The sequence below is a fragment of the Oryx dammah genome, unplaced genomic scaffold, assembly GCF_014754425.2.
Source record: "Oryx dammah isolate SB20612 unplaced genomic scaffold, SCBI_Odam_1.1 HiC_scaffold_19, whole genome shotgun sequence".
NCBI lineage: Eukaryota > Metazoa > Chordata > Mammalia > Artiodactyla > Bovidae > Oryx > Oryx dammah.
Window position 1 is genome coordinate 71736732 of NW_024070203.1, and position 121896 is coordinate 71858627.

Here is a 121896-nt window from a genome sequence, read left to right on the forward strand (position 1 = left end):
AAGCTGCAGGCAATGGTGAAGGGGAGGGAAGCCTAGCGTGCTGCAGTTCATGGGGTCCCAAAGAGTTGGCTGAACAACAACAATCCAGGTGAGCCCTAACTGCAATGAAGTCTCCTTCTGAGAGAGAGACAGAGGGAGTTTTGACTGCAGACAGAAGGGGAGGAAACCATGTGATCACAGAGGTAGAGATTGCAGTGATGCAGCCACAAGCCAAGGAATCCCAGGGCCACCAGAAGCTGGAAGAGGCCAGGAATAGGTTTTCCCCTAGAGATTTTGAAGGCAGCACAGCCTTGCTGGCACCTTGATTCCAGCCAACTGATAAAGATTTGGAACTTCTGGGCTCCAAAACTGTGAGAGAATACATTTCTGTTGTATAAGCCACCAGGTTTGCTGTAATTTGTTAAAGCAGTCAGTCACATATGCTAATACAAACACTGATACACATCTTTCCCCATAAGGACTGTTTTGATTTTCCTTCTGGCAATGAATTCCTTTGGACAGATCCCTAGAAATGAAATTCTGGGTTAAAATATATGACCATTTTTAGGCTCAATGAAGATCACTAAATTGATTTTTAAAAACAACTTATATAAACACCAATGCTGTAAGAGAATGTCTATTCGCCGTAGCACCTCTGTCACTATTTTCATTCATTCTCATGTATGCTATATATTGATTTGCAGAAATAGCATGCCAATCTTTTAATTTCTATTTATTCGGTTGCTAATGAAGACAAACATTTTGCCATATTTGTTTACCATTTTTATGTTCTGTGTGAATGAAGTTAGTGTTTTAGAGAGATTTGTATATATCATTCCTTTAGTAAAGATACTAAACTTTGTCTCTTAAATTAGATAAAAAATACTTTATTTTACTCTATTGTTTGCCAGCGTATTTAGGAATTTGCTTTTAAGAGGCTGTGCACTTTTAGCTACACGAATAAGACAAAGCTGTTGATCTTTCCCTTGGTGCTTTCTTCTTTTGTTTCTAAGCTTATGTAAGTCCTCCCCCTTCTAGAAACCCAGTAATAAGTAAATTCTATTTTCTTTTAGATTATCCATGAATTGACTTTATATTTAACACTTCTGCCTGAAATTTACTGTTGCGTGTGGTACAAAGTAACTAAATTGATTGTTTCTTCACAGTATAACAATGCCAATTGTCGCATCATTTATTGACTAATCATTTTGTTCTCTGCTTCTTTGTAGTGCCTCTTTTGTTATGCATTAAATGCTTATATATATAATGGCATCTGTTTCTGGTCTACAAGCTATGTTTCTCTGATCTGACTGTCTTATTATTGTATCGGTATCATATATTGTTAAATACTGCATTTTGAAATTTGTTCTCAAACATGGTAGGTCTCATCCCTATCCATATTATTAATACTTCTGTTTTCAAAGTATTTCTCTGCATTTTTAATCTTGCACTAACTTTTCAAAGAGCATTCTAAAATAATTTTATATTCCTTTGAAACAGATTTACTCTCTAGCTTTCTCCACAACAAAAAATAGTCACAGATCCATAATAAGTGCTTTAAAAATACTAGGTGTTATTATTACTGCCAAACAACAACTGTCATAAACACTCACTTTTGCCTATTTGGTTTCTGAGCTATGTCGAGTAGTTTTTCACCATGTCAGTTAAAAAACAACCAAGTCTAAAAATTATAGCCAATCTTCTTTTAGTGAATGAAACTATTGCTAGCATCCCTCACACACACACACACACACACTCATACACACATATACATACTTGCTAAGTGGTATCTGTTTTAAAAGACTTTAAAACATATGGTTAAGAGAGCAGTTCTTCTCACAGTAGGCTGAACAGACTCAGAATCTTTTACAGGACTCTTACTCTTTCCAAAATTGCTGAACTGTGCTTGCCCTGTGAGCCCTGAAATCACATGTGAAAAAGTAAATGTGAAAGTCGCACAGTCGTGTCTGACTCTTTGCAGTTCCATGGACTGTAGCCCACCAGGCTCCTCCATCCATAGACTTCTCCCAGGCAAGAGTACTGGAGTGGGTAGCCATTCCCCTCTACAGGGATCAAACCTGGGTCTGGAAGATCAAACCCAGGTCTCCTGCATTGCAGGCAGATTCTTTACCATCTGAGCTACTAGGGGAGCCCCACATGTGCTCTTTACTAAAAATTAGGTCAATGGTGAAGTTTGACTAGCATGAGAAACCACTCACTTCTCCATATTACTCAACATCTTGCAATAACTTTGAAACTTTAAGGGGGTGCTATCTCTTATTAGAGATAACTAATCTAGACTCCTCTTTATCATCTCTTGCCATTCAAGAGCAAAGCTAATCCTTAGGGATCACCTGTTTGTGCAGTTAAATGTTAGTCCTTCTATATTTGTTTTTGTTTCCTATGAGCTAAGTGCTGGAATACAAAAATTAATTAGCAAAAGAAGTAGACAAGTAAACAAAGACAATGATATGCGCTCACTTCCTTCAAATGGAGTCAGCAGATGTTTTTATCTTGAGAATAAGACAAGGTGGAAACCACAAGGATCCCTCTCCTAACCATATTTAGTTTTCTTTGAAATAACTACTGCTACATCCCATGATGACAACATGTGTGTTGCTCAGTCGCTTCAGGCATTTCCAACTCTTTGCAACCCCATGGACTATAGCCCGCCAGGCTCCTCTGTCCATGGAATTCTCCATGCAAGAACAGTGCAAGAACAGTAGTTAACCATTTCCAACATAATAGGATGCAAATTATGATGATGGACTACAGTTAAGATGATATTTAAACTGGGCCTCAAAGAATAAGCAGGAATTTTTTATTTGATTCTTAAACGTGGAAAAGGATGGGAGGCGTTTCAGAAAAATGGAACATGAGAATGAGAAAGAACATGGAATATTCTGGGAAAAGAAACTACTGCTGCTGCTGCTGCTGCTAAGTCACTTCAGTCATGTCCGACTCTGTGCAACCCCATAGACTGCAGAACAGCAAACGTGTAGAATGTCAGTCATACACACATATGGAAAAGATACGATAATCGAAGGGGGTCAAGTCTTAAAAAGTAAGTTGGAGCTAGGGGTTATAAAAATCCTTAAATGAAAATTTGGTCTTCATACTGTTGTCAATAGAAGTCATATTAGGCTCTAAAGTAAGACAAGACGTCAATCCAGTCCTTCTGGCTTTCACTGTCCCCATTTTACTCAACTATGACTGTCAAGGACACAAGCAGTTTCCATGTGGCAGATAAGAGTTTTTAAAAGTATTAAAAAAAAATAAAGATGGTGGACATATGGAAGGTTAATTAGAGAGGATTAAGACTTGTGGCAGCAGTACCAGTTGGAAGATTTTTGCCACAATGAAAGCAAGAAATGCTGAAGGTCTGAAAGAAGGAATTGGCAATGGTTTACTGATTGTATAATTATTTATAACATGTAAAACAGAGAGAAATCAGTGATTTGTAAAGGAATAAAGAAAAGAAGGAAGGAGAAAAGAAGGACCTGGAGGAAGAAAAGGAGGAGAGGGAGGAAGGGAGGGAGGCGGAGCAAGGAGAGAGAAAAGGAGCCAAGGGAGGAGAGAGGCAGACTAGTACAGGTAACCAGAAACTAAGGGTTTGGTTTTCAGGAAAGCATCACAGAAAATTACATAAGGGGAGTAGCTTTAGTTTTTATATTAACACGGAAGAACTTCTCTGAGCAGACATTTGGGATTTGCCTTATGACACCAACACTCACACAACAGAGAGAATTCAGGCTGATAATTAAGGCTGGCAATCAGGGTTTTTCAGCTCTTGTGAATTTAACAGCACTTAATTTGCAAACGCTTGTGCCAGAAAGACTGCATCTTCACAAAAATCAAAAACATGAAAACATGACTAATAAACAAGCACCAATATTTGATTAAATATCTGAAGAATAATGAAAACCTCAAGAAACATTCCAATCATTCAGTCTGTCCTCAGAAAACAGTCAGGAACAGGCAGACTAGAATGCTTTGCAGGGTGCTTTAAAGGTTACTTGGAAGAATGGTGGTTGTGCCAAATCTCACCTTCTCTCCCAAATTCTCAAAAAAACAGGTATCCTTCTTCCCTGGTCTGGGCTGACCTCTCCACCTGGGTTCCTGAATCCATGTCTTCCCATCTGGTGGCTAGCTGTGAAGGTATTTCCTCTTTCTCCCGTATTTCAACATTTCATTCCCTCCTATGCTCCTTTCAGAAGGCTAAACCAGCTCAAATTCCTGCTTGAAAACACTCCATGGCTTTTAATACCCCACCAATAATCCTCCATCCCCTCTCAGCAAGCTTTGCCAAATAATAGTTTTTCTTCTCTTATTGATCCTTCAGCGAACTGTAGTTAAGACTGCGCCCTTCCTACCCTCCATGACTCTGCTCTGGCATAGGTCATCTTTAACATCCTAACACACTGATCTCTTTTTATTGGAAGTCTTGGCCTCTGTGCATCACTTGACATCTTCCTATCACTTGACATCCTCCTGCATGGAATAACTCTTCCTTTGGTCAACTGGAAATAGCTCTCTTGAGTTGCATGCTACTAATCTTACTACCCCTCTTGGTTTATATGACAGATCTGTTTCCTATTCAGTCTGCTAATGGTAGTAATTGCCAGAGATGACTTTGCTGTGGTTTTCAAATATTAACTTCTTTCCTAGTGATCTTATCAATTCCTGGAGCTACAACAGCTTGATACATACACACTCAGTTCAGTTCAGTTCAGTTCAGTTGTTCAGTCGTGTCCAACTCTTTGCGACCCCATGAATCACAGCACACCAGGCCTCCCTGTCCATCACCAGCTCCCGGAGTTTACTCAGACTCACGTCCATCGAGTCAGTGATGCCATCCAGCCATTTCATCCTCTGTCGTGCCCTTCTCCTCCTGTCCCCAATCCCTCCCAGCATCAGAGTCTTTTCCAATGAGTCAACTCTTTGCATGAGGTGGCCAAAGTACTGGAGTTTCAGCTTTAGCATCATTCCCTCCAAAGAAATCCCAGGGCTGATCTCCTTCAGAATGGAGCCATGACTTTATATCAGACCTCTCTCTTGTGGCCCAGAAATACCTATTTTACTGCCTGGATTACTCACAGACATCTCAAAATCATCTCTAATCTATAGTCTATGTTTGGTCCTCTTCTGGGCTTTTCCCCAGGTTAGTGAATGGCTGATGCTTTATCTGGTCATTCACACCAGGAAACCTGGAATCAGTTTAGATGCCTCCTTGTCCTTTATTCCAGCCCACAGCCAAGCCCTGTTGACTCTATATTTTTAAAATCGTTTTCCCAATCTGTCTCCTTCTTTCCATCCTTCTGGATACTCCCTTCTTCAGTCCCACAGGAACAGTACTCTAAGGTTTTCTCTGTTTCCAATCTAACATCTTGTTTATTCATCTATCATGTTATGGTCAGAAAGTTTTTTCTTAAAGTACAGTTCCTCTAAGCCCTACTTCTTTATACTTCTGTGTCTGCTCACCTACATGCCTTGGCCTGGAGTGTCTCAGTCCTTTACCCACAGAGCATTTACTCATTTTTCAGGCATGTTTTGAAGATAACCTCTTCCAGGGGGATTTCTAGCAACCCCATAAAAATTGATAACTCACCCTTATGCCCCCATCATATTCTATGCAGACATCTGCCTTGCCACTCCAAACACTTTATTGAACCGTAAAATGATTCTACAGGATTCTAAGTTTCCCTAACTTTACTTTAAGTTCTTTGATGTCAGGGCCAGAACTTATTCATCTTTCTGCTCCCAGCACAAACACACTGACAGCAACAGGATAAGCTTGCTGAATGAGTGAATAGCCCTTACATTGTCAGGAGAATAAAACTCTCTCCAAAGACAGCCCTTCTTGTCTAAAAATGGCAATAATACAGCACATTAAAAATTCACTACATCAACACCCATCCCTACTCAAAATTCAGTTCTGCCTTTAAACTATAATCCTAACTATAACCATAATGAAATATTAAATTTTCATGGAATAATATTTTCCAAGACAGATGGAAAGCATGGGTTTTTGATGATTGCCTGGAGATTTGCTGAACAATTCAGGAAGGCCCTTCTATTAACTTCAGCCCTCTGCTGCTGCCCCATGTAAGAATAGCATGCTGACCTCTGAGTGTTCCCTCTGACCTCTGAGTGCTCCCTCCAGCCTCTGAGTGCTCCCTCCAGCTACAGTTACACACCGCGGAGCCTGAGTCACCAAAGCACTGCTGGTGCATAAGAGTGCAGACAGCAAAGAGCAGGGGCAACATGATTTCACATGGGCACTTTCTGCTTTTCAAGGCGTCCCTGGTCTGGAATCAAGTTCACGCTAGGATTCTACAGAAACGTTACCCAACACTCATGACCTTGCCTCACTCAGCTTTTTCTTCCTCCCTCAGTCTAGTCTGAGGATCTCACTCATTTCTTACCCTGACTTTTAATTCATTTCAGAGTAATTCCAGGAGGACATGCACCACATCCTATAAACAAAGGGAGAGAGCAGCTAAGTAAGGAAGAATTCACTGAAATTTGGCAAGAATAACCAAACCAGAGCCAGAAATGGGGGTCTCCCATTGCAGACGTCAGAGACCAAGATTAACAAGGAGCTACTTGCAGTGGGGATCATTTTTCGAAGAATAGAAATATCAAATCACAGTGCTGTGCACTAGAAACTAACACAGTGTAGGCCAATTACACTTCCACAAACAAGCAAACAAACTCATAGAAAAAGAGATCAGGATCATGGGTATCAGAAGCAGGGGATATGGGAATTAGATGAGGTTGCTCAAAAGTAGATATAAATTTAGTTATTGGGTGAATAAGTACTAGGGATATAAAGTATAAATGATTAATATAATTAACACTGCTGTATGTTATACATATAAGTTAAGAGAGTAAAACCTGAGTTCTCATCATAAGGAAAAATTCTTTTGCTTTCCTTTCATATCTACATGAGATGATGGATATTCACCAAACATACTGTGATAATCATTTCATGATGCATGTAAGTCAAATCATTATCTTTGTACACCTCAAACTCACACGGTGCTGTATGTCAGTCATATCTCATTAAAACTGGAAGAAAAAAAAAGGAGCTACTTGCAGATGCAATTCACTGTCAGCTACAGTTCCTTGAGAAATAAAATATTATATGATCCGAGGAGAAATTTGTTTCAAAAGTAGAAAAAGGGAGACTAGATCTATCAGAACCAGGCAGAATATTCCAGGAACTGGTCAAACCCCCAAGAACAGATAAGTGTGGAGTTATCACAAAAGCCTTATTGTCAGACTCCCAAGCCTTTGCTTATGGAGCGAGCACCTGGAAACTGCAAGGGTGTTGGTGAAAATCAAAGCAAAGGTATCAAACAGTTTGCTCAGCGTCTGGCACATACTAGGTGGTTACTGTTCATACTCCTATTGTTATCTCACCTCTGACCCCACTAGCTCATCAGCCACTTTTATCCTCAGGGATTTGTCTTAACTGGCTCAACAGTTCACTACCTGAAGAAATGTTTCATATGTTTCAAACCCTAAAACTTCATTACTTTCACTTTTCTTACAAATTTTTTAAAGACATTAGTAAATTACTGTCACTACTTTTTCCTTGTAATTCCACCATGAATTTTGCTCTGTGCAGAGAATTTTCCGATATACTCAGTCATTCTTCAGTATATTTAAATAATGCCATTGTGATTTTAAAATACGGTCCTCATTCTTTGGTGACTTCATTTTGTTTTGTTTTAATGATAAGCTCCTGGACTGTTTCTGGATACACTTTCTTGGCGTCAATGGGCCTCTCTTCCTCCACTTTGACATTTAACCCTTAAAATTCCAACACTGATCCTCCTCACACTCTGAAGAAGTGAGCTATAACATCTTGTCAGAAGCTTAGTAGGGTTTTAACATACTTTTAAATGGCTAAATATGCCAGTGTAGTAATATGCTTTGTTTCTTATACATATACACTAAAAATCACACATAAAATGTGTCTTATTAGCATGTTTGATAAAATGAAGAGATGAATTTACAAGATGAATAATCTTACTAAAAATAAATTGTCCTATCATAAGAACAACATTAAGAACCAAACCAACATTAAGAACCAAAACAGCCTTTAAATTTTTGTTATACTAACACAAAAACACATATACACATTTTGAAAAAGATTAGAAGACATCAAGACAAACTTTGTTCAGCTTTCTTATGTTTGTATTTTTAATTTTGCATAATTGATTCTACAAAGAAATAAAAAGATCAGTAACGTTAAAATACACTCTGTGTCATATACGTTGTCACTCGATAATACACAATTATAAATTCAGCAACACAGAATCCTTCAGATGAGTAACTGTATTAATAGTTTACCAAACTGATAATGCTTTTTTAAAAAAAATTGTTTATGCTATTTGGCAATTTTGAAGACTGAAATCTGAACTCCTGAAAGAGTATTCATTTTTTGTTGTTTGTTTTGTCTGTCTCAACTTTTGCTGTCGTTCCATGTGACATGTGCATGAGTGAGGGTAGAGTTTCTAGCAGCCTGGACCACAGCTACAGGAAATAACACATTACCCAAGTAACCAGGACTCAGGTCAAGTGCCTAAAGAATAATTCTTTTATTGCTAAAACATATTGTTGATAGTAAACAGTTATACTCCTTCTTAAAAAGAAAAGAGCTAGGAAGAATTTGGAGTCCATAAATGGACACTTATTTCAGGTTGTTCCAAACTTATAACTTTGGGTCACAAACTTCCTAGCATTGTGTCAATGAAGTCATGATTTCAAATGTTGAAAAAACTGACCAAAATGATTTATCTATTGAACATGGGGAAAAGAGAACAAGAATGATACAGACTTAAAAGATCATACTTATTTTACAGATTAAAAAATATCTTTGCAATTGCTAGTGACATTTGTTTCTAGACAGTAACCCAATTTATGATTTCAGCATGCTTGGTTGGACTGCCTTTTATTACTGTTTCTCAACAGTCTGCAGTTACCCTTCATGGTATGAAATGGTTTTTCAGTGTTCTTAATGGGCTTCTTCTGCAGCCTTCACTTGCATTCCCTTTCTTTAACTTTTATAGACAATAGAGTTCTTACCACACAGCTCTCATATCTTTCAAAAACCATTAAGAACTCTACTTTTTAAGAAATAATTTTTCTAGTACTGTTAAAACCATGAAACTTGAACCTATAAGACCCAATTTTGCCACTTAACCAGCTTTGTAAATATGAACAAATCTTGGTCCAGTCTGAATCTCAGTTTCTTCATCCATGAAATGGTAATTGTAAAGACACCTCCCTTACTTATCCAACTTCTACCAAGTTGTTTGATTTTGGAGCATTATTTAACCTTGCTGTGTTTCCATTTCCTCTTTTAAAAAAAACTAAAGTTAGTATAATATTACCTATCTCGTAAAGCTGTTTAAGGATTAAATGAGATACTACATGCCAAATATATGAAATAGATACATGGTAATTGTTTTTTAAAATGTCAGTTCTTGCCATTATTGAAAAGATAAAATTAATTAGTGCATGTAGCATGACAGAGTTGAAAGAGAAAGGGATTCAGAGTTCAACATCATGCCTTCCTATCTCTTGGCTGTGACATCTGACATAAGTGACCCCACCTCTCTGAGCTTTAGTTACCTTAATTGCAAAATTCAAAATTATAAATATAAATAGCAGGCATAAAGAGCAGCATGAATATTTAAGAAAAGATGGTTATTATGAGTAATTATGAAAAACTAACTTGCAAAAACAAATTGTTACTCAAATAGTACTTATAAGAGAGTAGTATTCAGAGGTATGTGAAGAGCCTATCTCAAGCCTTAGCAGGAAGAGTAATAAGAAAGCATATACTAAAGAAACAGGAAAAAAAAAAAAAACCCAACAATGAAATGGAACAAAACTCTTATCATCACAAAATAATGACTATGCCAGCAAAATTTACAAAATGAAGAGAATGTTCATTGGTCTCATAAGCACAATCTTCTGCTTGGTAGGTTTGCCAAATAGCAACTGGTAAGTTATGCATATATTTCTTTCTAAGAAAATCAGACTTAGTGAATGAGTGACTCTCACCGTAATCCTAACAAACATATTTACTATCCAAAGCTAAAAAGGGAAATATGTATGTAGCATAATGCAATTGAAAAAAAAGTCAGGGTGGTACCTTCTTTTGGCCTGGTCTGACATGCTAGGCTAGAGTGAAGGTTATATAGTGATATATCTAGTCCTATTTGCTATGCTAAAGGTGATAGAAGTAGGATCTCACTTTAGAAATGACACATCTCTCTGTCCGTGATGACATTTATCATGACATAGGAAAATTGCTCATAATCATTTCCATTGTTGCTATTATTATTCAAACACCCAGTGTTCATTGCCACAAGATAGCTTCCTAAAGTTATTTTTACATTTTAGAAACAGGAAGTAGGGAAAATACAAAAAATACACATCTTCAGTGAAAAGAAGCATAGAAGATGCATTTGTTCCATAACATGTGATATACATCTTGTTTAACGTATTATATGTACTATAAGGAAAAATGAGGCAAAGTGTTATAATTATTAGACAAATATATTCAATAAATATGGCTAGAACGTCAATGACCACAGCTATCGTGCCCCGCTATGCTCTAACAATTAAAGACCATGTTATAGCTATCTGCTGGGCTAACTCTGTTCCTGATTCTAAACGCAATCTTTATTTCTATATATCAGGACAATAAAATTCTCTAGTATTAAGTCAAACTGAACATGGGGTGGGTGTTCCTCCTGGCTCCCCACTCAGGCTTCCACAACATTCTTCCTTTCTCCTCCATTTCATTTTCTTCTAACTTTGATTCTCATTTGGTGGCTCAGATGGTAAAGAGTTTGACTGCAATAAAGAAGACCTATGTTCAGTCCCTTAGTGTGTGGATCACAGTAAACTGTGGAAAATTCTGAGAGAGATGGGAATACCAGACCACCTGACCTGCCTCTTGAGAAACCTGTATGCAGGTCAGGAAGCAACAGTTAGAACTGGACGTGGAACAACAGACTGGTTCCAAATAGGAAAACGAGTACGTCAAGGCTGTGTATTGTCACCCTGCTTATTTAACTTATATGCAGAGTACATCATGAGAAACGCTGGGCTGGAAGAAGCACAAGCTGGAATCAAGATTGCCGGGAAAAATATCAATAACCTCAGATATGCAGATGGCACCCCTCTTATGGCAGAAAGTGAAGAGGAGGAGCTAAAAAGCTTCTTGATGAAAGTGAAAGAAGAGAGTGAAAAGGCTGGCTTAAAGCTCAACATTCAGAAAACGAAGATCATGGCATCTGGCCCCATCACTTCATGGCAAATAGATGGGGAAACAGTGGAAACAGTGTCAGACTTTAATTTTGGGGGCTCCAAAATCACTGCAGATGGTGACTGCAGCCATGAAATTAAAAGACGCTTACTCCTTGGAAGGAAAGTTATGACCAACCTAGATAGCATATTCAAAAGCAGAGACATTACTTTGCCAACAAAGGTCCATCTAGTCAAGGCTATGGTTTTTCCAATGGTCATGTATGGATGTGAGCGTTGGACTGTGAAGAAAGCTGAGCGCCAAAGAATTGATGCTTTTGAACTGTGGTGTTGGAGAAGACTCTTGAGAGTCCCTTGGACTGCAAGGAGATCCAACCAGTCCATTCTGAAGGAGATCAGCCCTGGGATTTCTTTGGAAGGAATGATGCTAAAGCTGAAACTACAGTACTTTGACCACCTCATGTGAAGAGGACTCATTGGAAAGAACTCTGATGCTGGGAGGGATTGGGGGCAGGAGAAGGGGATGACAGAGGATGAGATGGCTGGATGGCATCACCGACTCAATGGACGTGAGTTTGAGTGAACTCCGGGAGATGGTGATGAACAGGGAGGTCTGGCATGCTGCAATTCATGGGGTCGCAAAGAGTCGGACACGACTGAGCGACTGAACTGAACTGAATATTGTAAAGCAGATTACCCTCCATAATGTGGGTAGGTCTCAACCAATCAGTTGAAGGTCTTAAGAGCACTGATATAGTTTCTCCAGGAAGAAGGAATTCTGCCTCTGGAGTACCTTTGGAAATCAAGGGGCTTTCCCAACTGTTCCTGGGTCTCCAGCCTGCCAGCCTGCCCTGCAGATCTCAGACTTTCAAACATGTCAGGCCCACAGTCACATAAGAATTAGCCAATTGCTTAAAATATAATGTCTCTCTGCCACCCTCTCTCTCTCTTCCTATTGGTAAATTCTCATAAATATTATCTGTTGCCATGGAGAACTTGTGCCCAGGTTGAGGTACCTGATTAGATCATATTTAATTTTGTTTAAGACCAACCACTTCAGATATCCATTTCCATGTATCTCAATAATGCATTTCTTTCAACAGACAGCCTCTTTCCCACTCCCTAGTCACAAGATAAGTTAGAAACTCACCCCACCACTCTACTGAATCTAATCCTTTCAAGGTCACTGAAGTCCTCCATGTTGTAAATCTAACGTTCAAGACTCAGCCCTCATTTTAATTGACTTAGCTAGCAGCTTTTGTCACAGTTAATTGTTCTCTCCAACTTGAAACACTTCCTCTTGGTTTCCAGGATACGGGCATTCTCCTGGTTTTCTTGAGAAGGCTCCTCTTTCTCAATTTTCTTTTACTGATTCCTCATCTTCTCTAAAATGAGAAGGATCCAAGACCAAGGACCCCTCTCTTCCTTATTTATTCTCACTCCCTTGGTGATGTCACTCAGTCTCCTGGCCCACAGGTTTACAACTCCATCCCTTTCACTCTGGCCTCGTGTATCCGCATGGCTCACTCTCTTACCTCTTTTCATTTCCCTACCTTCTCTGTAGGGCTTTCATTATATAAAACCTCCCCTCCCCACCCTTCCCTGACTCTGACAGTCCTTATCCCACCCTTCTTTCCTACTTTATTATATTCATTCCATCTATCATGATCTCACATACCACATTTACTTATCTGTTTTGTTGTGTGTCCTCCTCCACTAAAATCTACATTCCATAAGAACAAGGATGAGGTCCTCTTTGTCCATTGTTTTACGTCCAGAACTTAGAGTATTTGACACGTTGCAAGTGCTCAGTATGTTTGTTGACCCGTCTTGTTTAGTTTTGTTTCCCATCGTCCCCAAAACTAAGGAACTGAGATTTCTTGTTCAGTCTTCCTACAAATTAGGGTTTTCAAAATCTGTTGATAGACTTCTTTGATTCTGATGCTCCCGCCACCTCCGCTACTTAGTGGGCCTGCCATCTGGAGTGCATCAATTATGTATACCTTTTATGCATGACTGGGCTCTTCTGATCATTTTGTTAATGGTACTCATTTCTGTCCCGAGGTCAGAGAGTTACTGGCTTGTTCAAGGAACATCAAGGAGGCCGGTGGAGCAGGCTGGAGGAGACTAAGCCAGGAAGACAGTGGAAGATGATGTCAATGTGGTAACCAAGGGGGTAGATGCAGATCAAGTAGCAAGTTGCATAACGCAAAAGGACTTTAGCTTTTTCTTAGGAAGTCCTTGGACATTTTGGATGTAGATGTAACATGTTCAACATGTTTTTAAAATTTCGCTCTGGCTGCTGGCTGAAAATAAGTCACTGTTCAAATTCATTTAATTTTTCTGTACCTCATGTGCAAAACCAGTAAGTTAGATCATTTTAGGTTGCATCAACTTTTAAGAAATCATAAACATATGAGTAAAAAAGGATTTTGTTAAATCCCTAGTTGAATTAAACATTTTGTGCTTGACAACAAACAATAAATCGTTTAACTTGACACTGTTTTTTAAATAAATACTTGGCAACAATTAATTCATGATGATCTAGGCTGCTCATCAAAGTGCCCTTCACATCCTTAGACTCTGCTTTTTGCCAGGGCCTTACAGACATTTTCACATGTCCCCACTGAAACTTGGCTTGAAGAGCTTCTGAAAGGAAAAATGGCAGAGATTCAGCAGATGCAAAATTTACTGTGACTCAAATTTGGATGAAACTAATCAAGTCTTGGCATGAGAAATTGAAAGCACAATGTTTTGAGATGTATTGTTTTCCTAATTACACTTTCAAAAAAACCCCAAATGCTATCGGCCTAACCAGACCAAGCTATCAACTTTTGAGACACTGGAGATTTTTCTGACTTTGACTCTTAGTGTGAGAACAGGCTATGTCACGGTTCTCCAGAGAAACAGAACCAGCAGGATGGGAGACAGATTGTTATTATTGTTCAGTTGCTCAGTCAAGTCCGACTCTTTGCAACCCAGCAGACTGCAGCACACCAGGCCTCCTTGTCCTTCACTATCTCCCAGAGTTTGCTCAGATTCATGTCCATCAGGTTGATGATGCCATCCAACCATCTCATCCTCTGTCAAACCCTTCTCCTGCCTTCCATCCTTCCCAGTGTCAGAGTCTTTTCTAATGAGTCGGTTCTTCGCATCAGGTAGCCAAATTACTGGAGCTTCAGCTTCAGCATCAGTTCTTCCAATGAATATTCAAGGCTGATTTCCTTTAGGATTGACTGTTTGGATCTCCTTGCTATCCAAGGGACTTTAAAGAGTCTTCTCCAGCACCACAGTTTGAAAGCATCAATTTTGATAGATAGATAGATAGATACATAAATATTTTAAAGAATTGTCTCAGGTGATTGTGGGGGCCTGATACATTCAAAATTTGTAGAGTTGGCCTGTGGGCTGGAAATTCAGGCAAGAGTTGATATTACAGTCAAAATTCCACAGGGTAGCAGGATTAAAGCTTGGGCAGAATTTCTATGTTGCAGTCTTTTTTTTAAATATAAATTTATTTATTTTAATTGGAGGTTAATTACTTTACAATATTGTATTGGTTTTGCCATACATCAGCATGTATCCACCACAGGTATACACGTGTTCCCCATCCTGAACCGCCCCCCTCCTCCCTCCCCGTACCATCCATCTGGGTCGTCTCAGTGCACCAGCCCCAAGCATCCAGTATCATGATCGAACCTGGGCTGGTATGTTGCAGTCTTAAGGAGAATTCCTTCTTCAGGAAACCGCAGTTTCTGCTCCTAAGACCTTTAACTGATGGGACACTGCTCATTCATATTATAGAAGATAATCTGCTTTATGCAAAGTCTACTGATGTAAATATTAATTACATACCAAACATTTATTCACAGAAGAATCTGGTCTGGCTTTCAACTAAGCAGACACCAAATCTGGCCCCATTACCTAGTCAAGTTGACATATCACATAAACCATTGTACCATGTTAACCTCCAGTTCAATGATCTTTCACATGGTGGGTAAATGCTGACCTGAATAATATTAATTTTCAACAACATGGATTATCCCACTCTTCTGAAATTCTGCAAGATGTTCCAATTACATTGTTCTTTACTTTTCTCTTTTTGCTAGAAACAAAACAAGAGCCACAGTTCAAAGTTCTATTATTAGATGCATGCATGAGAATAATCAGTATTATTAATGAGGAAGGAAAGGACAAATTTTCCTCTAATTCTCCATTCTTACAATACAGATGTAAGTTCTACTGAGAATTGCTGGGACTTTGCCAGTAGTCCAGTGATTAAGTCTACACCTTCCAATGCAGGGGATGAGGGTTCAATCTCTGGTTGGGGGCCAAGGTCCTGCATGACATGGGGTATGGCCAAAAATTAAAATAAATAAATAACAGCCAATTTATTTATAAAAGAAAAAAGAAAACTGCTCAAGTTAAATCTCTAAATTAGATTCGGTTACTAAATGTGAAAAGTTGCCTGATAAAGCAGAAAAGTGTTCTACATGACATTGGGTCTGCAGTGTTAGAAGTGACTAAGTATATTTTCATGGGACTTGAAGCTCTCTTTCCCTCACAGCTGGAACCACTAGAGTCCCACAAACTAGTGGGTTTTTTTAGAAAAATCCTTCCTTAAAAGGAATGTGGGGAGTCAGACCCTAGCATCCTGTTACACAACATTTGCCTCTTTAGCCTCCATTAGTTCTCACTCTGTGCCCTCTACTAAGAACCTCTCTTGCTCTAAAGCTACAAATAGACATCTTGAACATTCTGTTAATTCAATGCTGATTATATATTTTTAGCCTAATTGGCATCCCAGTTAGGTATCTTTCTCGGATTGATTGAAGCCCTGTTCTTGCTCTTGTGAAGCTTCTTTTTTTTCCTTTTTTTTTTTTTATTAATTGGAATAGAATTGCTTTAGAATGTCGTGTTGTTGTGTTAGTTTCTGTTGTACAATGAAGTGAATCAGCTACCTGTATTCATATATCTGGGGCTTCCCAGGTGACTCAGTGGTAAAGATATCAATGCCAGAAATGCAGGAGACACGGGTTTGATCCCTGAGTCAGGAAGATCCCCTGGAGGAGGAAATGGCAACCCACTCCAGTATTCTTGCAGGGAAAATCTATGGAAAGAGGATCCTGGCAGCCTACAGTCCTGGGGGTTGCAAAGAGCTGGACGTGACCGGGCACACACGCGTGCATACATATATCCCATTCCTCCTGGACCTCCCTCCTGCCCCCCTTCATCCCACCCCTCTAGGTCATCACAGAGCACCGAGCTGAGCTCCCTGCACTATCCAGCCCATTAGCTATCTATTTTACACGTGGAAGTTTGAGCTTCTTTTCTTTCCAGGGATGGGATGCCTGCCTCTGGATTGAAGATGACTAACTAAGGCGCGAGTTACCTGCTCAGGATTCACCATCTCCTCGGATTTTCCAGTCCCAACTGCTGGCCTCCCAGTACCAGCTATGTGTTCTCCGTCTGTCGAAATATTCCTGCTGCCTCAGCCCTTCCAGCTGATGCTACTTTTCCAAGATACGACATTGTCTCTGTTGCTATACCCTTCATATTCCACATCTTTCCCACTAGATTGCTCTTGCTTTCTGGAAGCCAATTCCTCTTTCTTCCCCCATCTCCACCCAAGTTTCTCAGTCTAGCTCTGTGTCCTCATTACTCCCAGGTTGCCTGTCTTCTAGCAGAATCAGAATTCACAGTGTAGTATCACCCTTGCATAAATGAGCCTGTGTTTCTCACCTGTAAAATTAGGAGACTGGACTAGAGATGACCCTTTCAGCTCTGACAGTCTTATGATCCTATAAATGCCTCTTCTATTTAATGGTCCTTGACAGCACCTCAGAGAAAATAAAATCACGCCAGGTCCTGAGTGGATTATTTCTATTCCTACATATCCTAACCTAGTTCTTTCTTTTCCTCATGATCAGGTTCTCACCATTCCTTTGAGGTAATGCTTCTATTACTTAGGGAGTCTTCTTCCTTAAATACTCTAGTTATTATCACAACTAAGGAATGTGTTGACGATCTTCCATCTGCTTTTCTTAAGAACAAATGTTGAATTTAAATAGAAAGCATTGTTAATCTACTGCTTCCTGTCCCTCAAGAGGCTTGTGTAAGCTTTCTGGCCTCTGATACTGGGCCTTTGCTGGTGAGATGTATGAACTTGTCCACTTCCTCTTCTTTCTTGGTAAGAGAATACATTTACACCATGCATTTGTTAGAAACCTTGTTACCTGAGGCTTAAATATAAATAGGGTTTAACAGCACTTAATTAATTGACGCGAGATACAAACATACTCATGAAAGCATAACACATTTTAAATGATATACTGAGCAAAAGTTAACATAGTTTTCAGTTATATATCGAACAAGCAAATTCTCTCATCATTTATCTTTACTTTTAGAAATGAAGTTCATAATAATTAAATTTTTCACTCACTCAGCTACTCTTTTTTTTTTCCCCCTAATCAAACAACTTCAGCAAAAACACTTTCAGGAAACATGATATCCATATCATATGCATAAATTAAATCTTAAAAATGATTAATGCAGTTGTTTCCCTTTCCTAAACAACTGAATTAAATTAAAAGCATGATCAAGCCACTTGGCTCTACAGAAGTCAGTCATTAATATTGTTGTAAAAAAATTCAGTAGGAAACAGCTGATTCAGTGGACATGGAAATATGGCCCCTGTGGACTTGAACTTGTCTGTCCCAAACCACATTTGACGTTATTCCAATAGCTCTGAGCAAAATAGTGACAGAGTAATTGGCATTAAACAAGATAAAGGATATGTGTGCCTTGGCTATTATGTTAGCAACTAAGTACATTGAAATACTATCAGCCAAAAATACAATTTCCAAAAAGAACGTCACTGATATAATGAATGTTTGTGACCTTTCAGTCTTCTAAAGGTTTAGTATGGTTCTAGGAGGAAGAATCAGTCAGGCTAGAAGTGCTGAATCTTCTACCTTAGGCAGGGGTTGCTTCGAGGTAAGAGGTTACCTTAGAGGCGGGCACCTGGAAATCCTCCTTGGCCCCAGTTCTCTCCACCATCCACTGACATTTCACCCTCTGACATCCACCAAGGATGTTTAACATTTTCTCTCCCATCCTGCTGGGAGAGAAACCATGTCTGACTTCAAAACAGATTTACTTTGAAGATTCTTTCTTGAGAATCAATTTCTGATGGCTACCTCCTTTTTTATTGTCAGTCTCCTACTTATATTTTGCTTCTCAAATCAAATTTTTTTCCATTGTGAGGCCCTGTCTGATTTTCCCTGCGGTTCTGGCGTATCTCATGTACATGTACCCCTGCCACGGCAGTCACCATGTTCATTCACTGAGCAGTTCCAACATCTGAAAAAAATTACTGACACATAGTAAGTGCTCAATAAATATTTGTTGAATGAATGAGTGATACTTATATTTATTGATGTATCTGTTTCTTCACTAGATTACAAGTTCCCTTGTATCTGTAATAACTGGTCTGCCAGAGTAAGATCTCTACCTTTAAGTGACTGAATTAGGTTATATGAGCTACATTTTACAGTCTTTACATATCTCAAGTATTCAAAAATATAAAGTGAATTCTTACTATAATTTCAACAATATTCTTGTTAATTTTGATAAAATTGATTTTATTTTCCCAAACAATCAACTTAAATAAGTATATATAAATGGAGGGAAGGCCATATTGATTATAACAAATGATAAACAATATTTCAGAAGTTGGAAGTTGGAAAGTACTCTTTGTACTTACATTTTAATATGGGAGTGACTGATGACCCAGAAATTCAAAATACATTAAACAAATCCTGAATTCATACTGGCTACCTGGGTTTCCTTCTCTGCCGTCTGATCCTGACTTCACACTGGACATTGGTTTCATCAACTCTTAGACTGATGTTAAGGAACAGTTTAACTTCATAGACAATGGAATTGGAATTTCTCTACACACCCGAAGCAAGGCATAAATTCACAGTCCTCTGAAGGAGAATGCTTTAAAAAGTCTTTTCTAAGGGTTTCTGTTGGTTTAGAGAACAAAGGTCCTGTTTATTTTAATAATCAATAAAATAAATAGTGCCTAACTTATAGATCATACAAGTCCAGCTGAGGCCGTAAAAGTCCATTTAACCTAGTATAATGGAAATATTAAACACTGGAAATAAAATTATAGGAAACTGGCTTTAACACCAGAATATGGTTTTTGACCTCCTCATTAAGATTTTCAAATTAATAATAAATTTTAATCAATTAATTACTTTCATTATTTTTTTTGGCTGCACTGGGTGTTCATTGCTGCAGGCAGGGGCAGGCTTTCTCTAGTTGTGGGGAGTGGGGGCTACTCTCTAATTGTGGTGGGCAGGCTTCTCATTGCGGTGGCTTCTCTTATTGCAGAACATGGGCTCTAGGGAGCATGGCCTTCAGTAGTTGTGACACGTGGGCTTAGTTGCCTTGCAGCATGTCCCCTTAACCACTGGACCACCAGGCAAGTCCCTCTCACTTCACGAGATTTTGTAAAAAAAACCTCATCAAGTAGTATCTTAAGTCTCAGCACACAAGGTGAAATGGGCCTCATCTTCCAAACGAGGTTTTCCTAAAAGACCAAGACGTGATGTTTCACTCCATTTTTGCCTGAGCTCCAAAGCAGGCTGCCTTCTCTGCAGACCACCTAGGCAGCAATGACAGGACAAGCATGGGTCCTTTCTCCTCGATGTTACACTACCCAACAGCTTTGCCTCTCCTTACCCGCCAGGGATCTGTTTCATTTCTGAACTCCCTATTCATTCACTCTACGAATGTTTCCTGAGCATCTACTGGGAGACAGGCCCTCTTTGAGGTGCTGAAGATGCAGTGAACAAAATTTATAAAAGACCCCAACTCACTGCAGCTTTCTCTTCTTTCCTTTGTCCATCACCCTCAGTGAAGATGGGAGAATCTGAAGATTCTGGTTCTACTCTTCAGATTAGCAAATGCACCAGTCCAGGGGTCACCGATGGGATTAGTGAATTCTCCCATCTTCACAGACTGACCCAGGTCTCCATTCTGAGTGAATGAGGGGTACGTGTTAAGTGGTTTGCCAGAAGAGGTCTGAAACCTGTACTAGGAGTCTCCTGAGGGTCTCGGTCAACTGTCCTGATGAGGATGAACAACACAGAGAACAGACTTGTTGGACGACGGCATCCTCCCACATACCTTGGTCCCTGGAGTCCTGAAGGTTAGCACTGCTGGGAGTCTGATCCAGAGCAAGCACCGTCAGCACAGCTGCTCTGGGACTGCGTCCTTTTTCACATTCACGGGTCAGCTGAAGCGGCTGCCAGGTAACTAGGTCTCTACCTGCCAACTGCCAGTAATTGCCCTTAAATCATACATTGAAAGAGCTAAAGTATTTTATACAATTTTGTATATATGAGTATTTGTAAATTGGAGTTTCCATTTCAGGAGTATCTACACTTAAGCAGAGCTAGCCACAGCATGGAAAAAGGTTGTGGTGACTAGAGTTAAGTGCCTGGTGACTAGAACCAACTGACATAATATTCTGAAGCGTTTAACTTTTTTTTTGTTTGTTTCACTTACTTAATTCATTTTATTGAGTATGAGAATAAAACTTTTATATTGAAATGCTTTTTGACACCGTTTCTTTCACATCCCTTGGTGTGCAAGTGAGGCAGTAGACTACAGAAATCGAAAGGATTAGACTGTTCTTGTCCATCACAGCTGGTACATATTCAAAATGCAAACGCGTCTGGGTATTTCCAAGGAGAATATTCTTTTCATGATGAAGCTGGAGTAATCCATTCTTTAGTAGAAATGACCTCTGTTTTCATGGCCCGATAACTGAGCAGTTTCATGTGATTTGATGTATTCTTTGGGATCAGAAAAATCTGTCATAGATCGTCTCTGAAGATTAGGGCAATAAGCAACCTAAGGTTCTCTGATCTTCAAAGGAAACTATAAATAATGACTACAAGGTCACCAAAAAAAAATTTCTTAGTACAAGCAGCAAAAAGCCAGACTTATGTTTCATCTAACTGATGCTTGCTTCATGTTTTCCAAAAACTCAAGGAAATAAAACTTTAAAGGCTTATGTCTAATTTAAACCAAACTCAGAGTAGTATCAGCTACTTCTAGGAAATAAAAGGAAGACAGAAAACTACTAGGTATACTGCATTCTAAACGGTAAGAGATTAAAGAATAAAAATTGTTTTACTTATGTCATTTGGGATTCCCTGGTAGCATATGTCATTTATGTGTTTAATAACAGTGGTGCCATTTATTGAGCACCTACTAAGTTCCTGGCATTAAGTACTTTACATAAAATGTGGTAGAATGATTAAAGTACGTGTTTGAAGTCAGACTGCCTGAGTCTGAACAATGAACAGTTATTATCTGTGTGTTCTTCAAAAAACTACTGAACCTTTCTCTGCCTGTTTGTTCAGCTGACAAGTGGAGATAGTAATAGCAGGGACATTATAGGATTGTTTGAGGACTGAATGTGTAGCATGCTGTAAGTACTCAATGTGTGTGTGTGCCAAGTTGCTTCAGCCATGTCTGACTTTGTGTGACCCTATGGACTGTAGCCTGCCAGGCTCCTCTATTCATGGGATTCTCCAGGCAAGAATCCTGGAGTGGGTTGCCATGCCCTGCTCCAGGGAAAGTAATTAATACATGTTAGCAATTATTCTTACCTTATTTTAGGCAGGCATATAATCTAATGAGGCCCCCATATGTTCCCATTTTTGGTATACAAAATACGAAGTACAAAAGGTTAGGTTACTTGACCACAGTTAATCGCCTAGGTCAAACTCACCTCTGTTAAAACTCTAAAGGCCTATACTTTTAATAACTACAATATATTAATTCTATATTGCCAAATACATTGGGAACCTCAAATCCGTTTTCCACTTGGGCAGAGTACAAACAGTTAAGTTATATATGCCTGAAATTAGCAATATAAAATTCCTTGGGTTGTCATCACTATTGCTAAATTCACTTCTGATGGACTCATATAAAGAAGATTCCATCCTACCAGCACTTCTGGTTCATTTCTCAGTCAATAATGGGAAGAACTTAAAAAAATACAGTTATGTACATTTGAAACCTCAGAGTTAAACAGCAAAAACACTCAGAGTATCTGTCTATAAATACCAATGTCTGCAGTCAATTTTCCTTTCCCTCCTTTTTTCTTGGTAGGGGCAACTCTTTCATATGGCTACAAGAGATAGATATTAGCCCTGTAAATTCATGCATGCTCTGCAATCAGGTTTTACAATTAAGAAGCTGAGCTTATGAAGGTAAAACTAAATCTGTGTGGACTGGAGATATTCAATTTAGAGCCAGGATGATGTCTTTGACTACTTGGTACAATGCTGGGTCTGCTGTCAGAGCACAGAACACAATAAATAATAAACACAATAAATGTGCTAGGGAATTGGTATAGAAGTTGCCTAGATTGATGGATCTCATTTGCTACCCTCTATTATTCAATTCCAATGGAAATTACAATTTGCTTGTAAAGATCTCTCATTTAACTTCAATCTTTAAAATTCTTTTCTTTCCCTTTAGTTATTTGTATGTGTTTATCAAGTTTGTTTTTCTTTTATAAACATAATATTCCTTTGAGGGGGAGTTAAGAGATTCAGCATTGCCTGGCAGTATGCCGAGCAGAAAAACTACTACCATCAATTTTCTTTCCAATAAAAGATGATGCGCACAGTGGTAGACTTAATTTCCCAGTCTAACCTCACTGGGTGTTGATGAGGTTCTTAAAGGCTACTAAATGAAGCAAGGTCTACACCAAGAAGGAAACAGTTTTTTATTAGTGACAAGAGTAAAAATTAAACCATTATCTATGGTGATAGCTAGAAAAGGAGGAAAGAGAAGTGCAAAATCAAAACAAAAGGATTATTTACAGGCACATCTCCACAAAGTGGAAAAGCATGGCTCTTTTCAGAATAGTCAAGGGGAAAAGTACATAGTCCATGTACTTCTCCGCTTCCAAATGCATGTCCTCAAGGAGCTTGAGAACCATTTGGAAAAGGATTAAGAAGCAACTCAAGTAGCCGCTTCATTCAATTTTTCTTAAACATTTTTAAAAATGATTGACACAGAACTTCAGGAAACTGCTGAAAATAACAAATCTTCTGCCTATAAAAATATACAAGCACAAAATTTCATACAATTTCAGGATCCTTGAAACACATCTAAGGACTCAGGGACCGAGACTAAGAACCACTAAGAGTCTCAGGAGCATGCTTTATGCTTTATAGGGTGTAGCTTAGAATGCTGGCCAAGTTAAATCAGCACTCCAACTGCAAGAGAACTGTTACCAGTACTGACCAATTTATATAGTTTTTATAGATTTCTAAGTGCTTTCTCATATATGGGTTAATTTGATGTATTGGTGTGGTCCAAAAGTTTGTTTGGGTTTTTCCATATTAGCTTAGTAGTAGAAACTTCTAGTTTCTCAGCTCAATAGACATGGTGAGAAAAAGGTAATACTGAATACTAGGCCTGGGCCCAGGCTTCCCAAGTGGCTCAGTGGTAAAGAATCCATCAGCCAAGCAGGAGACACAGGTTCAATCCCTGGGTTAGGAAGATCCCGTGGAGGAGGCAATGGCAACCCACTCCAGTATTTTTGCCTGGAGAATACCAGAAGCCTGGCTGACTACAGTCCATGGCGTCGCAAAAACTCAGACAAGCGAGCCTGAGCCTGAGGAGTGGGCCAGCTGAGAAACACAAATCTGATGATCAATTAGGATTAGATTTGGTAGAAATAAAATGTTCCCTCTTGAAACATAAATACACTTAGTTGATGAACATTTAAGTGCTCAGCTGCTAATACCCTTAGAATGAATATTTATTGTATTTTTTTTCCAATGAGAACCAAAATAATTAGGTTTTTGAATGTAGTAAGTTAGACACCTAGATCAACAGTTTTCAAAATTTTATCTGAGGACCCTGGGGAAGTACACAAGGTCCTCTCTTCACCAATCACATATCTGTGTGAATCTGGATTTTCCTCATATACTTTAAACAAAGGAACATCTTGCAACAGACTGGGTTCAGAAGCAGATATGAAAATGAGATTTATAAAGATGGAAACAATGACATACTTTTTACTAAAGATTTTGTTCTGGAAAAGAGTTAACCTGTAACAAACTTTTTAAGTGAATTTATACATATTTTAGGAGAAGGCAATGGCACCCCATTCTAGTACTCTTGCCTGGAAAATCCCATGGGCGGAGGAGCCTGGTAGGCTGCAGTCCATGGGGTCGCGAAGTCAGTCACAACTGAGCAACTTCACTTTTACTTTTTACTTTCATGCATTGGAGAAGGAAATGGCAACCCACTGCAGTGTTCTTGCCAGGAGAATCCCAGGGACGGGGGAGCCTGGTGGGCTGCCGTCTCTGGGGTCGCAGAGAGTCGGACATGACTGATGTGATTTAGCAGCAGCAGCATACATATTTTAAAATGGTTTTAATTTTGAAATGGTAAATATCATATTTAACTTATATGCAGAGGACATCATGAGAAACGCTGGGCTGGATGAAGCACAAGCTGGAATTAAGATTGCTGGGAGAAATACCAATAACCTCAGATAAGCAGATGACACCACCCTTATGGCATTAAGTGAAGAACTAAAGAGCCTCTTGATGAAAGTGAAAGAGGACAGTGAAAAAGTTGTTAAAACTCAACATTCAGAAAACTAAGATCACGGCATCTGGTCCCATCACTTCACAGCAAGTAGATGGGGAAACAGTGGAAACAGTGGCAGACTTTATTTTTTTGGGCTCCAAAATCACTGCAGATGGTGATTGCAGCCATGAAATTAAAAGATGCTTACTCCTTGGAAGGAAAGTTATGACCAACCTAGACAGCATATTCAAAAGCAGAGACATTACTTTGCCAACAAAGGTTTGTCTAGTCAAAGCTATGGTTTTTCCAGTAGCCATGTATGAATGTGAAAGCTGGACTTATATAAAGCTGAGCTCCAAAGAATTGATGTTTTTGAACTGTGGTGTTGGAGAAGACTCTTGAGAGTCCCTTGGACTGCAAGGAGATCCAACCAGTCCAATTTTAAAGGAGATCAGTTCTGAATATTCATTGGAACGACTGATACTGAGGCTCCAACACTTGGCCACCTAATGCGAAGAGCTGACTCATTTGAAAAGACCCTGATGCTGGGAAAGATTGAAGGCAGAAGAAGGGGATGACAGAGGATGAGATGACATCACCAACTCAATGGACATGAGTTTGAGTAAGCTCCGGGAGTTGGCGATAGACAGGGAGGCCTGGCTGCTGCAGTTCATCGGGTCGCCAAAGAGTCAGACACAACTGGGCGACTGAACTGAACTGAACTGAAATATCAGTAGATGTGACGCACCTAAACAAAAGCTCTTTGGCGTTTTCAGCAAATTTTAAGTGTTTTTAAAGGGGACCTGGGGCTTCTCTGGTGGATCAGATGGTAAAGAATCCACCTGCAATGCAGGAGACACAGGTTCAATCCCTGGATCAGGATGATCCCCTGGAGAAAGAAATGGCAACCCACTCCAGTATTCCTGTCTGGAGAATTCTATAGGCAGGGTAGCCTGACAAAATACAGTCCATGGGGTTGCAAAGAATCGGACATGACTGAGCAACGCATACACACACACACACACACACACACACACACACACACACACACACACACACACACACACAAGGGGCCCTGAGAGCAAAAGGTTTGAGAACTTGGTACCTGTCAGAAGACAGGTCTGGGGGTTGGGGGTGGGAGGCTGAGAAGGTGCAAAGGTGAGAGGGGGTGAAGGGAAGAGTTAAGGAGAAGAGCATTGTGAGTCTTGTCTGGGAGATAGGATTCCTTGACTGGGAGGAAATGGGCAGAGAGGCAGTACCCTGCAGTCTCTTCATTTTGTTTGTGACCTGTTCTAAACACAGCGGTCTGCATCACAATTTCTGGAAACAGATCTCAAGAATCAAGCCAGTAGAGTCTCCACTCCTAAAACTAGGAAAGACAATCGCTGGTTGTTAAATGAAAACTGAAGTTGCTCCATTTTTCTCCAAGAGTGCAAAACATTTTTTGAGATCTAGATTGTGTTTGCTTTGCCAGATAATACAAGATTTGTTATTACTGGGTCTTGCATTGTTTGTTAATAAATTTTCTCACCGTTTGGAATACCATTTCCAGGAAAAAAAAAATCTAAAAGGGGTCAAAACGGTAGGGGACAGAAACAGTAAATATCCCTTCAGAGAAATTCATCTTAAATCTTAACATTTACCTGCTATTCACTAAGCATTGTGCTACAGAGTACGTTGCAGTGGAGAGGAAGCAGCCTTGAATCTGGGATGAGAAATACTGTTTCAAACCATTCGTTTGTTACACTCTTTTGGATAATTTAACGTGAGTCGCGTTTTCTTATCTACGAAATATGTATAATAAAACATCTCACAAGGTTGTTAGGGATTAAAAAGAGATAATCATTGTCAACTGGACAGCACGGAGCATGGTAGGTCTTCCTTCAACAGCCCGGGGAGTGCGTGTAAAAGGCCAGTGATAATCTACTATGGGAGATAAGACGTGTAGACAAACATTTAAAAAATACCAGGCGGGAGGTCTGACGTGCCAGAGTCACAACAAATGTATTTGGAAAGTGCTACGGTGATGCAGTCACACTTGTTGGGATGGGGGAAGATGCTCAGGGAAATGACGGATTGCCTAGTGAATCCCTCTCCCACTTTCCGGCCCCCAAGGTCGGCTCAGGCTGAGCATCCCAGGCCCAGCTCCAACTCCCCCGCGGGATGGTCACACCGCTTCCACGCCAGTTTGGAAGTGTTCGGTGCTCCAGCCTTGCCTAGCTCATTCCCGGGCACCTTGAGCGTGGGCGTCCGGCCCCAAGTCCCCGGCAGCATCCACAGCGACCCGGCGGCCCGGGTCCCCGCACTAACCTGCACCCCTACTCCGGGCTCCGCGCCGGTATTAAGTGGAAGTAGGGAGGGGTAGGGAAGAGCAACTCGCAAGTTCCCAGCTTCTGGGACACCCACTCTCCTCGCTCAGGCAGCCACCCTCCGCCTCCCAGCTCGCCGTCACACCACCCCGCCGGAAGCTGCTCCGAGGCCTCAGGCGGCGGCGGAGCTCCGAAGCCGGGCCCCCCCGCAACTCCTTCCCCCCAGCCGGGAAAACCCGGCAGCCGGCGTTCTCGCGCTCACTCATCGATTGGCGCTGCCTTGCTCCTCCGGCTCCCGTCGCGGGGAACGCGGCCCCGGAGACGGAGAAAGTCCGGCGGGGGGAGAGAGGGCGGGGACCAAGGCAGGCAGGCCAAGGGATCGCCGATCGCACGGATGGGCGCGGGTGCCGGCTCGCGCTGTCTGGCGGGTGGCGGCGGGCGCGGGCCAGCCTGTGCGGCGTGAGGCGAGGCCGGAGTCGCGCGTCTGCCGCCCGCTCGCCTCGCCTCGCCTCGCTCCGGTGCCGGCTACCCCTGCCCCCGGGAGCGCTGTCCCGCGGAGGCGGAGGGCTCTCGCGCGGACCCCGGGAGGGTGGGGCGGGGGGAGCCGGCGAGCTGCTGAGGAGGGGGCCGGAGGGAGGGAGCGCGCGCGGGCGGCGGCGGCGGCCCGGCCCCTCCCCCTCCCGCCGCCGCGGAGAGCGCAGGGAGCCGCCGGGGGCTCGGCGGCGGCGGCGGCGGCGGCTTCTGGCCCCGGCTCCTCCTCCTCCTCCTTCTCCTCCTCGCTCCCTCCATCTGCCGTGGTTATGGCCCGTCGCTGGAACACAAAAGAGTCTCCGCGGTGGAGGTCTGCGCTGGTCTTGCTTTTCCTCGCCGGGGTGTACGGTATGTGTCCGCGTTTCCGCGCCCCCCTCAACCCCGCTGACAGAAAAAAAAAAAAAAAGCTGGGGCGACCCGGAGCCCCGAGGCCTCCAGGACGGGGGCTCTCCGAGGAGCCGGCTAGAGACCCCGGCTGCCAGCGGGACAAAAGACCCGGCGAGGGGTGGATGCGGCGGCAGAGGTGTCCCCCCCGACGCGGAGATGCTGTGGGTCGGCTCGTCCGCCCCCAGACCCTCGGGGGTGTTGGAGAGCGGCTTGCGCGTCCCCGGAGCTGGGGGGAGCCCCCCAACCCCTCGAGAAGCTCGAGGGTGGCGGGCAGACTTCCCGATCCGGGCTGGAGGGCCCCGGCGGCCGGCTCCTTGGGAACTCGTCGCCCCTTGCCCACTCCACACACGACAAAGATGTACGGTGTGGGGAGAGAGAAAGGGAGGTCGCCCCCCGCCGCCGGCCGGGACGGTCCAGCCCCCCTGGACCCTCCCGGGGCGAGGAAGTTCTGTCCGCAGTGGAATTCCCACCGCACCGACTCCCCGCCTTCCCCAACTCGCTGGTGAAGCAGCCCGCTATTTTCTTACCATCCCCGCACCTCGGGGGCCGAGGCTCTGCTGATCCCCGGACATGCAAGATCCTACCCCTTACTCTGGAGCCACGCGCGGGAGAAGGCCAGAGAATCGTTTCCAGCCCTCCCTCAGTCTCTCCCTCTTGGGGCGTACTTGTCTGTGCTGACTCCCGGTTCGTTTGTTGTCTCACCCATCATTGTCCGCTAATGTTGTCACTGTTGCTTTATTCCAGTCGGTGGGTTGTTATTACGTATATATGCCTTTGAGGTTAAGAGAAGGCTGAGGCTATGAGCGAGGACCAAGCTTTATGTATTACACAGGGGTCAGAACAAGAGCTACATGGAATTCACTGGAAAGAACAGTCATTGCTTGATAGACTTTGAGTTCCACTTCTGACTTGACTGTTCTTAGTTCCTTCAGTTAAAAAACACTGAATCGTTGTTTCAGAGAACACCGTTAACCTTTACTTTTGGGAGGTGTGGTTTGATTTCTTCAGAGGGAAATAATTGGAAGTTGCCATTCTTAGGTAAATTTTACTTCTAAAAATTGCTGCAAACGCTTAATTCCACCCATGTCATTTACAAGAGAGCATTATCTCTTTTGAAAGCACTTATCTATAGGATTGAATGTGACCGTAACTTTTAAAAACCTGAGAAATCACAGGAAATGAATTTAGTGAACTGAAATGGACCTTTACTGACAACCAAGAAATTGTAGTTTTCCTGTACGGTTCACAATGCATCGCTGCTCCCTGAGCTGATTAATATATTATTATTTTTGTTTGGGGGAAGTTGGTCCACATTTGATGTGGTCATTGCCAATGGTGTGCTTATTTGTGACCAGAAAACCCAGTGCAAAACTTTTGATTGTTAGTTGCATCAAGTAGCTGTGATCCCTACTTGCCTAGTGACTTGTGGGTTTGGGTCTACACCAGAGATCAATAAGCTATTATGTGTTTCTTCTAGCCTGTGTTTCTTCACTAGGATTGGTGTAATGGTCTAGGAGAGAGAAGAGAGAGAGAGGCATCTTTGGTGTGATTAGGAGTGTCCAGCTTTGTCCTCTACGGTAATCAGAATTGAGTCAGTGTTGTCTGATCAGAATGGATAAACAAACAGGTTCTCTTAGCTCTGCTTTCATTAAAAGCTATGCCATTAGTGTTTGAACTAAAAGTCTTTTGGCCTCTAGGGATAAGAGGCTGTGAACCCCATAATTTTGTCTTGGTGCACAAGAATGACTTTCTAGTAGGTGCTTATCAGATATTTATGTTTGGGGAATTTGTGTTTAGTGAGAAATTGTTATTAGGCAAAGACTGAAGCTCCTTTTTCCAACAATGTGGCATCAGATTATAAAACTAGTGAGTGATTTTGTGAAGGGTTGATATACCAAGCTACACAGCAAGTTTCAAAGTATAAAGAAAAAGGAGATAGTGAGCCAGGCGGAACATTAAACTGTGAGCAGAGATTAAAGGAGCCCTTCACTCCTTCATTGCAGTTGGGGAAAATCTCTTTATTGCTGCACTTTTTGTCCTCTTCTGTCTCTTCAGTCCTCTGTGGATTTGTATTAGAGGAAAAAAGCTGGTACAGTAGTGTGGGAGGGGGTGTGTGTTCATATAGCAGTGAGGTTTTACTTGTGTGTCCAATAGTTGTGACAAGTAGTGGATGCATCCTAAGAAGTACCTGTTCTGAGCCTATGGAACAAATACACCCTGTAGTTTATGGAGCTGTCCCTTGTCTACATCAAAACATGTGTTTTCCAAAAAGTGGCTTCAAAAATAATGAGAAACCTCTGTTAATGCAACTGAATATTTGGAGTAACGCTTAACTTAGACCCCGTGTGTGTTGGGGGGCGGGAGTGGAATACAGGTGGATTGGCTATTGGGTCAGTTCCAATACTAGCTCTTCACAGAGTGACTCTTTCTTGTCTATTAAAATGTAGTCGTAAACGGCTCCAGGTTGTGCTATGAATCTTTGAAACATTTCAAATGCCTTAAAAAATTATCTGTATTTTGGTGTTTAGTCTCTTCACATGACCAATTTCATGGACCCTGTAACTATTAAATGTGACTGTTTCAGTGGAATAGTGTGACTGTTTTCTTTCCAAGTTACTTTTCTGAATGCCCGTGCCTCATTTGAAACTCTTTATTATGATATGGAATACAGTTAATGTTTTATAGGAGTAGTTGTTCAAAGACCGATAATTATCTTCACGAGCTGCTGTATCCTAACTGCACTGAATGTTCTGGCAGGAGAAGGTAAAGGTTGACCTCTGCCGTTGGAAGTTTGTAGGAATAAGAACAGTTAGTGAGGGCAGCTGTGAGCTTTGCTGGGCACTGTGTTGTTGTTCAGTCGCTCAGTCGTGTCAGACTCTTTGCAACCCCATGGACTGCAGCGTGCCAGGCTTCCCTGTCCTTTACTATCTCCCAGATTTGCTCAGATTCATGTGCATTGAATTGGTGATGCCATCCAACCGTCTAATCCTCTGTCTCCCTCTTCTGCTTTCTATCTTTCCCAGCTTCAGAGTCTTTTCCAGTGAGTCGGCTTTTTACTGTATTAGGCTGGCTGTAAGGGGGGAAAGTATTTTCTCCATATCTCACATGGGGACATCTGACTGTTAGAATGCATGGAGGTTTCCCTGACTGTCTTCTGGTCAATACAAGCTAACCATAATTTGGTAACTGTGGCAGTTCCATAACTTTTCCTTTTCCACTTATGTTTGTTTCCCAGATCAATGTTTTCTAATCTTTTTTTCCCCCTACTCAAACCTAAAATAAAAATAAAACCATAAAATACCTAAAATATTGCATTTTTTTATTACTCCCAGAACAAAACAAAGTTCATGAAATAATACTTGTTGGTACCACCTGAGATTCTTGCTGATGTTTTCTAGTCTATTCTACCTCCCTTCTGTCCTGCTTCCTTCCTTCATTTACTGGCTTGGACCCACTTATCGAATACAATTCTTAATTTTTAAAATTCTGCCCTATGTGAAGCCTTAAAATGTAACTTAAAGTGTTTGTTGTATTTGTATATCATTTTACAGTAGCCTTGAAGAGTTGTAGATGGTTGTCTTCAGTTACTTGCTCCTAGAACTTTTGAGAGCAGTGAGAACTCTTCCTGACCTATACTGACTGACTTGTGACAAAATGTTATCTTTAAATTGGTTTTGAGCTCATTGTAGTCATAAGTTCTTTCTGTACACACTGCTGTTCTAGATGTTGTGGGAACATAACATATCTTGCAGTTTATGTTTAATGGGTGAGTCTTTCCCAGTGAATTTTATGAAACTTTCTGCAGCATTTTATAAATTTCCAGTTTAAGGATAGATGAGAAGTTCCAATTTTAGAAAGATTGTAGAAATAACTAGAACATAAGAAAAAAAACCTAAACTGGATTCCAGTTACTTCTAAGAAAGTCAAGCTTGATTACATAAAATGTTGAATAAAACTAAATTAATTGCTTAATACTGTTTTTGTTTCTCTGAGGCATTTTTGTATTTGGGGTTTCTTTGTTGTTTATTCTTTTGTCATATCAATGAAATTATAGTTAAAAGAATGAAAGGTAGAAAGGAAATGAAAGGTAAAGATACATTTAATATAGATGAGATTTATGTAGATTTAAATAGAAAATGTTTTATTTCTGAATGAGTTCTAATCCTGTTCGAGCTGCAAGTATTTATAGGTAATGAAGGTTGTTCTAAGCTTAGGAGTTGAGGTTGAATTAATGATTTCCAATTTCTCAGATTACTTTTCCTTCCAGTTTCTTAATTTCTTTTCGTTTTCTCCTCACCCTACCCTGTCCTTTGTGACAGGGGTGAGTAAGATGTATCCTACTTATCCCTCATTTTCTAAGGTGCAAGACTAGATCCTACAAATACAAGTTACCAGTCTGTCTGTTCAAATGCATGTCATTAGTCTTTTTAAGTAGGTGCAACAGTAGAGGTATATGTAGATAGATAGGTCTGTCTGTCTCTTTAGTTTCAATACAGAATTAGCTTAGGGAATTCTTATTCTCTGAAGTATAGAAGGAAGGGAAGGAAACTAACGTCTACTAAATTAAGTTCAGATACTGTGCTTGGTCTTCATTCAGTGCCCGTTAATCTTCATTAGGTCTCATTTAGATATCCTACAAGGTATTATTTCTTTCTTTTTTTTTTAAGTAGAATCTCAGAGAAGTTGTGCCTTGTCTAAGCTCATACCACTAGGAAACAATAGAACCGAGACTAAAGCTTAATCCTGTCTCTCTCTTCACTCACTCATTCATTTAGCAAATATTTCTGGAGTACTTACTTGCAGTATGTAACGCACGACAACCTGGTGGACATGGTTTCTGCCCTCGTGGAGCTTATAGTCTAGTGAATAACTTGTGTGCTCTTTAACAAAAACAAACAAGGGTCAGAGACAGTGAATAACACACAGAGTAGTTAGAGGAAGGAATCATTGTAGAGGAGAATAGCAGACCTGAAGGATAGCTAACCATGTTATGATTGGGATAGGAGAGCTTTGCACAGGGAAACAACCCATAAAGATCCAGACCTGGAAAAGAGCTGACGTGGAAGAGCTGGTGTGTTGCAGGTAAAGAAATAAAATGAGTAGCTGGAACACAGTGGTCATGAGAGTGATGAGGTGAGTCTAGACTCTCAGGCGGGAGCTCAGGGTGTTGGAAACCAACATAGAGAGTTTGGGCTTGTTTTAAGTGTAACTTATTGACACAGTTTAAGTGACATAATGTGATATATGTTTTGAAGCAGTCGCCTTTGCCACTGTGTGAATAGTTGAGAAGTAGGAGAAGGCAATGGCAACGCACTCCAGTATTCTTGCCTGGAAAATCCCATGGATGAGGAACCTGGTGGGCTGCTGTCCATGAGGTCACTAAGACTCGGACACGACTGAGCGACTTCACTTTCACTTTTCACTTTCATGCATTGGAGAAGGAAATGGCAACCCACTCCAGTGTTCTTACCTGGAGAATCCCAGGGACGGGGGAGCCTGGTGGGCTGCTGTCCATGGGGCTGCACAGAGTCGGACACAACTGAAGCGACTTAGCAGCAGCAGCAGGCAAGAGCAGAGGTAGGATGATAGGTTTTGGCTGAGAGACACAGGAGCTTGGACTGAGGTGGTAGCGGTGGATAGAAGGAAGAGTATGGATTGCCTTTTGATAGGGAAGAAAGGGGTACTTTCTCTCTTGCCGAAAGAGGGAAGGGATCCATAGGTTTGAAGGTAGGGTGATGGGGAATTAACAGAACATGAGATCATCCGGTGAGAGTGAAGAAAAGAGCTGAGAGGTTGAGGGTCATTTCTGTTTCCATAATTCAGTAAATCAGTGTAGACCCTAGGAAGTTAAGTTTCTGTTTTTTAATCTAGAAAAGAGAAGGCTAAAAACATCCAGTGTACAAGAAGGTATATTGTGAATAGTTGTGCAACACAGACCCTGGGAGTGGGCTTAGATTAAAGTTAAAAGGGGAGAGGCTTAAGAAGTCTTTTATGGAGAACTCAGTTCTAAGGAGTGTCATTTTTGTTGATGAAGTTAAGTACAGAACAAAACTTCCTACAGTGTTTTAAAAGTGTTTCAGGCAGAAAATAAAGGGTAGAACAAATGTTAGATTTCAAGGTCTTTTTGCCCAAGTTAAACACTTTCTACTAAGTGATCACTTAAAGGTTGTTGTTTATCTTAGAAGAGTCAAGAATACATTGGTGGATCAGATAACTTCAGAGTTTTTGGGAAAATAAAATTACCTTTTACCTTCCCTGTCCTAGACTGAATAGTTTATTTACAGAAGATATAACTTTAGAAGATCCCACAACTTCAAAATAAATGAAACCTACTGAATAGTGCTTTAGTTCTTGAATATTTGATAACTGAGACCAAATAGTTTTCTTCTTCTTGAATATTTGATAACTCATTTCCCTGCTAGTGTTACTTTGGTGAAGACATGAGATTGTTGTGCATTCATGCTTTTACCACTGCACAAAAGTAACTTGATACTTACCTTGAATACCCTTCCATTTCAGTTTTTAGAGCTGGGACATGGTGCTAATCTTTTCATGTTAAATGGAGCACAGTAGGATGTGTCATAGTTGGAATGTACCATTCAGATGTAATTATCTGACTTAATTTCACTGACGGTTAAGCTATCTTTTAGGTTTTAGTAAGTTGGAGAAGACATGAATCTTTTTGTCTGGCATATTCTGAAATAGAATTCAGATTTCTTGGATTTGTTATTGCCTGTTCCAATGACACCAAAACCTTTTACAGAGAGTTAGAATACAGAAGTCCTTTGCAAAAAGATGCCTCATTTAAATCCTCAAAATAACTCTGAAGTGGGTATTTTTAGAAGAAACTGAAGCTTTGAGAACAGTGATTTTGCCTAAGGTTCACATCTCTTTACTGCTGTTCTCTTCACATAGAGACCCGTTATTGTTTAATCTCCATTATTGTAACAGTCCCAGCTAGTCTTGAGTCTTACCCTGATTCACTCATATCACACAGAGCAGCCACAGAGGGACTCTCCTGAAGTGAGGATATGATTACACAACTTTCTTGCTTAAAACCTACTAGTAGTTCCCTTTTCTTAAAATAGAAGCATCACTAGGCCCTTCAGGATCTAGCAGATTCTCCCTTTCGCGTCTCCTGTCTCTTCCTCCACCACACCCCTCCCCACCACCGTGTTCCTGCTGCGCTACACTGAGCACACACTGAACACGGGGCTCTGTCTCCTGGCCTTTGCACACACTGCTCTTTGCCTGGTTTTATCTGCCTTCCTCCACCACTTTCTTCTCCACGTGGACTACTGCTATCCTTCGGCTTGCTTTTTGATGTTATCTCCTTTGGGAGATCTCTCCTGGTTGCTCCAGACTAGGTGCCCGTTACCTAAGCTTCTCAGATTGTTTTAATATATGCAAATTTGATATTTCCCTGTTTTACTTCTCCCCCTGGAGCAGCGCTGCCTAACAGATGTATCATGTGAGCTTCAAGTGTAAGTCATACACATGGTTTTAAACTTCCTAGCATCAACATTAAAAAAAAAAAAGGTGAGATTAATGTTAATAATGTATTTAATCTAAAATATTTTGATGTGTAATTGATATAAAATTATTAATGAGATATTCTGCATTATGTTTTTCATACTAAGTCTTTACAATCTAGGGTAAATTTTATTCTTATAGTTCATCTCAATTAGATTAACCACATTCAAATGCTTAATAGCCACTTTGAAAACAGTATCTGTTATAAACAAGCCCTGTGATCCAGCAGTTCTGCTCCTGATATAAACTCAATAGATTCAAGGATGTCACGTGCATCAGAAGACATATTCGAGGATATTCATAGCATCCTTACTTGCTTTAATTCCAGACTAGAAACAGCCCATATGTCCGTCAGCAGTAGAATGGATGAATAAGTTATGGTGTGCAGTATATTCACATAAGGGAAAACTGTACACCAGCAGTTTAAACTTCTGGGACTTGGGGCTCCACAATTATTTAATTTTTTTACATGGGGTGGGCAGGGGTGATGTCCCTGCTGCCGCTGCTCTTCACTCCCACTCCCACCTGTTAAGTAAAGTCGCTCAGTCGTGTCTGACTCTTTGCGAACCCACGGACTGTAGCTTACCGGGCTCCTCCATCCATGGGATTTTCCAGGCAAGAGTACTGCAGTGGGGTGCTATTTCCTTCTCCAGAGGATCTTCCCGACCCAGGGATCAAACCCAGATCTCCCACATTTTAGGCAGACGCTTTACTGTCTGCGCCACCAGGGTTGTCCTCCACTCCCACCTGAGGGCTCCACAATTACTGAGGGACTCAAAGAATGTTTTTTATATGACAGAAATAGATGTTTTTAAATAATATGATAAATTTGAAAAAGAAACCCCATTACGTGTGACCTTAAGTGGCATACGATTTAAAAATACATAAAATGACAACTAAAATTTCCCCCCCAAAAGTTAAATAAGAATGACATTGCTATACATTTTTGCAAATCACTATAATGTCTGGCTTAATAGAAGACAGCTGATTTCTCATGTCTGCCTCTGCAGTCAGTCTGTTGTGACATGTTTTGCTTGAGGTATAGGAAGAATAGCTGGCTTCACATAGATAACTGTGTGAGAAGAATTTTAGTAGCTTTTTCAGATAAATGTGAATATTCTTTGATGCTGCACCAAGACTTGAAGTAGTAGCTTTTTAAAGTTTAGTTGCAATGTGGAATCTGAAATCAAATTAGTGAACTCTCTGTATTCTGTTAAACTCTGAAAGGGTCTTGAAAATTTCCAAGAGTCCACTGACTGCACTTTGAGAACAGCTTGCTCTCATTACAAGAACAAATAGAAAAAAACAAAGTTTTAAAAAGAAGGAAAAGAATCAAACCACTGCTGCAGGTAGGGTGGGTTAATTTCACATGTTGATTAAAAGAAGTTAAACACACGATTATGGCTCCTGTATGATTGCAATGCTAGAAGTTAGACTAATGTAGGAGAGTAGTTGTCTCTTGGAGTGGGGCAGAGGTGGGTAGTGATTGCGATGGGTACCAAGGAAGCTTCTGGGGGGCTGCCAAAATTTATTTCTTGACCTAAGTGGTGGTTTACACAGATGCAGGTTTTTTAGGTCATAACTCATGGAACTATAAACTTGCAATTAGTACATTTTTATATGTATATTTCCAATAAAAGTAATTAAGTAATATCTTTAAAAAATAGAGTAATGCTATATAATAATATCCATAGACGATTTTCTGGTAAGGTAGATTATCTTTAGTGTTTGCATTTAGTTTTTGTTCTTTTTTTGTTTGATTTTCCCCCCATTGTGTTTGATAATTAAAAACAATGTTGGAACTCTGAAAAATTTCATATGTATTCAAAAGTAGAACACTAGTATAATTAACCTGATATACCCAACATCCAGCTTCAACAAATGATCATTATATGGCCAGTCTTGTCTTATGCTCTCCTCCACCTGCTCCCTAAACCCAAATGATTTTGAAGTAGATCCCAAATATCTAGTCTTAATAATATTTCAGTATGTATCTCTAAGATGTGAATGTGAAGTCTTAATAATATTTCAGTATGTATCTCTAAGATGTGAATGTGAAGTCTTAATAATATTTCAGTATGTATCTCTAAGATGTGGAGGCTTCCAAAAACAAAATTCGGTAAAAATTTTAGGCCCAATACCACTAACTAATTAAAAAGTTCACAATTCCTATCAGTACATATATAGCCATATGGTCTTCCCAGGTGGTGCTAGTGGTAAAGAACCTGCCTGACAGTTCAGGAGACATAGAGACTTGGTTCGATCCCTGGGTTGGGAAGATCCCCTGGAGGAGGTGATAGCAACCCACTCCAGTATGCTTGCCTGGAGAATCCTCATGGACAGAGGAGCCCAGCAGGATATAGTCCATAGCATCGCAAAGAGTTGGACTCGACTGAAGCAGTTGAGCATGCACACACCTATCTAGCCACATATATTTATTGCTCTAGTTGTAATAGAAACAGAAAGTTTCAGAAACTGAGTCAGGATCCAAATAAGGTCCTTACTCTGTGGTTGAGATCTGTTCAGTCTTTAGTGTTAATGGTTCCTACCCCCGCCTTTTTTTTTTTTTTTTCCCAAAATGTTAAATGTGATGTTTGCTATAGGTTTTTAATAAACTCTTAATCAAATTGGAGCTACTACATGAGTTCCTATATGAAATAAGTTTCTGGGAATAGACATTTAATTTTGACACTTAAGAGTTATTACTTCTGAAATGATCATAAGTTATTTATGAGGGCCAGAAATTATACCTAACATAATACAGGACAGTACTTGTTGAATAAATGAATTTGTTTATCCATGAATGGAGTAAATTACATTCATGTGAACTACTGAGGTTCAGGTGGTTCAGTGTTGAACTCCTTTCGCATTTATAAGATAGACCAGGACAAGTTGGTAATGATAGATTATCTTTTAATCTGCTGGAATACATTTACTAATTTTTTAAGGCTTTGTGTTTGTATCTATGATGTCAGTTTATAGTTACTGCAAACTTTCTAACTCCCTCCACCCCTTTCCTTTCTCCTGTAAGCTGACTTTCTCTCTCCTCTGGCCACTTTTTCATTTTTTCTCATCTGTTAATCTATTCTTCTAGATCCTCTTATAACAGATTACACCTTTTAAAACTGATTTCAGCTGTCAGGAACAGTGTAGTGTTTCAGTTGCAATTAAGGAGGAAGAGTAAGAGTTTAGGACCTGTATAGCTACAGTTACAATAAGAAAGCAAAAATGAACAACCATGTTCTGCTGACAGGAGAAATGTTTTCATTCCTAGTGCAGATAGACTTTGGTTTCACTAAGCAAGATAATAGAGATGAGCCTGTGAGAGGTCAGCCTCTTCTTAGGAATGAGCCTTATGACCAAAGAAGCAAGTAAGATACTTTGGTGGAGATGGACTGGTTCCACAAGAAGAATTCCACCCAAAGGTGGAGTCTGTGGAATAAAATGGAGATGCTGAATGAAGACTGAGCCCAAATCCAGGGATAGGACCACTGTGTTCTGCCAGAGGGGCACTTCTAGTCTGTGGGGGATGATTATACTTTAAGACCAGACTTATTTGCTCAAAAGGTAACAGCCATAAAATTAACCAAAATGTGGCCCCAGAACTGTGTAAGCCATGACCTTGTGGTGTCCCGCACATGATTACTTGTATGTAAGAGTATCCACGCTGGTACCAAGGGTGGAAGATGGAATGAGAGCCTCCTGTTTGTGCTGCTCTAGTAGAATCACTGCGCAGACTTTAGGTTCTAATGTCAGTGAGTAAGGCTAAAGTGCAGGTCTTCAAAAACTCCCTGAAATCATCTTCAGGTATAGTATACATGTTTTACAATATTCAGTGCTCAATAGCATACTTTCCTTAAGTCCAAAACATCCAGTTTTCTCTCTGGCACTGGTACAGAAGTTTTTTGAGCACCAGATGAAATGGTTGTATTTAGAGGCCATGTGAAAAATGTGAGTGAGTGTAGGTAAAATTGCATAAATTCAGTCTGAAGAGGATTCAGCTCCACATTACTTTTCCCACTGCATTACAACAAGGAACTGAGTGCTTGATTTGATTGAAGTATGTGGATGTGTTACAGAGAATTCAAATTAAGATACATAATTTATTCCCACTTTCATTTATTTTGTTTATTTTTTTAAAAAATTATTTGTTTCCCTGACTTAAGTAGGGGTCTAGCTACAACAGAATTTAAAATAATAGAAGTTATGGGTTTTTTATAAGTTCTTTTTAGAACTGTACTCTGCAATTATAAGGGCATGGTACTTCTGGAGAATATATTTTTTCAATTCCTACCTCTTTGAGTCAATTTTGTTAAAAATACTAGGTCATATTTTCCTAGAATATTATAATTTCAACTCTATTTCCATATTTGCTTTAAAGTTATAAGTAATGTGCTCTCAAAAATATTTTCTGTGTGTGTCCTGGCTTTCTTTTTTGTCCCTTAGTTTTTTTATTTTTGTCTTTTTATTCTGGAATTTAAAGATTCTTCAATTTAGTCTTCTCAGTTTTAACTTTCTACAGTATAGTTGTTTATAATATAGAAATGTCTAATTCCTCAGCTTAGTCTTAAAAGTTATAATTGTCTGTCATACATATGTAAAATAGTTGCCTTTACAAATCATCTTTCTTGTTTATAATATGATGATTTTTTTTCAGTTAGCTGTGAAACTGATTTTTGCCTTTTCACCTCTCCCACAAACGGTAGAGACTTTCTACTGTCTACTTTTCCCCTTCTCCTACTTGCACCCCTGCTCCTGAGAAGATGGTAAGAACTGTATGTAGGTCCTTTTCTTAGAAACTAATCCACATATGCACATTCACAGAAAACGGCATATGTGATGCTATGTGATTCCAGAACTCCTTAAAGCTTGTTCATGACCCCCAATAGCGTTGTTCTTGAACCAGCTGCATTGGTACCATCTAAGAAGCTTGTTATAAATGCAGAATCTCAGGCCCTGCCCTAGATGCTGAATTAGACTCCATTTTAACAAGATCCCCAGGTGATTTCTTTCATATTCAGGTTTGAGAAGCACTGTTGCAGGAGATTAGAGACTTCTGTAGTGTTGTGATGTGATCTATATTGATGGTTTTATTCTTTATATCTGTCAGCTTAGAAATACACACATGCACACACACACATATGTATCTAGATTCCACTTACGAGAGATATCATATGGTATTTGTCTTTGTCTGACCTCTTTCACTTAACATAATGCCGCCCATGTTTCATTAAAGGCAAGATTTCATTTTTTCTTGCTGAATAATATTCTGTCATATATATCACAATTTCTTTATCCATTTATTTATTGATAGATACTTAGATGTTTCCATAGCTTGAATATTGTAGATGCTACAGTGAACATAGTAGTTCATATATATTTTAGAGTTCGTGTTTTCACTTTGTTCAGATAAATGCCCAGAAATGGAATTGAATAGATCATGTGATAGTTCTAATTTTAACTTTTTGAGGAACCTCCATACTGTTTTCCATGGTGTGCACTAAATTACATTTCTGCCAACACCACACTAGAGATTCTTTTCTCCACTTTCTCACCTACATGTGTTATTTCTAGTCTTTTCGATAATAATAATGCTGATGGGTATGAGGTATATCTCAGTGTGGTTTTTTATTTGCATTTCTCTGATGATTAATGAGGTTAAGTATCTTGTCATGTACCTGTTGGCCATCTGTATAAAATATCTACTCAAATTCTCTGCCCATTTTGTATTCTGAGTGTTTGGAGTTTTTGTTATTGTTGTTGAGTTGTTTGAGCTTTTTATATATTTTGGATATTGGCACCTTATCAAATATGTGATTTGCAAATATTTTCTCCCATTCAGTAGGTTCCTTTTTCATTTTATTGATGGTTTCCTTTGCTCTGCAGAAGCTTTTCATCTGATGTAGTCCTACTTCTTTATTTTTGCTTTTGTTACTTTTCCTTTTGGTGCCAGATTTTTTAAAAATTGTCACCGAGATGTATCAAGGAGCTTAGTGCCTGTATTTTCTTCTAGGAGTTTTATGGTTTCAGGTTTTATGTTCAGATCATTAATTCATTTTGAATTAATTTTTGCATGTAGTGTAAGGATAGAGGTCCATTTTCATTTTTTTTCCATGTGGCTGTTCAGTTTTCCCAATACCTTGATTGAAGAGACAGTCCTTTTCCCATTGTATATTCTTGGCTCTTTTGTTGTAAATTAATTGATTGTACATGCATGGGTTTATTTCTGGGCTCTATTTCATCCCATTGATCCATGTGTCTGTTTTAATTACTATAGCTTTGTAATATAGTTTGAAATCATTGAATGTGATGCCTCCAGCTTTGTTCTTCTTTCTGAAAATTACTTTAGAGTTTTCTTTTTCTTTTTTCTTTTAGATATTGTGTCTGGCATGTCATCAGAAGTACTTTAAAAAGAATTGTACCTTGATTAAATCGTACAAAGCTAATTAAAGTAGGAGTATGTTGAAAAAGTCACAAAACAATACAATATTTGAATAGCAAGCTCTGCTCTATGAACTAGTAGACAAGGAGGGAAAGATTTATAAACTCGCTCTATGTTTGTAACAATAGCAAACATACAGCAGTTACTGCATACCGGGCAATATTCTAATCACTATGTTTGTATATGTATGCACATACATTCACTCACTTCTCATAACAACCCTGGCAGCTTAGATGCTATTATTATTTGCATTTCACATATAAGGAACCAGAGACACAGAGAAGTATTTCAGCAAGGTCACATAATTAATAAGTAGAAGAGCTTGGATTTGAACCCAGATAGTATGGCTCAAGAGTTGGTGCTCTTAACCTTTACAGTGTGCAGCTGCTTTGTAGTTCTACTCTGAGGCTTCCCTAAACTCAATGCAGTTTATATACAAACTGGTTAATTCCTGATATGTTTGCTTTTTTAAATTTATTACTAGAACTCATCTGTTTGTGATGCTTATAGATGAGCCACAGATGCCAGATCATTAATGTTTTCTGAATTAATTTAGGTTTGCTATTAATTGAGATCTCTAAATGGCAAGATGTTGGATTATTGGATTTTATGCTGCATACCCTCAAGGTTTGTTGTGAGCATATTAAATAACTTATGCAAATACTTCTATATACAATATTAATTTTATTTCTTCCTCAGTAGATGGACAAGAGATAATTTATAGAAATAGTAATTGGATGGCTATTAAAATTAGAAACAAAAATTAATTTCACAGAGAAGTACAAATAAATACCACATGCTAATTTAGTAAATATGTAAGAGAGTGTTCTGTTAAGTGTTCAAAATGTTCAGTACATAAGTGTTCAAGTATTCAAGACATAAAAATCAAAATGTGGTTAGGGTGCAAGGAAATGCGCATTCATACTTGACTAGCAGAAATGGTATCTCTGGCTGCTGAGTTTATTAGTATTACTTGACATATATCATGGGCTTTTCCATATCACTTTTTCTTCATAAACTATTTCTCTAATGTTGAATGTTAGATTGTTTACAGTTTTTTTCACATTTATAAATACTGTAATTGACATGCTTTAAATTTATCTAAATTTTAAAATTATTTTCTTAATGGTTAAGCCATAAAAGTAGAATTATTGGGTCAAAGGTTGTAGTATTTTCAAAGTTCTCATTAAAATAGTACCTGATTGTTACTGAGTTTTCATCATATGCTAACCATGGCTGAACCATGGCTGAGCACTGAAGAATTGATGCTTTTGAACTGTGGTGTTGGAGAGGACTCTTGAGAGACCCTTGGACTGCAAGGAGATCCAACCAGTCTGTCCTAAAGGAAATCAGTCCTGAATATTCTTTGGAAGGACTGATGTTGAAGCTGAAACTCCAATACTTTGGCCACCTGTTGCGAAGAGCTGACTCATTGAAAAGACCCTGATGCTGGGAAGGATTGAGGGCAGGAGGAGAAGGGGATGACAGAGGATGAGATGGTTGGATGGCATCACCGACTCCATGGGCATGAGTTTGAGTAAACTCCGGGAGTTGGTGATGGACAGGGAGGCGTGGCATGCTGCATTCCATGGGGTCACAAAGAACTGGGCACGACTGAACGTCTGAACTGACTGACTGACTGAAGCATGGCTTTTAATGCCTTAGATGTAAAATTATTTAATCTTTATACTAATACTATAAGATGGACCCTATTTTAACTCCGTTTTATAGAAAACTCAGCCATAGAGGAATTAAATAATTTCTTAAAGTCACACAATTAGAGGTAGGGTTTGTTTCCCAGAAAGAGTATACAACTTTAAGCTTCTGCCCTTGAATTCAAGATTATATTTTTTTATTATCAGTGGAACGTTGTAATAACAGCACAGTAGCATTGATCACAACCAGAACTCTATCATGGTAAATACTATTCCTAACTGAAAGGATCCAGGGATTATGGAAGAGTGGGTGATTTCATTCTGGGGCAGAAAATGCCAAGAGATGAGCCTGGGACATTCTGTATATCAAAAAAAGCAAGAAAACTCTCAAAGACTAGTTAGTGGTTCATGCCAAAGGGACACAGGGACCAATGTAAAGAGACTCCCACTGACCAAAGATGAGAGAACTTAAGTACCAAAAAGAGTAATAAAGACAGCTGATCAAATATAGAAAACTCATTGGTTCATAACAACAGACTCGTAATAAGACACACACCAGTACAAGTTACCAGATACCAGAGGTAACAAATAGGGTATTAATTCCATACTCTGAAAATAAGCCATTATAAGCAAAGAATTAAGCGTTCGTCCTCCCTTTTTCTCTGTATGAACTGTGTTTCAGGGTAAGCGAATAACATTCGTTGAGGGAAAGTTCTTTATAAAAATTTAGCTAATGAATGTATAAAGAATGGCAGGATTAGAAAATCATTTTCCACTCTAATGAAATAATATATTCATCAGTAAATGAAACTATTAGACAAACGTCATGTGGGAACGTTACAGTGGAAGCATCAGGCTGCCCTACCTGGACCTGTCGGTTAATCTCAGACTGATGAGAAGTCTGCAGGCAGACAGTATGCTGCAGGGGTACGTATAAAGCAAACAGCACCTTCTCTGAAGGAGAATTCCAGCCAAAAATGTTGAACCTGCGTGAAATCAGGCTTCTGCAGCAGGGGTTAGCAAATTATGGCCATTGAGCCAAATCCAGCCCACTGCGTGGTTTTTTTTTTTTTTTATTCATAATGTTTTATTGAAATACAGCCACTCTGATGCATGTAAATCTTGTCTTTGGCTCTTTCATGCTGTAGTGACAGAGTTGAGTAGTTGTGACAGAGACTGTATGGCCACAGAGCCTAAAGATATTTGTTATCTCACCTTCCTTACAGAAAAAGTTGTCTGGCCCTTGAGGTAGATGAACAAAGTTAAGTGACACCAAAAGGAAGTGACACCACAGAATATGAGCCTGTAGCAGGACAACTGATCCGGTTTCTGTAACAAGTCATTGGCATGGAAAGTAAGGGAGTATCACTGTGGGTTAAGAGACTGAAACACACTCACAAATGAAATGTGGAGATGTTTGGATCCTGCTCGAAATAAGCCAACAGTAAGAATACATTTATGAGACAGCCACGGAAACCTGATTATGACCTGGCTGTGTTCAGCAATACCAAGAATAATTATTAATTTTGTTAAAATAAGTGCATGGTAGTTGGTAAGAGACTGTTTATATTTTTAGAAATGCATATTGATGTATATAGAAGTGAAATGATGTATGGAATATATTTTAACATACTTCCCAAAAAGAAGAAAGGAAGTACCAAAAGCAGACTCAAACTCAAGACTCTGATACCAAGACTCATACACTTTTTACCATATCATCATGCTATAATATACTTTCTATAATAGATTTTAGTATATGGTCTTCTGGGTTGCTTTTAAGAACTACTGACCTGTCTTTTTCTAAATTCCCTCATCTCTTGGAATCCTTGTCAATATAAGTGCAACTTGATTTTCTCCTATTCCATTATATCTATAGACATCAGTAACCGAGGAACAAGAATAGATATATTTACATTGCATAATTGTTTAAAGATATGTGAAAAGAATAATCTTCCAATTCATATAGGATACTTCTATGGGAAAATGCCTAGTTGACAGGATAAACTGCAAGTTACTATTTTAAGATTCTGTGAAAGAATAGGTAAGTTATGAGGTGAGCTCTGGTAGATGTGGGTGAGAAGCTAGCCACTTGCTCAGAGGGAAAAAGAGAATTCTTTAAATATGTCTATTAGATTGATGGTCTCTAAGCTGTTAAGAACTCAGGAGTCATTGAAGATCAAAAATGGTAAAAGCATCATGCTTTTGACTTGATGTCCTCTCTTGGTGACCTGCAAGCTGCTAGTGCTAATAGAGTCCTTTACAATCTAAAGACAGAAGCTGCTCAAGAGCTTTGAGTAGTCATTTGCTAATATTTTCCATTTTGAAGTACAGTTAGAAGAAATAGCTTTCTAAAGCCTGTTGTCCAAGTAAACAGTTACATCCAAAATCTCTCTTTCCTTTTCTCTCTTTCTAACTTCATTCATTAATGGAAAAAAAAAAAATGCCTGTCTTCTGCTATATTTCTTCGTCCTTTTCCTTCTTTACTCTTACTCTCTGAGCAAACTACAACATGAAAACCAAATGGCTATTTGTACAAGGGGTGTTCCATGCTTAATTTCAAAATCTGGAAGTTTGATTCTTTAAATGAACAGCTACTGAAATTTCACTCTGTCAGAAACTAAGAGATAGGTTTTGGGAAATAGGAAGGCAGGGAGAAAGAGAGTGAAAAAGAAAAAGAAGAAAGAAAGGAGGGATAAGACTTTCTTCGCCTCGGGACACTCAAAATTTTGGGTATAAGATGTGCTCATAGTTCAACATCAAGATGATGTCCTGTGAAAACATCAAGAAGGACTCCTAACTCACCTGAGATGGATGGAGTTCTGTTTGCAGAATGGAGTTGAAGGAGTCCATAAGAGCTTTGGAAAAGGCGTGTCTGATATGAATCTTCAGTGAAACTGTTGATGTGTGCTGGTAGCAGTGTGCTGGACTGTTGCAGGCAGAGACTGCATCATGTTCAAAAACATCAGTTTCCAAAACTATATATTTAAGCTGTGTCGAAACCAGAATTTACATGTATGAAGTAAAAGCAGACCAAGAGTATTAAAAGTTAAGGGTGAAGAGATACAGAAAAGCCAGATGATAGTGGGCCTCAGAGGCTGCTTAATGCATACAAGGAGTTGAACCTGTTACAGATTTATAAGCTGAAGATGTATGTTAGATATGCCTTTTCCAAAGATCTCTAGTAGCACTATGAAGAATGGATCAGAGGCTGCAAGACCAGAAGTACAAAGCTTGCAAGCTAATTCATTTATTCATACATTCAGCAAATATTTATCAAATGTCTGCTGTGAGCCAGGCATCATTCTGCACTTCTGTCCTTGTGGAGCTTAGATTTAATGCAGTGAAACTAGAAAGACACAAAGTGAAGAAATCAGTGACACAAAGGAAGGAATCATGAGAACTGACTGTATAGTGCAAAGGGAAAGACAGACTTGGGGAAGAAGAAATCTGGACTGACTTCCAGGTTTCTCTGTGGACAAGTGGGAGATGTTGTCATTCACCCAGGTAAGGAATACCAGAGAAGAAGATTGAAGGCAGATGAAAAAGAGTTCCGTCTCAGACATAGTGAGTTTGAGATAGCTAGGTAATATTAAGGTAGTACTGAATTCCTGTTTAGTGGGAAGTTAAAAGACAACTTTTAGGATGGAAATAATAATAGCAGCTCCTTCTTAGGGTGGTTATGAAGATTAAATGTGCTGAAGCGTGGAAATTGCTTAGACCATCATCTGGCACGTATTGAAACTCATTAGTTGCTGTTGTTTTTATTCTAAGAGTAAGGGCTTTGAGCTAGACAAATCTGCCTAAATCCTGGCAGTGCCACTAACCAGTTGTGTGGCTTTGAGCAAGTCTTTTAACCTCTTTTGAATCTAAATTTCTCTGCATGTAACATGGCATAGTATCTATTTTACATCGATGCTGTAAAGATCAGTAATAGTATATGAAAAGCAACAACCACAGTGACTGGCAGTAAGTGTCCAGTGAATGTTGGGGGAGGTCGGTTTCAAGAATTTGCAAAATGATTCTTATTATGGGTAAAATTTTGAGAGATAGCAATGTGGAGGACTCAAACCTTTAAACGTATATGCTGAAGAATTTTCTAGAAAAGGAGAGGATACTGTGTCAAAAGATCTCTGAAAGATTGGGGAGATAGTTTACTAAGAGTATTTATTGGTCAGGGAAGTTGTTTGATGGCTCAGAGAGAATAAAGGACTAATGTAGTTTTTGAGCAAATTAGAAATACAGCTCAGTGAAGCTTTTTTATAAAGTTATACTTCAGTAATAAATATCCAGTTGAAATGAAACCATGACTATATCATGACATAATTCCTTGTGATAACATGATTTTCTCCAATATCAGGAAACTGGGTCCAGTGCTGATGTTTTTGAGGATTGTGTTTAATAGGTGGATCTTTCATAATCTTTGCCATGTGAGTTTCAGACATGCACTGAGGGTAAAAACTTAGCAGGTTCAGGAGCAAATGATGGGTATGGAAGCTCCATTAGTGTAGACTGTTTCAAAGAGTTTTTGACTGAGAAAGTAAAGACCAGGATAGGAAAGAAGAAACAAGAAGATGTACTGGCAAAAAAAGTTTTCCTTTTATGGATAAGAAAGACCTGAATAAATCAAGAGGGAACAAATGAACCAGCAAGCAGGATCTTAAGGGGAAGGAAAGAAATGGGGCTAATGAGATTGCAGGATCCACCATCTGCTTTTAGGCTAACTGTTCGTTTGGGTTCTTTGGATCCCAGGATAGAGCCTCTGATAAACTTGAGAACAATCTTCCCTCCCAGTGAAATGTTCTCTGGCTTTAGACATTGCTAGAAGGAGAAACAAATCACCTGCCATCTCATCCTTCATAGATAATTGTTCTTCAGTCGCCAAATCATGTCTGACTCTGCAGCCCTATGGGTTGTAGCCCACTAGGCTCCTGTGTCCGCAAGATTTCCCAGATAGGAATACTGGAGTGGGTTGCCATTTCCTCCTCCAGGGGATCTTCCTGACCAAGGGGTTGAACCCATGTCTTCTGCATTGGCAGGCGGATTCTTTACCACTGAGCCACCAGGGAGGTCCCTCATAAATAATAAAGATAAGAAAAAGAACAGTGTGGTCATTTGATTTGGAAAAACAAAAAAAACAGCTGGTGAATGTCAAGAAAAACCTGTCTACAAATAGTATCCCCAATGATTTTAACAATTTAGTGATTTCTTTTAAATGTTGTTAAAAGTGTACTTTAAAAATTTAGATGGTTACTGGTTTTAAAATTCTGCTTCCTGTATAATTCTCCTTTAAAAGGCTCTTTTCCTGCAGTCAAATACAAATACATTAAGAATCATTTATCTTTGTTATTATTGCAGAAGCAACACTGTTTCTATTTGTGTGCTTTAGTCTGTGCATAAATGCCATAGTGCTGTTAGTGACATCAGCAAGAATACGAAAAGTTGCAGCCACATATCCATCTTCTCATTATTGAATCTCATATATAAGAACATTTTTCAAAGTGACCTGTTGCTATGGAAGAGAACAATGAATATGTTTCAGTGTGTGTATTAAGTGGTAGTTCTTGTACTGTTTTGTCAATAATATTAAGAAAAAAATATCATCTGTAATTGTTTTTAATTATTTTTATGAAGAAAAAACTTGAAACCATAGCTGTAGAATTTTATGTTGTATTAATTTTTTTCAGAAGGTAACGTTTTAGTTCATAGTATCAATACACATGAGTTAAAATACAAAAGTAATACATGCTTTAATAAGTCAAACATAGAAATGTATCAAGAATGAAAGCCAATCATCTCTGTCCCCCCTTCTTTCTACTTTGGGGCTGTGGTTAAGGGAGTAGAGTAATCATTGTAGGTTTTCTTTGTATCTTAACATATATTTTTCTGGCATATAACTTGGACTCACAAAATGCACCAGAGGTCACAATTTCAAGTGTTGACAAAGATCAGAAAAGTAACACAAGTTAACTTAGATGGTGTAGGATCAATGCCAGATGGCAGTATAAAGTAATGGGGCTGTTGGGTATCTAAAAAAAAAACCAAATGCATACTTCTACTGAAGGAAACAAGCTCAGTAGATTTTTATGCATGAATACTTGTAGATAGTTACAGTTTTTTTTTCAAGGGAAGTCAAGAAATTCAGTATCTTTTAATTAAAACTCTATTTTTAACACTGGAATTAGGTAGTCCTGGCTTTGAGTCTATCTCTATCATTTACTAGTTTGAAGAAACTTGCACAGTTTACCTGATCTGAGTCAGTTTCCTCATCCGTAATATGGGGATAACAGTATCCTTAAAGTTTTAGGAGGGAGGTTAAATAGTATCTTGGGTTCAGTGCAATGCCTAATACTTACAAATGGTGACCTTATAAATGCCTGTGACCATACATTGTCTGGGTGTAGAGTGTAGAAAAGCGATTCACCAGAGAGTCTATTGGGGTAATGGAGATGTGTGTCTTGATTGTGGTAGTGATTGCAGTACCATATATGCTTATTAGAACTCATCGAACTGTATACTTTGGAATTAGTGAATCTTTTGCATGTAAATTATGCTTAACAAAGTTGCTTTTAAAAATATAACTGCCTTTCCCTTCTGTCTGTACTTCAACTTCATCAACTATTAAAATAGAGTTGACATCAAAAATCCAACATTTTTATCACCTGGCTTCTACTGTCCCTTCCCAACCCCATTCATAGGCCATCCCCACATTGCAAAAGATTTTTCCTGTTGGAAAGACAGGAAGAAAGAAAGAAAAAAAACACCTTTATTTGTTGCACTTTACTCCTGTACTAAGGTGACCATGTACTGGATTTATCTGTCTGGGTACTGTGCCTGATACATCATTTGAGTAAAACAAACCACTAGGCACTTTGCAGAAGCATTATAATGTAATCAACAAACTACATAGTTCAGTAATAAACTATGAAGTTTAGTAAACCAAGAAGAAAAATTAGAAGCAAAAGCAATATACTTGTTGTTTCCTTAAATGAGAGTAAAATACATAAGTAGCAGCACACAGTGTGTATGTGAATGTGTATATATCCTTTAAAAACTCATCCCAAGTCATTCTTTGAGGCCAGTAATACCCTGATGCCAGAAAAAGGAAACTACAGACCAACTTTCCTTGCTTATGTAGATGCAAAAATCCTCTTAACAAAGTGCTGGTGAACCAAATCCAGCAATATATAAATAGGATTGTAAACTGTTACCAAGTGAATTCTTCCCAGGAATGTGAGGTTCAACATAGGATGATCCATGTGATATACCATGTTGATAGAATAAAGGACAAAAATCACAGAGTCATCTCAGTAGACACAAGCAATTGACAGTAACCAATACTATTTTCTAATAAAAATACTTTAAAAATTAGGAATAAAAAGGAACTTCCTCAGCCTGAAAAACAGCGTTTATGAAAAACCCACAGCTAACAACATACTTAACAGTAAAAGACTGAAATATTCTAAGACCAGGAGCAAGACAAAGATGTCCATTTGCAGTCACTACTTCTATTCATCATTGTATTGGAGGTTCTAGGCAGGAGAAATAGGCAAGGGGAAAAGGCATCTTAATTAGAAGGGAAGAAGTAAAGCTATCTCTGTCTATAGATATGACATACTTGTGTGTAAAAATCCTAAGGAATTCATAAATGCCCATGAGAGCTAATAAATTCAGCAAGATTGCAGAATATAAGAAAAATGATTCTTACACACTAGCAATGAACACCTGAAAATCAAGTTAAGAAAATTTGATTAGCAATAGCATGAACAAGAATAAAATACTTCAGAATAAATGTAACAAAATGTAAAACTAATACTCAGAAACTACCAAATATTGTGGGAAAAATTAAAGAATATCTAATAAATGGAAAAGGTCACTTTTCATTCCATCCCAAGGAAGGGGAATGCCAAAGAATGTTCAAACTGCTGCATAATTGGACTCATTTCACATGCTAGCAAAGTAATGTTCAAAATTCTCTAAGCTAGGCTTCAGCGGTACATGAACCAAGAACAGCCAGATGTTCAAGCTGGATTTAGAAAAGGCAGAGGAGCCAGAGATCAAATTGCCAACATCCTTTGGATCACAGAAAAAGCAAGAGAATTCCAGAAGAATATCTACTTCTGCTTCACTGACATTGTAAAGCCTTTGACTATGTGGATCACAGCAAACTGGAAAATTCTTAAAGAGATGGGAATACCACACCACCTTACCTGCCTCCTGAGAAATCTGTATGCAGATCAAGAAGCAACAGTTAGAAGTGGACATGGAACAATGGACTGGTTCAAAATGGGGAAAACAGTATGTCAAGGCTATATATTGTCACCCTGCTTATTTAACTTATATTCAGAGTTCATCATGCAAAATGCTGGGCTGGATAAAGCACAAGCTGGAACCAAGATTACCGGGAAAAATATCAATAACCTCAGATATGCAGATGACACCACCCTTATGGCAGAAAGCAAAGAGGAACTAAAGAGCCTTTCAATAAAGGTGAAAGAGGAGAGTGAAAAAGCTGGCTTCCAATTCAACATTCAAAAGACAAAGATTATGGCATCTGGTCCCATCACTTCATGGCAAATAGATGAGGAATTAATGGGAACACTGACAGACTTTATTTTCTTGGGCTCCAAAATCATGTGGACAGTGACTGTAGCTGTGAAATTAAAAGGTGCTTGCTCCTTGGATGAAATGACAAACCTAGACAGCATATTAAAAGCAGAAACATAACTTTGCTGACCAAGGTCCGTATAGTCAAAGGTATGGTTTTTCCAGTAGTCATGTATGGATGTGAGAGTTGAACCATAAAGAAGGCTGAATGCCCAAGAATTGATGTTTTTGAACTATGGTATTGAAGAAGACTCTTGAGAGCCCCTTGGACTGCAAGGAGATCCAACCACTCCATCCTAAAGGAAAACTGGAAGGACTGATGCTGAAGCTGAAGCTCCAAAACTACCTGATGTGAAGAGCCAACTCATTGGAAATGACTCTTTTGCTGGGAAAGATTGAAGACAGGAGGAGATGGGGATGACAGGATGAGATGGTTGCCTGGCATCCGTGACTCAATCACTTGAGTTTCAGCAAACTCCAGGGGATGGTGAAGGACTGGGAAGCCTGGCGTGCTGCAGTCCATGGGGTCACAAAGAATTGGACGCGACTGAGTGATTGAACAACAAGAAGTACATGGAAAGACATCCATCATATTTATGTATCTGAAGAATTAATATTGTTAGGAATTAGTATTCTCTATACTCCCCAAGTTGATCTACAGATTCAACACAATCTATACTAAAATTTCAACTGTCTTTGCAGAATTGACAAGCTGATTTTAAAATTCATTTAGAGGAAATTATCTGTTGGTCCAGTGGTCGGGACTCTGCACTTTCATTGCTGAGGGCTGGGTTCAATCCTTGGTTGGGGAACTAAGATTCTACAAACTGTATGTCATGGCCAAATAATTAAATTATTGATAAATTGATTTAGATAGTCAATTGATTCAGAATAGCCAAAATAATCTCAAAAAAGAACAAAATTGGAATACTCATACTTACCAATTTCAGAAGCTACAGTATCAATACAGTATCAAGCTACGGTAATGAAAAGTGTGTGGTACTGCTGCTGCTGCTACTGCTAAGTTGCTTCAGTCGTGTCCAACTCTGTGCGACCCCATAGACGGCAGCCCACCAGGCTCCCCCATCCCTGGGATTCTCCAGGCAAGAACACTGGAGTGGGTTGCCATTTCCTTCTGCAATGCATGAAAGTGAAAAGTGAAAGTGAAGTCGCTCAGTCGTGTCCGACTCTTAGCGACCCCATGGACTGCAGCCCACCAGGCTCCTCCGTCCATGGAATTCTCTAGGTAAGAGTACTGGAGTCGGGTGCCATTGCCTTCTCCGGTGGTACTAGCATAAGGATAGATATTTTAGATATTTTAGATCAATGATACAGAATTGAAAATCCAGCAGTAAATAATTATATTTATAGCCAACTGACATTCAACACAAGTGCCAGGATAATTCACTGAGGAAAACTTTAATATTTTCATCCAGTTGTGAGACAGCTGGTTATCCACGTGCAAAAGAACGAATGTGACCCTTTTTTCACACTGTACACAACGGTTAACTCAAAATGTACCAGAGACCAAATATAAGTGCTAAAACTGTGACACGCTTAGAAATAGGAGTAAATCTTTGTGATCTTGAATTACAAAATGGATTCTTGAATAGGACTGCAGAACTAGCAACAACAACAAAAACAGACTAATTGAATTGTCTCAGAATCAAAAAATACCTATACTTCAAACACTTATTCCAACATCGAAAAACATCTTTACATCAGGAAAGTGGAAAATTAAACTACAGAACGGGAGAAAATATTTGTGAATCACATATCTGATGTAAAAACTCACAACTCAACAAAAACAAAAAGACAATTCAGCTAATTAAGAAATGAGCAAAGGATTTGAATAGATGTTTGAATAGATGTTTCTCCAAAGAATATATTTACATCCCCAATAAACACATGAAAAGAACCTCAGCATCATTACTCATTAGGGAAATGTAAGTAAAACCACAGTGAGATATCACTTCACACCCACCAGAATAACTGTAATAAAAAGACAACACAAAAATATTGTTAAAGATATGGGGAAATTGGGACTGTTACATATGGCTGTTGGGAATGTAAAATTGCATAGCCAGTTGGAAAAAAGTTTGGCATTTGCTCAGAAAGATAAGCATAGAGTTTTCAAAAAGACCCAGCAGTTCCACTCTATGAATATACTCAAGAGAATTGAAAACATGTCTGCACACAAGCTTGTATATATATCCATAGCAGTATTCGCAAAAAGTGGAAACAACCCAGATGTCTACCAGATGATGAATGGATTAGCCCAATGTGATTTATCCATATGATGGAATACTATTGGGCCATAAAAAAGAATGTGCCACTGATTTGTGGCACAACATGGATTACCCATGAAAACATTATGCATGATGAAAGAAACCAGACACATAAGATCACATATTGTACAGTTCCATTTATATGAAATGTTTATAATAGGAAAACCCCATAGAGACGAAAACTAGATTAGTTAATGTAGGGGCTGGAAGAAAACAAAAAGAAGAATAACTGTTAATAGGTACACATTTTTTGGGGGTTGATGGAAACATTCAGGTATGAGATAGAAGTGATGGTTGAACAACTTTTTGAATATAATTTTAAAAACCACGATGGAACACTTTAATCAATGAATTAGATGTTGCATGAACTGTATGTTAGTAAATCTCATTGGAAATATAGGTGTATAATGCTCGTTTTTCCTGGATTTCTGAATCCATTCAAACCTTCATATTTACTCTTGTGAAACACAGAGGTCACAGGTAGGAACCTTTGAACCCATATAGTCTTTAACTGAGTCCCTTTCTAGTTTGTTTTGTGAGTTCTTACATCAATGCTTCAAGCTGTTTTACAATAAAGATTATTTCCCTCTGCGTGAACATGGTCACTGAGGTACTCAGCAGTGGGATTCATAACTGTCTTGCATGTTCTTTCAGGGATATGATTCATCCTCTGAATACAGGTAACTTGTGTTTGTTTAGTATTTGTTCTTTGACTGATAGTTCATTGTCATCACGCCCTTATTTGAATTTATTTCCAGCACAAAATCTTACTAACATAGGAAGCGTAAACATAAAAATAATGAATTCCCAAATGTCTTTTAATGTGCTTTGAAAATTAGAATGTTTATTTCCATAAAAAATAATGTTGTAAATGATCATCATTATTATTTTAAGTAGCAGGTAGGTTCAGGCCGGTTCATAAACGTCTATTAAATCCATAATAAATGCCTACAATTAAAAAGCTATAGAAATAATAGTTTTAGAATACCAGTAATGAAATAAAGCAGGAAAATAAGCTCTGTCTCCAAGGGATTTCTTAACCTCTTTTTGCACAAATGTCTCATTATAAATATTCGTTAGACACTATGGAGGCTGTTTTCCAAAGAATGTTCTGAGTTTTCTATACACTTTTAAGGCATTCACAAACATCTTTGTTTAGCCATGACCTGGGAAAAGTGTGTTTATTAGTCTGCTTGGACTGCCTTATCAAAATACCAGAGACTGGGTAGCTTAAACAACACAAATTTATTTTCTTACAGTTCTGGATGCTAGAAGTCCAAGGTCAAGGTGCCGTCAGGGTTGGTTTCTGATGAGGTTCTTATTCCTGGCTTGCAGTGTCCATCTCACTGTATCCTCACATGGTCTGTTCTCTTTGCACAAATAAAGAGATATCTGATATCTCTTCTTAAAGAAACAGTCTTATCAGATTAGGTCCCCACCCTTGTGACTTCGTTTAACCTTAATTATCCCCTTGAAGGCCATATCTCCAAATATAGTCACTTTGGGCGTTTGGAGTTCAACATATTAATTTTGATGGCACATTTCAGTCTGTAACAGTGTACTTTCTCTATACCTTATTTGACCAGGTAGAAATGACTGTATTAAAATCACTAAAAAAAGAAAAATGAGATTGGGAGACTTCCCTGGTGGTCCAATGGTTATGAATCCACCTGCCAGTGCAGGGGACATGGATTTAACCCCTGGTCCGGGAAGCTCTCGCATGCCATGGGGCAGCTAAGCCCATGCACCACCACTGCTGAGCCTGCGCCCAGAGCCCACACATCCTGGAGCCCATGCTCTGCAGTAAGGGAAGCCACTGCAGTGAGAAGTCCACACACCAGAAGAGTAGCCCCCCACTCACCACTAGAGAAAGCCCACGTGCAGCAGTGAAGACGAGGGCAGCCATAAATAAATAAATAATTTTTTAAAAAATTTAGATTGGGCAGAATCAGAGCTTAAGACCTAAATATTCTGAAGTAATTTAGACCCCAAAAACGTGCCTCCACAACATGAAAATCTGGAAAGAAAGTCTGGGGAGATTATTAAGATCTCAAAAATGTCTGGTTATTGAAATCACAAACTCCCAAAAAGGAATGAATGGCAGAAAAAAACTGAGGAAATTAAGTGATTCCTCAATGACTTGACTAATTAAGAACATGTTCCCAAGATAAAAAGGATATTTAATAACCAAAAATAAAAGCATTACTATTATTAATATAGAGAAAACACAAGACTGAGTTCAGCAAAAATACCAAGGTCAACAAAGCAGCCTTTTCAACATTTCTTTGTAGAATAAAGAATAACAGAATATAAGTCTGTTACTTTGACAGATGGTGTAATACTGGTGATGTTTATGTCCCCTCTGTCAAATATACTACTTTTCACACTGAAAGGGTAAGAGTAATTGTATCTGAGAGTCTTCTTGGAGGACACAGGTACAAAGATTATAGGAGTTCATCCAGAGACTCTAAATGACTTAACGAGTTCTGACTTAGGTGGTAAAATACTCCAGGGAATGAGAGAAGGAAAGAAAGATCCGATGATTGGAAAACAGAACTGCAGTTTTGATTTTCCAAAATGGGGTAAGAAGGATGAGAGTTCCGCAAACCAGCAGTTACTGATATTGGCTCTAGGGAAGATCATAGAAAATAAAAGAATACCTGGGAAGAGAAATCTACAAGCCATATGAATTTGGTTAGAACAGTGTTACCAGAACCTTATTTTCTTTACAGATTGGTAGTAGAAATGTCAGAGGCAAGTGTTACTCACTTCTAGAAGGGCATAACAAATTCTCTTACACCCTTTGCGCAATTTAGAAAAATTTCATCTGGGTACTAGAACAACATCTAATACAATAATCATCCTAACTAGAAACAACTACTACTTTTAAATTCTTATGGTTGGCTTTTTGCATCCTTTAGTGAATAACACACACAAAAAAAAGGAATTTGAATGAAAAGGAGTGAAGATAGTTTGAGAGACTTATGGACAGCATCAAGCAGACTGATACATGCATTATTAAATTGTGAAAAGAGAAAGATAATCTTAAAAGCAGCAAGACAAAACTTGTTACATGCAAGCAAATCCTCATAAGACTATTAGCAGAAACTTTGCAGGCCAAAAGGGAGTAGCATGCTATATTCAGAGTGCTGAAAGAAAAAAAAAAGCCAACTGCCAACCACAAATAGTTTACCTGGCAAAATTGCTCTTCAGAATTAAAGGAGGGATAAAGAGTTTTCCAGAGAAATAAAAGCTGAAGGACTTCACCACTATACCACCTCACAAGAAATGTTAAAAAGAACTTGTCCAAGTTGAAAGGAAGATAATAGAAAAGATAATAAAAGTATAAATCTCACTGGTAAAGGTAAATATATAGTTAAATTCAGAATACTCAAATGTATTGGTAGTAAATCACTTATAACTCTAGTATGAAGGTTTAAAAGCAAAAGTATTAAAAGTAACTGTGACATGAAAATAATTTATCATGAATACTCAGGTACAAATTGTGACATCAAAAATATAAAATGGGGGGAGTAAAAATATAGAGCTTTGGTGTGCATTCGAAGTTAACAGCTTAAAATAGACTGTTACATTTAAGCCTCATAAGAACAACAAAGCAAAAACCTATGGTAGGTACACAAAAGAGAGAAAGCTTATCAGACCACCACAGAAGATCATCAGATCACAAAGAAGAAAGTAAGAGATGAAAAAAAGGAACAAAGGAATTATTGAAAAAACTAGAAAACAGTTAACAAAATGCTATTAGTAAGTCCACTTTGGATTTCTTTCTTTTTTTGTTGGTTAGAACTGCCTATTGTCTCATGTCTGAACTTTGTTATTTTTTTTCCAACTTTTTCGGACATTGGACAGCAGGCAGTATAAAACTGTGATCTCTGAGAAATAAAGATCTCTGGGAAACAAATTTTTAAAAGTCCTTTTATTGCATTAGCTTTCTACCTGGAGAAAGCTAGTCTGTTATCCATTGCTTCATCAGGACCAGCAGCAGGAGTTCTGTGTTTGAGGTTTTAAAAATCTTTCTTTGTTGCTATTAAAAGTTGTATCTTCTCTGTCTTCTCACTGGCTGTTGCTTGTTTCTATAAAGATGTTTTATTTTTGTATGCTTATTTTATATCTTGCTACTTTACTAATTTATCATATTTTTTATAATTTTGCTCTTGACTGTTCTTGGTTTTTCAAGTACATATACAATCATATCAGATACAGATAGATGTTGTTTTACCTCTTTCCAGTCCTTATGCCTATAATTGTCTTTTTTGTGTAATTGCACTGGATTAATATCATGGCTAATATGATGGGTACTCCTATCTTCCATTCCCATTTTTAGTAGAAAAGCCTCCAAAGCTTCCTACCTGAGGAAGAAGCTTGCTAATTTTATTTTGGTTTTATATTGTTTACTTTTGTTTCATATATTTTAAATTATTTTCTCAGTAGATAATCAACTCTGGTGGCAAAGACTATGCCTTTTACCACCAACCTACTGTTGATTTGTTTATTTGATCAGATTTGGACTAAGTATCTCCTATTGTGTGTTGGGTTCTGTGCTAGTCACTGGGTTACAAAACAGAACAAGCCCAGCTATGTCCCAGCACCCACCCACCTTTCCCCACTTTGATTAAGGTCACACATCAGACATTACACAGATAATACAAATGTGATAAGTTTTCAGAAAGTGACAGTACTGTAGGAGCCTGTTAACAGAATAACCTAACCTACTACGAGGGAAACCCACTCCAGTGTTCTTGCCTGGAGAATCCCAGGGACAGGGGAGCCTGGTGGGCTGCTGTCTCTGGGGTTGCACAGAGTCGGACACGACTAAAGTGACTTGGCAGTTGGCAGTATGAGGGAATTAGGAGATACCTTCCTAAAAAATTAGTGTATTAAAGTCCAAAGGCAAAAGACACAACTGACTCTTTTCTAAGGGAAATGTAGTATTTCTGGAAAGAAGAGATGGAGTGGAAAAGTGAATCATAAGAGAGGAAACTTTTGGAGTAGTTGGGAAGGCTCATACTTTGGAGAGTTTGCTAAGCCCAATTTACAATTTTGAAATTTTTGTTTAATTTTTGTTTGCTTTGGAGGTATATATATATGTATGTACATATTTTGATGTTTGATACTTCTTCTCACTGCACAGTGAAAACGGGATTGTAGGATGCCGGTCATATAAGTGACTTGTAACTGCTGCTCATTAACTTTTAAACCAATGATCTTCCCCCATGCAAATTGGAGTAGCTGTGGCAGGTGGGTTTTAATTCTGAATGTTAAGAAGTTAAGTACTGTTTCTTTTGCAAGTAGGTATATTCATGTCTGCATTCTTTTTTTTTTTTTTTTTAAGTAAGGAGCACAAACTTTTTAATGACTGTGAGTTTGAATTTTTAATCCATCCAATTACCTGCTTTTTGAAAAAAAATTACTAAATTGCTATAAGCTGGTTTTCTTGCCTTAAAGTGAACTGCTTTTTTAAGGATAAGTTGAGGGAAGCCTTGTGAGGCACTAAGGTGTGTCTGGCATGTATCTACCACATCTTAGCAGTATTTATTAGCTAAAAGAATAAGGATAGGAAGAAAGATACAAAGCAACAAAGATGGAGAGACCATAAATTAAGACATTCTGTAAATGATGATATTCTGTTTATGCAGGTGAGTAAATCTTAGGAGAAATTGTTTAATTAAGGTTCATGAATAAAATAAATAGTAAAGCTAAGGTTTGATTCCACAGAGTCTGGTTCCAGAGCTCAAATTCATCACTCTGTGGTCTCTTTTCCTAAAACAGTACATATCTCTTTTAGAAGATTCTCTCTTGTATTGAAGAAATTACAGAACCACATTTTAGCTTGGTAAGAAGAATTATAAGTGGAACCAATTTTCTTTGGAATTTGGTTAATATGAATGAAAAAAAATTAAGTCTTAAAAATTATTTCCTTATTTAAGTGATAATAAAACTTATTCTTGTTTTCTAGAAGTTCTAGCTAATTAGCTGGTCCACTAACTAATTAGTCAGTTGCTAGGTGGCCCAGTAATAAAGAATCCACCTGCCAAGGCAGGAGGTGCAAGAGACACCAGTTCGATCGGTGGGTCGGAAGAGCCCCTGGAGGAGGAAATGGCAACCCATCCAGTGTTCTTGCTTGGAAAATTCCATGGACAGAGGAGCCTGGCGGGCTGCAGTCCACGGGGCCGCACAGAGTGGGACATGACAGCATGTGCCCACATACACATACGGTGGATGGCTATGAAGTAATGTTTTACCAGACTGTGTACTATTCCATTGTATAGCAGCTTTAAAGGCGTGGCTTATGTGTGAATGTCTTGCATGGTCGCACTGTAGTTGCAATGAGGAGGTGGTATGTGTACAACCTCAGATGTATGGGGTTTTCTTCTCTGGGTGTTGGGGGCTGGGCATTAGGGGAAATATAATGAGCTTTGTATTAAAGCAATTTGGGGCAGTGCTCTCAGCTTATAACATGTGTTTTGTAAGTGGCATTTTTGTAAAAATGGCAAGTATACCTCAATTAAGCAGCCTGCTTATTTCATGTGATACTTAGAGTAGGAAATATCTAGTATAATGTAATCCTCAAAAAAGGGATAGTTATTTGATGTTACTAGAATTATCTTTTTTTTCAGCTTTTAAATAGGACTGTTTTTAAATTAGAGTAAATTTATGGGGAATTGGTAGTATCATGTTTTATGACTTAAAGTATTGTTATGTTGGTTTTGAAAATCAGTAATATTCTGAAATTATAATATTTCATACAATGTTTATAAGATTTGTTTATTTAGAATGATGGGAAATGAACTATATGTATTCTCTTCTATTTTTTGGATAATATGAATAAGTTTTTTTTTAAAGAAATCTGTGCCTGTTGTATTAAATTCGGTCAATGCTGAAGTACACAAAGCAGGTCTTCCTGTTTAATTTCAGTTTGTGTTTACCCTTAGACACACACATACATATATGTTTGTGTGTATCTATATACACACACACATGTATTCATATATCTTACGCTTATACAAACATATGCATTAACTATATATACATCATTTAAATTTAAAATTAGATCATATTCTAATGTTATTCTGAAGTATATTTAACTTAGTGGGTGTATCTTTTCACGTGAGTACATATAGAATTAGGCTTCCCTTGTAGCTCAGTTGGTAAAGAATCTGCCTGCAATGCAGGAGGCCCAGGTTTGATTCCTGGTTTGGAAGATCCCCTGGAGTAGAAAATGGCAACCCACTCCAATATTCTTGCCTGGAGAATCCCATGGACAGAGGAGTCTGGCAGGCTACTGTCCATGGAGTCTCAAGAGTTGGCCATGACTTAGTGACTAAACCACCACCACGTATAGAATTAATCTGGTTTATTGAATATTTTATTGTAAGGCTGTTTTTAATTTGTTCATTTACATGCTGATGGGGATATAGATTAAATTCTGGTTTTTTCTACTAAAAGAATTCTCCTAAACCCTGTAAGATAGGTATTATCTGCTTTGTTTTAAAGATGAAATTAAGACACAAAGAGGTTATGTAACTTGCCCTAAATTGCACAGCAAGTAAATATTGGAGCTGGTGTTAGAATACCAGCAATCTAGTCCAGAGCCCACAGTCTTGAATACTACATTGTTGCTGTTTTCCTTCTGCTTGTCTTTATTCTGTTTACTGAATTAGAATAAAATTTTAATGTATGAAATATATCCAATATTAAAACTCTCCTGAGGATAACTTAATATGCTACCTTAAGGGTATTTGAATCTTAGGGTCACAGATTACACAGCTTTAATTTGGAGTTGTAGCTACTTTAGAAGTAGAAGGTTTAAACTCTACCTCTCAAATGTCAATGTGCGTTCAAATCACTGGGAGCAGGGGAATGATCTTGTTAAAATGTAAATTCTCATTCAGTAATCTGGGGTAGGGCCTGAGACTCTGCCTTTCTAATAATAAGTTCCCTGTAATGCCAGTACTGCTGATCTTCCTGTAAATAGCAAAGATTTAGGCAGTTTATTCTGACCTTTAGCAAATCTTGTTAGTTGTTTATTGAATCTATTTCTTATTTACTGTTTTGTTTATGCTACCAATTTTCATAAGTTGTACACATTAAAGAAATAATGTAAGAGCTTTCTAGTAGTTTCATTTCTGTGTCTGTATCATTTAATATTGCTGGGGAAAATGTGGCTTCTGTGGTACTAATGTTCAGTACTTATATAAATAACTGATCCGATTTATTTGTGTACTGAATACAACTTATACACCTATGCCGCCATTTCCACAGGATCATTTTTAATGGAGGGAAATATAACATCTCTTTTCATTTTGAAGGCTGTAGTTGTAGTTGAACTAAGAAGGTTGTTTTATCACTATTATTCTTCAGTAATAATTAAAATATATTTTACATAGCTATAAAAATGAATTTCTGTTCAGTGCTGTGTGTCTGGCACTGTTGTTCATTTACTAAATCACGTCTCACTCTTTGCAACCCCATGGAGTGTAGCACACCAGGCTCCTCTGTCCTCACTATCTCCTGGAGTTTGCTCAAGCTCACATCCGTTGAGTTGGTGATGCCATCTAACCATCTAATTATCTGATCCCCCTTCTCTTTTTGCCTTCAGTCTTTCCCAGCATCAAGGTCTTTTCCATGAGTCAGCTCTTTGCATCAAATGGCCAAAGTATTGGGCCTTTAGCATCAGTCCTTCCGGTGAATATTCAGGGTTGATTTCCTTTAGAATTGACTGATTTGATCTCCTTGCAGTCCACGGGACTCTCAAGAGTCTTCTCCAGCACCACAATTCGAAGGCATCAGTTCTTCAGCACTCAGCCTTCTTTATGGTCCAATTCTTACATCCATACATGACTACTGGAAAAACCATAGCTTTGACTTTTTGGACCTTTGTTAGCAAAATGATGTCTGTGTTTTTTAATAAGCTGTCTAGGAGGTTTGTCATCTTTCCTTCCAAGGAGCAAACACCTTTTAATTTCATGACTGTAGTCACCATCTGCAGTGAGGGAGCCCAAGAAAAATGTCACTGCTTCTACTTTTTCCCCTTCTGTTTGCCATGAAATGATGGAATCGAATGCCATGATCTTAGTTTTTTGAGTGTTGAGTTTTAAGCCAGCTTTTTCACTCTCTTTCACCTTCATTAAGAGACTATTTATTTTGTCTGCACTTTCTGTCACTAGAGTAGTGTCATCTGCATATCTGAGATTGTTGCTATTTCTCCCGACAGTCTTGATTCTAGCTTGTGATTCGTCTAGCCCAGCAATTCATATGATGTACTCTGCATATAAATTAAATAGACAGGGTGACAATATACAGCCTCAATGTACTCCTTTCCCAATTTGGAACCAGTCCGTTGCCCCATGTCTGGTTCTAACTTTCTTCTTGACCTGCATACAGATTTCTCAGGAGGCAGGTAAGGTGGTTTGTTACTCCCAACTCTTTAAGAATTCTCCACAGTTTGTTGTGATCCACACAGTCAAAGGCTTTAGTGTAGTCAGTGAAGAAGAAGTGATGTTTTTCTGGAAACTCCATTGCTTTCTCCATGACCCAACAAATGTTGGCAATTTGATCTCTGGTTCTTCTGCCTCTTTGAAACCCCACTTGTACATCTGAAAGTTCTCAGTTCATGTACTGCTGAGGCCTAGCTTGAAGGATTTTTAGTATTACCTTACTAGCATGTGAAATGAGTGCAGTGGTAGAGTAGTGTGAACATTCTTTGGCATTGCCCTTCTTTGGGCTTGGAATGACAACTGACCTTTTTCAGTCCTATGTATCAGGTGCTTAATTGCCATGATTTCATTTCATTGTCTTGGCCCTCCCATGGCCTCCCTTCCTTCATTAGCTCTTTGAGCACCTGCTCTATTCTGGGAACTGTACATACAGTGGTGAGGCAGGTGAACACAGGTTCTGCCATCCTTAGTGCCTTCAGTTCAGTCCCTCAGTCATGTCCGACTCTTTACCCCATGAACCACAGCACGCCAGGCCTCCCTGTCCATCACCAACTCCCAGAGTCCACACAAACCCATGTCCATTGAGTCGGTGATACCATCCAACCATCTTATCCTCTCTTGTCCCCTTCTCCTCCTGGCCCCAATCCCTCCCAACATCAGAGTCTTTTCAAATGAGTCAGCTCTTCTCATTAGGTGGCCAAAGTACTGGAGTTTCAGCTTCAAAATCAGTCCTTCCAATGAACACCCAGGGCTGATCTCCTTTAGGATGGACTGGTTGGATCTCCTTGCAGTCCAAGGGACTCTCAAGAGTCTTCTCCAACACCACAGTTCAAAAGCATCAATTCTACGGCGCTCAGCTTTCTTTATAGTCCAACTCTCACATCCATACATGACCACTGGAAAAACCATAGCCTTGACTAGACTGACCTTTGTTGACAAAGTAATGTCTCTGGTTTTGAATATGCTGTCTAGGTTGGTCATAACTTTCCTTCCAAGGAGTAAGCGTCTTTTAATTTCATGGCTGCACTCACCATCTGCAGTAATTTTGGAGCCCAGAAAAATAAAGTCAGCCACTATTGCCACTGTTTCCCCATCTATTTGCCATGAAGTGATGGGACCAGATGCCATGATCTTAGTTTTCTGAATGTTGAGCTTTAAGCCAACTTTTTCACTCTCCTCTTTCACTTTCATCAAGAGGCTCTTTAGTTCTTCTTCACTTTCTGACATAAGGGTGGTGTCATCTGCATATCTGAGGTTATTGATATTTCTCCCGGAAATCTTGATTCCAGCTTGTGTTTCTTCCAGTCCAGCATTTCTCATGATGTACTACTCTAAGTTAAATAAGCAGGATAACAATATACAGCCTTGACATACTCCTTTTCCTATTTGGAACCAGTCTGTTGTTCCATGTCCAGTTCTAACTGTTGCTTCCTGACTTGCATACAGATTTCTCAAGAGGCAGGTCAGGTGGTCTGGTATTCCCATCTCTTTCAGAATTTTCCACAGTTTGTGGTGATCCACACAGTCAAAAGCTTTGGCATAGTCAATAAAGCAGAGTAGGTGTTTTTCTGGAACTCTCTTGCTTTTTCGATGATCCAGAGGATGTTGGCAGTTTGATCTCTGGTTCCTCTACCTTTTCTAAAACCAGCTTGAACATCTGGAAGTTCACGGTTCACGTATTGCTGAAGCCTGGCTTGGAGAATTTTGAGCATTACTTACTAGCATGTGAGATGAGTGCAATTGTGTGGTAGTTTGAGCATTCTTTGGCATTGCCTTTCTTTGGGATTGGAATGAAAACTGACCTTTTCCAGTCTTGTGGCCACTGCTGAGTTTTCCAAATTTGCTGGCTTACTGAGTTCAGCACTTACGCAGCATCATCTTCCAGGATTTGAAATAGCTTAACTGGAATTCCATCACCTCCACTAGCTTTGTTCATAGCGATGCTTCCTAAGGCCCACTTGACTTCACATTCCACGATGTCTGGCCCTAGGTGAGTGATCACACCATCGTGATTATCTGGGTCGTGAAGATCCCCCTTAGTGCCTTGGGGGATGCTAAACAGTAATCAAGGAACCATAGAAAGGTGGTGGTTTAAAAGATAAACTATTAATTATAATATTTATTATCTTCACTTTTTGAACCCTCAAAGAGAATTCTGCTTTTGCCATTGAAGTTTCTCCCACCTAGCTTCCTCTGAACCTGCCCTGCACTAAGGAGAACGCTTTATCAGCTGGAAATTGACCTAATGCACAGAGACAAAACTTTGGAAGTAAACATGAGCAACTTGTAGAAGAAAAGTAGAGGTAGATGGAAATCATTCATAATACAGCTAAATGAAATTTTTAAGAATAATACCTGAGGGACTCTGTTTACTCATTTAAAGGAGTAAATAGTTCCTACTTTTAAAGGAGTCTTTTTGAACACTATTTTTCTAGCTGACACTTGGGAACTAATTTCAGTTACTTGAATGTTTCCATGTGCCCACTTTGTGGTAGGAGGTTTAGAAAATCAGGGTAATAATTATGTCTCGACTCCAAAAACGATTGATTGAAAGTCTCTCAGTCTTGTCCAACTCTTTGTGACCCCATGGATTATACAGTCCATGGAATTCTCCAGTCTGGAATACTGGAATGGGTAGCCTTTCCCTTGTCCAGGGGATCTTCCCAACCCAGGGATAGCACCCAGGTCTCCTGCATTGCAGGAAAATTCTTTACCATTGGAGCCACAGGGGAAGCCCCTAAAGACAGAGTTGTTGATAAGAAAATGTTGACAGATTTAGAAGACAGTCCTATGCAAGACCTTCTTTTTTAAGTACCAATATGTATGACTGTAGCAATGAGCACATTGTGGACTGATTAAGCATGCTTTTAGAGAAATGCTGTTCTAAAAAGTTTATGATTGTCCCTTTTCTAGTAATAGTACTAAGTTCTCTTTTGACTGTTCACTTGATAGAAAATTCTTTCTGGTATTAATCACATCTATATACTTGGCTTTTATATTACACTACCTTGTGATTTCCAAAACATTTTGTTGTTCTTACTGTGATTTGGGGCTTTATAGTATTGTTTTGAAGATTATTATGAGACTTTAATTTAGTTTCTGAATATTATAAGTAGCTCTAAGTACCTGTTTTTCTGTTGGAGGGAGAATCTGAAAATTTTTTTAAATTTTTATCTTGGAAATTAGTTTACTCATTATGTTTAATTTTAGGAAATGGTGCTCTTGCAGAACATTCTGAAAATGTGCATATTTCAGGAGTGTCAACTGGTAAGTCATTTTTTGTAATGTTTAAATTTCATGCATGACTTATATGGTAAATATTGAAAGCCACCTGGTATCTTATGAAGTGATATTTGGCTATAAAAATTATTACTGCTTTTTGCAGCATGTAATAAGGAAAGAACTGGAACATGGAGAAATTCTCACAAGATAAAATTGATACTTGCATGCCTGTGGGTTGATTATACTTTTCCAGACCGGACTGCATAATTATTTTTCTGTACAAACATTGAACCAAGAGAAAAGTTAGCTCAAGCTGAATTTGTGTTTTCTTTCCATACAAAGTTATATGAAATGAAATTTATTAAAATGTAATTTTGAATGCTGTTCATAAATGTAATTTTGAATGCTGTTCATAGTATTGGAGCCTTAGAAATTAGCATTTTTGCCTGACGTTTAGATGAAATGCTACTATACATGAAACTATAGTACTTGAATGCACAATTTATATGTTACTAAAAAGCACTCCAACAACATTTTTGCATCTATGAGATTCAGAAACTTGCTAAGGTAAATGCATTTTTCCATCCATTTAAATGCTTTTATTAATTAATAATTACTTAAGGGCCCATAACTATTAAAATGTTCATTCTTAAATAAATAAATAATAAGGGCAAAGAACTATATTCAATATCATCTAATAAACTAATAGAAAATAATCTATCACCTAAAATTAACACAGGATTGTAAATCAACTATAATTCAATTAATTTTTTTTTTCATTCTTAGGTGATTTCTACAACTTTGATACTATTTTTACCTTATCAAGTACAGTTGCTTGGAGAGTAGAATCTTTGATTTTCACATAAACTGAAATAGAGTTTCTTGCTATTATTCCCCATATTCTTAATGAGTTTTGTGTAGTTAAAAATATTGCACTTGGTGTGTTTGTTGGTTTAGTGCTTGATTTTTTCATGTTTTCTTACAATTTTGTAGTTATTTTTTTCTCATTAAACAAAACTGAAGGTTTCCTCTTTTGTTTTATATCTGACTTTATATTTAGAAAGTTAATAGACTTAACAGCTAGTCTAGGAGTTAGCCTGTGCCAAGCCAAACAGATCGACCGGTGTGGTTTCCTGAAAGTGAAAAATAGGTGCCTTTGCAGCCTATGTTAATTCTTCTACAGTGTGTTTCCCCATTTTCATATGCTTTCAAATATTATACAGTTGTGTATATCAAGTTAAAAAAGGTTTATTTAGGGTTGACCTTAATTTTCTCCCTTTTTCTACTTTGGATATCTACTGAGAATTGCGATGACTTTTCCAAGTTGTCACTATGAAGTAAGAAATTGTTTACAAATGTTTAATTTACACAGCCAAATGATTATTATCTAATTCAGTGATTTTCAGATTTTTTGGTCTCAGGACTCCTTGTAAACTTTTAACAATATCAGGGACTGTATGTATTAGTCTACTCAGGCAGCTACCATAACAAAATACCATAGGCTGAGTGGCTTAAATAATAGATACTTAGTTTCTCACAGTCTAGAGGCTAGCAGTCCAAGGTCAGGGGGCTGGAGGGATTGTTTTCTAATGAGACCTTTCTTCATGACTTGCCGATGGTGCCTTCTCACTGTGTATGCTCTCGGAGAAAGTGAGGTACTCTGGTGTACTCTTTCTCTTCCTTGTAAGGACCCCAGTCCTATAGGATTAAGGTCCTATCCTTATGAGTTACAGCCTGGCTTCCAAATATAGTCGCATTTGATGGTTAGGACTTCAGCAGATGAGTTTGGAAAGGATGCAATTCATCCCATAACAAGGACTTCAAAGAGCTTATGTTTATATAGACTATAGCTACTGATATTTACTGTATTAGAAATTAAAACTGAGAAATTGTTTAAAAAGTTCTTCATTTACTTGCATATGAAAGTAGTAAATCCATGGCATCTTTACGTCAATAACATAATTTTATTAAAAATGCATTTTCTAAAACAAGAACATCAGTGAGAAGAATGGTATTGCTTTACAGTTTTACAAACTTTTTAAAAATTGGCTTATAAAGGTGTACCTGGATTCTGACATCTGTGCACTCAGCCTTTTGTAACATGTTTCTTTGACAATATGAAGACAATCCAGCAGTACACCAATGTGTAATTTGAAAAGAGAGGAGTATTTCCATAACTTTTTTCAGATACTTGTGAAGATTCTTCTTTGATATAATGCCAGAACTCAACAAGTGGTGGTTTCTTAAAGGTTAGTTGCAAATGGGATCTGAAACTGCATCACTGAACTTTTGTTCCCTGTTTTACAAAAATCCAGTGACCATTCTTTCCCTTTAAAGGGTTTTCTTTTTTTACCATGCATGATTTTGTATATGAATTAGATATTTGAAAATATTGGTTGGCTGAGTTATATGGATTTATAACAGGTTTATTTTCTCATAGTTCTGAAGGCTAAAAATCCAAAATTAAGGTGTTAGCAGAGGTGGTTTCTTCTGAGGCCCCTTTCTTTGGTTTTAGATGGCTGTCTTCTATCTGTGTCTTCTCACGGTCCTCACTCTGTGTGTCTGTGTCCTGATCTCTCCTTATTGGGACACCTATCACATTAGATAGGGCCCACCCATGTAACTTCATTTTAATTTAGTTGCCTCTTTAAAGATCTTGTCTCGAAATTCAGCCACATTCTGAGGTACTGGCAGTTCAGACTTTAGCATAGGAGTCTTACGGGTGACACAGTTCAGTCTGTAACAAAATGAGTGTTTTAATTAAATGTATTTGTATATCAATAAATTCATTTCAGAGCCCAGTGAAACCTTATTAATGGCTTATTGTTTTTCCTGAAAGTTTGTCTTATAAAAGTCTTTCTTTTGTGGAAAGAGAAGATTAAAATGAAGTGTATCCCAATCATATCATTAAAAATATAAATGGATGCTTTCTCAAAATGTGATTTTGAATGTACAGATTCATTGCAGTTTTTCTTTAGTCAGTATGGAGCTATAGAAGGTGTAATGCTTGGTATAGGATAAGCCTTCTGAATTCCTTGTATCCCTAGTTGAAATGAGAGCCCTTTCAGTGCTCTTATAAATGGGAAATTAGCTTTTGGAAGAATTTCTAAATGTAGGACTTGCTCTTTCTTGGGACCAGCAAGCAGCAAAAGTAATGAGGTGGCTCAGTGTTCTGTGGAGCTGCCTGCTTCTGCTCTTCACCTGCTCTTGTCACCTCTGCTGCTTTATTCGACAGTGCTTAGTACCTTAGCTTGTTCATTCTTTACTTTCTGGAAGTTTTAATGACATTTTTGAAGAATTTTAACTTATGTGCTGTAGTATTTTCAGGTAATTTATTACCCAGATCAGGACACTTTGAAAGCAAAAGGGTACACTGTTTTCAGTATGCTGATACCAGAAACAAACCAGAACTATCCTAGACAATTTGGAATGTATAGTCACCCTAACTGTAATGAATTAAATTCATTCAGCTTGTATTAAACACCTGATATGTACCTCGTGCTGAGAAGGATGGGAGTAAGCAGTAAGTAAAAATATTCCTTCCCAACTAAGCAGTCTCATCTGCTGCTCAAGCCAAGGCCTCCTCTGCCCACTCTTGCAGCTTCCAGGGTCCTGAGCGCCACCACCACCAAAGCCTCCTTTGATCACATGTGGGGTCCATGTGGCCCATCCACGCCAAAGCCTCCTCCAGAATCTACCCTGGGCACCCCAGCGTGAGAACAGAAGCTGCCAATGCTGGTGGGGCTGAATGCTAAAACATGGGGTTAGGAAAGTGAATCTAGGGAGAGGAGTGCTGTTGGCTATGCAGAGACAACATGAAGCAATGGGAAAAGCTGAACAGACGAATCACAAGTAGGGGCTTCCCAGGTGATGTTAGTGGTAAAGAATCCGCTTGCCAATTCAAGAGACATAAGAGACCCAGATTCGATCCCTGGGTCAGGAAGATCCCCTGGAGGAGAAAATGGCAACCTGGTCCTGTGTTCTTGCCTGAAAAATCTCATGGACAGGAGAGCCTTGTGGGCTACAGTCCATGGGGTCACAAAGACTCTACACAACAGAGCACACACACAGGCATAGGCAGTCACAAGTAATGGAATTGAAACTGTGATTAAAATCTTCCAGGAAACAAAAGTCCAGAACCAGATGGCTTTATAGGTGAATTCTGTCAAACATTTAGAGACGAGCTAACACCTATCCTTCTCAAACAATTCCAAAAAATTGCAGAGGGATAAATACTCCCAACCTCATTGTACGAGGCCACCATCACCCTGATACCAAAACCAGACAAAGATATCACACAAAAAAGAAAGTTACAGGGCAATATCACTGATAAACATAGATGCAAAAATCCTTAACAAAATACTAGCAAACCAAACCTAACAACATGTTAAAAGGATCATAACAATGATCAAGTGGGATTTATCCCAGGAGTGCAAGGATTATTCAGTGTATGCAAACGAATCAATGTGATACACCATATGAACAAATTGAGTTAAAAACATATGTTCTTCTCAATAGATGCAGAAAAAGCTTTTGACAGAATTCATCATCCATTTATGATAAAAACTCTCCAGAAAGTGCGCATATAGGGAACCTACTTAGGTATAATAAAGGACATATATGACCATGGACAGAGGAGCCTGGTGGGCTGCAGTCCATGGGGTCGCTAAGAGTCAGACACACTGAGCGACTTGACTTTCAGTTTTCACTTTCATGCATTGCAGAAGGAAATGGCAACCTACTCCAGTGTTCTTGCCTAGAGAATCCCAGGGATGGGGAACCTGGTGGGCTGCTGTCTATGGGGTCACACAGAGTCAGACACAACTGAAGTGACTTAGCAGTAGCAGCATGACAGAACCACAGCAGACATTCTCAGTGGTTAAAAACTGAAAGCATTTCCTCTGGATCAGGAACAAAACAAGTATATCCAGTCTCACTACTTTTATTCAACATAGTTGTGGAATTTGTAGCAACAGCAATCAGAAAAGAAAAATAAAAGGAATCCAGGTTGGAAAAGAAGAAGTAAAACTCTCACTTTTTGCAGATGACCTGATACTATACATAAAAAGTCGTAAAGATGCCAATAGAAGACTACTAGAGCTCATCAATGAATTTGGTAAAGTTGCAGGATACAAAATTAATACTGAGAAATCTCTTACATTGTTATACACTAATGATGAAAAATCAGAAAGAGAAATTAAGGAAACTGTACCAATTACCATGCAACAAAAAAAAAAAGAATAAAATACCTAGCAGTAAACCTACGTAAGGAGGCAAAAGAGCTATCTTCAAAGAGTTGGACATGACTGAACAACTTTGATTTTCAAAAGACTAAGTTACTCATGAAAGAAATCAAAAATGACATAAGCAGATGGAGAAAAATACCATGTTCTTGGATTGGAAGAATTGGATTGTGAAATTGACTATACTACCCAGAGCAATCTGCAGATTCAGTGTAACGCCTGTCAAATCACCAAGGACGATTTTCACAGAATTAGGACAAAAAATTTTACAATTTGTATAGAAACACGAAAGACTTCAGATAGCCAAAGCAGTCTTTTTTTTTTTTTTAAGATTTATTTTATATTTTGGCTGTGGTGGGCCCTTGTTGCTGCACCCAGACTTTCTCTAGTGGCTTCTAGTGGAAACTATTTGTGGCAGTGCTTGGGCGTCTCACTGTGGTGGCTTTGCTTGTTGTGGAGCACAGGCTCTAGGCACACAGGCTTCAGAAGTTGCAGTACACAGGTTCAGTAGTTGTGGCAGATGGGGTTAGTTGCACAGCAGCATGTGGGATCTTCCTGGATCAGGGACCAAACTGGTGGTATTCCTTTCATTGCAAGGTAGATTCTTAACCACTAGACCATCAGGGAAGCCCAGCCGAAGCAGTCTTGAGAAAGAAACAGAGCTGGAGCAATCAGGCTCCCTGACGTTACACTATACTACAAAGCTACAGTAATCAAGGCAGCATGATACCAGCACAAAAACAGAAATATAGATCAGTGGAACAAGATAGAAAGCTCAGAAATAACCCACACATCTATGGTCACCTAATCTGTGACAAAGGAGGCAAGAATATGCAATGGAGAAAAGACAGTCTCTTCAATAAGTGGTGCTGAGAAGCTGGACAGGTACATGTAAAAGAATGAAATTAGAACATTCTCTAACACCATACACAAAAATAAGTTCAAAATGGATAAAAAATCTATATGTAAGGCTAGATAACTAAAAAATTCTTAGAAGAAAACATAGGCAGAACATGCTATGGGATAAATCACAGCAAGATCTTTTTTGGCCCACCTCCTAGAGTAGTAAAAACAAAGAGAAACAATTCGGATTTAATGAAACTTAGAAGCTTTTGCACAGCAAGAGAAACCGTAAAAAAAAAAAATGAAAAGACAACCCTCAGAATGGGAGAAAATATTTGCAGATGAAGCAACAAAGGATTAATCTAACAGTTCATGCAGCTTGACTTCAAAAAAACAACCCAATCAAAAATGAGAAGACCTAAATAGATACTTCTTCAAAGAAGACATACAGATGGCCAGCACACACATGAAAAGGTGTTCAGCATCACCAGTTATTCAGTTCAGTTCAGTCGCTCAGTCGTGTCCGACTCTTTGCGACCCCATGAATCACAGCACGCCAGGCCTCCCTGTCCATCACCAACTCCCAGAGTCCACTCAGATTCACGTCCATCAAGTCAGTGATGCCATCCAGCCATCTCATTCTCTGTCATCCCCTTCTCCTCCTGCCCCCAATCCCTCCCAGCATCAGAGTCTTTTCCATTGAGTCAGCTCTTCTCATGAGGTGTCCAAAACACTGGAGCTTCAGCTTTAGCATCATTCCTTCCAAAGAAATCCCAGGGTTGATCTCTTTCAGAATGGACTGGTTGGATCTCCTTGCAGTCCAAGGGACTCTCAAGAGTCTTCTCCAACACCACAGTTCAAAAGCATCAATTCTTCGGTGCTCGGCCTTCTTCACAGTCCAACTCTCACATCCATACATGACCACTGGAAAAACCATAGCCTTGACTAGACGGACCTTAGTCGGCAAAGTAATGTCTCTGCTTTTGAATATACTATCTAGGTTGCTCATAACTTTTCTTCCAAGGAGTAAGTGTCTTTTAATGTCATGGCTGCAGTCACCATCTGCAGTGATTTTGGAGCCCCAAAAAATAAAGTCTGACACTGTTGCTACTGTTTCCCCATCTATTTCCCATGAAGTGATGGGACCAGATGCCATGATCTTCGTTTTCTGAGCTTTAAGCCAACTTTTTCACTCTCCTCTTTCACTTTCATCAACAGGCTTTTTAGCTCCTCTTCACTTTCTGCCATAAGGGTGGTGTCATCTGCATATCTGAGGTGATTGATATTTCTCCCGGCAGTCTTGATTCCAACTTGTGTTTCTTCCAGTCCAGCATTTCTCATGATGTACTCTGCATAGAAGTTAAATAAGCAGGGTGACAATATACAGCCTTGACATACTCCTTTTCCTATTTGGAACCAGTCTGTTGGTCTATGTCCAGTTCTAACTGTTGCTTCCTGACCTGCATACAGATTTCTCAAGAGGCAGGTCAGGTGGTCTGGTATTCCCATCTCTTTCAGAATTTTCCACAGTGTATTGTGATCCACACAGTCAAAGGCTTTGGCATAGTCAGTAAAGCAGAAATAGATGTTTTTCTGGAACTCTCTTGCTTTTTCCATGATCCAGTGGATGTTGGCAATTTGATCTCTGGTTCCTCTGCCTTTTCTAAAACCAACTTGAACATCAGGGAGTTCACGGTTCATGTATTGCTGAAGCCACCAATTAGTAAATCAAAACTACAGTGAGGTATCACCTCACACCATTTAGAATGACCACCATCAAAAAATTCACAAACAGTAAATGCTGGAGATGGTGTAGAGGAAAGGGAACCCTCTTAACTATTGGTGGGAATGTAAATTGATATAGCCACTATGGAGAGCAGTATGGAGGGTCCTTAAACTAAAAAGTAGAACTACCATATGACCCAGCAATCCCACTCCTAGGCATATCCTGGAGAAAACCATAATTCCAAAAGATACATGCACCTTAGTGTTCACTGCAGCACTGTTTACAAGAGCCAGAACTTGGAAACCGCCTAAATGTCCATCCACAGAAGAATGTATAAAGATGTGGCACATATAGACTACTGAATCTTCAGTTCAGTTCAGTTCAGTCGCTCAGTCGTGTCTGACTCTTTGCAACCTCATGAATTGCAGCACGCCAGGCCTCCCTGTCCATCACCAACTCCCAGAGTTCACTCAAACTCATGTCCATCGAGTCACTGATGCCATCCAGCCATCTCATCCTCTGTCGTCCCCTTCTCCTCCTGCCCCCAATCCCTCCCAGCATCAGAGTCTTTTCCAATGAGTCAACTCTTCACTTGAGGTGGCCAAAGTACTGGAGTTTCAGCTTTAGCATCATTCCTTCCAAAGAACACCCAGGGCTGATCTCCTTTAGAATGGACTGGTTGGATCTCCTTGCAGTCCAAGGGACTCTCAAGAGTCTTCTCCAATACCACAGTTCAATATTACTCAGCCATAAAAGGAATGAAATGATGGAATTTGCAGAGATATGGAGAGATCTAGAGACTGTCATATACAGTGAAGTAAATCAGAACAGCAACAACAATTATCATATAATACTATTTATATGTGGAATATAGAAAAACGATACAGGTGAACTTAGGACTTGTAAAGCAGAAATAGAGATGCAGAAGTAGAGAATGGATATGTGGATACATATGGACAGGAAAGGAGGAGTAGGGTGAATTAGGAAAATGGGATTGACCTGTACACTAATATGTATAAATCAGATGATTCCTGAGAACCTACTGTATAGCACATGGAACTCTACTCAATGCTCTGTGGTAAATAGGAAGGAAATCCAAAAAAGAGAGGAGATACATATATATATATCAGCTGTTATATCAGCTATATATGTATATATAGCTGATTCGCTTTGCTATACAGCAAAAACTAACACAACATTGTACAACAACTATACTTTAATAAAAGTTAATTTTAAAAATATTCCTGTCTCAAGAACTTAACCATAGAATTGAGAAGATAGACATGCGAAAAGTGCACCTGTAGTATGTTCTTAACATAGTAAATCTGGTGGTAAATAATGACCACGTTAAGGTTGATCATGAATTTATAAAAAGCCTAGTTACAATGTCTGGTGTGAGGTAAATGATTTAATATTTTTCTTTACTTAGTTGTAAGTAGTGCCAGGTACTTAGTTTTGTTTAGTCATATGAATTTTTATGGGAATTAGTAATTTATGATTAATAATATACCTTGGGTTCTTAGGCCTCAGATAATTTATTTCTATTTCTAGCATTCTGGTCATTTTCATCTTCCTTTTCCTCAAATCTTTGCTAAGAGATATGTTTTTATCCTTTTGCTGGTTCTTATGCTGTAGGAATTGTCACAAGAAAATGGGAGTTAGCAAAAAGTATACATCTAGTGGTTGTATAATGGAAAAGAATGATTGGATAAAGTGTTATTTTTTGTATGCTTGCTTTCTTCAGAATTTTTTTACGTGATTTCATACATAAATCATGAAATTATATCATAGAAATTGTAAGTAATTTAATTGTACATAAGAAAGTAGCAAGGCTATTTTAATGCTTTTTTTTTTAATGCCTAAGTTAAATGCCTCCTGTTCTCTTTTGAATGTCTGAGTTTGTAAAATGGCTAATTTATTGTTCATCTCCTACATGGAATGAAACATTTTTTAGATCAGATTGATTTATACACATTAAATATATTTGATTTTTAATGTGTATCTACTTTGAATTTTACTATATAATCTATATGTATTTGAATCAGAATAATTCTAGGTGCACTCACCTATAATGGAAAAGAATCTAAAAAAGAATATATATATATATATGTATATATCTATACATATACATACATATATACATATATAACTGAATTATTTTGCTGGACACCTGAAACTTAGCATCATAAATCAACTGTACTTCAACTTTTTAAAAAAAGAATATTTTTAGATGTAATTTGATTATATCCTCATTGCTCTTAATTACTTCTAAATCATTTTTTTGTTTTCACAAATTCTGTTTATACATTATATAAGTTACATTAAATATTTATAAAAATTGGAAAAAGAGCAAAAAGATTACAAAAGTAATCCACTAACCTTGTATTCTTAGTAACTAATAACATTATAGTTTATTTCATATGTACTCTGTGTATACCTTTAAAAATAATTGTATTTGCATTTGGGTTATAAGTAACTGTGTCTCCTGCCTTTTCTATTTAACATTGTATAGAATACTTTTTTTTTTCATAGTTGTTATTTTAATACCTATATAGTAAAGTTTCCATCCTGTGGCTATATTGTAATGTTCTTAAACATATCATTGGGTTTTTTCCCAGTGGGTTCTCCCTAGTCTGGATTATGTTGCAAGGAACAATTTAATATATACTTAGCCCTTTTTTAAATTTCTGAGATTATTTCTTTGGCGTAGATTTCTAGAATTGGAATTACTGTATCAAAGGTCATAAAGAATTTAATGACTTTGAAAACCTTTTGACAGATTGCTTTCAGAAAGGATTGTACTAATTTACAGAGCTACCGCCTAGAAACGAGAGCACTTAGACTGCATATAATCATGCTTTTCCTGTTTAACTTGTTTCTTACCTTGTTTCTATTAAAGTCCCAACCTTTTATTTTTGCCAGACTGTTCAGAAATGTAACTATTTACTTCTTTTCAGATTCATGGCTCAAAGTTGTGACATTGTAAAGAATAAAAGAATGAGATTGGCTTTCTCTAATGGTTAAGCAGAAACTACCCTGAAATTTAAGACTTTCTGGTTGCTCATAGGTGCAGATGTTGGAACAAGTGCTTTCTGAGCTAGAAAGTTTTTATTTATGAAATTTAATAAGTTATTCCCAGTTCACCAGTGAAACAGCTGCTGAATGTTCCTACCTTATAACATCTGTAGCTAAAAGCTCTCAAGTTAGCCCAATCTTGAATCTTCTTTATATTTGACTTCAAATCTTTGTCAGGCAAGGCTGATGTTTCAGAGAGCAGAGAAAGAGAGTTATCTGCTTAGGAAGTTTCTTTCCTAATACATGTTCGTATTAATTGAATTACCAGAGTATAGAAAATAGTAGCTGTTACCTGTTATTCTTCCTATATTCTGTCAGAATTTTTATTTTATTAAAATCATCACCCTTTCTTGTTTTTGTGTTTTTTCATTTTATAGTTCCTATTCTTGTCCTCAGTGGCCTAGCATGCTACTGATCCTATAAGTCTTTTAAAACTAATAATTTAGTAGTGGGCCTTTTAAAGTAGGAGATATTTTCTTTTTTTAAATTAAAAAAAATTAAAATGTGGACCATTTTTAAAGTCTGTATTGAATTTGTTACATATTGCTTATGTTTTGATTTTTGGTTGCAAGGCATTTGGGATCTTAGCTCTCTGACCAGGGATTGAACCCATGCCCTCTGTCTTGGAAGGTGAAATCTTAATCACTGGACTGCCAGGAAAGTCCCTAGGAGATATTATTTCTAAGTTGCAATAATTTGCTTACAACTTATTGAGCAACATTTTACAATAGCATGAAGCACTGTAGTAAAATAGCCTTAGTTTTATCAAGTTTTAGGCTTGAATACTATAATATGGTATATTGAAGTTTCCCTGGAAGAACATCTTGGTTTAGTAATACTTTTATTGTCCTAGAATTTTCAGGTCTTAACCAAAAAAAAAGTCTGAAAGGAAATGAAGCTTAAACTATAATTATTTGATAGCAGTTCACAGTTGTTTTTTAAATATAGAAAAGTTACATGAATAAAGCAACAGGTGCAAGTGGTTCTTTATACCTTTCCTGTTATTTTAATGTTATTTTTAATTATTCAGTTAAATACCTGGACCTCTTGCTAAACTTATGAAAAAGAATTTCACCAATTCTTTTGACCAATACAGTATCTTTTATTCATGTTGCAAATGTCAGGGGGAAGGAAAGTTTATAAATTTTATAGTTTTTAGGATTTCAAAATATAAAAACAGAACTTTGTGTGAACCCAAGGAACTGTCCTTCAAATGAAGAAAGTGAGTGGAGAATACAAGATGGTACATTAAAAAAAAAATTAGTTCAGGAAACAACACCACATTAGTTTTTAGGATTTCAAAATATAAAAACAGAACTTAGTATGAACACAAGGAACTGTGCTTCAAATGAAGAAAGTGAGTGGAGAATATAAAACAGTACATTTCAAAAACAAAAACAAAAAAATACCACATTAGTTTAGTTTATAAACAATGACTATACAAACATTGCCTGCCTTCAGAGAGTTTATTTTTGAAACACTTGAGCTTTTGGAGTAGATGATTCCCTGTTAATTTTAGCAATGATATAATGGTAACATTATAATGTTTATATATTATACTTTTATATGTAACATTATATGCTGCATAATTAAATCTACTATAACTTTTTATAAAATAATATATTTTATGTGAAGCATTTACCTAATCATAACATTTCATGTGTTATAAATATCAAATGTTTACTGAACAGTTATGTTTATAGCAAGATTATTATATCTTATAATTGTATGTTCTTAATAAATAAAGTCAACAGCAGAACATTAAATGCAGCAGTACCATAGACAGGACAGGGTGTAGTGTGACAGAAGTGTGCAGTGTGTAGATGGCAGAAGTGATCATCTGCTCAAGTGAGCAGGCCAGCTCTGCTGAAGGTAAAAAACAAGTTGCATTCAAACATTTGACATTTTCTTTTCTACTCTGTTAACTTTGAGAATAATTTTTTTAAAACTTTGACAGTAATTATTCAGTGTGGTGTTGTTCATTAAGTCATGTCTGATTCTTTGTGACTTCCTGGACTGCTGCGCTCCAGGCTTCCCTGTCCACCACTTTCTCCCAGAGTTTGCTCAGATTCATGTCCATTGACTTAGTGTTGCTGTCTAACCATCACATTATTTGCCTCCTTCTCCTTTTGCCTTCAATCTTTAACAGTATCAGGGTCTTTTCCAGTGAGTCAGCTCTTTGTATCAGGTGGCCAGAATATTGGAGCTTCAGCATCAGTCTTTCCAATGAATATTCAGGGTTGATTTCCTATAAGATTGACTGATTTGATCTCCTGTGGTCCAGGGAACTCTCAAGAGTCTTCTTCAGCACCACAATTTGAAAGCGTCAGTTCTTTGGCTCTCAGCCTTCTTTATTGTCCAACTCTCGCATCCTTACATGAATACTGGAAAAGCCATAGCTTTTTGACTATTCATACCTTTGTCAGCAAAGTGATGTCTCTACTTTTTAATAAGCTCTCTAGGTTTGTCATAGCTTTCCTTCCAAGGAGCAAGCATCTTTTAATTTTATGGGTGCAGTCACTATCCTCAGGGATTTTGGAGACCTGAGATCATGTTAATTATTTGTACTTTTGCTAAGGCATGGATTTGAAGATACTGTGCATCTGCCGTGCAAAAGCCAGTCACTTAGCAGATGAGCAGCGTTAATTAACAGACCCATATGGGACTTCCCTGATGGCACAGTGGTAAAGAATCTACTGCTAGTAAAAGAGACACCGTTTTGATCCCTGGGTCGGGAAGAGAGAAAAATGGCAACCCACTCCAGTATTCTTGCCTGGGAAATCCCATGGACAGAGGAGCCTGGCTGGCTGCAGTTCATGAGGTCGCAAGAGTCAGATATGACTTAGCAACTAAACAACAACAAACAGATTGAAACAAGTTGGGGGGTGATTTAATCTTAAGCTGCAGTGATAGAAATAAAATATCCAGAACACAGTCCATCAAACTCTTTACTCCTCCCTTAAACATAATCTGAATATTAGGTTTATTTCTGGATGTCACCCTTGACAGAGGACACCAAGACTGGAACACTCTTAGAAGATGTGTTATACTAAAAACTGTATCAAGGCTGATAGAAATGACTTATAAAATTGTGAACTTCAAGGCCAATTTATCTTTGCTCTGGTGCTAATTTCTGCATTTCTTCTGTTTCCAGCAAGAATCACAGTAAACTTCAAAAATTCCTAGTTTTTCCCATTCTGGAAATAGAAATAGTAGCTTGCTTAGCATTTTATTCATCTAGAGTGCTTAAATTTAGAAAATGTGAGTAACGTATCAATCGTTTTTATACCCTTCCAGGAAAAAGTTGCCCTTTTACAGCCTTTTTAAAAAGGTATAAAAGGTTGAATCTTCTGTATTCATTTTATCTTGTGCTTTGCCAGCAAAATTCAAAATTATTCTTGCCCTTAGAAATTTTAGGATAAAACTAGTTAGCTAGTTCCATTAAGAGTACTCTGCTGATCTTATATTCATATTGTGCTGTAACCCTGTTAGAACTAAGAAGACTGTATTTTTTTTTTAATTTTCTTTCTGTATTTGTCCACATTTTGTACCTATTTTTAAAATGTATTGTATTTTACTGCCATGTAGCCCCTGATTATTGTTTGTTTGTTCTCGACAGCGTTGTCACTACTGTTGAGTCGCTAAGTCTTTTGCGATCCCATGGACTACAGCCTGCCAGGCTCCTCTGTCCATGAGATTTCCCAGGCAAGAAGACTGGAGTGGGTTGTCATTCCCTTCAGGGGATCTTCCCAACTCAGGGATCAAACCTGGGTCTCCCGTATTGCAGGCAGATTCTTTATCACTGAGTCACCTGGGAAGCCCTGGACAGTAGTGACCTTTAAGAAGCCAAGAAATTATTGCCTTGAATAGAGCTAATGACCAAGTGAATATTTTGGTCCTTGAAAAAATCATTAAGAATTACAGGAATAAGTTTATTGCTGTATCCATTCTTAAGTATCTGCTCTAATGTAGAGGAATGAATATCCAGTTATTATTCATTCTGGATTTAGAATATCCTGGGTATAGGAGTTCCTGCTTTCATAAATGTGTGTGATTATGTGTGATTCCCAAGTCTAAGAGTAATGAGAGGGTATCCTAAGTGTGAGTGATAGATTATATAATATAAAGTTTTCTGCTTATACTGATTCTTACATTTTAAATGATAATTAAAAGCTTTCCCATGTTAGACTAGTAAACATTGCTATTAGAGTGCTAGTAATTATTTCCCTAAAGGGAAAAGGTCAGTTTGCTGACCTCTCGAAAAAATTAGAATGAAATATGAAGTAATTCTAAGGGGTGCTACTTACATCCAACCTGTCTCCTTCCAGGTCAGTCCATCCTCAGAATGTTGACTCTTCTGACAGTTTCATTACGACAGAGCTCAGGTATTAAAGGAGTCTGGACAACAAAGGTCAAAAAAATCAAGGTGCTACCCAGTCAAGTTGCAGAAGTGGATTTTCAAACCGAGTTTCCTCCTGACCAGGGCTTCTGTGTTCCCTGTTGAGTTGCAAAGCTGAGCTGTGTCCTCCCAGGGGGCATCCTGCCAAAGGGCCATCTTGTACTTACATGTCATTCATCTTGCAGATTCTGACACTCAGTGGGGTGTGTGCCCTGTGTTCTCAGCAATCCATGGTCTTCATGCTCGACATGCTTGCTTTCTAAACTCTGCCTATTTGTCCAGTATGAAGAATCTATAAGAACACAACCACTTTCCATTAGTCATCCAGCCTTCCCTGGTTTCCTCTTCTCTACTTCTCTTTCCTTTGAAATACCTCCCTCAGCATTCACTGCCTACCCTTACTGCTTCTATTCTGCCCCATATCCTAATCAGCTTACCTGGAGTTAATGTATATATGTACATGCTATTCTTAAAAGCACTTCTAGAATCCTGTTTAATTCCAAAGAGACTAGGAAGCAGTTTTGTCCTGCCTGCAGTCCCTGTATAGATTTGTAGCCAATAGGAATCAGTCTTTAGAAACTTTAAGTATACCCTCTTTATCTGTGCTGTCATAGATTCTGTACCTTTTTCTTCATGTAAATATAAGACCAAGACATATTTTTTACCAAATAAGACCACTTTTATCTTTATTGAAATTCTATTGAGGCCTCTTCCCCCCCATCCCCTGGTAATATTTCCAGGTGTCATAGGGAGCTCCCTAGTGGGCAGTAGTGTGTCCTGGCAACCAAAAATTCCACATGCTGCTACTAATCCCTGGTGCAGCAAAATAAATAAATATTTAAAAAGAAAAGAGTGCCACTCTATAGCCTACTGCCTGGACATTTAATTTTTTGTGACTTTAGGAAAATTACTTAATTTCTCTGTACCTCCATTTTATAGTCATTAGTTAAATAGAGCTAATAATAGGAATAATTAAATGTGAAAAGACATGAGAAAAAGAAGTACCTGATGGGCAGTAACATTATCATTAGCCAGGGGACCTACAGACCTGACCACACACTCCTCACTTTGAGTATATTCACAGATCTTGAATTTATGAACCATAAGCTTCTGATTAGTGACAAAAATCTCATCTTTATCACTTTTCACCATACTGTAACTTTTCAAATTGGTGCCCTTCTTTTCAATTAACAGAGGACCAGCTGGCATGTGGTTTCCAGGCTAATCCTCTAACTATACACTTTAATTCTCCATGTCTTCCATGTTTTGCATGATTCACTTATTACCCTCAGGATCATTCGTAGGTTCATCACACATGACCGTTCAACAATCACCATTTGCTTGTGATTTTTTTTCACTTTGGAGGTGGTATTTTTTTAAGTTCTTTTGTTTCCATTGGAATCAAACCCTTTTTATTTGTATTTTCAACATGTGGAATTGCTTTTGTATTCAACAGCCATAATGAAGTTAATATTTATGGAGCACTCTATGCACTGAAAAAATGAGACGGCCAAATGATAGTGAGCACCATTGACTATAAATACTTTGAAACAGAGTGAGCATGCTTTTGTTTTACACTGAAACTTGATCAAGTAAAATTTTACAAGTAGAAGAGTTTCTGTACTTGCCTTTTAGCTGATCTCTTTGCTGCAGCAGTTCGCCTTCCCACAGGTTGTATACAGCAAGATAATGTTTACACAGTATTTGTATCATATCACTTCTTTTAGCAGTAGCATACCTTGCCCTAGCTAGTATCTATAGAATTGAGTCACTAAATTCTTCTAATTTGGAATGTGCTCTTTACTCTGATTCTTCTCACTTCTGTTCATTGAAAGAAACCCTTTGTTAACAGACAAACTTGACTTACATAAGGCCCCAAAGTGGGCCTTTGTTTCTGTTTAATAATACCCTATGCCTTATGCCACATTGTTTATAAATACACACTATGTCATGTGGGACTATATTGTCTTGTATGCAGGGTCTTCCCAGGTGGCTCAGTGGTAAAGAATCTGCCTGCCAATGCAGGAAAAGTGGGTTCGATCCCTGGGTCAAGAAGATCCCCTGAAGAAGGAAATGGCAATGCACTCCAGTGGTCCTGCCTGGGAAATCCCATGGACAGAGGAGCCTGGCAGGCTACAGTTCATGGGGTCTCAAAGAGTTGAACAGGACTGAGCAACTGAACAGAAATATGCCTTGTATGCTCTCATAACTATTTATATGTTTCTTGGATTCAGTTAATAAGCATAATTCATTTTTACAAAGCTTTGATGTCCATGAGAACATTAATTTTCTTCATGTTCTTTTGTGCTTTTTGTATGTATCTCGTGTACTTAAGGTGGCCAGTAAGCACAGCTGATTTTTACTTGCATTTCAGCCTTGTGATTTGTTAAAACCAAAGGCACAAAGATTTCATATCACCTTTAGTCACAAAGCGCCAAAAACTCTTGTCAGTTTTGAAAAGAAACCCCATTCTTCATCTGTGGAACAGGAAATTGTACTTTTTCCCTTACAAGTAGAACTGTAAGTTTCTTTCCATATCTCTTTTTTTCAGGTCTTAAAAACCATAAAATAGTTTGAAATTGCCCTCTTCTCTCCCATGTGGCCTCTAAAATAGAGGTTGTTTGCACAGTTTCTGTTCTTTAAATGGTTACTTTAAAGATAATAGGTATGGTGAACAAATCTAATTTTGAAATCATAGTTACCAGCTTTTTCTGTGGGATTATTGAACTAGTATCAGAATAAGCATGAAGAAGTCTTGAGTGTTTCTCAGTTAGTTTTGCCCTGTTTTCTCAACTCTACAGTGACAGCTTTGTGTTTTAAACCTGGAAATTATTAAAATTTTGTTAAGAATGCCATCAAAGAATCTCTACCTATTTACTTTTCAGTTAATTCTCCTTTTCTTAATTGAGAACATATATGATCAATTTAAAAGTATATTCTTTAATTCAGCCTAAATGCCTTTTAACCACTAACATTGTAATAATGCTATTTTCTTTTTTCATTCCAAATGTCCAAATGGAATAGGCTTTAGGGGAGCTAATCAGATAACCAGAGGCTTCCCTGGTGGCTCAGATGGTAGAGTCTGCCTGTGATGCAGGACCTGGGTTCGATCCCTGGAGAAGAAAATGGCAACACACTCCAGTATTCTTGCCTGGAAAATCCCATGAACGGGGGACCCTGGCAGGCTACAGTCCTTGGGATCACAAAGAGTTGGACACGATTAGCAGTTAACACTTGCACTAATCACTGCATTCTATGAAGAAGACGCTCTCAGAGTTGAAAGTTGCTAACTTTTGAATGAACATTTAGAACTCTTAATTTGGCAGCTTCTATTTGGCAGCTTCTATATTTCTGAGTTATGGGAAACCTATCAAAAGTAGAGATATATATTATCATCACCCAAAATACTTGAATATTTGTTTATATCTGAAGATACTGACTAAAGTAAATTAAATAGATTTTTTTTAAGGTATTTCTGTTCTGAGAACAAAAAATTGATACTGATTATTCAGTTCAGTTCAGTCGCTCAGTCGAGTCCGACTCTTAGCAACCCTATGAATCGCAGCATGCCAGGCCTCCCTGTCCATCACTAACTCCCAGAGTTCACTCAGACTCATGTCCATCGAGTCGGTGATGCCATCCAGCCATCTCATCCTCTGTCATCCCCTTCTCCTCCTGCCCCCAATCCCTCCCGGCATCAGGGTCTTTTCAAATGAGTCAGCTCTTCACATCAGGTGGCCAAAGTACTGGAGTTTCAGCTTCAGCATCAGTCCTTCCAGTGAACACCCAGGACTGATTTCCTTTAGGATGGACTGGTTGGATCTCCTTGCAGTCCAAAGGACTCGAAAGAGTCCTGTCCAACACCACAGTTCAAAAGCATCAATTCTTCGGTGCTCAGCTTTCTTCACATCCAACTCTCTCATCCACACATGACCACTGGAAAAACCATAGCTTTGACTAGACAGACTTTTGTTGGCAAAGTAATGTCTCTGCTTTTTAATATGCTCTCTAGGTTGGTCATAACTTTCCTTCCATGGAGCAAGTGTCTTTTAATTTCATGGCTGCAGTCACCATCTGCAGTGATTTTGGAGCCCCAAAAAATAAAGTCTGACACTGTTTCCACTGTTTCCCTGTCTATTTGCCATGAAGTGATGGGACCAGATGCCATAATCTTTGTTTTCTGAATGTTGAGCTTTAAGCCAACTTTTTCACTCTCCTCTTTCACTTTCATCAACAGGCTTTTTAGTTCCTCTTCACTTTCTGCCATAAGGGTGGTGTCATCTGCATATCTGAAGTTATTGATATTTCTCCCGGCAATCTTGATTCCAGTTTGTGCTTCTTCCAGCCCAGTGTCTCTCTTGATGTACTCTGCATAGAAGTTAAATAAGCAGGGTGACATTATGCAGCCTTGATGTACTCCTTTTCCTATTTGGAACCAGTCTGTTGTTCTGTGTCCAGTTCTAACTGTTGCTTCCTGACCTGCATACAGGTTTCTTAAGAGGCAGGTCAGGTGGTCTGGTATTCCCATCTCTTTCAGAATTTTCCACAGTGTATTGTGATCCACACAGTCAAAGACTGGCATAGTCAATAAAGCAGAAATAGATGTTTTTCTGGAAAACTCTTGCTTTTTCCATGATCCAGCGTATGTTGGCAATTTGATCTCAGGTTCCTCTGCCTTTTCTAAATCCAGCTTGAACATCTGGAAGTTTATGGTTCACGTATTGCTGAAGCCTGGCTTGGAGAATTTTGAGCATTACTTTACTAGCATGTGAGATGAGTGCAATTGTTCTGTAGTTTGAGTATTCTTTGGCATTACCTTTCTTTGGGACTAGAATGAAAACTGAGCTTTTCCAGTCCTGTGGCCACTGCTGAGTTTTCTAAATTTGCTGGCATATTGAGTACAGTACTTTCACAGTATCATCTTTCAGGATTTGAAATCGCTCAACTGGAATACCGTCACCTCCACTAGCTTTTTTCGTAGTGATGCTTTCTACGGCCCACTTGACTTCACATTCCAGGATGTCTGGCTCTAGGTGATTAATATCTTCTGCTTCTGTTGAGTCCATACCATTTCTGTCCTTTATCGAGCCCATCTTTGCATGAAATGTTCCCTTGGTATCTCTAATTTTCTGGAAGAGATCTCTAGTCTTTTCCATTCTGTTCTTTTCCTCTATTTCTTTGCGTTGATCGCTGAGGAAGGCTTTCTTATCTCCTTGCTATTCTTCGGAACTGTGTGTTCAGATGCTTATATCTTTCCTTTTCTTCTTTGCTTTTCACTTCTCTTCTTTTCACAGCTATTTGTAAGGCCTCCTCAGACAGCCATTTTGCTTTTTTACATTTCTTTTTCTTGGGGATGGTCTTAATCCCTGTCTCCTGTACAATGTCATGAACCTCTGTCCATAGTTCATCAGGCACTCTTGTCTATCAGATCTATTCCTTTAAATCTATTTCTCACTTCCACTGTATAATCATAAGGGATTTGATTTAGGTCATACCTGAATAGTCTAGTGGTTTTCCCTACTTTCTTCAGTGTAAGTCTGAATTTGGCAATAAAGAGTTCATGATCTGAGCCGCAGTCAGCTCCCAGTCTTGTTTTTGCTGACTGTATAGAGCTTCTCCATCTTTGGCTGCAAAGAATAGAATCAGTCTGATTTTGGTGTTGACCATCTGGTGATGTCCATGTGTAGAGTCTTCTCTTGTGTTAGAAGAGGGTGTTTGCTATGACCAGTGCGTTCTCTTGGCAAAACTCTAGTAGCCTTTGCCCTGTTTCATTCTGTATTCCAAGGCCAAATTTGTCTGTTACTCCGGATGTTTCTTGACTTCCTACTTTTGCATTCCAGTCCCCTATAATGAAAAGGACATCTTTTTGGGGTGTTAGTTCTAAAAGGTCTTGTAGGTCTTCATAGAACCATTCAACTTCAGCTTCTTCAGTGTTACTGGTTGGGGCATAGGGTTGGATTACCGTGATATTGAATAGTTTGCCTTGGAAACAAACAGAGATCATTGTGTCGTTTTTGAGATTGCATCCAAGTACTGCATTTTGGACTCTTTTGTTATATTAAGAAAGCAAAATGAACAAAGGCTAAAATATAGTCATTCTTGCCCAAATGCCATGTATGTGTTCCTGGAAAATCTCATATTCTGTGAAACTGAACACTAAACTAATAGGGCTTATGAGAAAGATAGTTTTGGTACAGATTGCTTACAACTATGTAACTCTATAAGTACAGTCCTAGCAAATAAAATGTTGATCCAAATGCCAGGACAAATATCTCCTAATGGTTACACCTAGACTCGATCCATACTTTACAGCCACATACTCTGAAGTTCAGACTTCCTCCTTGAAGATACATGCTTCTTCTAATGGAGACCAGTTTAATCAAAACTAAAAACATAATTCAGAGATACCCTTCATCAATTAACGTGTTCTGTTTTATTTTGATAGTGGGGAAAGGTGTTCACATCTCCATCTATACTTGCAGCCTCCTAAGATGGCTTAATACAGAGGAAGGTCTTAGCAGTTCTTTAAAACAGTAAAAGTAAGCACTTCTTGCAATAAAAAGTTAATTCTTAGGGGTTTTCTCCTGCTCCTGGTTACTTCACATCATTTACATGCTGGGAATAAGATCTTTCACAACTTTGCATTATACTGATGAGATTTCTCTGTTTCCCAGTTATATATAAACTAACTCTACTGAAGAAATAATGAGAGAATAGCTAAAATAACTGTGTAAACAATAGAGATGATATGGGTAGAAAAAATGGAAGTAAAAGAAGATTAGGTTTGGTACATTGTAGATTGGAATATATAGTCAAAAATCTAGAAAGACGTTTAAACTAGCAGAACCATGTACAAATTTCGTTTAAAACAAACAAAAATTCATTCCCTAAAGCAACATTTTGTGAGTGTATATCCCAACTCATGTCAGATATCCAGTTAGTTATGGCATAATTTTACATTCTTTCCAGAACTTGATAGTGCCCAGCATATATTAAATGAACAATCACTGCCCTCTTTCACAGTTAGCCTGGCCACTGCCTTAATAATCATCTCAGTATGGAATTCCAGGCATTACTGCCAACCAGTCTGCTTTGGTCTATCATGTGATGTTATGTATCAACAGGTTGCTGTAATCCAAACAGTGGGCTAATCTCCTTACCAGAATAATTGTATTTATTTCTTGCAGCACTGTTACGTAGTGTTTTAATCCCCATTTACAAGTGAGGAAGTAGATGCTAAGGTATTATCAAATTGATTGTGATAGTAAGTCACCTCAAATCTTTTATGTAAAGGGTAAAATATAAAATGAAAAATAGTATAAATATAGCAAAATAAGAAAACAGTGAGATTACAGTTGATGGTGGATACTTAAACTGACGTGATAAGTTGGGAATGAGAAGTCATTATAAGATACTGAAAAATAATGGAAAAGTAGAAGACTCTGAAAGCCAGTTGGAAGATTGGGACAGACATATAGGAGACAAAGCAGGCCTTTTAAGAGGTGATGAAGGCAGCCTCAGGTTGTGACTTTGAGATTTCTAGTTTTAGTTGCTGTGAGTTTTATTTCCTACACTTAAGAAAGCACTGAGATTGCCTGTGATATTTTTAAAGTAAGTCTAGTTTTTACTTGAATTAGGTGAAATGACTATTGTTTTCCCCAAATACGATATCTACGATAATAACAATTCAGAATTTAAAATAAAGAGAAGGATTTGAGAAACACCCAGTTCTGATGATATTGAATTTGTAATGTCCAGTGGACCTTTGGTTATGCAGAGTCTTTGGGTTAGAGATTTTTTAACTCGTCAACTATAGGTCGTAAGTGGAGATGTAGGCATGAATGAGATCTCCCATAGAGAGAGAGAAGAGCATAAAAGTTGGGAATGAACCATGACATCAGTATATCAGGAGCCGGTTGAGGAAGAAGGATCCAGTCTGAGAACAGTCCCAGAAGAGTCTGAATTAGGGGAACTAAAAGAGTGACGTCAGCAAAGTCAAGGTAGTATGGGACCAAGAGGAAAAAGATCACTGTCAGGTGGCCCAAAGAGATCAAGTACCATGGAGAGTGAGGGAACATTTGATTTGATGGTGGCCTTTGCTTGCTAACACAGTTTTGATGGGGTTAAGGTAAGAATATGAAAATGTCATCTCAGTGGGTCAAAGAGACAATGCAAAGTGATGCAACAAAAAAATTTTACCAATGCATCCTGATAAGTATCAGAAATATAGTAGAAATATATTATGATGATGAAAGAGGGGCATGATTTAGGGCTGAAATAGGCCTTAGATATTATTCAAACAGCAACTGCTTATTTTACCACATGAGGAAACCAAGTCTTTAAAAGGTTTAGTAGTTTATACTATGGCAAAGCCCATAGTGGCAGATAGGACAGATGGCACTTTAGTCTTCTGATTCCAAACCTACCAGTATATATAGGCAAACTCTAAGCTCAAAAGGGAGGGGAATTTTCTTTTGATTTCTAATGTTTGTCGTATTCTTTGAGCATTTAAATGTGTTCTTCCTCATATATAGAAAGGGGTGAATTGTGGTTGTGCTAGAGTATATTAATCTACATGTCCAGTGTATTGTATGTATAAAGATGTTGGTAAAAAGCCACTGGGTGAATCTAAAACAAAATGCCAGACTCAGTCATGTTGCAAAATTTAATCAAAATATATATTCATAGCCAATTAAGAGAGAAAATTTAATTTTTGATCAGGTAGAGTCATTAAATAATGTTATAGAAGTATTAAGTGAATTAGAATGTTAAATACTGAATACTGAAATAACTGCTCTTATTTATGAATGGAAGGTCTATCCTTTGCCAGTTGTACGAAAATAAAATATTCACAGCAGTATTTTTGAGCATCCATGCCAGGTCATCATTTCTTTAGTTTTTGGTATGAGAGCACCACCTATGGGTTTCTCAGGTATTTGAGGGAAAACTTTTTAAGTGTAATCTAACAAAAATGCAATAAAATTCTTTCCTGTTTTGCTCTACAACTAGTCTTTCCAGCTAGTTGTTTAAAGGTTATTTGCTTCAAAGGTTAGGAGTTATTTGCTTTATCATAGGTTATTCCCACCTGGTTTTTGGATGTGTCCCAGAACTGTTAGATCAGCTGATAAGTATTTGAGTACATACATGCCATTACAGTGTTATAATTGTAAGTTAAACACAGTTTAATGTAAAATTGTATTATTCTCTTTAACGTAAATGAATCTTTTAATGAAAATGAACAGTTTACAATATCCTGGGGGAGACATGATAATAGTTTTTGCTAGTTTGTTTGTATGTTTGTATCTTCATGAACTTAAAAATTTGTTCAATATACTGCTACAAAATGCTTTGGCAAGAAAGTGAAGAAAGGAAAAAGGGCTTATAAATGACTTAGAGCATCTTTTCATTAATTGCCGAGATGATAACTCATTAGAACAAGGATGGAAACAAAATTCTGGCACTTCAGTATTCAGTCATTTCAGTTCAGTTGCTCAGTCACGTCCAGCTGTTTGTGACCCCATGGGTTGCAGCACGCCAGGCTTTGCTGTCCATCACCAACTCCCAGAACTTGCTCCAACTCAACGTCCATTGAGTCGGTGATGCCATCTAACCATATCTCATTCTCTGTCATCCCCTTCTCCTCCAACCTTCAGTCTTTCCCAGCATCAGGGTCTTTTCCAAGGAGTCATTTCTTCACATCAACTGGCCAGAGTATTGGAGTTTCAGCATCAGTCCTTCCAATGAATATTTTGGACTGATTTCCTTTAGGATGGACTAGTTGGATCTCCTTGCAGTCCAAGGGACTCTAAAGAGTCCCGTCCAACACCACAGTTAAAAAGCATCAATTCCTGGGCGCTCAGCTTTCTTTATAGTCCAACTCTCACAATCCATACATGACTACTGGAAAAACCATAGCTTTGACTAGACGGACCTTTGTTAGCAAAGTAATGTCTCTGCTTTTTAATATGCTATCTAGGTTGGTCATAACTTTCCTTCCAAGGAGTAAGCATCTTTTAATTTCATGGCTGCAGTCACCATCTGTGGTGATTTAGGAGCCCCCAAAAATAAAGTCTGTCACTGTTTCCATTGTTTCCCCCATCTGTTTGCCATGAAGTGATTGGACCGGATGCCATGATCTTAGTTTTCTGAATGTTGAGTTTAAAGCCTGCTTTTTCACTCTCTTCTTTTACTTTCATCAAGAGGCTCTTTAGTTCTTTGCTTTCTGTCATTAGGGTGGTGTCATCTGCACATATGAGGTTATTGATATTTCTCCAGGCAATCTTGATTCCACCTTGTGCTTCTTCCAGCCCAGCGTTTCTCATGATGTACTCTGCATAGAAGTTAAATAAGCAGGGTGACAATATACAGCCTTGACATACTCCTTGTCCTATTTGGAACCAGTCTGTTGTTCCATGTCCAGTTCTAACTGTTGCTTCCTGACCTGCATACAGATTCCTCAGGAGGCAGGTCAGGTGGTCTGGTATTCCCATCTCTTTCAGAATTTTCCACAGTTTGTTGTGATCCACACAGTCAAAGGCTTTAGCATAGTCAATAAAGCAGAAGTAGATGTTTTTCTGGAAAACTCTTGCTTTTTCCATGATCCAGTGGATGATGGCAATTTGATCTCCAGTTCCTCTGCTTTTTCTAAATCCAGCTTGAACATCTGGAAGTTCATGGTTCACGTATTGCTGAAGCCTGGCTTGGAGAATTTTGAGCATTACTTTTCCTCGCATGTGAGATGAGTGCAGTTGTGCAGTAGTTTGAACATTCTCTGGCATTGCCTTTATTTGGATTGGAATGAAAACTGACCTTTTCCAGTCCTGTGGCCACTGCTGAGTTTTCCAAATTTGCTGGCATATTGAGTGCAGCACTTTTACAGCATCATCTTTTAGGATTTGAAATAGCTCAACTGGAATTCCATGACCTCCACTAGCTTTGTTTGCAGTGTTGCTTCCTAAAGCCCACTTGACTTCACATTCCAGGATGTCTGGCCCTAGGTGAGTGATCACACCATCGTGATTATCTGGGTCGTGAAGATCTTTTCTGTATAGTTCTGTGTATTCTTACCACCTCTTCTTAATATCTTCTGCTTCTGTTAGGTCCATACCATTTCTGTCATTTATTGTGCCCGTCTTTGCATAAAATGTTCCCCTTGGTGTCTTTAATTTTCTTGAAGGGATCAGTAGTCTTTTCCATTCTGTTGTTTTCCTCTATTTCATTGCATTGTTCACTGAGGAAGGCTTTCTTATCTTTCGTCGCTATTCTTTGGAACTCTGCATTCAAATGGGTATACCTTTCCTTTTTGCCTTTGCCTTTCACATCTCTTCTTTTCTCAGCTGTTTGTAAGGCCTCCTCAGACAACCATTTTGCCTTTTTGCGTTTCTTTTTCTTGGGGATGATCTTGATCATTGCCTCCTTTACAGTGTCATGAACCACCATCCATAGTTCTTCAGGCAGTCTGTCTATCAAATCTAATCCTTTAAATCTATTTCTCACTTTCAGTGTATAATCATAAGGGATTTGATTTAGGTCATACCTGAATGGTCTGGTGGTTTTCCCTGCTGCTGCTGCTGCTGCTAAGTCGCTTCAGTCGTGTCCGACTCTGCACGACCCCATAGGCGGCAGCCCACCAGGCTCCTCCAGCCCTGGGATTCTCCAGGCAAGAATACTGGAGTGGATTGCCATCTCCTTCTCCAGTGCACGAAAGTGAAAAGTAAAAGTGAAGTCGCTCAGTCGTATCTGACTCAGAGCGACCCCATGGACTGCAGTCTACCAGGCTCCTCCGTCCATGGGATTTTCCAGGCAAGAGTACTGGAGTGGGGTGCCATTCAGTTTAGTCTGAATTTGGCAATAAAGAGTTCATGATCTGAGCCACAGTCAGCTCCCAGTTTTGTTTTTGCCAACTGTATAGAGCTTCTCCATCTTTGGCTGCAAAGAATATAATCAGTCTGATTTTGGTATTGACCATCTGGTGATGTCCATGTTTAGAATCTTCTCTTGTTGGAAGGTGTTTGCTATGACCAGTGTGTTCTCTTGGCAAAACTCTGTTATAGCCTTTGCCCCACTTCATTTTGTACTCCAAAGCCAAATTTGCCTGTTACTCCAGGTATCTCTTGACTTCCTGCTTTTGCATTCTAGTCTCCTATTATGAAAAAGACATATTTTTGGGGTGTTAGTTCTAGAAGGTCTTGTAGGTCTTCATAGAATCGTTCAACTTCAGCTTCTTCAGCATTACTGGTTGGGGCATAGACTTGGATTACTGTGATATTGAATGGTTTGCCTTGCTTTATTAATACTTTAGTGTTAATAAGCCCCAAATAGAATCATATTTGGATAAATATAGTCTTTTTGTAAAATATCAAAGGATTTTTTGGGTAAGGGGAAAGCAAAAACAAGTGGAAACTTTGTGTGTGGGCAGTAAGATGTATGCTAGACTCAATGTATTATATACCTATATTTTCATGCCATGAATCTCTGTGTTTGAAAAGTGATTAAAAACAAGATCCCTTTGGCAGTATACCCTAATTTCAAACTAGATGCATTTTAGGCATGAAACTGCAGAAGTTTAAAACCTTGATTGCATGTTTTCTTCAGGGAATGGCTAATTCTATTGAAATAAGCATTGACTCTCTGAGCAATATAGTTTGCCATATGTTGACCATTATGGATAAAAACTTTGCAAAATTACTCCCTAGCAAGCATACTTAACCTAAATCGAACAGACCATAACCTCTATTACATAGACACACCAAAAAATGGTCATTTTGGCAGCTACTTTCCCCACTTGTAATTTGCTCCTTTTTATCTGCTCTTACTTTAAAAATTAGATAGTCTGGTCTGTCAGAGTTGTATCAAATAAGAGATTCCAAGATTTTAAATTTTATTGAAGGTTTAAACATTCATTGCATTTTTTTTTTTTTAGCCTGTGACTCTTGAGGGAGACTAAATTCTGGGATTATTAGCTGAATTCTGGGTTGTTAAAATGTGAACTGTGAGAGTTCAAGATAATGAAGGGAGAATCAGTTCAGTTCAATCTCTCAGTCGTGTCCAGTACTTTGCGACTCTGTGGATTGCAGCACGCCAGGCTTCCTTGTCCATCATTAACTCCTGGGGCTTGCTCAAACTCATGTCCCTCACGTCGGTGATGCCATCCAAGCATCTCATCCTCTGTCGTCCCCTTTTCTCCTGCCTTCAATCTTTGCCAGCATCAGGGTCTTTTCCAAGGAGTCAGTTCTTCGCATCAGGTGGCCAAAGTATTGGAGTTTCAACTTCAGCATCAGTCCTTCCAATGAATATTCAACTGATCTCCTTTAGGATTGACTGGTTGGATCTCCTTGCAGTCCAAGGGACCCTCAAGAGTCTTCTCCAACACCACAGTTCAAAAGCATCAATTCTTAGGCACTCAGCTTTCTTTATAGTCCAACTCTCAACATACATGGCTACTGGAAAAACCATAGCCTTGACTAGATGGACCTTTGTTGGCAAAGTAATGTCTCTGCTTTTGAATATGCTATCTAGATTGGTCAAAACTTTTCTTCCCAGGAGTAAGCATCTTTCAGTTTCACGGCTGCAGTCACCGTCTGCGGTGATTTTGGAGCCCCCAAAAATAAAATCTGTCACTGCTTCCATTGTTTCCCCATCTATTTGCCATGAAGTGATGGGACTTGATGCCATGATCTTAGTTTTCTGAATGTTGAGTTTTAAGCCAACTTTTTCACTCTCCTCTTTCACTTTCATCAAGAGGCTCTTTAGTTCTTCTTCGCTTTCTTCCGTAAGTGTGGTGTCATCTGCCTGTCTGTGGTTATTGATATTCCTCCCAACAATCTTAATTCCAGTTTGTTTTTCATCCAGCCCAGCATTTTGTATGATGTACTCTGCATATAAGTTAAATAAGCAGGGTGACAGTATAATGCAGGCAAAGTGCTGGTAGTGGTTTGAATTTATCCTCTGTTTCTTCTAAGATATTTAGATATCTAACCACATAATGATAACTTTAATCACCGACTGTTTCAAGCCTTTATTTTTAAAATAACTTAGGAATCATTTATGACTTTATAATAAAGTTTGAAAGTGTTCCTGGAATGAATTAAAGAACTTGAATTAAAGAAACATTTGAAGTAATGTTTTGCTGCTTTTATCTAATCACCTACTCACTTCTTAACAACTCAGCATCTTACTGTTGTGTTTATATGTGCTTTCCTTTAATTATTTTGTTCAGAAGACTATATGATTTTTTTTAAGTATCCAAAAAGTAGTTCAGTAAAGTTGATTTTTAGGTAGTTATAATAAATAAATTTAAAAGGTGCATCTTGGGAAAAAGATAGATGGATAGGTGTACCAGTTGATCTCCATGGCTAAAGCTAGCAGTCTCTCAAATTGTATTCAGAGATCCAAATTGAAAACTTCCACACCTCCCCAAGCTTTATACTTAATTAGGATAAAATAATTTGACTAAAAGGAAAGAAAACAATCTAATTAGAATAATGAAAGTTTTTAAGGTTGGCCATACCGTATTTATTGTATATGATTTGACATCTGACATGTTTCTTTTTAATAAGTACTGATTTACTTAATGCTTTATTTAAAATACAACAATTTTCTAAGATTGCTTTGATTATCTTCCAGCCTGTGGAGAAACTCCAGAACAGATTCGAGCACCGAGTGGGATAATCACAAGCCCAGGCTGGCCTTCCGAATATCCTGCCAGAATCAACTGTAGCTGGTTCATAAGGGCAAACCCAGGGGAAATCATTACTATAAGGTAATTCTGATACCTCCTTGTATTATTGTATGATATTTTATTACAAAATATAAATCCACTTTCCAAGTATCATCACTCAACATGCAGTAGTATAAAAAGATGATTTTTAGACAATAAATTGTATTTATCATTACCGTCTTGACGGGAGGAATAATGGCCCATTTTTCCCCTTCTATTAGGGCATATGTTTTGAATATTTTCTAATGGTAATAATGAATTTGTGCTGAGCCATCCATATTCTTCTAGGCAGTTTTTTAACAAAAGCTACACATCTGCAGAATAGTTCATTAGAATCAAGAGTGTAATCTAGAGTGTAATCTTTGGCAATGAGACAAATAAACAGACTTACTAATTCACTTGGAAATCTAGCCCATAATCTTGGTCTTGAAAGTAGAGTCCTCTACCTTAATGAATTAAAACACAATTGTAGACTATGCCTGTGTATATGTTATGTGTGTATAAAACTTGAAGTAAGCTGATGATGGATAAATACTGTGTCTAGAAAAAGCTCATTTTTCATAACAGTGAGACAATAGATCATTTGTTAAGAATAGAAAATGAAATATAATCCTAGGGAAAATAACCGTAAATTTAAAGTCCTAAGAATAAATAAGATATAAATAAGGAAGATTAAGAGTATTTTAAAGACATTTAAAATTATAGAGAAAAACTGTGGGAATAAAATACTAAGGAGGAAATACCCAGTAGAACCAGTTATTGCTTGCTTAAGGAAATTATATTGGGGTTATTAGAGGAAAAAAATTTGCCTGAAGGGGAGAAAAAAGTGTACCTAAACAGAGAACTATAACACAATTAAGAATGCCATTTCTATCACAGAGATATTACAAAGGCATCTTTGACATTCTTTCATTATTTACATTTTTATGGATAAGAATCACGGAACGTTAGATTTAAAAGAGACCTCATAGATCATAGACACATATCCCTTCATTTTCACATTTTCAAAAAAGTGAGATTCTAAATTAAGCCTATGTTTGAACGTTTCCATCTTCCTTTTTTATATTTATTAACTACTGAGAGGACCAGTCACTTGAGGAACACAGTTGTTGTCTGTCCCCTTTTTTCTGTGGAAGCCATAAAACAGCCACATATGGTATGTTTTCCTTTGGTTCCTCTCTGCCCTGAGCCGTATCTTCTGGAACACTGAAGCTGAGCATCTGTGGAAGCAGTACCACTCCTCTGTGAGAAGTATGATTCCCTTGCCTGATGCATGGGTGGGATGTGCCATGAAAGTTATTACCCTTCTGCAACTGTACCAACATTGGAATCTGAACAATATGTCTGTTTTCTGCTACTTACAATATGACTTAAGTACAAATGTGTTTCCAAAGCAACATTTTACCATAGGGGTTCCAAATATTTTTTAAACATGAAACTAGCATTTTTAGAGATTTTTCTTCTTTTAACCTAAAATTTCAACCCCAAATTAAATTTGCAGCCTACCAGCTCAGTTATGTAAAACTTGGCAATTCTTGCCAGCACAGAGGAGATGACATGGAATACTGCCATCTGGTTCTGATCATGTGTTGGATGTCACAAAGCTACACTAAAAATCAAGCACAATATTGAAATGCAGAGTATTAGAGGTGAGCCCAACACAGCTAAAGGAAGATTTCCTAAATTCTGAACCGAGTTAACAAATTTGTATTTACATAGCATAAAATAAGAAAGTAATTTTAGTAATTGTCCTAGTTCTTACTGAAACCATTATCATGGTAGTAACAAACTTTTAAAAGATGACATACTGACATAATATGCAAAGAAAGTCAAGTTTCACTTGTGAATATTGGTGTAATATCTTTAAAAAATTGTTCAAAAGAAATTTATACCATGATCAAATGCAGTTCATTTAAACACACAAATTAGTCAATATTAGGAAACATTAAATTCATTTACCATATTAAGTCAGAGGAAAGGTGTATGATTATCTAGACACAGGTTTTAAAACTTTTTGGTAAAATGAAAATCAACATGCATTCCTGAGTTTAAAATAATTACAATATACATAAACTAAAATTACATGCTATAAACAAATAATACTTAGAACTCTCCTTGTAAAACTGGTTAAACTATTTAACCAGTTTATAAGCATTTTTATCCTTTCCCTGGAAATCTGCTAAAATTCACAAAGGCCACCTTATCCTCTGTCTACCTTATCCTCTGTCCACCTTATCCACAGAGGATTGGATTCTGGTTCCCTGCTTGAAGTCAAGGACTAGGGTCAGGATATTTTGCTTGGGAAAGGAGGCTGAAGAAGACTTCTACTAACCACTGCTTGAACTCTCATGGAGCTGAGAGCTTAGAAAGATAGGATAACATACCATAATAAATGGGAATTTTACTAAGTCCCTTACTGATTCTGTGACACGATTGTAATACTGCTCTGAACTGCCACGTTAGGGCTGGTTTTAGAAAGGAGACCTAAATGGAGGAAGTTACAGAGCAGATGCTGTGGGGCAATATAGGGAGAAAAAAATTAAAAATAGCACCAAAAATCCTCCTCAGAAGCTTGCAACCCCAAAATTTCTAGAATGTATGAAAAAATTTAATACTAACCAAAACAGCCAACAAAATCAAACTGTTAGTCACTCAGTCGTGTCCGACTCTTTGTGACCCTATGGACTATAGCCCGCCAGGCTCCTCTGTCCATGAAATTCCCCAGGCAAGAATACTGGAGTGGGTAGCCATTCCCTTCTCACAGGGATTGAACCTGCATCTCCTGCATTGCTGGCAGATTCTTTGCCATCTCAGCCACCAGGGAAGCAAGTTGGAACACAGATTTACTACAGACATTATGCAATTTAATATACTGGAGTTTTTTTTCCTTAACCTTCTTTATGTCATGAGCACTTTGGTAGTTTGGTGAAACCTATAAATCCATTCCCAGAATATTTTTAAATGTATAGAATAAAACACATAGCATTACAAAAGAAACCAGTTATTCCTGAAACACAGGTATCAGATATTTTTACAAATACATATATGTTTATTAACAATTAGTGAGCAAGCCATGCTTTTAACAGTTACTATAATTTCAAAGTGGTTTTGAGTGTAAGTAGTTACTCTAGATATCTACTAAAACTGAAATGTAATATGAAATTTTCTATGATTTCTACTGGTGACAGTGTGAGAAGCATTATCAAAACTATTCATAGTATGTTTATTTTCATAAGTGAAGCAATGTTAATGAAATGTTAAATTTCAGTTACAGATGGGTGAAAATAAAAGTGTCGATTTTTCTACTGAATTTGAGAATTTGAAAGGGGATTTGAAACACTGAATACTTGTAGCTGGACTTTATTAGACCAAAGCGTCCCTGGTGGCTCAGTGGGAAAGAGTCCGCCTACCAGTGCAGGAGACGTGGGTTTGATCCCTGGATCAGAAAGATCCTCTGGAGAAGGGACTGGCAACCTGTTCCAGTATTCTTGCCTGGGAAATCCCATGGACACAGAAGCCTGGCAGACTATAGTCCATGGAGTTGTAAAAGAATGGAACATGACTTAGCAGCTAAACAACAACAACAAAGACCAAAGTAGAGGGAAAGAAACTTTTTTTAAAAAACCTATTAATATAGGAGAATACAGGAAAAGAGGAAAGTGAGAAAACCCTATCCCCACCCCAAGTAGAATTAAAAAAAAAAAAATCTCACTTAACATTTAGAAGATAGACTATCCAGTCAGGTTTATTGGTCAGTTAACTGGTATGGTCCTTCTCTGATGGGCTTTAGAAACATACCTAAAAGAGTACCAATACAGAAAATCTAAATAATGAAGATAGGAAAAGATAAGCTATGAAATACTGATCAGAAGAGAGCTAGTGTAGGAGGGTTAATCAGTTGTAATTGACTTCAAAACAAAATATTAATAACAAATGGAAGATATAATCGTGGTTAGATGTTCTGTACCTAATAACACAGCCTGAAACCAAGCAAAAGCAAACTGTAGGGAATTACCAAGCAAATCTGACCGAGTTTTACTAGTCCACAATTATAGGGGAAGTTTGTAAACATATTTATCTGAATTTAAACAGGAAAACAGTAACTAAAAATAGAGAAATTTTGATACTAATCCAGTAGACACATATATCACGTATATGTGTGATTTTTACACCTATCTCAGTGGATAGAGAACGCACATTCCTTTTAATGACATGTACAACATTTATTTTAAAATTGATTATACACTAAATAACAAAGGGATTCTCAGTGTATTTCCAGACTACCTCATTCAGGTTGTGTTCTCTGACTGTAACACAATTAAATTGGAAAACAACAATTAGAAAGCCCATATGTTCAGAAACATATTCCTAAATAACAACTGCACCAAAGATGGAAGGCACAGTGGAACTCAAAATATTTTTAAATAGCTGTACTGAAAATATTAGATATTAAAGCTATTGAACCACATTGAAACAGCAGTTAGTGAAAAATTTACAACTTTAATGCATTGAATTAAAAATAAATGCATGGAAAGTAAAGTGGAAAATATATTAGCTCAGCATTTTCTCAAGAGTTAGAATAAAAACTACAGGGTAATCTTTATTTACCAGAAAATAATTAAACAGAAAAAATGAATTAAACAGAAAAAAAAATTTATTTATCAGAAAATAATTAAACAGAAAAAAAAAACTGGTTTTCTGAAAAACTGAGGGAAAATAAACAAAGATCTCAAGGCAAGAGTGAAGGAAAAAAAAAGATACAAAAATAAGAAAAATGTCTATAGTTATAAATACAACAATAGAGATTTTAAAAGTCACAAAGGAATATCGTGAATGGTTTATATTGATACTTTCATAAATTAGATGAAGTGAATCATTTTCTGAATGTGTGTTACCAAATTGATTCAAGAAGAATTAGAAAACTAACTAATGCAATTCCATTAAAGAAATTAAATCAACAGTCAAAATAAGATTCTACACCCAGATAATTTTACAGGCAATGCCAAATGAATAGAGAAAGAAGTGTTCTTAACTTGATAAAAGGTATCTGTTCAAAAATTTTAAAAATCAAACTTAATATTGAAGTTAATTTAACACAAAGGACCAAAACAAGGTTACATACTGTCACTGCTTGTACTTGAACCCTCAATCAATACAACACTCCAACAAATAGAAATTAGTGATATAAAAAAAAATGAAAAGGAAGACATAAAACTGTTATTTGCCAGTATTACATTTACCTACAAAGAAAACCCAAACAAATTTAAAGACCATAGATATGAAAATTTAAACAGTTGTGTGAAAGTACTATGTAAAGCTTTGCCGTGATAAATTTTACTTTTGAGGGCAAATGACTTCTAAGAAAATTTAAATTATCAAAATTGACTTATTGAAAGTTTAGGAAAAGCTGATTAAACCAAAAAGCATGAAGAAATGGAAAAACTCTACCCTAAGTCATCTGTACTGTGAAGAAGCACAAGGCGCAGATTTGTAAACAATCTGTTACATAAACTATTACAAAGCATAAAAAAAGAAAACTGAAAACTGTTTCTACTTACAAATGTGTTTTAAGCACCCTAAATGAATATTGGAAAACCAAATCCTCATAGTGTATACATGAAGAGACAACTACTGATTATTTCTTTTGTTCTGGATCAGGTCCTTGATTTCATGAATCTTAAACATTTTAGTTGATTAGAGTTCCCTGGTGGCTTAGTGGTTAGAATTCCAGGCTTTCCCTGCCATGACCCAGGTTCAATCCCTGCTCAGGGAACTGAGATTCCACAAGCCAGCATAAACATTCAGTTCAGTTGCTCAGTCGTGTCCGACGCTTTGCAACCCCATGAATCGCAGCATGCCAGGCCTCCCTGTCCATCACCAACTCCCGGAGTTCACTCAGACTCACGCCCATCGAGTCCGTGATGCCATCCAGCCATCTCATCCTCTGTCGTCCCCTTCTCCTCCTGCCCCCAATCCCTCCCCGCATCAAAGTCTTTTCTAGTGAGTCAACTCTTCGCATGAGGTGGCCAAAGTACTGGAGTTTCAGCTTTAGCATCATTCCTTCCAAAGAAATCCCAGAGTTGATCTCCTTCAGAATGGACTGGTTGGATCTCCTTGCAGTCCAAGGGACTCTCAAGATAGGGGTACATATATCTTTTCTAATTAATGTTTTGTTTTCTTCCATAAATATCTAGGAGAGGAATTGCTGGATCATATGGTAGTTCTATTTTTAGTTTTCTGAGGAACCTCCGTACTGTTTTCCATGTGGTTCCACCAACAGTGCACAAAAGTGGTTCCCTTTTTTCCACATCCTGACCAACACGGCTTTGACAATAACCACTTTGACAGATGTGAGGCGGTATCTCATTGTGGTTTTGTGTTGCGTTTCCCTGATGATTAGAAATGTTGAGCATCTTTTCATATGCCTGTTGGCCATCTGTATGTCTCCTTTGGAAAAATGTCTGTTCAGATTCTCTGCCCATACTTTAATTGGGTTGTTTTTTTGATACTGAGTTGTATGAGTTCTTTGTGTATTTTGGATAATTAACCCCTTATTGGACATGTCATTTGCAAATATCTTCTCCCATTTAGCACAGCCACTGTGGAAAACAGCACATAAGTTCCTCAAAAACTGAAAAACAGAACTACCACACGACTCTGCAGTTCCACTCTTCATACCCAAAGAAAATGAAAAAAAATGATTTGAAAAGATAAATGCATCCCAGTGTTCATAGCAACATTGTTTATAGTAGCCAAGACATGAAATACAGATAAATGGATAAAAATGATGTGGGGGTGTGTGTATGGTGGTGGACTATTTCTCAGCCATAAAAATGAATGAAATTTTGCCATTTCCAACAGTGTGGATAGACCTACAGGATATTATGCTTACTGAAATAAGTCAGACAGAGAAAGACAAATACTGTATATTTTTAGTTTATGTGGAATCTGAAAAATAAAACACATTAGTGAATATAACAAAACAGAAACAGACTCACAAATACAGAGAACAAACTAGTGGTTACCAGTGGAGAGGGATAAGTAGAGGACTATTGAGGTACAAACTACTATGTATAAAATTAAAAAGTTACAAGGATGTAATGTACAGCACAGAAGAATATAGCCAATATGTAATAATAATTTTATATAGAGTATAAGCTATAAAAATACCAAGTTACTGTGTTGTATCCCTGAAACTAATATAATGTTGTAAGTCAACCATACTTCAAAAAAACCTGTCTCATTAACAGATGCCATTAAGAGTGAAAAAGCAACCCATGAATAGAGAAAATATTAGCAATACACATATCTAATAAAGTACTTGTATCCAGAATGTACAAAGAATTTTTATAGCTCAATTTTTTTTTAAAGGACAGGAGACTTGAACAGACACTTCAAAGAAGATATAGGAATGTCCAGTAAGCACATGAAAAGATGTTCAACATCATTGGTCTTTCAGGAAATGCACATAAAACAACCATGAGAGATGCCATTTCATGCCTAGTAATGGCTGAAATTCAAAATACTTTTAGCACCAACTAAATTTAGCATCAAATTTAGCACCACAGGTAACACCAACTACTGGAGAGTATGAGTGTGAGTGGTTGTACATATATATCTTGTGTAACCTACTGCCTCAAAAAGATACGTTTAAAAGTGAAAGTGATAGTTGATCAGTTATGTCCAACTCTTCATGACGCCATGGACTGTAGCCCGCCAGGCTCCTCCGTCCATGGAATTCTCCAGGTAAGAATACTGGAGTGAGTAGCCATTACCTTCTCTAGGGAATCTTCCCAACCCAGGGGTCGAAACTGAGTCTCCTGCATTGCAGGCAGATTGTTTACTGTCCAAGCCACCAGGGAAGCCCCACGTTTATAAAGAGCTCTTGAATAAGAATACATTTCAGTGTACGAAGGATATAACAGTGTGATTCCCAGGAAAAGAAATAGAAATATCTAATAAACATAGGAAAAGTGTTTCAATCTCAGTAAATAAGGAAATGGAGACTAGAACAATGATAAGTTTATTTTATGCACCTAATTGGCAACAAATCTTTGGAAATAAAATGTTTCCTTTTGCCAGAGTTGTAGAGTATAAGGTACTTTTTCACACACATTCAGTGGAATTTGAGTTGGTATAAACATTTTCTCAATGCCACCATCAACTTTAAAGTGGAATTGCATGCTTGGATCTAACAATTCTACTTCTAGAGAAAGCTGTCCTACAGAAATACTTGCTTATGTGTGTATGGAGAGAACATGTATGAGAATTCCTTAAAGCATTGTTCATAATAATGAAAAACTGGAATCAGTCAAAGTGTCAGCCTTTGTTCTAGTTACTCAGAATATTTAAAGAGGAAATAGCCTGGTGTAATAATCCTCGGTTAATTAACTTTATCATCACTTGGCTTAAGGCAAAGGCAAGGAATCTCACTTTTTGGCTAATTTTTTATGTGCTTCTTATTTGACTGTTTGTCCTTTGTGTACATGCTCGGTTCCTCAGCCATGTCTGACTTTTTGTGACCCCGTAGACTATAGCCCATCAGGCTCCTCTGTCCGTTCTTCCAAGGCAAGAATAGTGGAGTGGGTTGCCATTTCCTCCTCCAGGGGATCTTCCCAACCCAGAAACCGAATCCACGTCTCTAGCATCTCCAGCATTGGCAGGTGGATTCTTTACCGCAGAGCCACTTGGGAAGTCCTTTCTGTCCTTTATTTGTGCCCATGTTTTACAAAGTATAAGATAACATTTGGCTTAAATCGTTTATGTAGAAAAGTATTCCCAAACTCATGGACTTGTCACTGAAGTTTTTCGTTTGTTCATTTTTAACTTCTTTACTTGGCTCAGATTTGTGCTATTTGCTCTCCTGAAAATGTAAGCTATAAACTTTTCATTATGCAAGCAGATGAACCAGTCTAATCTAAGGGAAGGCTGACTTCCTCTGTGTCCTTCAGTTCATTGAATTATGGAGTGGTGTTTCTGGTCCAAACAGAGAACAATTTAGAGTATTAGAAATTAGAAGTGGTCCTTCCTAAAGACATACAGGGAGAAGAAAAAGGTGCCGTGCCAACTACCTCCTGTTTTTTTAGCATTATCTTAGAACTTTGTGTTACTTTTGAAGAAGTATTATTCTGGAATCTAGGAAAGAGATATAAATATTAGAAACACAGAAGTATTATTTTGTTATTTTTTGATGATACAGTTGTATACTAAGAAGAGCCAGGAGAATCAGTGAATATTTAGAGGCTTATAATAGAGTTCTCGGTTATTTTGGTTTGTTTTTTTTATGAAATTTTTTTTTCCAAAATTTCAACAGCCTTTTCTGACTTTTTATTTGTAGTTTTCAGGATTTTGATATTCAAGGGTCCAGAAGATGCAGTTTGGACTGGTTGACGATAGAAACATACAAGAATATTGAAAGCTACAGAGCCTGTGGTTCCACAATCCCACCGCCGTACATTTCTTCCCAAGACCACGTCTGGATCAGGTTCCATTCTGATGACAGTATCTCTAGGAAGGGTTTCAGGCTGGCATACTTTTCAGGTGTGTTTTTATATAAGAAGAAAGGTTTCGAACAGAATTCTACCATATTAACTCCTCAGTCACTTCAGGACCTGCCTTCTAAACAACATCCATTTTATTGCGACTAAATACCAAGACGGCTGAGATTGAGGAATTGGAGGCGAAAGGTTCAGGCGCCCTAGAGTTAGGTCTCCAAAAGGCATTTTGTGTAATCCTAATAAAATGGTTAATTTTACACACTAAAGTCCATCTTTTTAAATATTTTGAATATATTTATTTTAAAAGGAACTTTTTTCCCCTCAGGGGTTCACCCGTATCCTCCATGTTACTTCAGAATGTATTTTTGTGTGTGTTACCATTATCTTTATACCTTCAAAGAAAAGACACAATCAATTTTACTTTCATAGTTTGTAGTATCAGAAGTCTTCTTTTGCTAGTTCTTAAACTTTATCCAAATAGTGTGACCAGATCATAAAAATACGAAGAACTCTGAGCATTAGAGTCCCGTAAATTTTTGCTGAAAATAATTTTATATTTTTCTGAAATTAACATGGTCACCTTTAGCAACATATGCTAATTTTTCTCTTTTTTATTAAAAGCACATCTTTGTAATAATTACTTAGATTCTGAAGCATTTCCTGTCACCTGTTTGCCAGTAAATAAGTTGTTGATGGAGAGGAAAGCCTTTGGCTGACATCATCAGGGTGAACTGTAGGATGCTAATGTTTAGTTTTCTTTCCCTATCTCATTCTTGATATATATTTAGGATAGCCTACTAAACAATTAGAATTCTATGAATATTTCAGTTCTTTTCTCTCTCCTTTCCCCTGCTCTTGAGTTTAGATAATGGACTTGCAAGATATTGTGTATATGTACATAAATAAATGTAAATAACTAGAAAAGAATATTAAAATGGATTGATCTGAAAAGGTAATTATTATGGAGGAGTTTTTCTTCATTTCAAAATGTTTATTCAGTAGGATATTTAAAATTCTTAGGCAATATATCCTACTGGCTCATATATCTTACATCACTTTACTAAATGTTCTGTAGCAAAGCAGCTTCTGCAAAAACAGAATCGGTCCTTTATCTTTAGATTAGCTGTAGAGATCTTCATGGAACAAACCATAAGTATTATTTAATTAAAGTTTTGAGTAATCAGTAAGCCAGTATTAATTAAATTTTTTGCTTAAGCCCAGCTATCACCTGAGCTAATTAACATTACGATAAAAATACCACTTGCTGTTAACATATCCTTTAAAGAATATGGTTTTTTTCCCTCCTTACCTCTCCATCTCCCTCCTCTCACTGACCTCCCAGGGAAATCTGAAGAACCAAACTGTGCTTGTGACCAGTTTCGCTGTGGAAATGGAAAGTGCATACCAGCAGCCTGGAAATGCAACAACATGGATGAATGCGGAGACAGTTCTGATGAAGAGATCTGTGCCAGAGAAGCGAATCCTCCAACATCTGCCTCCTTCCAGCCCTGTGCTTACAACCAGTTCCAGTGTCTGTCTCGGTTTACCAAAGTCTACACCTGCCTTCCCGAGTCTTTAAAATGTGATGGCAACATTGACTGCCTTGACCTCGGAGATGAGATCGACTGTGATGTGCCCACTTGTGGGCAGTGGTTAAAATATTTTTATGGTACTTTTAATTCTCCCAATTATCCAGACTTTTATCCTCCTGGAAGCAATTGCACCTGGTTAATAGACACTGGTGATCACCGCAAAGTCATCTTACGCTTCACAGACTTTAAACTTGATGGTACTGGTTATGGTGATTATGTCAAAATATACGATGGATTAGAGGAGAATCCGCACAAGCTTCTGCGTGTGTTGACCGCTTTTGATTCTCACGCGCCTCTCACTGTCGTGTCTTCTTCTGGACAGATAAGGGTCCATTTCTGCGCTGATAAAGTCAATGCGGCCAGGGGCTTTAATGCTACTTACCAGGTAGATGGCTTCTGTCTGCCGTGGGAGATCCCCTGCGGAGGGAACTGGGGCTGCTACACCGAGCAGCAGCGCTGTGATGGCTACTGGCATTGCCCAAACGGGAGGGACGAGATCAACTGTACCGTATGCCAGAAGGAGGAGTTCCCATGTTCCCGGAACGGCGTCTGCTACCCTCGCTCCGACCGCTGCAACTACCAGAACCACTGCCCAAATGGCTCCGATGAAAAAAACTGCTTTTTTTGCCAGCCAGGAAATTTTCATTGTAAAAACAACCGGTGTGTGTTTGAAAGCTGGGTGTGTGACTCTCAGGACGACTGCGGCGATGGCAGTGACGAGGAGAACTGCCCAGTGATTGTGCCAACCCGGGTCATCACCGCAGCCGTCATAGGGAGCCTCATCTGTGGCCTGCTGCTGGTCATTGCCTTGGGGTGCACCTGTAAGCTTTATTCTCTGAGAATGTTTGAACGAAGGTCAGTATCAAGACAGAGCTATGGTGTTGCGTGCTCTGTACAGTAAAAACATGGCCCAGATATTTACAACACATTTTTTAAGGAGATGAGCAATATATTTTTGTTACACTATTGGAGACAGAGCTACATATTGTCTGTGATTTATAAAATGACTATGAAAAGCGTATGATTCAAAAGGTTAATAAGCACATTAAAAAACAAACACTTAAGAGTTAACGAAGTGAGAAAAGGCAGTCTGTACTGTTTTCAGATTAACATGTTTTATCAGAATTTTGCAAGCTGTAATTCTTGGTTGTAGTGCTTTAACCTGAGTTTTTATAAATATTAATTCAACAATTCCAGACATTTGAGAGCCTTCTGTGTTCAAAGCAGTATACAGGTGAACAGGTGAGTAGGAGTAATCTCACAGGCAGTTTACAGTTAGAAGGAAGGAACTGATGGGTAGGATTAAATGATAAAACATATAAATGCCGTAAGAGCTATAAAATAAAGTGGTATAAAAGTCAGAGGATCTCAGTTAAGTAAGAAATGGTTCAGCGTGAAAGGGTGGCCCTCAGGGAGAGCAGTCTTCCACGTGGCAGAGGAGAGACCTGGAGAAGTTGATGGCAGAGAGGTCTTCTAGAAAGCTCCTGTGGAGACCATGACCATCAGCCCCAGGAGAGCTGCAAGTAATACATACAACAAAGAAGTCACATCCCAGACAGCCAAGAACAGATGCACAGTATCAAAACAACCATATGCTTCTTACTGGCATAAGTGAGCATAAGTGGCCAGAAATGTTTTACTACATTGCATCATAAAAGCAAGTAAGCAACATAAAGAGTGGTAAAGAACCCACCTGCAGTGCAGGGCATGTAAGAGACATGGGTTTGATCCCCGGGTAGAGAAGATCCCTGGAGGAGGGCATGGCAGCCCACTCCAGTATTCTTGCCTGGAGAAGCCCCATGGACTGAGGAGCATGGAGGATTACAGTCCATAGAGTCGCAAAGAGTTGGACACAACTGAAGGGACTTCGCACGCACGCACGCACGCACCATAAGAGCACAGTGAAGACCAGAGGTCTTGAGTTTAAGAACAAGTTATTCCAGAATGGGTTTTGGCAACTCATTTCACTGTTTTCCTTACCTGAAAAGTAAATGTGTTGGACTTGATGAATAAAGTGTCTTCTAAGAATATTCAAATACTTTCACCTCAAGTCTCAAGCCCTTATGATCTCAGAAGGGTAAAGATCTAGTACTTTTATCTTTTACAGGGATATTTAATTTATTAAAACTTAGTGATCCAGGCCCCTAGTGTAAAATCACATGAGGCTGGACTGTCCGCTTCATCTCTGTGTTCTCAGTGTAGGGTAGTATAGATACATGTAGGATAGTATAGATACTCACCAAATGTTGACTGATTCTGCTTTACAAATGAAAAAATATACTAAAATTCAGATTGTTTTAATTGTTGATAATTAAAGAATTACTGTTTTGGCTTGCCCTTTTTTTTTTTTTTTTAACTCCTTTCATCCCTTTGTTTCTCTCAAAGATCATTTGAAACACAGTTGTCCAGAGTGGAAGCAGAATTGTTAAGAAGAGAAGCTCCTCCCTCTTATGGACAATTGATCGCTCAGGGTTTAATTCCACCAGTTGAAGATTTTCCTGTTTGTTCACCTAATCAGGTATGTTACAATTTATGATTTCTATTTCAGTACCTCTTAAAATGAGATCTATACTTACATGTAATGGTGAAGGACCCTTGATTGTGTCAGAATTTCTGCAGTGAGTCAAGAATTAAATAAATGGAAGATTTGAAATTATACAGTTGACTCCTGAACAGTGTGGGGGTTAGGCGTGTCAGTGCTCCATGCAGGTGAAAACTCACATGTAAATTTATAGTTGAGCTTCCCAGGTGGCCCAGTGGTAAAGAATCCACCTGCCAGTGCAGGAGATGCAGTTCAGTCCCTGGGTTGGGAAGATCCCCTGGAGAGGGAAATGGCAACCCACCCTGGTATTCTTGCCTGGGAAATCCCATGGACAGAGGAGCCTGGGCTACAATCCATGGGGTCACAAGACAGCTGGACGTGACTGAGCAACTAAACAACAACTTTATAGTCAGCCTTCTGTCTAGAATTCAGCGTCCACAATTTCAGCCAACCGTAGATGACGTGGTGCTGTAGTATTTGCCATTGAAAAAAAGTCTGTAAATAAGTGCACCTGGGCAAGCCCATGTTGCTCAAGGGTCTACTCTAGTTGTTTCCTTATATTTTAACAAATTCAAAAGTATAGTTTTCATTCTTCACTTCTTATTTGGTTACGTGAATCTTACGCATTTTAATGTTTGCTACTGCTGCTAAGTCACTTCAGTCGTGTCCGACTCTGGGTGACCCCATAGACGGCAGCCCACCAGGCACCCCCATCCCTGGGATTCTCCAGGCAAGAACACTGGAGTGGGTTGCCATTTCCTAATGTTTAGGATGTGCTTAGTTGCTCAGTCTTGTCCAACTCTTTGCGACCCCATAGACTGTAACCCACCAGGCTTCTCTGTCCATGGAGTTCTCCAGGAGAGGGTTGCCATACCCTTCTCCAGGAGATCTTCCCCACCCAGGGATCAAACCCGTGTCTCTTATGTTTCCTGCACTGGCAAGTGGGTTCTTTACCACTAGCGCCACCTGGGAAAGCCTAATGTTTAGAATAATATAGTACATTGAAATTCAAAAGTAAAGTCTGACAACTTATTTTCTACTTGAACTATTTCAAAGATTTAAGAATAAATACTAAAGTTGATATGCTTAGAAATACATTAGTAACATGCAAGATTAAAATAAGTCATTGAAAAGAAATTAATATTTCCACCTGCCTTGAGAGAAAACCTCTTCACAGCTGAATTTTACAATGCTTAAAAATCCATATCATTTTCTTTAAATAGTGACTCATTCTTTTTTTGTAATTTTTTTAGTTTATTTGGAGTATAGCCAGTTAATAATGTTACGAAAGTTTCAGGTGGATGGCAAAGGAATTCAACCATATATATTTATGTATCCATTCTCCCCCAAACTCCCCTCCCATATAGTCATTCTTTATTAATGTTGCTGAATTCTTTAAATTTTTGTTAGCAATTTTTTAAATTGAAATGTTTATTTACAGTGTTGTCTTAGTTTCTGGTATACAGCAAAGTGATTCAGTTATATACATAGTTATATACATTCTTTTTCATATTTTTTTCTGTAATAGGTTATTACAAGATGCTGAATATAGTTCCTGGCAATTGCTTTTTAAATTTCTTTTTCAGTTCTTAAAGTTGTGCCAGGGTTCATAAGGCCATAAAGGTTTATACATTTAAAATGTAAATTCATCATGAAATAATTCTAAAAATTGTTCCCAGTATCAAAATTAAGAAAAATTGTTAGACATTGTTTTCCCAGTGGTTGAAAGTAAAAGTCGCTCAGTCGTGTCTGACTCTTTGCGACTCCATGGATAGTCCATGGAATTCTCCAGGCCAGAATACTGGAGTGGGTAGCTGTTTCCTTCTCCAGGGGATCTTCCCAACCCAGGGATTGTACCCAGGTTTCCTGCTTTGCAGTCAGGTTCTTTCCCAACTGAGCCACCAGGGAAGCCCAGTGATTAATTCCATTCAAAATGAAAGTGCATTTCCTTTTTGGTAAACGAGATTTCTGATTGCAATCTGTCACTTTATTTGAGTCTTTTTAGGAAATCTTTGTGAGAATTTATAGTTTTAAAACATTTCTCTGAATATAATTTGCTAAGTAAATAATTGAGAATTTCCACTGGTTAATATTTTGTGTGCAACATAGGAAGAACCTACATTGTGGCTTTTTCATAATATATTGTTGTTCCTGCCATGGGGAAAGGTTCTTTTTAGGTAGGAATTCAGAGGATGGTTAATTCCATGCACCCCCCTCTACCGTCTGTCACCTACCACCAGTATACCTTGAGGGTACCTTCAAGAGTTTAGTCAACTGTGAGTTACATGGAGCATAGTCCACATATGATAGCCCTCCCTTCTAACACCAATTATAATTGTAAGTTCAGGGGCTCCGCAAACCATCCTCAGGTTGATAATTCACTAGAAAGCCTCAGAGCTCAATGAAAGCTGTTATTTACCGTGGTGTAACTTTTATTGCTGGGAAAGGACCCAGATTTTAAATCAGCCAAAGTAAGAGACATATAGAACAGGGTTCAGGAGAGTACCAAACACAAGCCTTCTAATTGTCTTTTCCCTATAATGTCAGGACAGTGTAACTCAACACCAGTGAATGACAATATGCATACTTAAAACATTGCCATCTAGGGAAGTTCACCCAAACCTGGTGTCCAAGGTTTTTATAGGAGCTCCATCACATAGCCACAGTTCATCGCACACGTGACTGATCCCAGTCTCTAGCCCTTCAGAGATTGACTGATTCTGCTGATTGAAAGCCCTCACCCTGCATCACATTTGTGTGGCTCAGAGCCTCCACCTGAAACACTGTTACTCTCTGGCTGGCCCAAGGCTCCACACAATGACACTTCCATCAAAGATGACATTCCAGGGATTGAGACCTCTTCCCAGAAGTAAAGGGCAAAGGTCAGACTTCATTTTGGGTAAAGTTTCATTAACTCCCCATAACAGCTTTCCTCTTGGGTTATAATTTACCCTGAGAGAATTTTGATTCAAAAAAGTTTTAAAACATGTTTGTAAACTAGATTTTATTCAGTTAATGAGATTAAATTCTCAAGTTTGAAACTTTTGTTAACAAAGTATCAAATACCTATATTAGTTTTTAAAAAGAATTATTTTCGGATTACCATCTCATTCAAAATAGCAATCCTTTCTGAGGCATGCTTTCTTTCTTCTTCTTCATAAACTGAAGAAGTATATGAAATTATTCCTAAAACAATCATGAGATCCCCTTGTAGAACTGAATTGGCAGTCATTTAATTAAGTAGACTTTGAAATGAGTAGAGAACTTCATCTCACTATGGCAGACTGTACTGTTAAAGTTGGCTTTGAAGTGTCCTGAAGGCGTTGTGGATCTCAGCTGCCTAAGAAGGGAGGATAGCTGAAGAGCCTGTGTTCCTTGCTGGATTTAATGACAGTGCTCACACAAAACCTTAGAACTTGAATGCCAGATGAGGAGAACCAGATCTGTGGAGTTCGTAGGGATGTGAACCACTTTTAGTTTATATTCATAACTGGTGAAAAATCTTACTGGCATACTAAATTTATATATGCTGATATTCAGATTTCTTATTGACAATATGTTCTTTATTAAGGCCAGACTATGAGATAGTCCTATGATAGTAGCTTCTTAGCTTTCTGTGAATTATGTTTCAGGGATTATATTCAAAAAGTCTATATGGTAATCATAAATAAATGCAGTACCAGTCACAGAGAGAGATGGAGAACATACTATCACATTTTCTTATTCTCTTCCCTTCTTTTCTTCTGTGAGGATGAGGGGCAAGAGGCATTCATTTTGGCAGATAGAAGCTGTATCTTCATTTGAAAGGGAGTATATCAACTTACCGCTGTTTCTTGAAAATACTGTGTTTTAAAAATACTAAATGCCAGATTGATGAAAGCTGTGTTTGTTCCAAGTTTGATTACTCCTTTTTATAACCACTAGATGGAGCTTAAAGACTATTTTTATAACAGTAGCTTGTTGGGTTTTTGTCTTTTTTTTTTTTAAATAATTCTGATAGTCATTCATCTACAAAAAAAAAGTAGGTTTTTCTTTCAGTTGAGCAATATGGTCACCTCTCAAATGCACTAGTTAAAAATCATCAGTTTTCAAAGAATAAGGTTATAATTTATGTTTAACATGACAATAAGACTTAAATCTTTAAGACTGAGAAGAAACCTAAATGTCTCAGATACCATTGAATAGTGCTATAAACAAATTATTTTCTTTGACTTTCTGTTTTCTGTGCTGCATTACAAATATAATAATTCCTCTGTTTATGGTAATATAAATAAATTCTCAGTATCTACTCATCCAACAAATCCTTGGTTTTGACCTTGTAAATCAAGTCTGATTTGTTCTCTTCTAAACAAACAGATAAACAGCCTGGTTTTCACACTCCTATAAGTCATTTAGAGAATTATGGTAGAGATTATTCTATGCTCCTAGCTAAAGAAGTAACAAATAATTTCATTTTCATCTTTGGTACATTTCTAGGATTGGATTACTGTGTGAAGTTTTAAAACAAAATTGCTGTTGTGATTGACATTATCATTTTAAAGTTCATATATAAGTATCAAGAAAATCTTAAACACGATGAACAGTGGTTCCAGTTATAGGTTAGTTTCTGGAGTGGGATGAACCTGTATTAATGAGAGAATTTAATTTATCTTTCATAGACCCTAACAATGAGTAATAGAATTTTTATCCACAACAGTTTTAATACCTTGTTTTCATCTGTCTTAAGATCTTTTTTTTTTTTTTTTTGCAGGCGTCTGTTTTGGAAAACCTGAGGCTGGCTGTACGGTCTCAGCTTGGATTTACTTCCATCAGGCTTCCTATGGCAGGCAGATCCAGCAACATCTGGAATCGTATTTTTAATTTTGCAAGGTCACGCCATTCAGGGTCATTGGCTCTGGTCTCAGCAGATGGAGATGAGGTTGTCCCTAGCCAGAGTACCAGCAGAGAACCTGAAAGAAATCATACTCACAGAAGTCTGTTTTCCGTGGAGTCTGACGACACAGACACAGAAAATGAGAGAAGAGATATGGCAGGAGCATCGGGTGGGGTTGCAGCTCCTTTGCCCCAAAAAGTCCCTCCCATGACAGCTGTAGAAGCAACGGTGGGAGCAAGTGGAAGTTCCTCCACTCAGAGCACCCGAGGGGGTCACACAGAGACCGGACGGGATGTGACTAGCGTGGAACCCCCCAGTGTGAGTCCAGCACGGCACCAGCTCACAAATGCGCTAAGTCGAATGACTCAGGGGCTACGTTGGGTACGTTTTACATTAGGGCGATCAAGCTCTGTGAATCAGAACCAGAGCCCTTTGAGACAACTTGATAATGGGGTAAATGGAAGAGAAGAAGATGATGATGTTGAAATGCTAATTCCAGTTTCTGAAGGAGCTTCAGACTTTGATGTGAATGACTGCTCCAGACCGCTTCTTGATCTTGCCTCCGATCAAGGGCAAGGGTTCAGACAACCATATAGTGGAACAAATCCTGGAGTGAGGCCAAGTAGTCGTGACGGCCCTTGTGAGCGCTGTGGTATCGTCCACACTGCCCAGATCCCGGACTCTTGCTTAGAAGCAACACTGAAAACTGAAACGAGTGATGATGAAGCTTTGTTACTTTGTTAGGTACAGATCCCGTCAGGGAGCTTGGATACAAGTTGGAGCAATATCCATTCATTGTTTTGTAACTTTACAATTAAACTAGTTTTCATTTAAAAAGAAAAAAAAAGATGCAGGGTGATTTCTTATTATCATATGTTAGCCTGCATGGTTAAATTAAACAACTGTAACTCTATGAACTTTAGAGTTTACCATTTTAGCAGCTAAAAATGCATTATGTATTCAGATTGTTCAGTAAAGTTTTTCCATTTGTTTCTAATTGTTTTCATTCCGGTACTGTGGTTAGCAGTAGAGATATGGCTGCTGAAGCTCATTTGACTGTCAGTTTATCTATCCTATGTTAAAATATTTCTTTGTTCAGAATAATACCTTCTTTTAATTAAACCCTTTATGCTTTTGCCAACACATCTTGTAAGTGTATATAAAAAGTAAAAATTCCTTATACTCATCTATTTTTATTTATATAACATTTGTCTAAGCGTTACTGTATTTCATCATAACATGAGCTTGTCAAAGGGAAAAAAAAAACTGTCTAAAATTTTTTCTCTCATGTTTGACATGCAATGATGTGAAATTTAGATAGTTAGATAAATTAATGGCAAAAAACAAAACTCTTTTATAGGTTTTCTAATGTTGACTTTAATATTCTAATATGGTACAAACCAAATGGTAAAAATCCCAAGTCATTTCTTTTTCATCTTTATTTAAGGACAGAATTAAGCAGATGAAGATATTCTACTATGCATTAAATCTAGAACTTTATGTGTACAAAAACTGTACAAGATAAGTTCCAACTGGTAATGTCTTTCCCTGATACAGGGTTATGCTTGTATTGGACCCTAGGGATTTGCACTAAAAATCATATTAAGGTCTCAGATGAGTTTAGTGCAGAAGCACTATCACTTTAAATACTATTATTTGCTATCATGATGACTATATTTCCATAGCTTTTTGTGGGGGGTGGTGAGGGGGCATTTTTATTACAACTTGAGGTTGCTTTGCTGGTTTCATATTTATTTGTTGTATTTAAAGACTGCATTCTTGTAAGAAAGTGATTTTTTTTCAATATATTTTATTCATGAGGGGAGGATCATGCTACATGAAAAGCAAATTAAGAAGTCATTCAGATCCCCTCCCTTTTTAAAGTAAAGTGAATTGCAAAACCCCGCATATTTTTTTATTGTCAGTTCCCATTTATTTATTCTTTAGCTGTCTGTTTTAGTAGCTTAATGATTGAGTATGAAAAATGTATTTGTGTGTGATTATTGCTATTTATTAAATTTTAACTACTTTGCTGAATGTCATTTTAAAGCATGTTTGCGGTCTTGTGTATTTGTCGTGTTATGCTGTCAGGAAGAACTGACTGAAATGTTTTAATATGTATCAAAAATTAAAATTACTTTTTTTGTATTGCCTTGAGGTACTTTTTAACTTGAAGTTGCTCTTTATTTTTGTTCATTTGGTGTATATACAAATTCAGGCCATGAAATATGCAGTATGTCTAGAAGAAAAATTAAAGGGAGATAGTCTTTCTTAACTCCCTTATCATAAAGTAGTAGCTTATACCAGTTCTCAAGGGTAAAAATCCCTAAGGATCTGAATATTATTTTGCCTTTGAAAAAATTAATGTATCTTAGAAGATTCAGTAACTCTAGCAGTTCTCTTTTCATATTATTTTCAGACATTTTAAACTCCTATGCAATATTTTACTGTCAGAATTTGGGTTACCAAATTAACCTTGTTTGGGTCCTACTAATTATATACTATTATGTATAGGGTTTTTGTTTTTGTTTTCTGGCATGTGTTTTTAATTTCTTTGTTTAAATTAACTAATACATCTTCTTGGTTTAAACATTAAAAAAATCAAGTCCATCTCCCTACTCCTGACACTCATCTTTTAGTTCCCTTTCGAAGAAAAAGGTACAAACACTACATTCTTGTATACCCCCCAGAAATACCATATATATACATAAATGTATCCACATGTATAAATGCTATATGATATAACACAAATTTTAACATACTATGCATTCTTTTCTGCACTTCTTTTCAAAGGCAAGGTATATCTACTACTGTTTGAATGTTAAAAGTAAAGTTATGTATTTTTGTTTTTTGACTTTTCACATTTAGACATTTGATCTGTCCTGAATTTAAGGCTCCACTATTTTTTTTTTCCTAGGTAACTACCTAGTTACTGCAAGACTGTTTATTAAATCTATCCTTTCCTCACTTTTGCAAATGACCCTTTTATCATATTGCAGATTTTCATATTGTGTAGATACGTTTCTAGACTCCCATTCCATTCTCTTCAGTTGACCTGCCTTTCTTTTTTTGTACCAGTCTTCCACTGTTTTAATAACTAATTTTTAAGTATTCAAATGGTGGTGAGGTGGTGAAGTCGCTCAGTCGTGTCCGACTCTTTGCGACCCCATGGACTGTAACCTACTAGGCTTCTCCATCCATGGTATTCTCCAGGCAAGAATACTGGAGTGGATTGCCATTTCCTTCTCCAGGGGATCTTCCCAACCCAGGGATCAAACCCAGGTCTCCCGCATTGGAGGCAGACGCTTTAACCTCTGAGCCACCAGGGACGCCCAAGTATTCAAATATTCTTGCTTATTTTTCCAGTTGAACTTTAGAACCAACCCTTGAATTCCACCAAACAAACCCATAGGACTTTTTTTTTTTCCTGACAGTTTTATAGATCAGCTTGGGGAAATTTGACATCATTATCATGTTAAAAATTCTGTCTAAACCATCTAAAAATGGCTCCCATTTGTCCAAGTCTTTTTGTTGTTTCCTTTGAAGATATTTCACATTTTACTTTACTGAGATCTTGTAATGTTCTTCAAGAGTTCTAGAAATTTTATTATTTTTGTTACCATTATTAAGGAAGTCCTTTCGATTTATAATTTAGTCTTATTTTAGTATATACAAACGGTAAAATGTTTTCTACTCAGCTACCAGACTCTGATTTTCTTATGGTTTCTAACAGTACTTAATATTTTTGTGTTTTCCAGTTATACAGTCATGTCTTCCAGTTTGCATACCTCTTTTTATGTCTTGCTTGCATTGTCTAGTTTTTCTAGAATAATGTTAAGATACATTGGCTATAATGAACTGGGTTGAGATATATACATTTAGTTAATCATATTAAGGAGTATCTGTTGACCCCTATTTTTAAAAAAAGATTAGTCAAGATTGCATGTTGAATTTTATCACATGTCTTTTCATTTTCTTTGGAGATCATATGATTTTTCTCCTTTGACCTTTTAATATGAATTTTATTAATATATTTTGTACCATCCTTAAATTCCTGAAATAAACTCTGCTTGACCATATGTATTATTCTTTCAATGTATTTCCAGATTATTTCACATTTTATTTAGACTTGTGTCTGTACTCATCAGTGCAGTTAGTCGTGTGTGTGTGTGTGTATGCACCTTTGTGCACTACCTTTAGGAAGCTTTGTTACTGATTTTATGCTGGTAAATTGGAAATATTTTTCTTTCTCCTGAGTTCTGGAACAGTTTGCATAACATTGGAATTTTCCTTAAGATTTCAGTGAAATTATCTGGTGCTGGTCAATGTTTGGCAAATAGCTCTTTAACAGCTCTTTTAGTATTTGTGGTAACTGGTGTGTGTAGTTTCTGTGTCTTAGCTAGGACCATCAACCATCCATATTATCCAGGTTTTCAAGTTCATTTCCTAGTGATGAGCAGAGTTACCCCTTTTGTGTGTGTGGCTCTTTCCCCTTAGTATGTATTATGCTTGCTCCCTTATTTTCTTAATTAAGATAGCTAGTAGTTGACCTAATTTGCTGTTTTTGTCTGCTTGTTTCACCCCAAGTGGTGTGCTTTGAGTGTCTCTTTTATTATTTTTCTGTTTTCCAATTAATTGATTTCCTTAAATAAATGTCCTACTTTTTGCTTTCCTTGTTTATTTTGTTGTTTTTTTTTTAACTCCTTGTTAGCGTTCAATTTAATCATTTTTATTTTTTCTTAATTATTAATATGAGATTTAATTCTGTTCAGTTCAGTTCAGTCACTCAGTCGTGTCCAACTCTGCGACCCCATGAACCGCAGCACACCAGGCCTCCCTGTCTATCGCCAACTACCAGAGTCCACCCAAACCCATGTCCATCGAGTCAGTGATGCCATCCAACCATCTCATCCTCGGTCATCCCCTTCTCCTGCCCTCAATCTTTCCCAACAGCAGGGTCTTTTCAAATAAATCAGCTCTTCACATGAGGTGGCCAAAGTATTGGAGCTTCAGCTTCAACATCAATCCTTCCAATGAACGTCCAGGACTGATCTCCTTTGGGATGGACTGGTTGGATCTCCTTGCAGTCCAAGGGACTCTCAAGAGTCTTCTCTAACACCACAGTTCAAAAGCATCAATTCTTCAGCGCTCAGCCTTCTATATAGTCCAACTCTCACATCCATACCTGACCACTGGAAAAACCATAGCCTTGACTAAACAGACCTTTGTTGACAAAGTAATGTCTCTGCTTTTTAATATGCTGTCTAGGTTGGTCATAACTTAATTCTGAGTTCTGCTTAAATAGGCCAAAACACTTAGGTGTGTTAGTGTTGGCATTACTTTTATATTCCAGGTGTTCTGAAGTTTGTTTTTATTTCCTCCTTAACCCACAAGTTGTATAAAAAAAGCCTTTTTTCCTTTTTTTTTTGCTATGTATTGTTTTTTGTTTTACCAAATAATAGCAGATTCAGTGTGGGTATTGGTACTGTTTTCTGATTGCTTTATTATATATTTTTTTTTTGCATCAGAATCAGATAATGTTATGTGTATTATATTTACTGTGGGGAGTTTATCTTTCCTTAACTTTTAATACCCAGGATTATTATTTTTTTACATATATTCCCTGTTTACCGGATGTAGATTTTATTAGATATTACTCAGTTTATCATGTACCGTTTAGATCTTCTCCCCTGTACTCTGTGTTATCAGTCTATCCGTCAGAGCTCCAGTGTTGGTATGAAGGAAGAGGGGCAGCCATGGGGCTGTGTCACACGGGCTCAGAGGTCGCAGCCCCGCCTCAGCTCATGTCACTCACTAGGACTGAACATAAGCACGTGATGAGGGGAGTCTTCCAGCAAGACGTTGGCGTTTCAGCTGCTACTACTGCTTACCCCTGTCATCCACTGTTAAGCTGGAAATAAATGCATTTGACGTTTAGAATAAAGGGAAAAAGAGCAGACTGAATTCACTAGGTGTTCATTGAGTCTCTACCACAGACCCAGCAATACTGCGGTGACCTGCCTGCTGCTTGCCACTCAAGTCG

At 38.1% G+C, this 121896-nt stretch overlaps 1 protein-coding gene across 2 annotated transcripts; it reads left to right on the plus strand.

Annotated features, from left to right (window-relative positions):
* Positions 1-27913: 27913 nt before the first annotated feature.
* LRP12 (LDL receptor related protein 12) lies at positions 27914-118014 on the plus strand. Of its 2 annotated transcripts, XM_040261894.1 has the most exons (7): positions 27914-28103; positions 67333-67389; positions 97256-97391; positions 106687-106889; positions 108189-109293; positions 110824-110956; positions 115731-118014. In XM_040261894.1, exons 1-7 carry the CDS (start codon positions 28025-28027, stop codon positions 116595-116597), a joined length of 2580 nt encoding a protein of 859 aa, XP_040117828.1. In that variant the 5' UTR covers positions 27914-28024; the 3' UTR covers positions 116598-118014. The 2 variants fall into 2 exon arrangements, with proteins under 2 accessions (XP_040117828.1, XP_040117829.1); XM_040261895.1 differs by lacking the exon at positions 67333-67389 and having other exon boundaries at positions 27950-28103.
* Positions 118015-121896: the final 3882 nt, after the last annotated feature.

What these genes read in the sequence shown, in the direction of transcription:
- LRP12 (XM_040261894.1), top strand. Translation starts at nt 28,025, where the DNA reads ATGGCCCGTCGCTGGAACACAAAAGAGTCTCCGCGGTGGAGGTCTGCG. An exon ending in CTGAGAATGTTTGAACGAAG is followed by an intron (nt 109,294 to 110,823) that starts GTCAGTATCAAG and finishes TTTCTCTCAAAG; the next exon opens with ATCATTTGAAACACAGTTGT. An exon ending in CTGTTTGTTCACCTAATCAG is followed by an intron (nt 110,957 to 115,730) that starts GTATGTTACAAT and finishes TTTTTTTTGCAG; the next exon opens with GCGTCTGTTTTGGAAAACCT.